Below are 144,179 nucleotides of genomic sequence, written 5' to 3'. Positions count from 1 at the left end.
ACACATTTGAATAAAACACACACCAGCTTCCATGGTACAGTGAGAATCCAGGACGTAGTATATGGAAGCATATAACTGGAGAAGATGAACTCATGGTGCTGATATTAAAATAAGACAAAGAGGGTTTTGAAGATTCCAAATCTAGAGGTTATATACCCACTGCTCTTATCCCCTCCCAATTAGGATTGGGATGGACATTGTCCCTGTAGAAAAACCACTATTGCAATTATAAGAACCAAATGACTGAAAACACATTTTAGGACCTCTCTGTTTGGAACTCTGTAGTTTTAGCATTTAAAACACCATTGAATGAACATACAGTGTTTCTTGGTGTTTGCACTAAACTCTATAAACTACTACAGCCTGTGGGCCAAATCTAGCCTGCCACCTGCTTTTGAACAGATGGAAAGCTAAGAATAGTTATTTTTAAAAAATAAACTTTTTGAAATAACTGTATTTTCACATGCAGTTGTAGGAAGTAATACAGATAGATCCTGTATACCCTTTACCTAGTCCCCCCCATGTTAACTTCTTCAAACCTATAGTACAGTATCTTAGTATGATCAGCACATTGACATTGATGCAGCCAAGATACAGAACAGATCGTCACAGGGACTTCTCAGCTTCCCTTTTTATAGCCACATCCCCTGCCCTCATGCTCCCACTCGCTCTGTAGCCCCTGGTAACCACTAATCTGGTCTCTATTTCCATAATTTGTCATTTCAAGAATGTCATATAAATGGTAGAGTACAGAATGGAACCTTCTGAGATTGACCTCTTTTTGCTCAGCATAATGCTCTGCAGAGTCCTCCAGGTTTTGCATGAAGCAATCAGTTTTTGTTTTTTCTATTGCTGAGTAGTATTCCATGGTATGGAGGTACCACTTTTTTTTTTAACCATTCACCTGTTGAAGGATATCTATGCTATTTCTAGTTCTAGTTTTTGGCTATTATGAATAAAGCTGCTCTGAGCATTCACATATAGGTTTTTTGGTGAACATAAGTATTTACTTCTCTGGGATAAATTTTGAAGAGTTCATATGCTGGGTTGTATGGTAGTTGCATGAAACTGCCCAACTATTTTCCAGAGGAGTGGCACCACTGTGCATTCCACCAGCAATGTGATCAGTTTCTCTGTGTTCTTGCCAGTATTTAGGGTTGTCACTATTTTTTATTTTTAGCTACTCTGATAAGTGTGTAGTGATAACTTACTGTGGCTTAATTTGCATTTCCCTAATGGCTAATACTGTTGAACACCTTTTCATGAGCTTACTGGCCACGTATCTATTCTCTTCAGTGCAATGCATCTCACATCTTTTCTCCATATTCTAATTGGATCCTTCAGTATTTTTTCTGTTCAGTTTTGAGAGATCTTTATACATTCTAGATGTTAGTCCCCTGTCAGATATGTGGTTCGCAAGTAATTTCTCCCAGTAGCTTTTCTTTTCACCCTCTTAACAGACTTTTTTTTTAAGCTACCTAGTTCAATTTATTTGTGGCTCCACTAGCAAAAGTATTTTTTTTTTATTATACTTTAAATCCTAGGGTACATGTGCACAATGTGCAGGTTTGATACATAGGTATGCATGTGCTATGTTGTTTTGCTGCACCCATCAACTCATCATTTACAGTGGGTTATTTCTCCTAATGCTATCCCTCCCCCAGCTCCCCACCCCACGACATGCCCCAGTGTGTGATGTTCCCCATTCTGTGTCCAAGTGATCTCATTGTTCATTTCCCACCTATGAGTGAGAACATGCAGTGTTTGGTTTTCTGTCCTTGTGGTAGTTTGCTGAGAATGATGGTTTTCAGCTTCATCCATGTTCCTGCAAAGGACAGGAACTCATCCTTTTTTGTGGCTGCATAGTATTCCATGGTATATATGTGCCACATTTTCTTTATCCAGTTTATCTTTAATGGACATTTGGGTTGGTTCCAAGTCTTTGCTATTGTGAATAGTGCTGCAATAAACATAGGTGTGCATGTGTCTTTATAGCAGCATGATTTATAATCCTTTGGGTATATACCCGGTAATGGGATGGCTGGGTCAAATGGTATTTCTAGTTCTAGATCCTTGAGGAATCACCACACTGTCTTCCACAATGATTGAACTAATTTACACTCCCAAAAACAGTGTAAAAGCATTCCTATTTCTCCACATCCATGCCAGCATCTGTTGTTTCCTGACTTTTTAATGATTGCCATTCTAACAGGTGTGAGATGGTATCTCATTGTGGTTTTGATTTGCATTTCTCTGATGACCAGTGATGATGAGCATTTTTTCATGTGTCTGTTGGCTGCATAGATATCTTCTTTTGAGAAGTGTCTGTTCATATCCTTTGCCCACTTTTTGATAGGGTTGTTTGTTTTTTTCTTGTACATTTGTGTAGATTCTGGAGGAAATTAGCCTTTTGTCAGATGGGTAGATTGCAAAAATTTTCTCGCATTCTATAGGTTGCCTGTTCACTCTGATGATAGTTTCTTTTGCTGTGCAGAAGCTCTTTAGTTTAATTAGATTCCATTTTTCAATTTTGGCTTTCGATGTCATTGCTTTTGGTGTTTTAGTCATGAAGTCCTTGCCCATGCCTATGTCTTGAATGGTATTGCCTAGGTTTTCTTCTAGGATTTTTATGGTTTTTGGTCTAACATTTAAGTCTTTAATCCATCTTGAATTAATTTTTGTATAAGGTGTAAGGAAGAGATCCAGTTTCAGCTTTCTACATATGGCTAGCCAGTTTTCCCAGCACTATTTATTAAATAGGGAATCCTTTCCCCATTTCTTGTTTTTGTCAGGTTTGTCAAAGATCAGATGGTTGTAGATGTGTGGTGTTACTTCTGAGGGCTCTGTTCTGTTCCATTGGTCTATATATCTGTTTTGTTACCAGTACCATGCTGTTTTGGTTACTGTAGCCTTGTGGTATAGTTTGAAGTCAGGTAGTGTGATGCCTCCAGCTTTGTTCTTTTTGCTTAGGATTGTCTTGGCGATGCGGGCTCTTTTTTGGTTGCATATGAACTTTAAGGTAGTTTTTTTCAATTCTGTGAAGAAAGTAATTGGTAGCTTGATGGGGATGGCATTTAATCTATAGATTACTTTGAGCAGTGTGGCCATTTTCATGATCTTGATTCTTCCTATCCATGAGCATGGAATATTCCTCCGTTTGTTTGTGTCCTCTTTTATTTTGTTGAGCAGTGGTTTGTAGTTCTCCTTGAGGAAATCCTTCACATCCCTTGTAAGTTGAATTCCTAGGTATTTTATTGTCTTTGAAGCAATTGTGAATGGGAGTTCACTCATGATTTAACTCTCTGTTTGTCTGTTATTGGTGTATAGGAATGCTTGTGACTTTTGCACATTGATTTTCTATCCTGAGACTTGCTGAAGTTGTTTATCAGCTGAAGGAGATTTTGGGCTGAGACGATGGGGTTTTCTAAATATACAATCATGTCATCTGCAAACAGGGACAATTTGATTTCCTCATCTCTTAATTGAATACCTTTTATTTCTTTCTCTTGCCTGATTGCCATGGCCAGAACTTCAAACACTATGTTGAATAGGAATGGTGAGAGAGGCCATCCCTGTCTTGTGCCAGTTTTCAAAGGGAATGCTTCCAGTTTTTGCCCATTTAGTATGATATTGGCTGTGGGTTTGTCATAAATAGCTCTAATTATTTTGAAATATGTTCCATCAATACCAAGTTTGTTGAGAGTTTTTAGCATGAAGGGCTGTCGAATTTGTCAAAGGCCTTTTCTGCATCTATTGAGATAATCATGTGTTTTTTGTCTTTGGTTCTGTTTATGTCATGGATTACATTTACTGATTTGTATATGTTGAACCAGCTGTGCATCCCAGGGATGAAGCCGACTTGATCGTGGTGGATAAGCTTTTTGGTGTGCTGCTGGATTCAGTTTGCCAGTATTTTATTGAGGATTTTTGCATCGATGTTCATCAGGGATATTGGTCTAAAATTCTCTTTTTTTGTTGTGTCTCTGCCAGGCTTTGGTGTCAGGATGATGTTGGCCTCATAAAATGAGTTAGGGAGGATTCCCTCTTTTTCTATTGATTGGAATAGTTTCAGAAGGAACGCTACCAACTCTTCTTTGTACCTCTGATAGAATTCGACTGTGAATGTGTCTGATCCTGGACTTTTTTTGGTTGGTAGGCTATTAATTATTGCCTCAATTTCAGAGCCTATTATTGGTCTATTCAGAGCTTCAACTTCTTCCTGGTTTAGTCTTGGGAGGGTGTATGTGGCTAGGAATTTATTTATTTCTTCTAGATTTTCTAGTTTATTTGCATAGAGGTGTTTATAGTATTCTCTGATTGTAGTTTGTATTTCTGTGGGATCGGTGGTGATATCCCCTTTATCATTTTTTATTGCATCTATTTGATTCTTCTCTCTTTTCTTCTTTATTGGTCTTGCTAGTGGTCTTTCAATTTTGTTGATCTTTTCAAAAAACCAGCTCCTGGATTCATTGATTTTTTGAAGGGTTTTTTGTGCCTCTATCTCCTTCAGTTCTGTTCTGATCTTAGTTATTTCTTGCCTTCTGCTAGCTTTTGAATTTGTTTGCTCTTGCTTCTCTAGTTCTTTTAATTGGGTTGTTAGGTTGTCGATTATAGATCTTTCCTGCTTTCTCTTGTGGGCATTTAGTGCTATAAATTTCCCTCTATACACTGCTTTAAATGTGTCCCAGAGATTCTGGTACGTTATGTCTTTGTTCTCATTGGTTTCAAAGAACATCTTTATTTCTCCCTTCATTTCATTTTTTACCCAGTAGTCATTCAGGAGCAAGTTGTTCAGTTTCCATGTAGTTGTGCAGTTTTGAGTGAGTTTCTTAATCCTGAGTTCTAATTTGATTGCACTGTGGTCTGAGAGACAGTTTGTTGTGATTTCTGTTCTTTTACATTTGCTGAGGAGTGCTTTACTTCCAATTATGTGGTCAATTTTAGAATAAGTGTGATGTGGTGCTGAGAAGAATATATATTCTTTTGATTTGGGCTGGAGAGTTCTGTAGATGTCTATTAGGTCTGCTTGTTGCAGAGCTGAATTCAGGTCCTGAATATCCTTGTTAACCTTCTGTCTCGTTGATCTGTCTAATGTTGACAGTGGGGTGTTAAAGTCTCCCATTATTATTGTGTGGGAGTCTAAGTCTCTTTGTAGGTCTCTAAGGGCTTGCTTTATGAATCTGGGTGCTCCTGTATTGGATGCATATATACTTAGGATAGTTAGTTCTTCTTGTTGAATTGATCCCTTTACCATTATCTAATGGCCTTCTTTGTCTCTTTTGATCTTTGTTGGTTTAAAATCTGTTTTATCAGAGACTAGGATTGCAACCCTTGCTTTTTTTCGCTTTCTGTTTGCTTGGTAGATGTTCCTCCATCCCTTTATTTTGAGCCCATGTGTGTCTTTGCATATGAGATGGGTCTCCTGAATACAGTACACTGATGGGTCTTGAATCTTTATCCAATTTGCCAGTCTGTGTCTTTTAATTGGGGCATTTAACCCATTTACGTTTAAGGTTAATATTGTTATGTGTGAATTTGTTCCTGTCATTATGATGTTTGCTGGTTATTCTGCCCATTAATTGATGCAGTTTCTTCACAGCATCAATGGTCTTTACAATTTGGCCTGTTTTTGCAGTGGTTGGTACTGGTTGTTTCTTTCCATGTTTAGTGCTTCCTTCAGGAGCTCTTTTTAGGCAGGCCTGGTGGTGACAAAATCTCTCAGCATTTGCTTGTCTGTAAAGAATTTTATTTCTCCTTCACTTATGAAGCTTAGTTTGGCTGGATATGAAATTCTGGGTTGAAAATCCTTTTCTTTAAGAATGTTGAATATTTGCCCCCACTCTCTTCTGGCTTGTAGAGTTTCTGCTGAGAGATCTGCTGTTAGTCTGATGGGCTTCCCTTTGTGGGTAACCCGACCTTTCTCTCTGGCTGCCCTTAGCATTTTTTCCTTCATTTCAACCTTGGTGAATCTCTCAATTATGTGTCTTGGGGTTGCTCTTCTCGAGGAGTATCTTTGTGGTGTTCTCTTTTTTTCCTGAATTTGAATGTTGGCCTCTCTTGCTAGATTGGGGAAGTTCTCCTAGATCATATCCTGAAGAGTGTTTTCCAACTTGGTTCCATTCTCCCCATCACTTTCAGGTACACCAGTCAAACGTAGATTTGGTCTTTTCACATAGTCCCATATTTATTGGAGGCTTTGTTCATTTCTTTTCACTCTTTTTTTTCCAATCTTGTCTTCTCGCTTTATTCCATTAATTTGATCTTCAGTCATTGATACCCTTTCTTCCGCTTGATCGCATCAGCTATTGAAGCTTGTGCATGCGTCACGAAGTTCTCATGCCATGGTTTTCAGCTCCATCAGGTAATTTAAGGTCTTCTCTACACTGTTTATTCTAGTTAGCTATTCATCCAATCTTTTTTCAAGGTTTTTAGCTTCCTTGCGATGGGTTTGGACATCCTTTTTTAGCTCGGAGAAGTTTGTTATTGCCGACCTTCTGAAGCCTACTTCTGTCAACTCGTTAAAGTCATTCTCCGTCCATCTTCATCCCGTTGCTGACGAGGAGTTGCAATCCTTTGCAGGAGAAGAGGTGCTCTGATTTTTAGAATTTTCAGCTTTTCTGCTCTCATTTCTCCCCATCTTTGTGGTTTTATCTACATTTGGTCTTTGACGTTGGTGACCTACAGATGGGGTTTTGGTGTGGATGACCTTTTTGTTGATGTTGATGCTATTCCTTTCTGTTTGTTAGTTTTCCTTCTAACAGTCAGGTCCCTCAGCTGCAGGTCTGTTGGAGTTTGCTGGAGGTTCGCTCCAGACTCTGTTTGCCTTTGTATCACCAGTGGAGGCTGCAGAACAGCAAGTATTGCAGAACAGCAAAAATTGCTGCCTGATCCTTCATAAAGAAACTTCATCCCAGAGGGGGCAGCCGGCTATATGAGGTGTCTGTCAGTCCCTACTTGGATGCGTCTCCCAGTTAGGCTACATGGGGGTCACGGACCCACTTGAGGAGGCAGTCTGTCCATTCTCAGAGCTCAAAAGCCATGCTCGGAGAACCACTGCTCTCTTCAGAGCTGTCAGACAGGGACATTTAAGTCTGCAGAAGTCATCTGCTGCCTTTTGTTCAGCTATGCCCTGCCCACAGAGGTGGAGTCTAGAGGCAGTAGGCCTTGTTGAGCTTCCGTGAGCTCTGCCCAGTTCGAGCTTTCCAGCCACTTTGTTTACCTCCTCAAGTGTCAGCCATGGTGGACGCCCCTCCCCCAGCCAGGCTGCCATCTTGCAGATCGATCTCAGACTGCTGTGCTAGCAGTGAGCAAGGCTCTGTGGGAGGGGGAGCCGCTGAGTCAGGCACGGGAGAGAATCATCTTGTCTGCCTGTTGCTAAGACCTTGGGAAAAGCACAGCATTTGGGTGGGAGTGTCCCGATTTTCCAGGTAGTCTGTCACAGCTTCCCTTGGCTAGGAAAGGGAAACCCCCCACCCTGCTTCAGCTCACCTTCTGTGGGCTGCACCCACTGTCCAACCAGTCCCAGTGAGATGTACCAGGTACCTCAGTTGTAAATGCAGAAATCACCTGTCTTCTGCATCGATCATGCTGGGAGCTGCAGACTGGAGCTCTTCCTATTCGGCCGTCTTGGAACCCAAAGCCTAGACTTTTTATCAGAGCAAAAGTGTTTGGTTTTTATGACTTTCTTTTTTTTTTTTTTTTTTTTTGAGACGGAGTCTCGCTCTGTTGCCCAGGCTGGAGTGCAGTGGCGCGATCTCGGCTCACTGCAAGCTCCGCCTCCCAGGTTCACGCCATTCTCCTGCCTCAGCCTCTCTGAGTAGCTGGGACTACAGGCGCCCGCCATCACGCCCGGCTAATTTTTTTTTGTATTTTTAGTAGAGATGGGGTTTCACTGTGGTCTCAATCTCCTGACCTCGTGATCCGCCCGCCTCGGCCTCCCAAAGTGCTGGGATTACAAGCGTGAGCCACCGCGCCCGGCCGGTTTTTACGACTTTCAATTTAATTTTTCCATTCATGGATTGTGCTTTTCTGTCACATCTAAGAACTCTTTGCCTAGCTCTAGGTCCCACAGCTTTTATCCTATGTATTCACCCTTAAAGTTTCATAGTTTTACATTTAAGTTCATGATCCATTTTTGTATAATTAATTTTATAATTTATTAATTAAAAATGATAATTTTTATAGAAAGTGTGAGACGTAAGGTTCATATTTTTGCCTTTGGATATCCAATTGCTTCAGCATAGTTTATTGAATACCTATCATTTCTCCATTGAATTCTTCTTGTACATTTGTCAAAAATCAGTTAGGCATACTTGTGTGGGTCCACTTCTGAGTTCTTCATTGATATCACACAGACTTCATTGCTTTCCCTATATATTGTCTCAAATTGAGTAGACTGAATCCTTTATTGTTTTTCAAAATTGTTGTAGATATTCTAGTTTGTTTACTATATAAAATTTAGAATAACCTTTTCTGTGTGTAACAAAAAGTCTTGGCATTTAAGAGGAATTGCATTAAATCTGTTTATCAATTTCTACACCTGTATATTTGAGACCTTTACTATGTCAAGTCTTCTAATTGATGGTACGTCTTTCATTTTAAAAAGTCTTTGATTTCTTTCATCAGGATTTAGCAGTTTTCAGCATACAAATCATGCATGTGTTTTGTTTAGATTTACACCTAGGTATTTAATTTAGTGATTGTAAATGTTATCAGATTTTTAATCTCAACATCCATGTGTTTATTGCTGGTATATATAAATTGATTTTTGTGTGTTTATCTTGTGTCCTGCGAGATTGCTGGGCTCTCTTATCAGTTCTAGAAGTTTTTTGTAGATTCCTTGGGACCTTCTACTAGACGATCATTTTACTAGAAAATAGGGAAAGTTTTATGTCTTCCTTTCTGATTTATGTATCTTTTATTTTTTGTCACTTATCACACTGGCTAGAACTTCCAGCACTATGTTGAATAAGAAGGGTGAGAATGGACATCTTTGCTTTGTTCCTGATCTTTTTTATTTAAGACGGAGTCTCACTCTGTTACCAGGCTGGAGTGCAGTGGTGTGATCTTGGCTCACTGCAACCTCCACCTCCCGGGTTCAAGCGATTCTCCTGCCTCAGCATCCTGAGTAGCTGGGATTACAGGCGCACGCCACCGTGCCCGGCTAATTTTTGTATTTTTAGTAGAGACGAGGTTTCACCAAGTTGGCCAGGATGGTCTTGATCTCTTGACCTCGTGATCCACCCACCTCGGCTTCCCAAAGTGCTGGGATTACAGGCCTTGTTCCTGATCTTAAGGGGAAAACATTCTGCCTTTTACCATTAAGTAAAATGTGATCTATAGGTTTTTGTAAACATTCTTTATCAAGTTCCCTTTTGTTCCTATTTTTCTGAAAATTTTTTTTTAAATCATGAAAGAGTGTTTAATTTTTGTCAAATGCTTTTTCTGCATTAATTCATATGATCATGTGAATTTTTTTCTTTAGTCTTCTCATGTCTTTAGGTGGATTACATTATTTCACTTTTGAACCAGCCTTGCGTCTCTGGAATAAATCTCAATCATGATATATATATATATTTTGTTAAGGATTTTTGCATGTATATTCATAAGAATTTTTTGTTTGTAGTTTGCTATGTCCTTGTCTCATTTTGCTATTATGGGAATATTATTTTCAAATGAATTGGGAAATGTTTTCTTTCCTATTTCCTAGAAGAGATTTGTGAAATTCATTTTGTTGTTTTTTTTTTTTAACTTTTGCTAGAATTTTCTGATGAAATCATTTGGACCTAGAGATTTCTTTTTTGGTAACTTAAAAATTATGAATTCAATTTCCTCAGTAGTTTAGGGCTATTTAAACTTACTAGTTTCCTATTGAGTGAATTGTAATAATTTGTGTTTTTTGAGAACTTGGTCCATTTCAAATAAGTTGTCAAATAAATATTTGTGTTCATAGCAGTTCTGTATCCTTTTGCTTTTTACAAAGTCTGCAGTGAGATCCTCTGTTTCATTCCTGATAATGGTAATCTGTATTTTCTTCCTTTTTTTGTCAGTCTTGCTAGAGATTTGTCGATTTTATTTATTTTTTTCAAAGAGCCAGCTCTTTATTTCATTGATTTTCTCAATTTTTCTGATTTCCATTCTATTGATTTTTGCTCTTTATTATCTCTTCCTTCTGCTTGCTTTGGGTTTATTTTGGTCTTTTTTATCCCCTAGGTTCTTGAGATGGGAACTTACATGATTTGAGACTTTTCTGCTTTTCTAATGTATGCATTTAGTGCTATTGATTTCCCTCTTAGCACTGCTTTAGCTTGGAACCAGAAGGGTCCTTTTTTTTAAGTGATTTAATCATTTTATTTATTTATTTATTTATTTATTTTTTCTTTTTTTTTTTTTAATTATACTTTAGGGTTTTAGGGTACATGTGCACAATGTGCAGGTTTGTTACATATGTATCCATGTGCCATGTTGATTTCCTGCACCCATTAACTCGTCATTTAGCATTAGGTGTATCTCCTAATGCTGTCCCTCCCCCCTCCCCCCACCCCACAACAGTCCCTGGAGTGTGATGTTCCCCTTCCTGTGTCCATGAGTTCTCATTGTTCAATTCCCACCTATGAGTGAGAACATGCGGTGTTTGGTTTTTTGTCCTTGGGATGGTTTACTGAGAATGATGTTTTCCAGTTTCATCCATGTCCCTACAAAGGACACGAACTCATCATTTTTTATGGCTGCATAGTATTCCATGGTGTATATGTGCCATATTTTCTTAATCCAGTCTATCGTTGTTGGACATTTGGGTTGGTTCCAACTCTTTGCTATTGTGAATAGTGCTGCAATAAACATACGTGTGCATGTGTCTTTATAGCAGCATGATTTATAGTCCTTTGGGTATATACCCAGTAATGGGATGGCTGGGTCAAATGGTATCTCTAGTTCGAGATCCCTGAGGAATCGCCACACTGACTTCCACAATGGTTGAACTAGTTTACAGTCCCACCAACAGTGTAAAAGTGTTCCTATTTCTCCACATCCTCTCCAGCACCTGTTGTTTCCTGATTTTTTTAATGATGGCCATTCTAACTGGTGTGAGATGGTATCTCACTGTGGTTTTGATTTGCATTTCTCTGATGGCCAGTGATGATGAGCATTTCTTCATGTGTTTTTTGGCTGCATAAATGTCTTCTTTTGAGAAGTGTCTGTTCATGTCCTTTGCCCACTTTTTGATGGGGTTGTTTGTTTTTTTCTTGTAAATTTGTTTGAGTTCATTGTAGATTCTGGATATTAGCCCTTTGTCAGATGAGTAGGTTGCAAAAATTTTCTCCCATTCTGTAGGTTGCCTGTTCACTCTGATGATAGTTTCTTTTGCTGTGCAGAAGCTCTTTAGTTTAATTAGATCCCATTTGTCAATTTTGGCTTTTGTTGCCATTGCTTTTGGTGTTTTAGACATGAAGTCCTTGCCCACGCCTATGTCCTGAATGGTGTTGCCTAGGTTTTCTTGTAGGATTTTAATGGTTTTAGGTCTAACATTTAAGTCTTTAATCCATCTTGAATTAATTTTTGTATAAGGTGTAAGGAAGAGATCCAGTTGCAGCTTTCTACATATGGCTAGCCAGTTTTCCCAGCACCATTTATTAAATAGGGAATCCTTTCCCCATTTCTTGTTTTTGTCAGGTTTGTCAAAGATCAGATAGTTGTAGCTATGCGGCATCATTTCTGAGGGCTCTGTTCTGTTCCATTGATCTATGTCTCTGTTGTGGTACCAGTACCATGCTGTTTTGGTTACTGTAGCCTTGTAATATAGTTTAAAGTCAGGTAGCGTGATGCCTCCAGCTTTGTTCTTTTGGTTTAGGATTGACTTGGCGATGCGGGCTCTTTTTTGGTTCCATATGAATTTAAAGTAGTTTTTTCCAATTCTGTGAAGAAAGTCATTGGTAGCTTGATGGGGATGGCATTGAATCTATAAATTACCTTGGGCAGTATGGCCATTTTCACGATATTGATTCTTCCAACCCATGAGCATGGAATGTTCTTCCATTTGTTTGTATCCTCTTTGATTTCATTGAGCAGTGGTTTGTAGTTCTCCTTGAAGAGGTCCTTCACATCCCTTGTAAGTTGGATTCCTAGGTATTTTATTCCCTTTGAAGCAATTGTGAATGGGAGTTCACTCATGATTTGGCTCTCTGTTTGTCTGTGATTGGTGTACAAGAATGCTTGTGATTTTTGTACATTAATTTTGTATCCTGAGACTTTGCTGAAGTTGCTAATCAGCTTAAGGAGATTTTGGGCTGAGACAATGGGGTTTTCTAGATATACAATCATGTCATCTGCAAACAGGGACAATTTGACTTCCTCTTTTCCTAATTGAATACCCTTTATTTCTTTCTCTTGCCTGATTGCCCTGGCCAGAACTTCCAACACTATGTTGAATAGGAGTGGTGAGAGAGGGCATCCTTGTCTTGTGGCAGTTTTCAAAGGGAATGCTTCCAGTTTTTGCCCATTCAGTATGATATTGGCTGTGGGTTTGTCATAGATAGCTCTTATTATTTTGAGATACGTCCCATCAATACTTAATTTATTGAGAGTTTTTAGCATGAAGGGTTGTTGAATTTTGTCAAAGGCCTTTTCTGCATCTATTGAGATAATCATGTGGTTTTTGTCTTTGGTTCTGTTTATATGCTGGATTACATTTATTGATTTGCGTATGTTGAACCAGCCTTGCATCCCAGGGATGAAGCCCACTTGATCATGGTGGATAAGCTTTTTGATGTGCTGCTGGATTCGGTTTGCCAGTATTTTATTGAGGATTTTTGCATCAATGTTCATCAAGGATATTGGTCTGAAATTCTCTTTTTTGGTTATGTCTCTGCCAGGTTTTGGTATCAGGACGATGCTGGCTTCATAAAATGTGTTAGGGAGGATTCCCTCTTTTTGTATGGATTGGAATAGTTTCAGAAGGAATGGTACCAGTTCCTCCTTGTACCTCTGGTAGAATTCAGCTGTGAATCCATCAGGTCCTGGACTCTTTTTGGTTGGTAAGCTATTGATTATTGCCACAATTTCAGAACCTGTTATTGGTCTATTCAGAGATTCAACTTCTTCTGGTTTAGTCTTAGGAGGGTGTATTTGTCAAGGAATTTATCCATTTCTTCTAGATTTTCTAGTTTATTTGCATAGAGGTGTTTGTAGTATTCTCTGATGGTAGATTGTATTTCTGTGGGATCGGTGGTGATATCCCCTTTTTCGTTTTTTATTGCATCTATATGATTCTTCTCTCTTTTCTTCTTTATTAGTCTTGCTAGCGGTCCATCAATTTTGTTGATCTTTTCAAAAAACAAGCTCCTGGATTCATTAATTTTTTGAAGGGTTTTTTGTGTCTCTATTTCCTTCAGTTCTGCTCTGATTTTAGTTATTTCTAGCCTTCTGCTAGCTTTTGAATGTGTTTGCTCTTGCTTTTCTAGTTCTTTTAATTGTGATGTTAGGGTGTCAATTTTGGATCTTTCCTGCTTTCTCTTGTGGGCATTTAGTGCTATAAATTTCCCTCTACACACTGCTTTGAATGTGTCCCAGAGATTCTGGTATGTTGTGTCTTTGTTCTCGTTGGTTTCAAAGAACGTCTTTATTTCTGCCTTCATTTCATTATGTACCCAATAGTCATTCAGGAGCAGGTTGTTCAGTTTCCATATAGTTGAGCGGTTTTGAGTGAGTTTCTTAATCCTGAGTTCTAGTTTGATTGCACTGTGGTCTGAGAGACAGTTTGTTATAATTTCTGTTCTTTTACATTTGCTGAGGAGAGCTTTACTTCCAACTATGTGGTCAATTTTGGAATAGGTGTGGTGTGGTGCTGAAAAAAATGTATATTCTATTGACTTGGGGTGGAGAGTTCTGTAGATGTCTATTAGGTCCACTTTATGTAGAGCTGAGTTCAATTCCTGGATATCCTTGTTAACTTTCTGTCTCGTTGATCTGTCTAATGCTGACAGTGGGGTGTTAAAATCTCCCATTATTATTGTGTAGGAGTTTAAGTCCCTTTGTAGGTCACTGAGGACTTGCTTTATGAATCTGGGTGCTCCTGTGTTGGGTGCATATATATTTAGGATAGTTAGCTCTTCTTGTTGAATTGATCCCTTTACCATTATGTAATGGCCTTCTTTGTCTCTTTTGATCTTTGTTGGTTTAAAGTCTATTTTATCAGAGACTGGGATTGCAACCCCTGCCTTTTTTTGTTTTCCATTTGCTTGATAGATCTTCCTCCATCCCTTTATTTTGAGTCTATGTGTGTCTCTGCACGTGAGATGGGTTTCCTGAATACAGCACACTGATGGGTCCTGACTCCTTATCCAGTTTGCCAGTCTGTGTCTTTTGATTGGAGCATTTAGCCCATTTACACTTAATGTTAATATTGTTATGTGTGAATCTGATCCTGTCATTATGATGTTAGTTGGTTATTTTGCTCGTTAGTTGCTATAGTTTCTTCCTAGCCTCGATGGTCTTTACAATTTGGCATGTTTTTGCAGTGGCTGGTACCGGTTGTTCCTTTCCATGTTTAGTGCTTCCTTCAGGAGCTCTTTTAGGGCAGGCCTGGTGGTGACAAAATCACTCAGCGTTTGCTTGTCTGTAAAGTATTTTATTTCTCCTTCACTTCTGAAGCTTAGTTTGGCGGGATAGGAAATTCTGGGTTGAAAATTCTTTTCTTTAAGAATGTTGAATATCGGCCCCCACTCTCTTCTGGCTTGTAGAGTTTCTGCTGAGAGATCAGCTGTTAGTCTGATGGGCTTCCCTTTGTGGGTAACCCGACCTTTCTCTCTGGCTGCCCTTAACATTTTTTCCTTCATTTCAACTTTGGTGAATCTGACAATTATGTGTCTTGGAGTTGCCCTTCTCGAGGAGTATCTTTGTGGCGTTCTCTGTATTTCCTGAATCTGAATGCTGGCCTGCCTTGCTAGATTGGGGAAGTTCTCCTGGATGATATCTTGCAGAGTGTTTTCCAACTTGGTTCCATTCTCCCTATCATTTTCAGGTACACCAATCAGACGTAGGTTTGGTCTTTTCACATAGTCCCAAATTTCTTGGAGGCTTTGTTCATTTCTTTTTATTCTTTTTTCTCTAAACTTCCCTTCTCTCTTCATTTCATTCATTTCATCTTCCATCAGCGATACCCTTTCTTCCAGTTGATCGCATCTGCTACTGAGGCTTCTGCAATCTTCGCGTAGTTCTCGAAACTTGGCTTTCAGCTCCATCAGCTCCTTTAAGCCCTTCTCTCCATTGGTTATTCTAGTTATCCATTCTTCTAATATTTTTTCAAAGTTTTTAACTTCTTTGCTATTGTTTTGAATTTCCTCTCGTAGCTCAGAGTAGTTTGATCGTCTGAAGCCTTCTTCTCTCAACTCATCAAAGTCATCCTCCATCCAGCTTTGTTCCATTGCTGGTGAGGAACTGCATTCCTTTGGAGGAGGAGAGGTGCTCTGTTTTTTAGAGTTTCCAGTTTTTTTGCTCTGTTTTTTCCCCATCTTTGTGGTTTTATCTACTTTTTGTCTTTGATGATGGTGATGCACAGATGGGTTTTTGGTGTGGATGTCCTTTCTGTTTGTTAGTTTTCCTTCTACCAGACAGGACCTTCAGCTGCAGGTCTGTTGGAGTTTACTAGAGGTCCACTCCAGACCCTGTTTGGCTGGGTGTCAGCAGCGGTGGCTGCAGAACAGCGAATTTTCGTGACACCACAAATTCAACTGTCTGATAGTTCCTCTGAAAGTTTTGTCTCAGAGGAGTACCCGGTTGAATGAGGTGTCAGTCTGTCCCTACTGGGGGGGTGCCTCCCAGTTAGGCTGCTCAGGGGTGAGGGACCCACTTTAGGAGGCAGTCTGTCCATTCTCAGATCTCCAGCTGCGTGCTGGGAGAACCACTACTCTCTTCAAAGCTGTCAGTCAGACAGGGACATTTAAGTCTGTGGAGGTTCTTGCTGAGTTTTTGTTTGTCTGTGCCCTGCCCCCAGAGGTGGAGCCTACAGAGGCAGGCAGGCCTCCTTGAGCTGTGGTGGGCTCCACCCAGTTCGAGCTTCCTGGCTGCTTTGTTTACCTAAGCAAGCCTGGGCAATGGCGGGCGCCCCTCCCCCAGCCTCGCTGCCGCCTTGCAGCTTGATCTCAGACTGCTGTGCTAGCAATCAGCGAGACTCCGTGGGCATAGGACCCTCCGAGCCAGGTGCGGGACACAATCTCCTAGTGTGCCGTTTTCCAGGCCCGTTGGAAAAGCGCAGTATTAGGATGGGACTGACCCGATATTCCAGGTGCCATCTGTTTCCCCTTTCTTTGACTAGGAAAGGGAACTCCCTGATCCCTTGTGCTTCCCGAGTGAGGCAATGCCTCGCCCTGCTTCGGCTCACGCACAGTGCGCTTCACCGACTGTCCTGCACCCACTGTTAGGCACTCCCTAGTGAGATGAAACCGGTACCTCAAGCAGAAATGCAGAAATCACCGGTCTGCTGTGTCGCTGGGGCTGGGAGCTGGAGACCGGAGCTGTTCCTATTCGGCCATCTTGGCTCCACCCACCCATTTTATTTATTTTATTGATTCTCTTCAAGGATCTTCATTTCATTTTATTCAATTTTCTGGATTTTGATAATACAATGAGATATAAATTATTGCTCCCCCAAACACAAAAAGATAACAAAAATTCTAATGAGTATTCTACTCCCTTAGTTCTTTTTTTTTTTTTTTAATTCTTTAAGTTCTGGGATACATGTGCAGAATGTGCAGGTTTGTTACATAGGTATACATGTGCTGTGGTGGTTTGCTGCACCTATCAATCCGTCATCTACATTAGGTATTTCTCCTAGTGCTATCCCTCCCCTAGCCCCACCAACCCCCTAACAGGCCCTGGTGTGTGATGTTCGCCTCCCTGTTTCCATGTGTTCTCGTTCAATTCCCACTTATGAGTGAGAACCTGCAGTGTTTGGTTTTCTGTTCCTGTATTAGTTTGCTGAGAATGATGGTTTCCAGCTTCATCCATGTCCCTGCAAACGACATGAACTCATCCTTTTTTATGGCTGCATAGTATTCCATTGTGTATATGTGCCCCATTTTCTTTATCTAGTCTATCATTGATGGACATTTGGGTTGGTTCCAAGTCTTTGATATTGTGAATAGTGCTGCAATAAACATATGTTTGCATGTGTCTTTATAGTAGAATAATTTCTAATCCTTTGGGTTTATGCCCAGTAATGGGATTGCTAAGTCAAATGGTATTTCTAGTTCTAGATCCTTGAGGAATCGCCACACTGTCTTCCACAATGGTTGAACTAATTTACACTCCTACCAATGGGGTAAAAGTGTTCCTGTTTCTCCATATCCTCACCAGCATCTTTTGTTTCCTGACTTTTTAATGATCGCTATTCTAACTGGCATGAGATGGTATCTCATTGTGGTTTTGATTTGCATTTCTCTAATGACCAGTGATGATGAGCTTTTTTTCATATTTACTGGCTGCATAAATGTCTTCTTTTGAGAAGTGTCTGTTCATATCCTTTGCCCACTTTTTGATGGGGTTGTTTGTTTTTTTTCTTGTAAATTTGTTTAAGTTCCTTGTAGATTCTGGATATTAGCCCTTTGTCAGATGGATAGATTGCAAAAATTTTCTCCCATTCTGTAGATTGCCTGTTCACTCTGATGACAGTTTCTTTTGCTGTGCAGAAGCTCTTTAATTAGATCCCATTTGTGAATTTTGGCTTTTGTTGCCATTGCTCTTGGTGTTTCAGTCTTGAAATCTTTGCCCATGCCTATGTCCTGAATGGTATTGCCTAGGTTTTCTTCTAGGGCTTTTATGGTTTTAGGTCTTACATTTAAGTCTTTAATCCATCTTAGGTTAATTTTTGCATAAAGTGTAAGAAAGGGGTCCAGTTTCAGTTTCTGCAGAAGGGTCCTTTTTACCTCTAAGCTCAGGTAAATATCCTGACTCTCCACCAGGCCTCCACTGCCCCACCCTGGGGGTGAGGGGTAGAGTTGCCTGTTCCTGCCTTGTATGAGATACCCACATAATCTGCACTGATGCTGCCGAGGTGTACATTGCATCACCTGCTGGCATGGATGAGAGTTCTTTTGCCCTACTCAGCCCTCTGCGATGCCACTTTGCTATGTATTTGAAGAGAGGGCAGAAGTCTAGGCTCTCCCTCTGCCTTTGCTGGTGTGGGTGTTAGTGTGGCCAACAGCTTTTTTTGGGGTGGTTGGCTGGATTTTAGTGGTTCTTATCTGAAAGTTTTCTGTCTGGCTGTGCTGCCCCTTTCTCGGTCCTTGCCAAGAGAGAGCAGGCTTTTGATGGGGCCTTTTCTGTCTGTGCCTGTTGCCAGCTTGTTCAGCTCTAAGTCTGGGATGTATGAGTGTAGTAGTTTCCTAGGGCAGCTGTAACAAAGTGCTGCACATTGGGTGGTTCAAACAACAGAAATGTATTGCTTTGCAGTTCTGGAGGCTGGAAGTCCAAAGTCAACGTGTCAGTAGATTAGTTCCTCTTGATTGCTGTGAGGGAGAATCTGTTCCAGACCTCTCTCCCAGCTGCTGGTGGTTGGCTGGTGATCTTTGATGCTTCTTGACTTGTGGAAGTATCACCTTGATGTTTACCTTTACATTCACATGGTGTTCTCCCTGGTTGCATCTGTGTCTAAATATCCCCCTCTTATAAGGACACCAGTCAGAATGGACTAAGGGTCCACTCTACTCCAAAATGACCTCATTTTAGTAACTAATACATCTGCAGTGACCCTATTTCCACATAAGGACACATTCTAAGGCACTAGGGGTTAAGACAGAAACATATGAATTTTGGGAGAACACAATTCAAGCCATAATTATGAGGCAAAAAGAAAATCCAGGAAACTCACTAGCTTGTTTTTTTGCTCCTGAGGGTTCTAGCCAGTCTTCCTTCTCTCTCTGTCTTTCAGTCATCTTGTGTTTATTTCATATATAAGTCCAGAGATCTTAGTTGTACTTAGCAGGAAGAATAAGTGTATGTGTGTTGGGGGGTAAATACAACTTGAGAAAATGTGGCCTAAGATGGAATAGAGAAACATGAAAGAAAGGCACTTGTATCATGAGTTCCATGCCACAGTTTTGATTATGTTTGTCCCATAGCCTGTTCATGACTTTATGAAGCCCTGGGACAGATATAATCAAAAGCATTACCTGCTTCCCATCCTTATCCTATCTTCGGGAGCAGGTACACTATTTGCAGGGCCCAGTGCAAAATAAAAATGCAGGGACCTGGCTTTGAAAATTATTAAGTTCAAGATGTCAAGAGCAGAGCACTCAACCAAGCCCTTCTGAGCACAAGGGCCCTTCTGAGCACAATAACCTGTGTCACATGCCTGTGAAGTCAACCCCTCCTATCCCTGATGCTAACTGCTATTGAGCCTCTAAAACTCAGCTAGACATTTCCTTGGGGAGCCTTTTTTAGATAACTCCTATTTTCCACCCTCTCCTAATACACACAGTGCCACCTGCCCCCTCAAGTTGGGTTAGGTATCTTCGTTTGAGCTTCCATAATGCTGTGCCCATGTTTTTAATATTGCATGTTGTTTTTTAATGATCTGTATAGGTGTCTGACACTCATTTGGCAACTTTTTGAGAGCATGAATTGTTTTTTACTCAACTTCATACATCTAAAACCTAGCACAGCCTGGCTTGCAATAGACAGTCAAGAAATGCTTTTTGACTTGACTGCTGAACTGAGTGAAAGAAATGGCAAACTAATGAGGTGAACCTGTTCCAACTTCATCTCCTCCACCTCCATCCAACATGAAAGTGTTGCTACAAACTCTGTAAAGCTGACAACTTAAGACCATCTTTAAAATTATTTAAAACTTATTTGTGAATATCTAAGTAGAAAACAGCTATGTTGACTGGTAAACTAACCAATGAACATAACATTGGAAAACACTATCCATGTTTATTCAGGATTGTGGGCTCTCATCTAGCATCTGGGCCAATGCCTGACCCTTGGTGGGTTCTCAGTGAATTCTGTGGAATGAATGATGAGCCAGGTAGCAAGCACATGAGAACATCCGTTTACTTAGCTTCTTCATCCTTCACTTCTTTTCCAACTCATCTTTTATGGTCCAACTCAAAAGCCAGCTTCTGGGTTAATCTCACTCTCATCTGAGAATTTTTAAATCTTTATATATCTAAAGTTTTATTCTCCCCAAAACATTGGGTGCCTCATACATTTAGCATACTATCTTCAATAAAATAAATGTATTTTCTCCAAAATAAAGCTATTATGTTTGGCCATTAAATCCTATCTATTCTTAAGTACTCATATTTGCAATATTAAAAATAATGACTGACTGATATATGTTTGTTTTCCAAGCTCTGGGACTGTTCTTGATTCATGTTTTATTGATTATTTTCAGGGTTTTGTATATATATATTTATTTATGTATATACGTATATATGCACATAAGTGAATACACACACGCATATGGATATATACTCTCCCCAAATTCTTGGGTGCAACTCTTGTTAATATAAAAACTTTGATTATAAAGTAAACTTTATATATAGCAAACATTTTATCTGAAGCCAAAGAACTGTTTTAGTTTGATTACTCATAATTTTATCTATCAAAATTCCTTGGTAATGATTCATGAAATAATTTATCACAACCAAGGGATATATTTAGGATTAGAAAAGGTTTCAGCTCAATCAGCACTGACTTTTGGAAGATTTTCCTCAAGCTGATGAAAAGGAAGAATTTCCAAACTGCAATGTTGTTTTTATAACCAACAAACCAAACAAAACCAAAGGAAATCATACCAAAATGGGAAGAATGATAGCTCAGTTCTTTTCTATTTTATCAATTTAATGCATACAATTTTGTAATGAAGGGAGATCTGTCGTGCATACCTCAAGTACAAAAAAGCCTGTTGGCATTACGTTACATAATAATTTTTTTAGGCAAGTGCTGTGATGTGTTTGTGTTACCCCAAAATTCATATGTTGAAATGTAATCTCCAGTGCAATATTACTAAGAGATGGTGCCTTTAGGAGGTGACTAGATCATAAGGACCGATTAGTGACCCTATAAAAAGAGGCCTTAAGGAGCTTGTTTGTCCCTTCTGCCGTGAGGACATAGCTAGAAGGTGTCATCTATGAGGAAGGGCCTTTCTTGAGACACCAAATCTGCTGGTGCCTTGATCTTGGACTTCCCAGCCTCTAGAACTGTAAGCAATAATTTTCTGTTTATAAATTACTCACTCTAAGGTATTTTGTTATAGCAGCCTTAACAGACTGAGGCAGCAGGTCACCACACCTGATAAAAGACACATTGACCAGATAAGTGAAAAGCTTAATTCTTCATTTTATTTATTTATTTATTTATTTATTTAGAGACGAAGTCTTGCTGTGTCACCAGGCTGGAGTGCAGTGGCATGATCTCAGCTCACTGCAACCTCTGCCTCCCAGGTTCAAGCAATTCTCCTGCCTCAGCCTCCCGGGTAGCTGGGACTATAGGCGTGCACCACCATGCCCAGCTAATGTTTGTATTTTTAATACAGACGGGGCTTCACCCTGTTGGCCACTTGACCTAGTGATCCACCTACCTTGGCGTTCCCAAGTGCTAGGATTACAGGCATGAGCTACTGCACCCAGCCTAATTTTTCATTTTATGTGAAACCCACAGAGCCAGTAAGTTTGATCTTGGATGGGTTCCTCCTGTTGGGGGAGCAGCCGTTTCATTTCTGTGTGAGTAAACAACATTTGGGAAGTCAACGCATCTGAGCTCCTCTTATTTAGCAGAGGTCTTGGTCACTGGTTGTCAGCAGTAAATATCAAAACAAGTGTGGTTCATTGCAAACCACACCTTGGTCCTTTGGCATTTTGTTTTTCCTTTCTTTGGCAGGCAAGGGAGAAAATCGTGTCCATCTGAATTAAGTACAGCCCTTATCATTGGGGGCTTTCCCAGGAGGCTGGGGCTCCTAAGGCAGCAATTCTCAAGGGGGCTTTCAAGTGAGGAGAACTCTGGTCTTTGGGCAGAAGCAGGCTTGGGTTTTGTTAGCTTCCCTGTTGCCAGCATTTGGAACTCCCAGGAGGCACAAGTCATTGAGGAAAAAAAAAAAACTTGAACTAGGACACCCACAAAAGAAGTTGTTTTTGGTGGCAGCCTTGGTGGTGCAGGGAGGAGTCACCTTTTCCTTCAAGAAGCCCTATGTCTGCTGGAGGCAGTGTGGCCTAGTGGAAGCAGCACAGATGTTAGCACTCCACAGACTGGCCATTTTCCAGATACTTGATCTTGGAATACTATCACTCAGTCTTTTAAGTCTCAAAATAAAATAAGCCTAATTCTTACTTTCAAGGTTATTATAAAGGTTAAATCAAGTTTAAAAGACACAGATCACCAAAATGGACCCAAGAAGAAATAGAAAATCTGAACAGAGCTATAACAAGGAAAGATATTAAGTAATAATTAAAATTTTCCCACTAAGAAAAGCCCGGACCAGATAGCTTCACTAGTGAATTTCATTGTCATTTAAATAAATAATACAAACTCTTCTAGAAAACAGAGGAGTAGGGAAAACTTCCCTATTCACTCTATGAGGCAAAAATTACCCAGATACCGAAGCCAGACAAAGATATGACAAGAAAACTAGAGACCAATATCCCTCATGTATATAGACACAATTCTCAACAAAATATAAGCAGACCAAATCCAGCAACATATGAAAAGAATTAAACATCATGATCAAGTAGGATTTATCCCAAAAATATAAGATTGGTTTATCCCTTTTAAAAGTTAATATAGTATACTATATTAATAAACAACAAAAACCCCATGATCATCTCAGTAGACCCAGAAAAAGCATTTAACAAAATCTAATGGCCAATCATAAAAACTCTCAATAAACTAGGACTATATGAGAACTTCCACAACTTGATAAAAAGCATCTACAAAAAACCTATAGCTAACATCATAATTAATGATGAAAGACTAAAAGCTTTCTCTTAAGATCAAGAACAAGGCAAACATGTCTGCTCTCGCCACTTCTATTTAACATTGTACTGGAGTTTCTAGCTAGTGCAGTCAGGTAAGGAAAAGAAAGAAAACGCGCCCAGAATGGAAAGGAAGAAGTAAAAAAGCTGTCTTTATGTAAAGACAACATGACCCTGTATGCAGAAAATTCCTAGGAGCGTGCACGCGCGCGCACACACACACACACGTACACACACACACACCCCCCTACTAGAATAAATGAGCTCAGCTGGGTCACAGGATACACAACTAGTATACAAAAATCTATTGTATTTCTATATACTAACCATGAACAATCCAATAATGAAATTAAGAAAACAATTCATTTGTAACAGCATCAAATCAAATAAAATATTTAGGAAGAAATTTAACAAAAGAAGCATAATATTGTACATTGAAAGCCAAAACATTTCTAAGAGAAATTAAAGAAGAACTAAATAATGGAAAAAATGTGAAATTTCATGTTTACAGATTGGAAGACTCAATATCAGTAAGATGGCAATACTGCCCAAACTGAGATTCAATATAGGTCATTTTGGAGAGGTTTGCCATCTTAATCTCCATAGAAATCTCAGCAGGCTTACTATTATTATTATTACTTTTTTTTTTTTTTACAAAAGTTGACAAGCTGACAAGCTGATCAAACTACCCAAAATAGCCAAAATCATTTTGAAAGTTGGAGGACTTACACTTCCCAATATTAAAACTTCTGGCAAAGCTACAATAAGTACGATTGTGTGGTACTCGCATAAGGAATAACATATAGGTCAATGGAAGAGAATTAAGAGTCCAGAAATAAACCCTTATGTTTATATCCAACTGATTTTTCAACAAAGGTGCCAAGACAATTTAAAGGGGAAAAAGAATGTTTTTTTTAAATGTATGGTGCTGGGACAATTAGATATCCACATGTAAAAAGATGAATCTAGACCCTATCACCATACAAAAATGTTAACTCAAAATGGACTCTAGATCTAATGTAAAACTTAAAACTATAACAATTTTAGAAGAAAATATAAAGGATAACTTTGTGACTTGGATTGGGCAAATATTTCTTAGATATGATGCTAAAAGCATAATTCATAAAACAAAAAAACCAATGAAGTGTACTTTATCAAAATTTAAAACTTATTTGCTTCAAAAGACACCATTAAGAAAATGACAAGTCACAGACTGGGAGAAAATATATGCAAATCTTATATCTGATAAAGGATTAATATCTAATATATAAAGAATTTTTATAACTCAACAAGAGAAATAAAATTATACAATTGGCAAAAGATTTAAATAGACATATCACTGAAGAATAGATGTGGATGGTCAGTAAGCACACATAATGATGCTCAACATCATTAGCCATTAGAGAAATGAAAATTAAAACCAGAATGAAATATTCTTTTATACACACTAAAAATTTCTTTTCAAAGTTAAACATAAATATACCATGTAACTCAGAAATTCTACTCCTAGGAAATGATTCAATAGATATGAAAACATATGTCCCCATGGAGACTTGTGTATTCATAACAGCTTTATTCATAATAGCCCTAAACTGGAAGCAATTCAAATGTCCATCAACTGGTGAAATAGATAAATGAAACATGGTTTATTCATACAACAGAATACTGCTGAGCAATAAAAAAAGAACAAGATACTGATATACACTACAATACAAATCTTGAGAACATTATGCTAAGATTAAAAAAAACCCCATATGAATTCATTTATGTAAAATGTCCAGGTAAATCTGTAGAGACAGAAAGTAGTTTAGTAGCTGGCTGGGGTTGGGCATAGGAACAGGGAGTGACTAAAAACAGGCATTAGGGATCTTTTTGGAGTGAAGGTAATGTTCTAAAATTGAGTTGTGGCAATGGCTACACAACTCTATAAACTTAGTAAAAATCATTGAAATACACCTTTTAAATGGGTGAGTTTTATGGTGTGTAATTATTTTTAAGAAAACTGTTAATGACTGAGTTTAACTTATGTATGGTGGCTGTCACATGGTCCTCAAAAAATGATAGTATTGTTCCTCGAGGATGTGCTTTGTCTTTGGAGTTCAGAACTAATGCCTCAGAGGGCAAGGATGGCAAATGCTAACAGCTAGCATGTACTGAGTACTGACTGTGCCAAGCTCCGTGCTAACCACATTATGTACATTACATCCTCTAATCCTCACAACAATCCTCCGAGGTAGGTAGTATTATTATGCCTGTTCTATAGATAAGGAAATGGAAGCTTTGTTAAGGTCACTGTGCCAAGGCACGGAGAACCTTGTCTCCAACAGGTCTAACTTGTCCTATTGTATGGAGCACCTTTAAGACCTAAACATTTCTAGTCTGGTCCTGGGGTCAGCGAGGTAGCTCTGAGGATCCCCTTAGTTCTTTGCTTGGCCCTGCTGAAGCCTTCCCTGTTTGAAACTCTGCTTTTGGTGTGGAGGTTATAACCAGTATCCATGAAACAGTTTCTGCAGGAAAATGTATTCTGTACTAAGGTAATAACCAAGCAAATCTGCCTCTCCTTCAGGCCCCCTCCACAACATCTAGGGAAGCTACTCCATGGCCATGCCTTTGGCCTATGGTGAGCAGAAGGGGAAGAGAGAGGAATAGAGATGGGGATTAGAGAGGGCAGGTTGGCCTCACTACCTCCTTTCAACATTCAACAAGGACTCCTTGCCTTTTATCTTGATTACAGTATATCAATGTTGGACTTCAGTATATGATTCCTTTTGAACACTGAATCCTGTTCTTAAGCAAAACATATCGAAAACCACAATTTTAAGAAAGTTAGTCTCAAGTGGAATGCTGAAATAGTAATTTAAAAGAAGTCTGTATATGGACTTAAGTATTAATAGTCCATAGGGGCAAATTTACCTTTAGTTCTGGACATAGTCCAAACTCATGCTGTCTTGACTCTGCTAAGTTCTGAGACTATTGTAGCCTAGATCTTTATTTCAACAAACAATTTTCAATTGTATCTTTACCCTGAAGAGAATGAAATGTCATTCTGACTTAGGGGATTATCAAGATATATATATTTAAACTTTTTCATTGTTTGTATTAGGGATATTAAGGTTTCCAAATTTGTTTATGGAATGCCTTTTTCTTAAACATACTTCTTCCTATTTTCTAAAGATAACGCTGAAAAATATTTTACTCATGTCTAGGCTAGCAATTACTAAATAATTTGAAGGTATCATAGTTTTATTATTTTTCCACATGGAGATTTTGTGAGTACACTAATGGCTTTGGACCTTCTGATGTTTTGTCATCAAACCTGGCTTCTGTGGATGCAGCTTTGTTCGCCATCTGCTTGTTTACAAGAAGTGATACTGGGAAGTAATAAGGGCTAGAGCCAGGAATCAGAAGACCAGGGGTTTCCCTTCTGACTCTCCCGTTTACCATGATTCTGAGTAAGTTTCTTAACAGCTCTGATTCCCAGGGACAAGGATATCAGGCTTGCTGACCTCACAGGCTCATTTTGAGTTTAAATGAATAATCCTATGGGAAGGTGTTGTGGACAGAATGTGTGTGCCCACCCAAAATTTATAGAGTCATGCACTGCATAATAATATTTCAATGGACCTAATATATGATGGTATTCCCATAATATTATAATTCCATATTTTACTCTACCTTTTCTATATTTAGATACACAAATACTTACCATTGTGTTACAATTACCTACAGCATTCAGTATAGTAACACGCTGTACAGGTTTGTAGCCTAGGAGCAATAGGCTATGCCATATAGCCTAGGTGTGCAGTAGTTGTGCCATCTAGGTTTGTATAAGTGCACTCTATGATGTTTGCACAATGTAATTGCCTAACAAAACATTTCTCAGAATATATCCCTGTCATTAAGTGATACATGACTGTATTGAAATCTTAACCTTCAATGTGATGGTATTAGGAAATTGGGCCTTTAGGAGGTAATTACATCATGAGGGTAGAACCTTCATGAATGGGATTACAGCCTTATAAGGAAGAAACGAGAAGTTGCTTCCAAGATGGCCTAATAGGAACAGCTCTGGTCTGCAGCACCCAGCGAGATCAATGAAGAAGACTGGTGATTTCTGCATTTACAACTGAGGTACCTAGTTCATCGCACTGAGACTGGTTGGACAGTAGGTGCGGCCCACGGAGGGCGAGCTGAAGCAGGGCAGGGTGTCGCCTCACCCAGGAAGCGCCAGGGGTTGGGGGATTTCCCTTTCCTAACCAAGGGAAGCTGTGAGTGACTGTACCTGGAAGAACAGTAAACTCCTGCCCAAATACCGCACTTTCCCACAGTCTTCACAACCGGCAGACCAAGAAATTCCCTCCCCTGCCTGGCTTGGCAGCTCCCACGCCCACAGAACATTGCTCACTGCTAGCGCAGCAGTCTGAGATAGACCTGCCGTGCTGCAGCTTGGTGGGGGGAGGGGCGTCCACCATTGATGAGGCTTGAGTAGGTGGTTTTATGCTCACAGTGTAAACAGAGAGGCTGGGAAGCCTGAACTGGGCAGAGCCCACCACAGCTCAGCAAGGCCTACTGCCTCTCTAGATTCCACCTCTATGGGCAGGGCATATCAGAACAAAAGGCAGCCAACAGCCTCGGCTGACCTAAACGTCCCTGTCTGACAGCTCTGAAGAGAGCAGTGGTTCTCTCAGTATGGCGTTCGATCTCTGAGAACAGACAGACTGCCTCCTCAAGTGGGTCCCTGAACCCCATGTAGCCTGACTGGGAGACACCTCCCAGTTGGGGCCAACAGACACCTCATACAGGCAGGTGCCCCTCTGGGATGAAGCTTCTAGAAGAAGGATCAGGCAGCAATATTTGCTGTTCTGCACCCTCCACTGGTGATACCCAGGCAAACAGGGTCTGGAGTGGACCTCCAGCAAAATCCAACAGACCTGCAGCTGAGGGGCCCAACTATTAGAAGGAAAACTAACAAACAGAAAGGAATAGCATCAGCATCAACAAAAAGCACATCCACACCAAAACCCCATCTGTAGGTCACCAACATCAAGGACCAAAGGTAGATAAAAACACGAAGATGGGGAGAAATCAGAGCAGAAAAGCTGAAAATTCCAAAAACTGGAGCACCTCTTTTCCTCCAAAGGAGTGCAGCTCCTCGCCAGCAAAGGAACAAAACTGGACGGAGAATGAGTTTGACAAGCTGACAGACGTAGGCTTCAGAAGGTCAGTAATAACAAACTTCTACGAGCTAAAGGAGCATGTTCTAACCCATGCAAGGAAGTTAAAAACCTTGAGAAAAGGTTAGACGAATGGCTAACTAGAATAAACAGTGTAGAGAAGACCTTAAATGACCTGATGGAGCTGAAAACCACAGCATGAGAACTTCGTGATGCATTCACAAGCTTCAATAGCCGATTCGATCAAGTGGAAGAAAGGATATCAGTGATCGAAGGTCAAATTAATGAAATAAAGCGAGAAGACAAGATTAGAGAAAAAAGAGTGAAAAGAAATGAACAAAGCCTCCACGAAATATGGGACTATGTGAAAAGACCAAATCTACATTTGATTGGTGTTCCTGAAAGTGACAGGGAGAATGGATCCAAGTTAGAAAACACTCTTCAGGATATTATCCAGGAGAACTTCCCAAATCTAGCAAGGCAGGCCAACATTCAAATTCAGGAAATACAGAGAACACCACAAAGATGCTCCTCAAGAAGAGCAACCCCAGGACACATAATTGTCAGATTCACCAAGGTTGAAATGAAGGAAAAAATGCTAAGGGCAGCCAGAGAGAAAGGTCGGGTTACCCACAAAGGGAAGCCCATAAGACTAACAGCGGATCTCTCAGCAGAAACCCTGCAAGCCAGAAGAAAGTGGGGGCCAATATTCAACATTCTTATAGAAAAGACTTTTCAACCCAAAATTTCATATCCAGCCAAACTAAGCTTCATAAGTGAAAGCGAAATAAAATCCTTTACAGACAAGCAAATGCTGAGAGATTTTGTCACCACCAGGCTTGCCTTATAAGAGCTCCTGAAGGAAGCACTAAACATGGAAAGGAACAACAGGTACCAGCCACTGCAAAAACATGCCAAATTGTAAAGACCATTGACACTATGAAGAAACTGCATCAATTAATGGGAAGAATAACCAGCAAACATCATAATGACAGGATCAAATTCACACATAACAATATTAATCTTAAATGTAAATGGGCTAAATGCCCCAATTAAAAGACACATACTGGCAAATTGGATAAAGAGTCAAGACTCATTGGTGTGCAGTATTCAGGAGACTCATCTCACATGCAAAGACACACATAGGCTCAAAATAAAGGGATGGAGGAAGATCTACCAAGCAAATGGAAAGCAAAAAAAAAGCAGGGGTTGCAATCCTAGCCTCTGATAAAACATACTTTAAACCAACAAAGATCAAAAGAGACAAAGAAGGCCATTACATATTGGTAAAGAGATCAATTCAACAAGAAGAACTAACCATCCTAAATATATATGCACCCAATACAGGAGCACCCAGATTCATAAAGCAAGTCCTTAGAGACCTACAAAGAGACTCAGACTCCCACACAATAATAATGGGAGACCTTAACACCCCATTGTCAATATTAGACAGATCAATGAGACAGAAAATTAACAAGGATATCCAGGACTTGAACTCAGCTCTGGACCAAGTGGACCTAATACACATCTATAGAACTCTCCACCCCAAATCAACAGAATATACATTCTTCTCAGCACCACATCACACTTATTCTAAAATTGACCACATAATTGGAAGTAAAATACTCCTCAGCAAATGCAAAAGAACAGATATCACAACAAACTGTCTTTCAGACCACAGTGCAATCAAATTAGAACTCAGGATTAAGAAACTCACTCAAAACCGCACAACTACATGGAAACTGAACAACCTGCTCCTGAATGACTACTGGGTAAAAAACGAAATGAAGGCAGAAATAAAGATGTTCTTTGAAACCAATGAGAACAAAGACACAATGTACCAGAATCTCTGGAACACATTTAAAGCATTGTGTAGAGGGAAATTTATAGCACTAAATGCCCACAAGGGAAAGCAGGAAAGATCTAACATCAACACCCTAACATCACAATTAAAAGAACTAGAGAAGCAAGAGCAAACAAATTCGAAAGCTAGCAGAAGGCAAGAAATAACTAAATCAGAGCAGAACTGAAGGAGACAGAGACACAAAAAACTCTTCAAAAAAATCAATGAATCCAGGGGCTGGTTTTTTGGAAGAAATCAACAAAATAGAGCACTAGCAAAACTAATAAAGAAGAAAAAAGAGAAGAATCAAATAGATGCAATAAAAAATGATAAAGGGGATATCACCAATAAAAAATGATAAAGGGGATATCACCACCGATTCCACAGAAATACAAACTACCATCAGAGAATACTATAAACACCTTTACACAAATAAACTAGAAATTCTAGAAGAAATGGATAAATTCCTGGACACATACACCCTCCCAAGACTAAACCAGGAAGAAGTTGAATCTCTGAATAGACCAATAACAGGTTCTGAAATTGAGGAAATAATTAATAGCCTACCAACCAAAAAAAGTCCAGGACCAGATGGATTCACAGCTGAATTCTACCAGAGGTATAAGGAGGAGCTGGTACCATTCCTTCTGAAACTATTCCAATCAATAGAAAAAGAGGGAATTCTCCCTAACTCATTTTATGAGGCCAGCATTATCCTGATACTACAGCCTGGCAGAGACACAACAAAAAAAGAAAATTTTAGGCCAATATCCCTGATGAACATCGACGTGAAAATCCTCAATAAAATACTGGCAAACCAAATCGAGCAGTACATCAAAAAGCTTATCCACCACGATCAAGGGATGCAAAGCTGGTTCAACATATGCCAATCAATAAACGTAATCTATCACATAAACAGAACCAACGACAAAAACCACATGATTATCTCAATAGATGCAGAAAAGGTCTTTGACAATATTCAACAGAGCTTTGATGCTAAGAACTCTCAATAAACTTGGTATTGATGGAACATATCTCAAAATAATAAGAGCTATTAATGACAAACCCGTAGCCAATATCATACTGAATGGGCAAAAACTGGAAGCATTCCCTTTGAAAACTGCCACAAGACAAGGATGCCCTCTCTCACCACTCCTATTCAACATAGTGTTGGAAGTTCTGGCCAGGGCAATCAGGCAAGAGAAAGAAATAAAGGGTATTCAATTAGGAAAAGAGGAAGTCAAATTGTCCCTGTTTGCAGATGACATGATTTATATTTAGGAAACCCCATCATCTCAGCCTAAAATCTCCTAAAGCTGATGAGCAACTTCAGCAAATTTCAGGATACAAAATCAATGTGCAAAAATCACAAGCATTCTTATACACCAATAACAGACAAACAGAGAGCCAAATCATGAGTGAACTCCCATTCCCAATTACTACAAAGAGAATAAAATACCTAGGAATCCAACTTACAAGGGATGTGAAGGACCTCTTCAAGGAGAACTACAAACCACTGCTCAATGAAATAAAAGAGGATACAAACAAATGGAAGAACATTCCATGCTCATGGGTTGGAAGAATCAATATCGTGAAAATGGCCATACTGCCCAAGGTAATTTATAGATTCAATGCCATCCCCATCAAGCTACCAATGACTTTCTTCCAGAATTGGAAAAAACTACTTTAAAGTTCAAATGGAACCCAAAAAGAGCCTGCATAGCCAAGATAATCCTAAGCAAAAAGAACAAAGCTGGAGGCATCACGCTACCTGACTTCAAACTATACTGCAAGGCTACAGTAACCAAAACAGCATGGTACTGGTAACAAAACAGATATACAGACCAATGGAACAGAACAGAGGCCTCAGAAATAACACCACACATCTACAACCATCTGATCTTTGACAAACCTGACAAAAACAAGCAATGGGGAAAGGATTCCCTATTTAATAAATGGTGCTGGGAAAACTGGCTAGCCATATGTACAAAACTAAAAGTGGATCCCTTCCTTACACCTTATATAAAAATTAACTCAAGGTAGATTAAAGACTTAAATGTTAGACCTAAAACCATAAAAACCCTAGAAGAAAACCTAGGCAATACCATTCAGGACATAGGCATGGGCAAAGACACCAAAAGCAATGGCAACAAAAGCCAAAATAGAGAAATGGGATCTAATTAAACTAAAGAGCTTCTGCACAGCAAAAGAAACTGTTGTCAGAGTGAACAGGCAACCTACAGAATGGGAGAAAATTTTTGCAATGTACCCATCTGACAAAGGGCTAATATCCAGAATCTACAAAGAACTTAAACAAATTTACAAGAAAAGAACAAACAACCCCATCAGAAAGTGGGCAAAGGATATGAAGAGACACTTCTCAAAAGAAGGTATTTATGCAGCCAACAGACATATGAAAAAATGCTCATCATCACTGATCATCAGAGAAATGCAAATCAAAACCATAGTGAGATACCATCTCAGGCCAGTTAGAATGGCGATCATTAAACAGTCAGGAAAACAGATGCTGGAGAGGATACGGAGAAATAGGAATGCTTTTACATTGTTGGTGGGAGTGTAAATTAGTTCCACCATTGTGGATGACAGTGTGGCGATTCCTCAAGAATCTAGAGCTAGAAATACCATTTGACCCAGTGATCCCATTACTGGGTGTATACCCAAAGGGTTACAAATCATGCTACTATAAAGACACATGCACACGTATGTTTATTGCGGCACTACTCACAATAGCAAAGACTTGGAACCAATTGAAATGTTCATCAGTGATAGATTGGATAAACAAAATGTGGCACATATACACCATGGAGCCTTAAAAGATGAGTTCATGTCCTTTGCATGGATGTGGATGAAGCTGGAAACTCATTCTCAGCAAACTATCACAAGGACAGAAAACCAAACACTGCATGTTTTCACTCATAAGTGGGAGTTGAAAAATAAGAACACATGGACACAGGGCAGGGAACATCAGATACCAGGGCCTGTCGAGGGATGGGGTCTGGGGGAGGGATAACATTAGGGAGAAATACGTAATGTAAATGACGAGTTGATGGGTGCAGCAAAACAACATGGCACATGTAAGGTAACAAACCTGCACGTTGTGCACATGTACCCTAGAACTTAAAGTATAATAATAATAAAAAAAAAAGAAACTGAGAGAGATACTTCCTCTCTGCTATGTGAAGATACATCAAGAAGGTAGCTGTCAACAAGCCTGGAAGTGGGCCCTCGCCAGACACCAAATTAGCTGGCACCTTGATCTTAGACTTTCCAGCCTTCTGAACTGTGAGAGATAAATGTTTGTTGTTTAAGTCACCCAGTCTATGGTATTTTTGTTATAGCAGGCTGAACTAAGACAAACATCAAGAGCTATACATCTTTTCTTTTCTTCAAACGTACAGAGCTATACAAATACATGTGGTCATGTCATCTGAAGTCTACAATGCTCTGTATTTTTCACATGAAAATGGCACTTGGTATCTAATGGCATTTTGGTTTATCTTTCAGTATGTTGAGATTGTTTCTTTAAAGGGAAATAGAAAACTGTAAAAGCTGCAGTAGGACTTACGTTTTTTCATAATCTCTCTTCATATATACATATATATATAGAGAGAGAGACATATATATACACACACACATATATGAAACTCTTAAAGTATATTGTATTATTGCTGTGTATTTGTAACTTCTGTTTTATTGTTCACAGCCATGCTATTACTGTTCTATACAGATTTAGCATTTATGCTTCAAGTCCATTGAATTTTACATTCCTTTATTGTATTAAAAACAGAGGTGATTACAAAGGAAAATGTAGCAACAGTAATGCTTTATATTTCCTTTATCTTGTTCGTGTCCATGAAGTAATTAGTACTAACAAAAAATTAATTTTTGGCACATATATTTTAGGTTTGTAAATTGCACATTCCATGTACCTTCATTGTGTTGAAACAGACAGACATTATAAAGGTGAATGTAAAAACAATAAAGCTATAGCTTTTAAAAAAAAATTATAGAATTTTAGAGTGTTTACATAACTGGAAATACTTAAATATTTTTATTTATAAAATCCTTGAGTTTTCAAAACCAGTACAACTGAGCTGCCTTTCAGTCATTTGTATCTGGAATATAGCACTTCCCTTTCTCTTATTTTGTGTAGTTGCCGAGGAAATGGGTTTTCAGTATACATGATTCAAGTGGGGAAAAAAACTGCATATTTAATTCCAAAATATTCCTTAGACTGGAAAAAAATCTATTTTGGAATAGTCATGTTTATTTTATAGTAACTCTACAGCAGGACAATTTAGCATGTTAATGCAGAAATGCAAACAGCTTTATCAAACAAAATACTTACTATTTTCTAGCTGCCTTACAGAAATTATTTACTCAAGGAAACAGAACAGAATTTCTTGGTTTCATTAATCAGCTTTGTAAATATTTTGCCAGAGCTTTTTTTCTTGGAGGAGGGGGAAGCAAATAAAAAAGTTTAAAAGCTCATATGTGTCTATTTTGTTTTAGCTTGGAGTAGTTATTAAGAGTAAATTCTGTGTGTCTTTGCAGTTCATCAATATGTGTATTTAGAAGTTTTTCAAGTTCTTTTGCTCGTTTCTCTTCTTCCAGAAGGAAATGCTGTGCAGCCAAAGATGCTGGGAAGGACATATCTGGGGGAGACTAAAGAGAGAAAGAAAGAAAAGTGAATGAGGAATACAGAGCTTTTAAAAATCTTCACATTTCCAGGCATGCTTCATCCCTGACATACTGTCAAACACTGCAGCTCTTAATGAAAGAATACATCTTGGGCTGAATTCCCACTACTAGTGTAATTCAGTTACCACTAATGAAATCCTCAAGGAACTAAGTAAGATATCACAGCACCATTACATTAAAAAGCTCTAGAAATGAGTGTTATATTGTCCAACCACAAATGCAGGGACAATGCACTCACCATGGAACCTGCCTAAAACATGCTGCAATCATTTGCAAAGCCAATGATTTTCATCTGAAAATAGGCAACTCCTAAAAGCTAAAGTAAAGATTATAGTGGAATTGCACTAGCAGGTTTATATAGAAGAAAATAAGGATTGGCTTTGACAGGGAGAATCAATGCTTGGAGTTAGCCAGGTGAGAGGGCTGGCTGCATGATGTGTCTTGGGGTGGGGGTGGCTCCCTAGTAGGGAGGGCTGTGATGCTGGCATGTATCTTGTTTGTCTTATCACAGAGAAGAAAGTATCAGGGACGTGTGCCCCAATTCCACCCTTCATGGTGACATGAAAATGCTATTTAACTCTTGGTGACCTGTTTAGTGCTTATTTACCAAAAATAAAAATAAAAATCTGTGGCTAAAGAATAAACGACAACATCAGATAATTTTATAATTCTTCATTTTAAAAAGCCACATACAAAAATTAAGTAATTTTTTTTAGTTGGGGAAATTTGTACTTTAATTTCGAGTTCTGTGGTTACTATATTCTTCTTTGATTTTCATTTTGGTAGGAAGAATGGGACTTTATGTAGTGTTTGGGGAGTCGACAATCTGTATACATGTGAACCTTGTTATAGGTGGATTTTGCTCACCAATGTGGCCCCTGCCAAAACTAGGGATCATGCAAATGATGGAGTACTGCACACTTTTCCAACTAGTAGCCCCAACTATAGCTGCTGTGTCAGGGATAATATCTCTACTAGAGAAGACTGTCACAGCCTGGGGTAGATAGTATGCTACTATTGATCTGGCAAATGCATTCTTTTTAATATTGGCAAATGCATTCTTTTTAATATTGGCAAATGCATAATTTTTAATATCTAATAAAAAGGGGGATAGGAAGAAGTTAAGCATTCACATGGGGTGGCCAACAGTATATATCCATGGTTTTGCCCCAATGTTATGTTAATGAAGCTGTCACAATAAATTCTGAAGGGGCCTAGCCCATCTGGACATTCCAAAGACTATCACATGGAACATCATATATTAACACTAACATCATGTTTATGAGACTTGATGAGCAAGAAGTAGCAAGTATGTTAAAGGGATGGAAAGATGCATGTACTCCAGAGGGTGAAAGATAAACCCCATAAAAAATTGGGGTTTGACACATTGTTTTCAGGTGTCTACTGCTATGTGGCACGTCAGAACATCCTAGGTAGAGCAAAAATTAATGCACCTTGAAAATGTTCCACCTTTGGATCAAATAATTGAATAATCTGATTCATTTACTGGGCGACACAGATTTTTTTTTTTTGAGATGGTGTCTCACTCTGTCGCCCAGGCTGGAGTGCAGTGGCGCGATCTCGGCTCACTGCAAGCTCTGCCTCCCGGGTTCATGCCATTCTCCTGCCTCAGCCTCCCGAGTAGCTGGGACTACAGGCGCCCACCACCACACCCAGCTAATTTTTTGTATTTTTAGTAGAGACGGGGTCTCACCGTGTTAGCCAGGATGGTCTCGATCTCCTGACCTCATGATCCGCCTGCCTCGGCCTCCCAAAGTGCTGGGATTACAGGCGTGAGCCACCATACCTTGCGAAAAAATTTTTTTTGAGAAAGCCCAGAACTCTGGAAAGAAAGAGCTGTGTAGTAGGTTCAGGATAGGGTACAAGCAGTCCTGCTACTTTGGTCAAATGACTTGGTAGATCCCATACTAGAAGAATCTCTGGTAGAGAAAAATGCCTTGTGGAGCCTCTGGCAAGTTTCATTGGGAAGGCTGTGTTGCAGACCCTTAAGATTCTGGAACAAGGCTATGCCGTCTGTAGCAGAAATCTATATACTATTTGCAAGACAATTCTTGTCATGCTGTTGAGTCCTGGCTGAGACAGAGCATCCAGCAAGTGGACAGGATGATTTGATCCAGCCTCTGTCTTTGGCTACCTCAGTGGGAATTATGCATCATCCCAATACCATGATTTCCCCTTTCACCAAGGTTAATCCAGCTACTATTGCTGTTGAATGTCTGACCTGCTTGCAACAGAAACCAAAGCTGAGCTCTTGATATGGCATCATCCCTCAAGGAGACCAACCAGCCTCTTGGTGGCAACTTGACTGCATTAGGTCGTTAGTACCTTGGAAAGCACAATGCTGTATGCTCATCAGAATGGATATGAATTCTGCGTGTTTGCCTTTCCTGGCTGTACCACTATCTTAGGGCTCACAGAATCACTTATCTGCAGACATGAGAGAGACCCTGCTTAATAGTAAAGGTACCTACTTTATAGCAAAAGAGTATGGCAGTGGGGGCACAACCATGGTATCCACTGGTCCTAACCACACACAGCACTATCCAGAGGATGCTAACATGATAGAGCTTTGGGATGGCCTCTTGAGGACAAAGCTGAGGCACCAGCTTGGAGATTATATCCTGTGAGGTTGGGGTGCCATTCTTCAGGATGTGGTATAGACTTTAAACCAATGGCTGTTTTATGGTTCTGTGTTTCCAGTGGGTAGAATACACGAATCTGGGAACAAAAGAGAGGAAGTAGGAATGGCTTCACTATCACTTCTGTTAACCCACTTGGAGAATCTGTGCTTTCTGTCTATGTATCTCTAGGCTCTGTTGTTCTGTAGGTCCTGGCTCTTAGAGGTGGAATGCTTCTACCAAAAGACCTGTAAGAGTCCCACCAAACTTAGAGCTTTAGCTCCCATGTGGTCACTTTGGGCTCCTCATGCCAACAGATCAGACACACAGAGTGGAGTTCCTATACTGGCAGAGGTAGCTGACCCTAAGTCATCCTGAAGAGGTAAGATTGCTACTGCATAACACAGGCAGTGAGGAATGTGTTTGGTACTCTGATGATCCTCTGAGGCATCTTTTGGTACTCTCATGCCCAGTTTTAATTTTAATTGGCAAATACAGAAACCATATCCTAATAAGGGCATGGACATTAGGGGCTCATCCCAAAAGGAAAGCCACCTGGATCACGGAAGAGTTGGCTGACAGGGAGAGGAATCTAGAATGGGTGAGGCAGTGATAGGTGTCAGCGACCAACTGCAGCATGAGGGGCTGTGGCTTATCTTACTAACTTTCCTCTCAACAGTTTTTCCAGAAATTATGACCAGCAAGAATCATGAAGAAGCTATGCCTGAATGGAAGCTACGGAAGAAGGTGGTTCTGAGTGGTGCAAGAGGTGGACCATGGTGGTTGGTCCCCTACCTGGATCCCCTTCCCCAGGCTGATGCATCTCTCCTCCAGCTGGGTGGGTGTTGGCCACTAACAGCTCACAGCTGGCTCCTTTGGGAACTGCCCTCCACTGAACTGGAGGCTCCTGCCTCACCTGGGAAGCTGCAGTCCCTCCTCTGCCCATTTGCTATCCTCTCTGAGGCAATGACTGATTGATGGACACAGGGGCATAAAATACCAGACTTCTTGTTTGGTGAGAACCAATGCTGTGGTGCAATTCATGTGCTAAGCTTCCTGAGACACCAGGCTGTACTAGTTATAGCTGAGACCACATCTTTGCTTAATTTTCCTCCCCTCTCCTAGCCTGCCTCTTTCACTCTCCTCCGAAAATACTAAAATACTCCCTTGGTAAATCGCTTTCACAAGAATCTCGTCTCAGATTCCAGGAAACCTGATCTCAGACAGATGACTTCCTAGATTCTGGCATGAGTGATTAGTGACACTCATGCCATTTACTGAGAAAGAGAAAAAGGTAAAAGAAGCCATTAAGAGTAAGATCTTCTTTCTTTCTTTTTATTTATTGATTGATTGATTTAGAGACAGTGTTTTGCTCTATTGCCCAGGCTGGAGCACAGTGGTACAACCACAGCTAACTCTAACTTCCAACTCCTGGGCTCAAGTGATCCTCCCACTTCAGCCTCCCGAGTAGGTGAGACTATAGGCACACAAAACCACACCCAGCTCTTTTTTAAAACAGTTTTTGTAGAAATAGAGCCTCATTATGTTGCCCAGACTGGTCTTGAACTCTTGGGCTCAAGCAATCCCTCTTGCCTTGGCCTGAGATTATAGGTGTGAGCCACAGCTCCTGGCCTCTTATTTATTTCTGATTCATCAGGTTCTAGCACAGATTCTGGGCTAGTGTGTTTTCAATAAAATTTTTTAGTTAGTTTATGAACGAAGAAAATGGATTCAATTTTGAATAATAATGAGTTTGAGGTGACTTGAGACTTAAACAAACTCAAGTAAACAGTGAGATATGTCAATCTAGGACTCAGAATATAGGTCTGAATCAGAGAGACAGACTTGGAAGTTATAGATGACCAGGCCATGAGACTGACTGAAATTATCCAAGATAGGCAAGTAAAAGGAAAAAAAGAAGTTAAAAAAGATGGAGCCCTGGGGAATCCTTCATGTCAGGCATCCACCTACATAGCATGTCCTTGACACTATCATCAATGAGAACTGCATTATTTACTAATTGAGATTTAAAGCAACCTATCCATCATCCTTCCAGCATGCTTAATCTAGTACTCCCACACCAGCAGTTCTCTGACCTCATTTAGACTCTTTCATTTTCACTATCCATCATCTTCCTCATACTCTCTCTTCCCTTCTAACTCTGCTTATTTCCATCCATCTCATAACCATTCAGCACTTGTCCCTCCCTGTATCTTGTCTCTATCCTCATTACCTGGTAAACCCCTGTATCTTGTCTCTGTCCTAATAACCTGGTAAAACCCACCCCTAATTAAGCTGACCCATCTGCCCAGGTCTTGCCTACACATGAGCAGCTGAATGCCAGGGCCAACAGGTTGGGGGTAAATTACTGCATGGATTAGTTTCACTTTAAATTCATGACCATAAATATCATGTGGTCAGTGAACACTGCAAGGCGATTCTATTGCACTTCCCTAGTATGTTCACTTTCTTACTCATTACGTTGTGGCCTGGCCTCCTCCTAGGAGTCAGAGGGGAGCTTCCTCATTATTTCACATCCATTTGTATCTGTAGCTGAATTTTAGGCTATCCTCCTGTTTCAGAAACTCATCCTTCCTCCTCTACTGTGGATCCTATTTCTTCTTACGTCTCAGTGACTTTGTTTCTGCAAATGAAAGAGGACCCTCCTTGAGCCCCATCCTCTTCATTATCAAACTTTCCTCCTTTCCTTCGGGATTCCCATTAGGTCACTCAATATTATGACCCAAGGCTTTGTATTGGGATGATTTCTTTTTTATACCTAAGTATTTTCATCCAGTTGTATAGACTTAAATGCCAACCATATGCTGATTATTCCCATATTTACATTTCCAGCTTTGATCTCTCCCTTGAATATCAGATTCACATATCCTATTGACTATTTAATGTCTATGTTTGGGTGTCTAGTAAACATTTTAAGCTTATATGTCCAACCTAGAAATCACGATTTCTCCTCTAACCCTATTTCTTCCCATCTTCCCATATCAGAAAGTGGTATTAGCATCTACTCAATGCTCAGGTTGAAATCCTAGGAGTCATCTTTAATCACTCTTTTCTCTTACACTTCCCATATACAATTCATTGTCAAGTCTGGTTTACACACCAGAATATTTCCTGGATCTAATATGTTGCTCTACCTCCACTGTTACCAAGCCAGCATCATCTCTTGCCTAGGCTACTGAAATAGCTTTACAATAGTTGTCTCCTCTTCTACCCTTGCCCCTCTATAATTTATTCTTTATTTAGCCGTAAAAAGGATCTTTTTAAAATTTTAAACACATCTGTTTATTATTAAACAGAGTAAAATAATTTGAAATGGAGTAAACAGACCAGTATTTTCCTAACTGAAACTTTACAATGGCTTCCCATTATTTTAAAATAAAATCCAAACTCCTTCTCATGACCTACTGTCCTCATATACTGGACTTCCCCTGACAACGTATCTGTTCCCTTTTGTTCCAGTCTCCCTCTTCCCTTCTAAGCTCCAGAAGGTCCCCCAACCTTTCTGGTTCTCATACCTGCCAAACTCATTCCTGCCTTATAGTTCCCTTACTTGAAACTCTCTTCTACCAGATCTTTGCAAGGCTGGATTTGTTGTTGTTGGGGTTTCACCTTAAATTTCCCTTTCTCAACGATAATTTTCCTGGCTACTCAACCTAAAATAATCCCCCATAATTTCATCACTCCCTATCACATTACCTGATTTTCTTTTCATCACAGCATTTATTACTGTATGATATTTTCTTTTTTATTTTTTGAGACAGCGTTTCACTCTGTTGCCCAGGCTAGAGTGCAGTGATCCTATCTTGGCTCACTGCAACCTCTGCTTCCCAGGTTCAAGTGATTCTCTTGCCTCAGCTTCTGGAGTAGCTGGGACTACAGGCATGTGCCACCATGCCCAGCTAATTTTTGTATTTTTAGTAGAGATGGGGCTTCACCATGTTGGCCAGCCTGGTCTTGAACTCCTGACCTCAGTGATCTGACCGCCTCGGCTTCCCAAAGTGCTGGGATTATAGGCGTGAGCCACAGTGCCTGGACTTGATATTTTCTTATTTGTTCATTTATTTCCAATCATTAATTTTTCTCCTCTTGTTTGTTTTTGAGATAAAATTCACATAAAATTAACCATTTCAAAATGAGCGGTTCAGTGGCATTTAGTACATTCACAATGTTGTGCAACTACCATCTCTATCTAGTTCCAAAATAGTTTCATTATCCATAACGAAAACTTTGTACTCCTTAAGCCACTGCTCCTTGTTTCTGCCTCCCCACTGCCCCTGGTAACCACCAATCTACATTGTTTCAATGGATTTCATTTACCTATTCTGGCTATTTCATATACATGGAATTATACAATATGGCCTTTTGTGTTTGGCTTCTTTCACTTAACATGTTTTTGAGGCTCATCCACATTGTAGTAATTTTTGGCCTTTTTTGGCATAGCTGCTTTTAATGGCTGAATAATATTCCATTGTATGTATATATCACAATCTGATTATCCATTCATCCACTGATGAAGTTTCCTCTTTTTTTTTCACCATACTACTTATGTATCTATCTTATTCAAAGACATGTTTAGAACAGGAGCTGCCATATAGTTGGTGCTCAATACATGTTTATTTTATTTTATGAATAAATAACACTAATATTTAAGGGACAGAAATAGGAGGGAGAACCCTAGAAACAGGCTGGCAAACAGTAGCCAAGGGTGGCAGGAGAATCAGTGGAGTATAATGTCATAGAAGCCAGAGAACATAAGAGTCTCAAGACAAAAAGATTAAGAAAGACGAATACTTCAGAATGTGCATTTAATTAGCAGCTAGAAGATCGGCAGTAGTCTTGATAGGAATGGTACTGGTGTGGATGTCAAAATGCAGTAGTAGATGGAAACCACTAGACCTGGAACAGTGGTTTCCCGTAGGATTTTTAAGGCCTCCATCACAGATTAAGCTCCCCATGCCCGGTTCCTAGAATAGTTGAGAATTTTCTTTCCTGGTTATTCTGGAGGTTAGGAATTCCTCAAAAGAGTAATGTAGAATATTAGAGATAGAAGGAAGCCCCATGTTATTAAATCAAATCAACAGATACTTCTGCTTGTCTTTTATGTGCCTACTAGTGCCGACCCTATTTTAGGTGTTGGGTTACCACAAAAACAAAAATAGAAAACACCCCCTGCTTTCATGGAGCATACATTCTAAAGGAGGGAGGCCAAACAACAAAATGTCTTATAGTGAAGTGCTATGAAAAAAGGCAAGATGAGGGGCAGGGAGTGAAGAGGGAGGTGCTATTGCAGACTGGTTGCTTAGGCATCTCTGATAAGGTGATATTTCAGCAGACACTAATTGTGATCCTAAAAATCCTAAAATCATCTGATATTAGCACAGTGGAGTATTTAGCAACTTTTCCATTGCTTGACTGAAATATGTGCTTACTTTAAGTCCTTAGTGATCAAAGTTTTATTGATGCAGAATTTGCAAAGTCCCCTTAGAATTTCTCATAACTTAAATGAGGAATTTTGTTTAGTTTACATTGCTGGTATGGATTTTAGTCTGTTCAAATAACGTTGGCATTTTATGTTGAGACAAACACAAAAGAGCATTTCAGGGCTTTAGACATCTCTAATACTTCAAAAGCTAGTGGTTTTAAGCATTCTTCTATCAAAATAGCTTAACTTTTACTTCTAGTCTCTACTATTACAAGGCAAAACCAACACATAAGCAGTAAAGGGCTTATATCAAGAATAGAAAGGATGCCCATAAATCAAAACAATAAAGACAGTTCAACAGAAAATTAAGTGAGGAAATTGAACAGATATTTTATAAAGGATATCAAAATGGCCAATAAACATATGAATGGTGCTCAGTCTCATTATTCACCAGAGAAACATGAATTAAAACCACACAATAGGATCTTACTACACACTGACCATAATAGCTAAATTTAAAAAGGCTTCTATTACCATGTGTTAGACTGTAGGGCAAGGACAACTCTTATACACTACTTGAGGTATTCATTGCCTCCTACAGGAAAAGAGTTTGGTGGTACCTACTAAAGCTGACCGTATTCACATCCTATGACCTCGGTATTCCATTTTAGGTATATATACCCAGTGGAAATGTATATACACATGCACCAAAAGACTCATAAAAGAATGCGCGGTGGCTCACGCTTGTAATCCCAGCACTTTGGGAGGCCGAGGCGGGCGGATCACGAGGTCAGGAGATCGAGACCACGGTGAAACCCCGTCTCTACTAAAAAATACAAAAAATTAGCCAGGCGTGGTGGCGGGCGCTTGTAGTCCCAGCTACTCGGAGAGGCTGAGGCAGGAGAATGGCGTGAACCCGGGAGGCGGAGCTTGCAGTGAGCCGAGATCGCGCCACCGCACTCCAGCCTGGGTGGCGGAGCGAGACTCCGTCTCAAAAAAAAAAAAAAGAATTTTTTGGCAGCAGTATTTGTAATAGCCCCAAATTGGAAATGACTCAAATGTCCATCCGTAGTAGAATGAATAAATGAATTTTATTGTCATTGAATGTGGTATTTATATCCCATAGATTACTATAGAGAAACAAAAATAAACTACAGCTGTATAAAACAATATGGGTGATGATGAATCTAAAAAACAAAGTTGAGAAAAAGAAGCCAGAAACAAAATAATATATATCATATGATATCATTTATATAAAATTTACAAGTTGGCAAAACAAATCGATAATGCTAAAAGTCAGGATAGTGGTTATGTTGGGAGCAAGCAGAAGTAGAGACTGGCAGGGAACATGAGTGGGGCTTCTGGAGTGCTGGGGATGTTCTGCTCATTACTTGGGTGGTAGTTACATTCCCTTTGTGATAACTCATCAAGCTGTCCATTTATGATTTGTACATGTGTCTGCACGTATGGCAGAGTCAATAGAAAAGATGTTTTAAACCAGTCCAAAAGATCACTGTAGCTCTTTAAAATATATAGATCCTTGAGGACTCATGGAATATTGAAGGGTGAGTCCCAAGCACTTGCATTTTTAAAAAAAAAAAAACGGTCTCCAGTAATTCTGGCCTGCATTAGAGGTCGATAATCATTGACTGACACACTTTATGAAATATTATGGATATCTTTTCCTTCTATAGATAGGTATGGCCAAATGACTCGCAGACCTATCTTGGAGTCCTATTCAAGGAGTGAGATTAAAAACAAACAAACTACTGTGTACATCAGTTTATTGACATCAGTGTAAGAGTAAAGCAATAATCCATTAAAGAAAAAAAAAGCCCACAACCAGCAACTCACCAGTGGGAATACTTCATCATCACTAACCAAAGGACTTGTCATTTCTCTGGCTTGAAATGTCAAAGGTGGCAAGGGAGGCGTTGTACTTCTATTTGGCTCACAATCATGACTAAGTCTAAAAGAGAAGAAATGATTGTTGTTGTTGCTATCAAGGACACGTTTATTTATGTAGCTAAGGATTTTAATCTCTCAGATGTCTAAGTAGGGGGAAAGCACAACAAAATGTTTGGGCTTGTTACCTGGGCGTTTCTTTGAATATGACTTTCCTGATGAATAATTTCTATTTCATTTAAAGGACTTAGAATGATTAAAAATCAGCAGAAAACTTGATAATTGTTAAAAATATTTTGCGATCCTTATTGCCTATATTGCTTCCCTTTCTGTGTTATACTTTTGTATGTCTTTGTCATTTATTTTAATAACGTAAAGCAGTTTGAGAAAAGTCTCCAAACAGCTAATTACACTGTTGCCCTTGCCAGTTCTAAATAGATACTCTTTTTCTATTCCCTTTTACACTTAACCTCACTGGCTTTCTTAACAGAATTTTACGATTTTTTATGCTAAACAAGTCTTTTATTTTATTTATTTATTTATTTATTTATTTTGAGACAGAGTCTTGCTCTGTCGCCCAGGCTGCAGTGCAGTGGCGTGATCTTAGCTCACTGCAACCTCTGCCTCCCAGGTTCAAGAGACTCTCCTGTCTCCCGAGTAGCTGGGACTACAGGCACCCGCCACCACGCCAGGCTAATTTTCTTTACTTTTAGTAGAGACAGGGCTTCACTGTGTTAGCCAGGATGGTCTCGATCTCCTGACCTTGTGATTCGCCTGCGTTGGCCTCCCAAAGTGCTTGGATTACAGGCATGAGTCACTGTGCCCAGCCAACAAGTCTTTGAATAACTCTAATTTCTATAGATTTTGATAATTTAAAACATGCTTACAATTTACACCATCTCCTAAGCTCCTCCAGTTACTAGTTGTGTGATCTTGAGCAGGTAACTTTATCCCTCTGTGATTTTAATTTTCTCACTTATAAAAGGGTTGTTATGAGAGCTGAATGATTAATATATGTAAAACACTTAGAAAACAATGCCTGGCACATAGTAAATGTTTAGTAAAGATTAGGTATTATTATTATTAAACTAATCTGATCTTCAAAATAACCCTAATACGCTGGATACTATCCACAGATGAGGAGACTAAGATTTAAAAGTTCAATTATTCGTCTAATTATTTACTTTTTAAATCAGAATAAATTGCTAGAAAGTGATGTCTTTAGATTTTGGACTCAAATCCAGATTTTCTTGACTTAAAAAACCCCACTATTTCAATGAAAGTCATATAGCATGGCATTTGTTTGTGCTAAAACATAGGTTAGAAAATGAGACTGAAAACAATAACATTGAGATTTTGAATTTTGGTTTGTTGACTAAGCAGATGAATAATAAAACATATAACAAACCAATTTATCCTAAAGTTTTGCAAAAAGGGACCTAAAGGTATGGGCTGTTTGGGATTAAATAAATATCTTTCATGAAACTGGGTTTAGATGTAATAAAATCATCAAAGAGGCTGGGCGCAGTGGCTCACGCCTGTAATCCCAGCACTTTGAGAGGCTGAGGCGGGCGGATCACAAGGTCAGGAGATCGAGACCATCTCGGCTAACATGGTGAAACTCCGTCGCTACTAAAAATACAAAAAAATTAGCCTGGCCTGATGGCAGGCGCCTGTAGTCCCAGCTACTCAGGAGGCTGAGGCAGGAGAATGGCATGAACCCAGGAGGCGGAGCTTGCAGTGAGCCAAGATCGCGCTACTGCACTCCAGCCTGGGCGACAGAGAGAGACTCCGTCTCAAAATAAATAAATAAATAAATAAATAAATAAATAAATAAATAAATAAATCATCAAAGACCATCAAAACGAAAATCCCTTCAATTTGAAATTATTTATTTTTACTAATGGTTCAATTCTCCACAGGTGTTGATTAGCCCTTTTCAAAGCCTTCATAGTTTAATTTAACAGAGTTAAAAAAAATTTCACATTATTTTTCTCTGATCTTATCCAAAGACTATCTAATTTACAGACTTGTTTCTTATTATACAAACATTTTCAAAGCTATGCATACAAATAGCAATAAAAGTTAAGTGAGGCATCTGTAAATGAGTACACAAAAACAAATACAACATGTTTTCCACTTTTGCTTATCTTGAGAAATATCTTTTTTTTTTACTCATTCTCGCAAACTATAATTACCATGGAAACAGAACAGCAAATTAAACTGAAATAACATGGTTTATGATGTGCACAATAAGATGAAACATCTCACAATTCAAGTAGAATTATAACATTTGCATAGTACATCTGCATATAATCTTTAGCTGAACCTTTTGAGTGAGGTTATTATCTATACTTCAAAGCAAGGTGAAAAAAAATTAGTAGCGATTCAAGAAGTATATATCTCTCTGTTATCTCACAGAGATTTTAGGCAAAGTATTATTTGTGCTAAATTATCTAAATAATTATCTTAGTTATCCATTTTGCTTTGGATGTACAGATACAGTTTTATGGTGTTAATTACTAACATTTATATAGGGACATTCTTTTTAGTGTAAGATCAATAAAATGTAGAGACGACATTATGAAGTAAAGTACTTTTGTTTTAAATCATCTTTATATCTGACAAGTTCTTCAAGAATACAGCTATTCAAATACTTCATAAAACCACCTTGCATAAAGTGCTATGCATATCAATTTAAAAGCTACTTTAAAAATGACTTCGGAAGGCTTTTAATATCCTCTCACAAGCCGATCTGTTCAATGATCTTTTCCACAGGCCTATTCCAAGGCTGCTGCGTGGTTTCACCAGGATAGCAGGCCCCAGTTGCTTTGCTGCAGAGCAGAACTCTGTCCACTTGAGACTTGAGTCAACGCTTCACAATTTTCAGCTTTGTCGGACATGTACATCCAGTCCTGTCCCTCCATTAATATTCCCCTTGGCCATAGGATAATGTCCTTAGCATGGAGCAAGATTCCTTCTTTACCTTTTTCCAGCCTCATCTTCCAACACTCCACTAAACTCCCTATTCCATGAACTGCTCATTGTTTCCTGTACTAGAACTGTCAACCTATGTTTTGCTCCTTATTGAGGAAAACCACAGTACAAACATTCTCAGACTTAGGCTTCTAGATGTCTATTCATTCCTTGACAAGAGATCTTGTGAGTGGTTATTACAAACCTACTGACTGTGGTTTTTTAGTATTAGAAACTCTTAATTTATTAGCTAAATTCGAAGCCATTTTAATGATTAATGTTTGACTGCTAAAATCTGTCTAGTACATGATACAACTTTTAAAACCATAAATTCATTTTTAAGTATGTGTCTTATATAGAGATAAAACTCCATTTATTACAAAATTGATTTGTCATTAAAATTAGTTACATATTAATAGCTCTAGATACCACTACTCCAAATTAGCTTGTAAATTATCCTGAAACTTCAAAACTCTAACTTTTAAAAACAATATTTAAAACATCCACACCAAATTCAATCACCTCTCACTCATATTTTTTAAGAAAGTGCTAAGTAGCTGTCTTATTGGAAAGCAAATGCTTTTGAATATCCTAAAATTCTTCACATTTTAAGTGAATGAGCATTAAAAATGTATCACTTTGAACAGGAGTGAAAAACCACAAAACCGAGTTGCTTCAGAGTGAATAAAAGGTTAAGAATGTATTATACAAATCTTCCTCAGTTAAAAGTAAGAATTGCCTTAAAATTAGACTATGGATCTTAACATTTTGTGGAACATTTTCTTCATATACTTTTATCTAAAAGCTTTTTCCTTCCTCAAACACTTTAACAAGACTTTACTGCATTAGCCATTGATATGTAAAGATACTTTGTATGTTTTTGATTAATTTATGCCTAACAAATACACATATATAGTTTTTTACTATTTCACTTCACTGAGCTGTGTTGTGAGGGAAAAAAAGATGATTTCATTTTTCAGTTGCTAACATTAACAGAGAGATATCTGCTTTGCAGCTCTTCACTGGTGAGTTCACAGTGTCCTTGCATCTCAACAACTCTTCCCCATAGTAGGTTTTACATGGTAATAATTTATTCAGAACATTTGAAATACTGTTTCTTTTAAAAAACAGGTCACTGGAGAACACTGAAATCAGACAAGGCATTAAAACAAATTTAATGAAACTTTCAACAAATCAAACTGGCAGGACACAAGGCTTTGCAGCAGGAATAGCAGCCTAAACTGCTTATTAAGATAATCTCCTGCTGAGCATTTTACCTCTTATGTTGCTTTTTGTGTCCCCTACTGTCTTGTTTTTGTTAGATACTTTTAACACATTCTGTACTGGCTGACAAAGAGAAAAAAGGGGGCAACCCAAACAATAAAAATACTTTCTAAAAATAATAAAAGGCAGAATAACTGTCTTTTTGTTTAAATAACAACACCTGGTATCTCCATCTAAAGCTTTCAAAGTTATTCCCAACTAGCACGAATAGGAAATAGTGTTCTGTACCCAATGGGTGCTCAATACAGATCAGTGACTAACATACGCAGATGACCCTTTATAGTGTCTTCACGGGCTTGCTTTTCTCTCGCAATGAGGCAACTATATACAGTACATGGGAGTCGTAATTTGACCAATGGAGAATGAATCCATAAGTACTCTGTAAAGCTTATTTATTCCATATTAGAACATATATTCTTACACCAAAATCAAGATTACACTCCTTTGGACAGATCTTCACATGGACACATTCACCAGAGAACTGGTCCATGGCCGTGCCCAGTGACCTCTTTCATCCTTCCTACACTGCTTTTATCCTGCTGCTGCTGCCACTACCAACACCCCACCACAGCACCCCACCATGATGCTTTTTAGGGGTGGCAGTCAGTCCTCCTTCATTTGCTTCTTTACCTGAAAAGAGGTTATTAATTTGGTACTTTTGAATGGTTACTGTTTCCTGCATGGGGCTACAATATATCCTTCTAATATACACATAGCTGAGGTGCTGAAAGTAGGAGGGGGCTGTACTATACCCATAAGAATGTTGAACATCTGTTTTATGTTGAACATTTTTTTTAATATATCCCATGGACTTATGGATTTATCTACCTGTAGAGCTGAGTATGCTTACTTAAAAAGATGAGTCTGGCACCACCTCTCCCCCACAGAACTATCTTTGAGGCTATGTCAGATTCAGCCATCTGTCTATTTGCCCAAATATACTTTTTATGTACTGTAAGTTGTGGGAGAAATATTAATATTATTATAAATACTAACAATTTTGTTAGTAATAATTGTTAACATTTATGGAAGTATAAGTTGTATACGGTTTTTCTCCTATAATCCTCATGAAAATCTTACAATTATTAACCTTGTTTGTCAGATAGAAAATCGAGGGTGACAAAGGTTAAGAAAATTTTCCAGGGCTGTAAATATTAATTCTGTTATATAACAACAAAATATACGGTTTTTCATGCTAACTATTATGAGCTTATGAGCAAATGTTGCAATGAAGTTGGGTCTGGACCTACTAATCCACCATTTCTTGGCACTATGAAATGAAATAATAAATTGATATCGAATATGTCTGGGGAGTGCTGCATACCATATCCCTTGTTGGACACTCACAGTGTAAGTTAACATATTAATGGCTCTGAGAAATATTGTATAAAAGAAACTTGTTTATTTTGTTCAGCATTTTCCAAGTTTGGGAAAACAGTAAAAGGCTTTCAGAGACTGTTATGACTCCATAAATCTTGTATTAAAATTGAATAAATTAGCCTATTTTTATGCTTGATAGATTTTAATTTTGAATAAGACGTTTTACAGAGTATGGGAATAATGTGGACAGCAGATAATGATTTTCCATACACTTCTCTTCATTTGGAGAAAACCTCTTATACATCCATAGATTCCTTCTCTACAAAATGACCAATAATTTGTTGCCACTGCTAGAATGTCAATAGAAAGTGTATCTATTGACTGGGTGCGGTGGCTCACGCCTGTAATCCCAGCACTTTGGGAGGCTGAGGTGGGTGGATCACTTGTGGTCAGGAGTTCGAGACCAGCCTGGCCAACATAGTGAAACATTGTCTCTACTAAAAATACGAAAATTATCCGGGTGTAGTGGTGGGGGCCTGTAGTCCCAGTTACTTGGGAGGCTGAGGCATGAGAATCACTTGAACCTGGGAGGCAGAGGTTGGAGTGAGCCGAGATCACACCACTGCACTCCAGCCTGGGCGACAGAGCGAGACTCCATCTCAAAACAAACAAACAAACCCCAAAAAACAAAACAACAAAAAAAGAAAGTGTATCTATTATTGAAGGTAGGTGAGAAGTGACATGTTCCTATATTTTCTATTTTGTTTGAACAATATACTTATTAAAATCTAGTTTTCTCTGTTCCCATGACATCAAAAGTAAAATTACTTATCTGTATGTTTTGTATACCACCTCAGTTTCCAAAAAGATCTGAGATGACTAACAAACTAAAATTCACTGTAACACTCCACGCATTTCAAATCGACACAATTTCTTATAAAGCAATGTATCTAGCCTACTGCATTATCATTATAAAATAAATTTTAAACCACAGAAGGGAAAGTGTATAAAGTTATAATTTGAATTCTTTAAAAATAAATTTTAATTACATGTTTTTAAACTTATGCCCTTATATAATGGAGCCAGCATACCTCTCTTCATTTTTTTCCACTTTTATTTGGCTTTGATAGGCATATCTTCCTGTTTCTTCATAGGTGTTTTGATTAGTCCGGGTTGATTTTCCATTGACATGAAGTTTTGCAAGATCATTTCGGAGCCTTTCATTCTCATATTGCAGTTTATTAATAGATGTATGCCTTGAATGTTCCCTGTTAGTGAAGTCCATACTCTAGAGAATAAAATAAACTATCATTGAATAAACTGCCCCTTATAAGTAATGCATATTTTCTGTGTGTTTGGAGACGTGTGCTGGAAAGGCCCTTTCCTTTGACTGAGTGATGTGGCTGTACTCTTGCTCACTTTCTAAAAGCTCCTTTCCACCCCCTCACCTCCTCACAACAAGCAGATACCCAGGGGTAGCTGTTGCGGAACACATTTGCAATGATGTATGTATTGTATCATCCCCACTGTTGGATGGTGCAATACATACAATATTGCTCATGCTCCAAAACAGAAAAGGTTTACTCTATGCATTATTGTTCTCTGTATCTATTTAGGTTGCTGCAAAAGTAATTGCGGTTTTTGCCCTTACTTTCAATGGCGAAACTGCAATTACTTTTGCACCAACCTAACAGAACAAATTAGCCAGATTTCAAGTTTTTTTGTGTTCATAGTATATACCTTCTAGTGTTGATTAATAATGGAACTAGAAATAACGTGCATTTAAATTTTAAAAGAATTTTTTTCTGATTAAAATAAGATGGGCATGTATTAATATATGGGCACATAAAATCATATATATGTCATTATAGAAAATATAAGGTATTAAGAACAAAATAAATATTGCATACTACCAACACTCAGTGATAACTGCTATTAACATTTATATCTTTCTAGTCTTTTTCCTACCAATAGAAAATACAATATCAACATAAAATATCAATATAATTATAATGTATGGCTACTTAGAAAATTATAATTAATATACAATCGTGTTGTTTAATTATGGGGATACATTCTGACAAATGTGACATCAGCTGATTTCATCATGTGATCATACAGTGTGCCTACACAAACCTAGATGGTATAGCCTACTACACACCTAGGCTGTAAGGTAAAGCCTATTGTTTCTAGGCTACAAACCTGTGTAAGTATTTGTGTATCTGAACATACCTAAACATAGAAATATTATAATCTTTTGGGACCACTGTCCTAATATGCAGTCCATTGTTGACTAAAACATTGCTATGCAGCACAAGACTGTATAAATATCAATAGGAAATATAGTCAGTATAAAATATAACATATGCAGACTTACAACATTGTAACTATAGTTACAAAACTGTAATGTATAAAATGCAGTGAAGTTTTGGAAACTATTTTCCCTTTAACATTGTATATTCGTAAAAAATAAGATTTTTAATGACTGCATCGGTAGAGGTACAAATAAATTTATTTAGCCATTCTTCTATTGTTGAATTTAGTTTTGTTTTTTTTTTTCAAAATAATTAACACTGTGTTGATTTCCTTATATACAAATCTTGGTCTATATTTCTTTAGCTAGAGTCCAAGGAGTGGGACCACTGGGTTAAATTGTGTGAATGTTGTTGAAGACCTTGATTAAAAAATGTCCAGCCCCCTCCCCTATAAATCTTATAAATTTCAATCTCATAAATTCCCACCACTAATGTATTAAGGAGTCTGTCTTACTACACTCGCAACCATTCAATATTACCATTTCGTTAAATGTGCCAACTTCATAGATAAAAATAGTAACTTTTATTTAGCTATTAGTGAAGTAGAATATATATGTTTCCTGGCAAATTTTACTCTATCTTTTGTCAATTGTCTGTTTGTGTCCTTAGCTTATTTTTTCATTAGGGTGTCTGTGCTATTTGTGTCCTTAGCTTATTTTCTCATTAGGATGTCTGTGTTTTTCTGACTAATTTGAAGGAACCTTTTTTACATTAGGTGTACTAATCCTAAGTTACTGTTTCTTAAGTTAGTTGAAAATATGTTTGCCATGTGATTTTAAGTTTTAATTTTAGTGTGTGATATATTTTATACAGAAAGCTTTTAAAAATTTTTATTTAATGAAATCTGTCAGTCTTTTTCCCCTGTGACTTCTTCTTTGCTTTTATATTTTTTCTTTTCATCCTAAAAGCTAATAAATATTCACTTATATTTTCTATTTGTTTTATAATTTCATTATTTTATATTTAATTATTTAGTTATTTGGTATTAATTTTGTACAAAATGAGAAAAGACTTAAAATTAATAATTACTGTAATTGTTCTAGTCACATATTGATGAAAACATCTATTCTCCACTGTTGGATGATTCAGCAAATTATATACTAAATTAATATAGACTGCGGTCTGATTCCAGATCATTCCATCTTACTGATCTTACAGTTGAGATTGTGCCAGTTCTACATAATTCTGAGTAATGTATCTTCCTTATGAATTTTCACTACCTGGTAGGAGACACTCAATTTTAGTGTGTCCTCAGAATAGAATATGAAGCATGTCTAAATTACAGAATGAGAGGTTTAGAGTAAGAATAAAGATTGCTGAGGTCATTTCAATTAAACATAAGTTTCCTAGGGAGTATCTAAACTTGTCACAAAATTTTAAAAAATAGGATATATTCTCACAATAAAAACTCATGAAAAATGCTCTAAATGATTTTACACAGTTCTTTCTACTCCTCAGATTCGAATATGCATGAGTTGTGTAGCTGCTGTTTAAACAATAGTTCTATGTTTTCAAAAGGGTAATATTTTAGCATACAAAAATAACCTGAGTAAAACATCTTTTTCGAAGCTCCAAATATCTATGGTTCAAAGTCTATAAAACAATAAATCATTACAGCTTAGAATTAAGTTCCTAAGCTTAAAGCTTTGAGTGCCTTTCATAAAGCATCCCATAAAATCATCCTAAGTTTTGTAAAATTTTTAACTACTTGCACATTGAAAATTATTTACATACTATCATATTAGTATCAACAGTAATAAATAAGTGCAGAAATACATACATATTAGGTATTAAAATGTTTACATATTTCATTTTTTGCTTCAAAGGCCAAATCTGCTTACTACATTTTCTGCTTACTACCTATTATGGAGGTTTAGTAAATATGTAGCAAAGTCTCATTTTTGAATGGAAGAAAATGCTTCAGGAGGGCAAACTTTTCCACAAATCAATACAGGGAAGCTTATATGCTTCTAAAGCTACTGACCAAGGTGCTCTTTGAAAAAGGAAGGCCATTGAAGGTGTTTCTCTGCTTATTAAGCTCTGCCTTTAGGATTTCTCAACATTTATTCTTTTTGAGAGGCATAAATGCAGATAAAAGAGCAATCTGTAGTCTCTTGTTTAGAAGAGGAAGGAGTGCTTATTCTAAAATTAGAGTAGATTTATGATAAAAATAAAGGAGGCAGGGCCTTATAAATTTTTTCCCTCCATAAGGAAAAATAATCATACGGGCAGACCTGGTTGTAAAGGGATGAGAATAAGACTCAAAATTTGACTCTTAATAAGATATCTACCAGTCAAAGTATAGAATTCTTGATGGTTGGCTGCTCAGTTAAAATTTTGTTTAAGCTTTTCCTATAAAATTAGATTTAATCTGTGATTATTTTTGATCCAATGTTGGTTTAAAGTAATTAAGAATGATAATAATGACTTTTAAAACCCTGCAATTTCCTAAATGTACCATAATTAAATAAGTGTTGTGAGCATGAACTAAAAGAATTACACAGGTAATGTATTTGCATGTTTTACATTTAAGAGTGCATTTTCCTTTACAAAACCCTTTTCTGGGACCCTCCCATTTAATGTTCTTCTTAAATGCATTTCTAATGATTTCAGGAATATATCCACCCCCACCTCTTGTGTTTCTGATGGATTCTTTTTACGCATTTACTCAACTTTTGTTTCTTTCAAAATTTTAGAGTTTGATAGTTTTAATCCATTTCTTTATTCTTGAAATGGCAAAACCTCCTGGTGCTCATTTACTTCAACAGATTAGGATGAGGCTGGCTTAATTACTGAAGTGTCTAAATAATATTTTGCATGTATGGTTTTTCTTTTTACTTATGTATATTTAACAGTAACAATTAGGCTAAAAAAGCATTTTGACAGAAAGACTGGCTTTAATGATGTTTTGTAGTTGGTATGTTAATTTTCAGTACGTAAATGGATGTTTTAATCATTGTAAGGGTGCTAATTTTTTATGTTACTATTTTATTTAGAAAACTTTACAGATAGTGAAAAGCAAATTAGTCCTCTTAAAAATTACCACAGATTCTGAGTTCTAATTAAATCTGACTTTATTACAACTTTCTTAAATAAAAGAATTAATAATACAATTGTAGGACTAAGTAAATATGGCATTAAAAAACCTACGATGATAAGCTTGATTATTTGTTAGCTGCCCAAGAGCAGAATAAGAGAAAACCCTTCACTTTTCTCCACTATTCTACGTTCCTCACTGAGACCCAGGAAACCTTAGATACCAGGTAGTTAGTCCCATCAGTACATTCCCCAAATGGGAGCTGCATAACCCCATGCATTCCTAGAAATGGGTGGCTGCCTGTGGCAAACTTTCATTCTCTAAGTGGAAATGAGCAGGGAGCTTCATAGGTAGTCAAGCAGAAAGATCCTCAAAGCTATAATTGGTTAGAAATAACCAACCTGAAGATCAGTAATTTCCTTGTAGAAAGGAAAAAGTTATTATTTTAATATTTTCCAAATAGCACATATTTTAGAAGACAAAAATAATGATGTAAATATCTTGTTTCTGTTGCCTGACATAAAATTTCAGCACCAATTATTTAATTTTATATTTATGCATTCCAATTATTTCAGAAAGAATTAACTAATTATGGATTTTTTCCTAATTATGAAATTTTAATATATAATAGATATAAGTTTTCTTCAAGAAATTTTCTTCATTAAGAAAGGATAACCAAATAAAACAGCAGAAAGAGAAAATTAACTGATGAAACTAAAAATAATAAAACTAAGAAAAATGTATGAAAAGAATAATAAATCCAAATATTTTTAAATACTAATAAAATAAATCACTTGTGAGTCAGAGTTAAAACAAAAAATAGAGAGCATGCTAAACTACACAAGCTTAGGAATAAGAAAGGAATTATAAACAGAATATAGAAGAGATAAAAAGAACTGTAGGACATTACTACCTTTGGTAATAATAAAACAAGTTGAAATTGATTTCCTAGAAAAATACAAATTACCAAAATAGCCTACGAAGTACTACTAAGAAGTAGTAGTGAAACTTGGATATACCAAGTACTCTAAAAGAGAGTGGAAAAATCATTGAAGATTTACCAGGTCCAGTTTCACAGCTAAATTCTTTCTAACCTTTAAAGAACTGATACTTCCAATATTACTTAAACTATTCTAAAGAATTCATAAAGTTCTCAATTTATATTATAAATACGGTATAACCTTAAAACAAGTAGAAAAAGAACCATATACAAATCTCATATATACACACAGATTTTAAATTCTTCTTTTATTGATCCACAATAGATGTATTTTCAGAGTACATAGGATAAATTAGCACATTTAAATAATTTGTAGAGATCAAATCAGTATACTTGAGATATCATCACCTTAAATATTTGTCTTTTCTTTATGCTAGAAACAAAATTATTCTCTTTTGGCTATTTTGAAATGTATAATAGATCATACATATATCTACACATATATATTACCTAGCGTTGAACAATAGGTAATATTTCCAAACAGTATACTTGTACCTGTTAACCAACTTCTCTTCATTCTCCCTTCCTCCCTATCCTTCTTAGCCTCTGGTAACCACCAATTTACTTTCTATCTTCATGAGATCCACGTTTTCAGCTCCCACATAGGAGTGAGAACATGCAATATTTGTCTTTCTGTGCTTTGCTTATTTCACTTAACATAATGACCTCTAGCAGTTTCATCCATTTGCTACAAATGACAGGATTTTATTTATTTTTTCTGGCTGAATAATATTCCATTGTGTATGTATACCACATTTCTTTATCCATTCATCCACTGATAAGCACTTAGGCTGATTCTACATTTTGACTATTGAAAATAATGCTGCAATAAACACAGGAGTGCAAGTATCTCTTTGATATATTGATTCCTTTCTTTTGAATATATACCCAATAGTGGAATTGCCGGACTATATCATAGTTTTAGTTTTAGTTTTTTGAGGAAACTTTATACTGTTCTCCATAGGTGCTATACTAATTTACATTCCCACCAACAGTGTATGAGGGTTCCCCTTCGTCGAAATCCTTGCCAGCATCCATTATTACCTGTCTTTTTAAATAAAAGTCATTTTAACTGGAATGTGATGATGTCTGATTGTGGTTTTGATTTGTGTTTCTCTGATGATTAGTGATGCTGAATTTTTTTTTCATATACCTGTTGGCCATTTGTATGTCTTCTTTTGAGAAATGTCTATTCAGATCTTTTGGCCATTATTCAATCAAATTATTTGTTTTATTACTATTGAGTTTTTTTGAGCTCTTTATATATTTTGGCTATTAATTCCTTGTCATATGGATAGTTTGCAAATATTTTCTTGCATTCTGTGGGTCATCTTTTCACTTTGTTGATTCTTTTCTTTGCTGTGCAGAAGCTTTTCAGCTTGATATTATCCCACTTACCTATTTTTCCTTTGATTGCCTGTATTTTTGAGATCTTACACAAACAAATCTTTGCTCATACTAAAGTCATGGAGTATTTCCCTAATGTTTTCTTTTAGTAGTTTCATAGTTTCATGTCTTAGATTTAAGTCTTTAATCAATTTTTATTTGATTTTTGTTTGGTGAGAGATAGGAGTCTAGTTTTATTCTTCTGCATGTAATCACCAGTTTTCCCAGCACCATTTACTGAAGAGGCTGTCCTTTCCCTATTGTATATTCTTGAAAATACATTATTGTCAATATATCTAATTTTAGTCATTCTAGTGGGTGTGAAGTGGTATCTCATTGTGGTTATTGAAGATTAATTGGCTCTAAATGCATTGGTTTATATCTGTGTTCTCTATTCTGTTCTATTGTTCTATGTGTCTGTTTTTATGCCAGTACCATGTTGATTTGGTTACTATAGCTTTGTAGTATATTTTGAAGTCAGGTAGTATACTGTCTCCATCTTTGTTCTTTCTACTTAGGATTGCTTTGGCTATTCAGGGTCTTTTGTGTTTGCATATAAATTTTAGAATAGTTTTTTTTCTATTTCTTTGAAGAATGTCATTGGCATCTTGATAGGGATCACACTGAATCTGTAAATTGCCGTGAGTAGTATTGTCATTTTAATAATATTAACTCTTCCAATACATGAGAATGCAATATCTTTCCATTTTTTTATCCTCTTCAATTTCTTTCATCAGAGATATATAGTTTTCCTTGTATATATCTTTCACTTCTTTGGTTAAATTGATTCTTAGGTATTTCATATTCTCTGTAGTTATTGTAAATGAGATTGCTTTCTTGATTTCTTTTTCAGATTATTCACTATTGACATATAAAAATGCTACTTGTTTTGGTATGTTTTTATATTCTGAAACTTTACTGAATTTGTTTATCAGTTCTAACAGTTTTTTGATGGAGTCTTTAGGGTTTTCTAAGCATAAGATCATATCGTCTGTGAACAGGGCTCATTTGACTTCTTCCTTTCCAATCTGGATGCCCTTTTTTGTCTTTCTCTTGCCTAATTGCTCTGGCCAGGACTTCGAGTATTATGTTGAATAAAAGTGGTGAAAGTGGACATCCTTATTTTGTTCCAGATATTGGAGGAAAGGCTTTCAATTCTTCCCCATTTAGTATGATGTTAGCTGTAAGTTTGTCATATATGGCCTTTATTTGCATATTTGTTTTTGGTATTCTGTGGGGGGAATGAAGCCAGCTTGCTTTTATGCCACCATTTTGAAACTGGAAGTCTGCACATCTTCATTTCTAAATAAAATATTACCACACAGAATCTGAGAGTATGTAAAAATTCCTAAAATATAGCTATTATAAGTTTAGTTGTGCCACTCCCAAAAAGATATGTTGAAATCCTAACTCTCAGTACCTCAGAATGTGACCTTATTTGAAAATAGGGTCTTTATAGCGTAAAAATGAGGTCACTAGGGTGGGCCCCAATCCAATAGGACTAACATCCTATAAAATGGAAAAATTTGGGCACAGAAACAGACACACAAGGAGAGATGATTATGGGAAGAAGCACAGGAAGAAGATGCCCGTGTGAAGACAGAGGTACAAGGAGAAATCCATACGAAGACAGAGGATTGGGCTGATGTATCTACAAGTCAAGGAATGCCAACGATTGTTGGCAAACCACCAGAATTCAGGAAGAGGCAATGAAACATTCTCTTCTACAGGTTTCAGAGGGAGCATAGCCCTGCTGACACCTTGAATTTGGACTTCAAGCCTCTAGAACTGTAAGACAATACATTTCTGTTGTTTCAAGCCAGCCAGCTCTTGGTACTTTGTTACAGCAGCCCTATCAAACTAAGACAATGACTAGAAAGGTTTATTCCAAAAACTCCAAGGTGGATCAATATTGGGGAATCTGTTAACCATAGTCTATTACACATCAATAAATTAAAAAACAAAACCCACATAATGTCATATTTCCTAAAAAGGCATTTGATAAAACCAGCAGCAATTCTTAATAACAACTCTAAGTAAAATAGAAAAAGATATAACTAAGACCATAAATTAAGAACAAATATACGAAACAGGAAAACTCTAAAAACACATCACTTAAAATAAAAAACTAGAAAACTTTCCATCAAGCACTATAATTATTTAACATTTTCTTGGAGTTTTTAGCAAATAGTATATGATCAAAAAGAAAAAAACCTACTATGAGCAGTGGAAAAGAGATAAGACTATCTATTTTTGTTGATATGATTTTGTATCTCAGAAAAGTCTAAGAAACCTCTAGTAAAAAGCCTACTTAAATTAATAAGATAATTTGTATTTTTTCTATATTAAAAATAAGTTCCAAGATATTGAAAAAGGAAAATATTTTATTTGTAACAGTACTAAAAATTGCAAAACACTTGGGAATAAATTTTGTTATTTATTTTATTTTTTATTTTTTTATTTTAACAGCAAACTCATCCTTAAAAAACACCTAGGAATACCTTTTAAAAGAAAAGGACATAACCTATACAAAGAAAATGGTAAGATCTTTTTGAAAAACATAAAATACGAAGAAATGGAAAGCCATTCTTGGATGGAAAAATTTACTGTAATGAAAATGCCAAATCAAAGTTAATCTATAAACTTACTTCAATTCCAAATACAATCCAACAGGAAATTACCAGGAGAAACTAAATAAATTGAGCTTAATGTTTACATAAAAATTTAAATTTGGTTTCCATTTTATATCCTATGCAAATAAATGGATTAAAGACTTGGATGAAAGACAAAATAATCTTTGAAAAAAAACTGAAGCTATATATATTTAGAAGGCAGAACCCTGTTAGTCAAGGAAGGAAACTCAGAAGCTATAAACGAAGAGATTAAGTAGAAGTTTAAAGCATTTTGCATGGCCAAAAAAAGTCATAAACAAAGTTACAGACAACAGAGTTGGAAAAGCATTGTTAAAAATTGACATGAGGGTGGACGCAGTGGCTCACACCTGTAATCCCAGCACTTTGGGAGGCCAAGGCTGGCGGATCACTTGAGGTCAGGAGTTCAAGACCAACCTGGCCAACATGGCTAAACCCCATCTCTACTAAAAATATATAAAAATTAGCTGGATATGGTGGCATGTGCCTGTAATCCCAGCTACTTGGGAGGCTGAGGCAGGAGAATTGCTTGAACCCAGGAGGCGGAGGCTGCAGTGAGCCAAGATCACGCTACTGCACTCCAGCCTGGGTGACAGAGTGAGACTCCATCTCAAAAAAAAAATTGACATGAAAAAGACAAATAAGCCAAAAGAAAAATGGGCAAAGGACATATCTAATTCACATTGGTACACATTGTCAATAAATATACAAAAATATGTCCACCTGGTAGTCAGGGAAATGCAAATTAAAGAGCTATTGAGAAATTATAACCATCAGAATGACAAAAATTAAAAAGACCAATAACACCTATTGCCTATAAGAATGAAATTTTAAAAGGTACTCATACAAAGATAGTAGACATATGTTTTAACAATAGCTATTAAAATTAAAACACACATATCCTTTGAATTAGCAATTTTACTGCTAGGAAGCTATTCCAAGGTGTAAGTATAAGGATTTTTCTTACAGCATTGTTCATTCAGGCAAAACTCTGGAAACAGAGTTGAATAAATTATCCCTGAAATAACTATAAAAATAGTTTAATAAATTTTGATACACACCATGGAATATTATCAAGCTATTATAAAAATAAAATAGGCTTAAATTAGTTACCTTGGAAAGATTCCAAGGGATACTGTTGAGTGAACAAAAACAAGACACAGAGAAGTATGTGTTATGATTCAACTTTAAAAAGATGATAAAATCCCCAAATAGGTACTATATGACTATATGTATATATATCTGAAAAAGTTTAAAATAATACATACCAAGTAGTTAACATATATCATCTAGAGGAGGGGGTATAATGCAGGTAGATGAGGGGAAGAAAGAGGGAGGAGTAAAGCAAGCAGCAACAACAAAATAACGCACTAAAATTGCCCTTATGTAAGTTATGATTAAATTTATAAAAAATTATGTATATCTTATATGAACATATATTTTTTCTAAGAAATTAGGGAAAATAAAAGGATGTTCATCTACTGATTTGTAGAGATGTTCATGGACTGTCAAAAGGCAGTTTTGGAATAATGTATATATTATACATTTATTTCTGTAGAAGAACATTCAACCCATCTCCTCCTTATGTGTGCATATGCAAGGAAAAAGTTACAGAATGCTACAACAAACACTAATTCGTTAGCACTGGATAGCTTTGGATTGGGATAGGGTTGTGGATCATTAGCTTCTTTATACATCTCTGTGTCTGCTATTTCTTAAAAACACAAAAAGGTGAACAAAATCAAACACCTAAAGGAGCCAGAATTAGGCAGGCTCAGTGGGGGCTGTGATGACCCAGAATATACACTTAAAAACGTTCAGATTGAAATGTAAAAAAAATACAAATACCATTTTGTGAGTGAAAAAAAGCACTCATGGAGGCAGGATCTGATTTAACTTTTTGCGTGTTCAGCATTTAGAAATAAAAATGTCATAGATGACACACAGTTTTTTTAATGTAACAAATAGGAAAATCACTTATGCCTTACTTTTTATCTATCTGTACTCCAATCACAGGATCCATTAACCATGCCCAAAGAAGAAGACAGAATGCTTCCAGAATGTTTCTACTCTTTTGATGCTAGAATATGGACCATTATGAGAACAAGTATATAATATCACAGAAATATAGTATCATAGCTTAAGGAGGGCCAATGGAGAATGTCTAATTCAACTCCCTCATTTTATAGCTAAGGAAACTGAGGCCTGATTAAGTAATTACCATATTCATTTCTTATCCTTTCCATTCCTCATATGGTAGAAAATTATTTTAGAATTTTCTCAGAGCAAATAAATGATAAACAAGTTAACAATGATATTTCATTCATTCCGTAAATAAAAATTCTCATATAAAGATCAATTTTCTATTGTTACATTAAACAATTGAAAGGAGATGCACAGAGCCTGTTTAAGTTCCTTTGTATAAACCTATAGAGCCATTGGTTAAAACCAGTAGTCCTTATCCTCAATAATTCATTTATTTCTCCCTCTTTTAAATCAACCAACACTCACTGAACACTTACTTTATGCCTGAAGATGTGAGGTACTGGTGAAACAAACACCAATAAGACATGGTTCTCTGCTTGCCATCCACTGGGAATGTGACAAGCAACAAAACAAGTCAGAACAAAATACGAACTAAATGTGGCATTCATTCTGACTGGGGGGGTGGTTCAGGGGTGGCTTCATTGAGGGGAAGATTGGCACTTGAATCAGGCCATGGAGGATGTAGGATTTCAAAGGCAACAGCAAGAACAAAAGCAAGGAAATAGCATGCTTGGCATATTTGAGGGAAATCATCAGAACTGAGCCCAATCCAACCAAAGAACAAGGGAGAAAACCAGACATTCCAATGTTCTAGCTTGAGGATAAAAGTAACCTCAACTGAAGCGCAACATAATTTACCACCCTACTCCTTCATGTCTAACACACAGCAAGTGCTCAATAAATGATGTCTGGGTTAATCGTGACCAATTCAGTAATCTCTTTGTTCAATTTATTGAATGATGTCAGCATATTACCATGTATTGTCCGGGGTCTAAATCTCCCATCATTCCTTTTAGATGTGTGTTTTCAGTTCTGACAACTTTATATTTCATATCTGAGACCTGAAATTAGCAGATAAAAGGCAAATGTAAAATTCATAATAAAAACTCATAATTCTATTAAAATTTTGTTTTGTGAATATAAATATTTTCTAAGTGTAATGAAGGGAAACACTTCTTCGGTATGATCAGTAACATTCAGGTATTCTTATTTAGTTCTCCTATCTTTGGCAGGCACCACTTTACGTCTTTTTCTGATCAATGCTAAACTACAAACATATACTTTCAATAATGATTCATTTACTTTTGTCCTCCAATCCCAAAATTCCATTTCTGGTTTCTATTTTCTATTGTATGCAAATTGTCACCAGAAAAAGCACATGTTAAAAACATGTTTGAGTAACTGTCCATTAAATTTATTCAACACCTGATTAATTTTTACAATAGGCAATACATAACTTTCATGTTTAATTTTGTTCTGATATTTCTGCCAAAATTCCATCTTTTTTAGTGACTACTTAATTTTGTCTCTCAATTTATTTTATCTTTCCCTGATTTATTCTACTTGACAGGACTTGGATATGGTATCTGTCCTTTTATTTCTCTAGGACTCATTTTTGTATAAAACACCTGCCTTAAAAAGATTTAATTTTGTAAATTACTAATTGTATGCTCATTGACAAAACCTAGAAAATGTACAAAAATATAAAGGTGAAAATAAAAATTATTCATAATCCAACTACCCAGATCACTGTTAACACCTGTAAAATATCCCTCCCTATACAGGTACAACCAAAGTGATTATCCCATCTGTGCTGTTTTCCTGTGTACTGCAACAATAAATCACGAGTTAAGGCTTACAACTGGGCAAAGGCTAAATCTTTTCTGTTTTCATAATTCACATGATTTTAGTCATGTTATTTGTGAAGTGACTCTCATATGCCTAGAAAATTATTAAATGATGCTCTCAAAACCTTTAGATTTGGGGTAAAAAAGCAGATAAACCCTGTGCTCTCAATAGTAGGCCATCCATTTGATCATGAGTAAGGGATGGTGGGAATTTAAAAAATAAATAGACAGGCAGGAAGGAAAGGAAGGATGTAGAAGTTACTTGCAGTATTTTAACAGAAAAATGTTACAATTGCTGTTTTTCCCCACGCACCATGCTGTGCATTGACTGCATATTCAGTAAATATGAACTAATTTTCATGTTTCAACATACATTTGTAAAAAGCCTGAAAGAAATACATGAAATGTGGGGGAGGGGTATGAAGTGTTGAAGAAGAGCTGGAATAGAGACTTTTTTTAAAAAGATAAAAATGTTAATAGAAGAGAAATACAGAAAAAAAACTCAGAAAGATTTGATTAGCGTGTACTGTGGGAGGTTATCAGAATATAGGTTACAAGAAAATGGAAAGATGAGATTTAATGAAATTGTCTTGCACTGTCATTTCCCTAGTCCTTTTTGTTGGTGACACTTTGTGTTATCTCTGAAAGGTTTTATGTAACACCACAAAGCATTTCTGTGAAGCTAGTCTCAGAAATAATACCAAGAAATGTAATGTTTTCATTAGTCAATAATGAAGGCTACTATTGGCACTGAGCAAGAATGTGCCCTAGACAAGTGCTATTCTGCCTACTTGCATACCTTTTGTTTTGCTAACATTTTTTCTTTTATTTCTAATTCCATTTTTAACTGTTTTTCCAGAAGGGCAGCTTTCTTCGTGACAGTTGCTATAGTGATCTCCTTCTGATGAAGCTCTTCTGTTAGGTCAGAGATTTCATTCCTCATTCTTTCCTGCTCAGAGTTATGGTACTCTTCCTCCTGTTGGAGCTGGCTTCTTATCTGCAGCAGATAGAGAATGGAAATATTATTGAATCCTTTTATGTATAGAATAGCTTAAAATTTTACTGGCCATGTTCAGTCCTCCTATTCTGAAACTTTGTCAGGGCCCACTTCACCCTCCTTTTCTGATCAATGCTAAATTAAAAACAGATACATATAATAATGACTCATTACCTTTTTTCCTTCCAATTCCAACATTTCATTTCTCACTTCTATTTTCTGTTGTATGCAAAGCATCACCTATGACTGATACTACTTTGATAACCACTTTGAGAGGAAGGTGAAGAAAGTATTAACAAGCATTTTCATGCAGAAAAAAATTGGCTTTAAAATGGTTACGTGATTTGCTCAAAGTCATAAAGCTAATAATCTGCAAAGCTAGGACTGGAATCTAGGACTCTTGGCTTTAAATTCAGTGCTTTTTTAAAACTAAAATAGGCTGTACTGTTTGTAACTAAACATTTGTTTCTCAGAATCACATTACAGTAAACTTCAAACAATGTCTTCATGAAAACTCATCACTTCCCTTAATTAAGCCTTCTATTTTCTGAATCTTGGCTAAGCTTCCATGTTAGAAACCTCTGGATTGTCTCTGACTCCTCTCCACCCTTGTCCTCCCAAACCTGGTCAGGCAATGAATTCTGTCCATTCTATTTCAACCTCTTTTAAGTCTTGCCTCTGTCTCCACTCCTACAACTACTTTCTTGGTCCAGCCTCTTAGCATCTTTCTAGAAACCACTTACTGTTTCTAATTCTTGAGACTTAAAGTACATAATCATCCATCTAAAAAAAATCATAGTCCATTGGGGAAACAGAAAAATAGACAATTACAACACAGTGTAGCAATTAGTGTCAGCAGTATGTAGTGGCAGTATGTTTAACCCAGCCTAGGGATGTCAGGATAGGATTCCCAGAGGAAGGGTCATCAGACCCAAAACTGAAGGATGAATGAATGCCAATTAGAAGATAGAGATGCTCTAGCCGGGCGTGGTGGCGTGTATAGGAAGCTGAGGTGGGAAGGATGCCCAGAACCTGGGATGCAGAGGTTGCAGTACAGTGGACTGAGATCACGCCACTGCACTCCAGCCTGGGCGACAGAGCAAGACCCTGTCTCAAAACCCTGTCTCAAAAATAAATAAATAAATAAATAAATAAATAAATAAAAAGGCATAGAAAAAAATAGAACATAGAGATGCTCTACAAAAAGTAAAAACATTAGCCGGATGTGGTGACATGTGCATTCAGTCTCAGTTACTCAGGTGGAAGGGGCACTGGGGTGGGAGGATCCCTTAAGCCTAGGAGGTCTAGGCTGCAGTAGGCCCTGATTGCGCCACTGTATTCCAGCCTGAATGACACAGCAGGATCCTGTCTCAAAAAAAAAAAAAAAGAAGAAGAAGGAGGAGGAGAAGAAGAAGGAGGAGGAGGAGGAGAAGGAGAAAGAAATAGAAGGAGGAGGAGGGCTCGGAGGAGGAGGAAGAGGAGGGAGGAGAAGGAGGAGGGCTCCCGGGCAAAGAGCTCAGTGAGTGAAAGCATGGCACACTCAGTGAACTAAAAGGAGTTTGGGGTAGCTAGGAGTTAGCTGCTCTGAGAAATGAGGCTGGAGAGTTAAGTAGAGGCTAGCCACAAAAGAAACATACGAATTTTCTCCAGGGCACTTTTTTAAAATGGATTTTTTTTTCATCTCACCTTTAAACATTTCAGTATATATCTTTAAAAGAACAAGGCTCTCTCTCTCTTTTTTTTAAATGTAGCCAGAATGTTATTACAATGTCTGTAAAAATTAAGAATTCCTTAATATCATCAAGTATCTAGGCAGTATTCAAATTCAAGCTTGTCTCAGAAATATAATAAATGTTAAGTTTAATTGAATTAGGATCTAAATATGATCCACTCATTGTGACTGGCTCATATATCTTTTTAAAGCCTCTCTTTTTGTGTTCTAAGTAGTTTACATGCATCATCTCATTTAATCCCCACAATGTCTCTCTATTTTGCAGACTACTCTATTTAAGAGATTAAAAAATTAAGGTGCATAACTTTTCACATCACATTTCTTGTGAAAGGTAGTCTAATTCCAGGACCTGTGAACTACTGTGCTCTGCAACCTCTGAGGCAAGGGTCCTGGAAGGTGTGGAAGGTGGTTCACATTTGGAAAAACCTGAGTTTTAGGGGTTGACACCTACAGACAGATTGGAAAAATCTGGGTTTTAGAGGATGACACCTAGAGTGAGATTAGAAAAAGCTGTGTTTTAGGGGATGACGCTTAAGAGTGGGGTGACCTAACATGGAAAGTACACGTCCAGAGGCAAATGTGATCCACCATCAGGCTTTATGCCACCAACCCTTCCCTCATCTGATTCTATTCGTATTACCAACATATGTAGAGTTTCAGAGTTGGATATGACCTTAGAAATCACATGATTGAACCTCATCATTTAACAGATTTTTTTAAAAAAGACTCACAGGAACGAGAACGAGGCGGAGACTAAGAGACACGAGCACAAGTATCCTAACCCGGAGGACAATATTACAAGTCTCCTTTAATCTCTTCTGTCTCCAAGTTTTTACCTTCCAATTTATTTGATGAAATAACATGGTCAGTCTATAGTTTGTCCCAGCATGGATTTTGCTGATCGCATCCCTTTGGCATAGTTTAACATGTTCCACTTAAAATGGAACTTTTTTTTTTTTTTTTGAGATGGAATTTTGTTTTGTCGCCCAGGCTGGAGTGCAGTGGCACAATCTGGGTTCACTGCAACCTCCGCCTCCCGGGTTCAAGTGATTCTCCTGCCTCAGCCTCTCGAGTAGCTGGGACTACAGGTGAGCGTCACCATGCCTGGCTAATTTTTGTATTTTTAGTAGAGACGGGGTTTCACCATATTGGCCAAGATGGTCTCGAACTCCTGACCTCATGATCCGCCCACCTTGGCCTCCCAAAGTGCTGGGATTACAGGCATGAGCCACCGCACCTGGCCAAAATGGAACTTTTAAAATGTAAAAAAATGAATATACTACTGTGAAAAAGGAGTAAACGATTTTTATTATTTTCACAATATTTAGATGTTAACATACTATACTGCAAAGCTTCTTTCTTAATGAAAGAAGAAACTAATTTACCTCAACTCCAAATGACTTTTGGTTTATTGAAAATGTGAATGTTATCACAAAATAAACGGCTAAAACATTTCTAGACTGTAAAAAAGGAAAAGAAATAAAATACTTGCAAGATTCATAATATATATCCCTTGTTAGTTTTATTACAAGAGAATGAAAATGCTCTCCAGAAACACTTGGAAGTTTTTTTTTTTTTTCTGGCTCTGTTGCCCAGGCTGGAATGCCATGGTGCAATCTCAGCTCACTGCAACCTCTGCCTCCCAAGTTCAAGCAATTCTCCTGCCTCAGCCTCCTGAGTAGCTGGGATTACAGGCGCCCGCCACCACGCCCACCTAATTTTTGTATTTTTAGTAGAGACGGGGTTTCACCATGTTGGTCAGGCTGGTCTCAAACTCCTGACCTGGTGATCTGCCCGCCTCAGCCTCCCAAAGTGCTGGGATTACAGGCGTGAGCCACCATGCCCGGCCAGTTGGAAGCTATTTATATAAAATTCATTTGTTACCTTTTTTTTGCACAGCATTCTGGTATTTAGTGGCCTCCAAGAGCTTATGAGGAATTTTGTGCCTCATACTCTCTCCCACCTTGTCAAAACTGTGCAAAATCGGTAGATTCTTTATATTATTCAGTTTTATTGCTTTATCTAAATCTATGAGGTTAAGAATCATGTAACTACACTTTAGGTGGCTTTAACCAATCTTTTATCATTCACTGGGGACACCAGTAAAAAAGAGTTTTTTAAAGTTATATTTTTAAGTCAGCAAAATAAAATTTGTGAGATTATATGGCATTAAAGTGTTCAAAATATATGAAAAATGATCATTGATTCATAACACCTTTTCTCTACTTAACCTCTGTTAGTTCTCTGACAGTCAACTCTTTGGCAGACAGTACCTGTCTTTCATATTATTGTATTTCCTATAGAAATTAGCAGAATAGCTATAGTTCTCCTAGATACTCAATAAATGTTTGTTAAATTTGTACAAACCACTGAATTTATAACCCTATATATTTATGTGAAAATTTAGCCTTAATATTAACTAACTCATTCTCTAAGTATTTATTTTAATTTACTGTGTGTCAAGCACTATGCAGTGCACTAATTGATAATTCAAAGCCACACCCAAGTTTATTTAACTTTTAATTGTTTAGATTTTATAGCATTAAATATTCTGCCTGATCCTCAAACCTAAAGACCAGAGAGGTGGAGAGTAGCTATGATAAATTCACAGAAAGAAGGCCATTACTGGATTGTACTAGAGGGAGGAGAAAATCATACTCTTTGTAGGACAGTAAAGAACCACAAGCTCTTTAAGGACAGTGCCCAGGACTTACTCATCCTTGTATTTCTAGCTCCAGCAGAGTTCCTGGCACATGTTAGGTGCTCAGTGAAAAAATGTGGGTGCAATAAATAACTATTGAACCAATATTTACTAGATACTTCCTCTGAGCTAGATCCTATTTTAAGCACTTTAAGTGCATTATCTCATAGATTTTAACTTAGGGTAACAGTATGGATACTGGAGCCAGATTGCCTAGATTCAAATATGGCCTCTGCCACTTAATAGCCCTGTAATGTTGAAGGAAGTTACTTTTTCTTGGTGCCTTAGTTTCCTCAAATGTAAAAAGAGGGTAGTATTAGGACCTACTTCATTAGATGGTTGTGAGGAATAAATGAAGTAGGATTTCTTAAGTCCCTAGAACAGTTCCTGGCACATGTTAACTGCTATTTAAGTAGCAGCTATTATTAACTCATTTAATCCTCATCACAAACTTATGAGGTAGGTACCAATTATTTCCACCTTAGAAATGAGGCTCCTCAGTATCTTGCACGGGAAACTTCTCCAAGCTTACGTGTGTGGTTGAGCACCAGAGTCTGTGCTCTCAACTTTCTTGCTATAAGCCACCTATCATGGAGCCTCCGGCCCTCCACCCTCTACGTTTCGTGGGCAGTCTCCCAGTAGCAGAGTGATAACTTAAGGTTTGTGTTTTTTGTAGTCTCACACAGAAAAATGTCAGAATTAGCAGCTTGGCAGATTATCACCTTACAAAAAAATACAGAAGGAAAACAAAGGGAGTGAGAAGAAAGATTTTTTTTAACTCCCTTTGTATGTAAAGAGTTCACATCTACCTGGAAGAATGGAACTCATTATTTTTCATACCTTATTCAATTCTTTTTCATGATTTGGTTGATCTTGCGTTACTGAAAACGGCTCTTTTATTTTCCTTTCTGGTTCTTTAATAGAAGGCAAATAAGATGATTCAAGTCTACAAATTAAACAAAATAATGATTAAAATTAAGCTTAACTTGATAAATTGTTATGATTATACCGTTAATTTAGACCATTACAGGCTGCAGAGATAGATAGATCATTACTTTGTTGGAAACATTTTTAGTTACAGAAATTGCAAGTTCTAATACATTCAGATCCCATAAGTATTTACATCTTTAAGTGCAAATGGTTTTAATGGAAGAAAGGAAGCAATTAATAAGGAATTTCAATTATACATTAAAAATTGGCAGAATACTGGGATTGCACATGTAGATAAGATTTTGGGATAAAAAGAAAAGACTGTTTCCTATAGTAAAATAGCTTGGTAACACATTTAAGAAAAGGAAACACACCCAACTTGCTAATGTATTGTGGAAAGGAACTATGTCATAAGTCTAAGGGGAGCAACTGTTCTATAAAAGAGATAAAATATCATTAACTCTGACAGTCTAACCAGAGAGTACTCCAAATACATCTATTCTTTGGCTGCTTAATTTATAAAGTGGAATTGCAACCACATATTAATATTAGAGGAGAAAAGCAGAAACTAGTATAAAGAGTATCATACCCATAGGAGGTTTGAAGATGTCTAAGCAGATAATGTTCACTTTCATATGAGACAAACCAGTGAAATAAAAATCACAAAAACACAAAAATAAACATAACCAGGTAGGGGAAGCAGCATGCTTTCTACTGGAAGTCAGGCTTGACTATTCTGGAGCAGTCTCTTGTTTTGAGGAACATATCCACTTGTGAGTACAATTTTAGGTTTCCAGATAACTTTTGAGAAGATTCCACACCTTCAGAAACTTCAACCACACAAATAAAAAACCCAAATCTGAGTAATGATATAGAAATTACTAATTTAAAGATTGAAAATAGAGGATCTATTATAAAAGGTGTAAGTTGGTAGTGATATCCCTGAGCTACATGTATCTAGACTAGATTGCTTTTTTGTGATTATCAAATATATATCTTAACTGTGGATAACAAAGTATATCAGAGCATAATATACTGCTGTAATGTTAACACTCAGGAAAAACCATCATTAGCATTTTTATGTGCGGTAAATATATTTTTCCCTATGCATATATATGTGTAAAGAAATATATACTTCCCATACAATTGGAATATACTATACACATTATTTTTCAGTGTCCCTTTGTTTCCCACTTAGTAATATATTGTGAGCATTTTCCATTTTATCAAATATTCTCCTAAAATATTATTTCAGGATCAGTCTTAAGTTTTCATTATTTCCTATAATTTGAAATGAGTGAAAAAATTTCGTATTTTTCAATTCTTCCTAAGCAATTTCAGGAAGTAGAATGCTGAATTGAATGCTAAAATCCTCATGGTGATCTTGCAAAATTCTGTGAGTGAATGACACAAATGTCAAACTCCAATGTGGACAAGTGCATAGAAGAAAACCGTAATCATGATAATATAAAATGCTAATGTACATGTATAAGGGAACTATTATTTGTCATGTAGAACAACAGTATGAAATCAGTTTAATAACTCTCAGAACATATCAACCCAGGGTGCTTCTACAACTAAAAAAAAGATAGAAAAAGCTAACAAAAGCTTAGCATTATTGAGAAAGTTTCTGAAAATGAGTAAGAACATTACCATGCTACTTTTATAAAACTACTATGCATCTATTATCAGTAGTCTGGGGTACTTCACTTTGATACAACTACAAAGAAGCAACAGTCTAAATAAAATAAACCAAAACAATAAAGCTGATAGAACAGAATTCATATGAGAACAAACTAAAAAAATTAGACTCTTTTAGTGGAAAAGATGAAGGCTGAAAATTCTAAAATACAATGGAAGTTTGTGAAAAGTTAAACTTATACCTTTTCATCAAATCTCAGAATTCTAGAACTGAATTCTAGAATAAGAAAGATGTAGTTTGGAGACCAAAATAAATGCCAAGTTAAATACAGGATGGTAAACAGGCAGAACAAAAAAGTTTTTACTGGCCAAATATATAAATAAGTGCAAGATTTTAGATTAAATAGTGTATTGAAGGGCTGTTGGCACTGTTTGGAATTCAGCATGGGTCTTAAGAGCACCATAAAAAGTACCTACAATGCTCTTCACAAAGCCAGAGCTAGACATGGGTTGACTGGTGTGCTCTTCTGTGAAATGTCTTATGTTTTTAGGAATATATTTTCTTCATGTGAAGACATTACTCACCATACTGGAACAGTACTACATGTAATAAATATCAGATTGATGATAATATACATCTTGTATACAGAGCACTTGATAATGCAGATTAGCTAATAGGCATTCTGTCACCATCCTTGGTGAGACACACAAATAGGTCATTTTAGGGATCTTAACTTGCCATTTGTTATTAAGCATAGACCTCAAAGAAATGCTAGCAGGTCTTGCAACTTTGAAGGTCTCACAACTTTGAAGAAATAATTATTGCCTTTAAAACAATATAACAATCTTTCAATAAAGCATCCCTCACTGTTTGGCTATTCAATTTTTAAAATCCTATCATTGATCTGGCATTAGCTTTCTGATTTTGAGAAAGATTCAAGTTCTATGAGAATAAGAGCATCAATGAACTATTAAAGCAGTCAAACTGTCTATTCACAAGCATAAACATTTAACAATCCTCAGCAGTCCCATTTCTTTTGTGTTTATGGAATATACAATATCTGTCTGATTTCCTTTATGTTTATGGAACATACAATATCTGTCTGATTTTAAAAGAGAAAAAAAATCTGTTTTAAGAAGAATCCTCAATGGAACTGACAAGATGGCGAGTGTGGTGGCCAAAATAAATACAATATGTACAAGTGAAAAAGTTGACATCAAGTATAGGCAGTCAAAACGAAGGCATTTAAAAATATAGAATAAATCTTATTTCTCTGAGGATACATAATTGAATACTAGTTGTATACTATTTTTGTATAATATCTTTTTTTTTTTTTGAGACAGGATCTCACTCTGTTGCCCAGGCTGGAGTACAGTGGCATGATCACAGCTCACTGCAACCTTGACCTCCCAGGCTCAAGTGACCCTCCCAGCTCAGCCTCCCAAGTAGACGGGACTACAGGTGTGCGCCCCCATGCCCAGGTAATAAAAAATTTTTTTGAAGAGTCAGGGTCTCACTATGTTGCCTAAGGTTTGTCTTGAAATCCTGGGCTCAAGTGGTCCTCCCACCTCGGCCTTCCAAAGTGCTGGGAGCCACCAGGTCTGACTCAGTGTGACAGAAATATCCGTAAATCAGGACATGTTATAATTTTCTAGGTAAGTGAAGATGTTAATTTTGAAGATAAAATAACCATAAATTTTATTTTTAATATTTAATATTACCCACTAATTAACATGTTAATACAAAATAGACTTTTTATTCTCATTTCAAATATAAAACTCTTAAAAACATTCAAACATCATGTTTTGAACAGTTCTCTCAGATTGTCAAATATAAAGATTATACCTTGTTTTATTTCCTTGAGCATTTTGGCACTCTCCTATTTTTAATAATTCTCTGTGTAATTGCAATCGTTCCATTTCTATAATTCTCAAGAGATCATCACGTGACTGTAACTCACTTTTTACCTCTGAGAGACCTGCTTCCATGGCCTGAATAAAAACATCAAAAAATTTCATGCTCATTTTTGGTTATCATAATGTACAATGCATTTAAAAATATTTAACATCTATAAACCAGCCTAATTTTAAACAAACTGATATTTAGTCATTTGCTTGTTCTGTCTCATAGAATTCCATTCCTTCATTCATGTTTTCTTTTCTATTTGAGATGGAGTCTCACTCTGTTGCCCAGGCTGGAGTGCAGTGGCGCAATCTTGGCTCACTGCAACTGCCTCCCGGTTCAACCAATTCTCCTGCCTTAACCTCCTGAGTAGCTGGGATTAAAGGCTCGTGCCACCATGCCTGGCTAATTTTTGTATTTTCAGTAGAGATGGGGTTTCACCATGTTGGTCAGGCTGGTCTCGAACTCCTAACCTTGTGATTCGCCCGCCTTGGCGTCCCAAAGTGCTGGGATTACAGGCGTGAGCCACTGCGCCTGGCCTCCTTCATTCATTTTTTCTAACAAATATTTACTGAGTTTTTATTATGTGCTCTGGGGATACAGACACAGAACCTGTTCTCAGTGAGCTTACAATCAAGTGGCAAAGACAAAGAATAATCAAATCATCACACAAATATCACACTGAGTGTGAATATGAAAGAATGAAACATAAAAGTATGAATAAACAATGCATACAATTTTAATTAATGCAAATGCTTTCAAATTATAAAAAGATAATAATCAAGAATAACCTAATGGCAAAGCTGGCCAACAAAATGAATTATAAACTGTGATTCAACCCTTGCCCAATGGCAGCTATTCTTTAGTCAGTAACTAGAAATACCAGCAATCCTCTGGGTTCAATATTTTATTTTGTTAGTAAGAGAAGCTTGAACTAGGTTAGCAGTTGTTGGCAAGGACCCATTGGAAGAGAGTACAGGTAAAAGGAGTTGTGTCAGGTTCCTAAGAAGGTGGATAGAATGACCCTCAAAGCACAGTGGGAGAATTGCCTAATGCAAAAAGTAAGGCCCTCCTCTCTGTAACAGGAAGGAAGGAAGATGGAATGCAGACAAGTTTATGCATTTAGCTAAGGGGATATTAAGAGACTGGCTATCTCTTGGCTTCTATTTTCTCTGTGAAGTAAAAAGTAACATCATGTTCTAACAGTAGAAGGAGAAGTGTGCAGGGTATAGGAATGGTTTTTGAGAGTGGTGAAGAGTTTAAATGGCTTACAGTGGGAATGAAAGAATTAGCTACTTGGAGAAAAAAAGCTGGATAGCTGGGCAGTGTTGAGTGCCCATTTGAGGTTGGGGACCATGGCCTGTTGGGTGATTTTCTGCAGCAGTACTTGGCTATTCTCTAGGAGAGAGGAATGGAAGAGTCTTTTAATATCATCAGGTCCCTTCCACACAATTATACAAGGAAATTAATGTCTTTAAAAAATGCCTGACTTATGTCATCAAATCCATTGCCATTTTTACAGATGAGGAAATTGAACGCCAGACTCGATCCAAAGTTATACAACTCATAACTACCAGATTTTGGAAGAGGGAAATCCAGATCTTTTGACTCCTAGTCCAGTTAGAACATTCAGGATGAAAAAATTCCTTCCACTCAAAATAAGTTAAATAAACCTCTAGTGTATTGGTAAAGACAGGATGGGAGGTTCTACGGGCAAGGGTCTTCTCTGCTAGTAAAGGCTATAGGAAACACTATATTTTTAAAAATCATTTGTTCAATAATTCTTAATATATAGATATACTTAATATTCATTGAAATATAATCAATATTATTGAATTATTAATAATATTCATTGAAATATAATCCACATACCATAAATTCGCCCATTTAAAGTGTACAATCCAGCAGTTTTTAATTTAGTCACGAAGTTGAACATCACCAGTACTTTATTCCAGAGCATTTTCATGATCCCCAAAGGAAACCTCATACTCATCAACAGTCACTCCCCATTTTCCCCTTCCTCCAGCTCCTGGCAACCACTAATCTATGTTCTATCTCTATGCAATTGTCTATTCTAGATGTTTCATACAAATGGTATCGGCCTTTTGTGACTGGCTTCTTTAATGTAGCATAATGCTTTCAAGGTTCATCCATGTTGTAGCATGTATCAGTGGTTGATTCCTGTTTATGGCTGAATAATGTTCCACTATGTGGATATACCACATTTTGTTTATCTATTCATCAGTTGATGGACATTTGGATTGTTTCTACTTTTCAACTATTATGAATAATGCTGTTATGAAAATTAATGTATAAGCTCTTATGTGGACGTATGCTTTCTTATTTGTTAATTCTTATACAGAAGTTCACAAAGCCTAGAAGAATAATCAAATAGAAGATATAGGATATAATGAGTTCCCAGATAATTTATTTTTACCAAACCTTAAATATATGCTGTTTTCCAGGAGGCCTGTGTTCAGTGAGGGGCATAGTAGCATTACTTTAGCCCCAGAACTTCCCGGCCACCTTGGAAATAAATATAAAAAGATTCAAACTGGTGACTTAATAGACTTGTTTGGATGAAGACTTGTTTGGATAAAGCCTGTTTTGAACAGTGGAGATTTTTCAGGCAAGACTAAACACTTCAATAATAAAAGAAATGCAAAACAATAGATTACCAATCAGAGATACAAAGTGACTTAATATGAATATCGCCCATAACTTTGCCCAGTTGAAGAAGGCACTACGTGGGCTCCCTGGTTTGCAAATTTGCCACTAGGGAGCAATCAAATATGAAGTTGCATGTAGAAAAGTGCATCTGCTTTCACTTGGGGAAGGGGAGTCCACAAATGCTCTAACCTTAGGCCTATAAAATATAGTGTTGCCACAGGCTAGGGTTAGCTGAAACTCTGTAAAATATGGTAATAATACAATATATTTGTTTACTGTTATTAGAAAATAATATCTGTAAGAGTGAAATTTGGAGACATCATTGAGAGGAAAAAAGCTTATTCATGACCTAACTACACAGGTACAAGCATATATGTTAAAATTCAAACTTTTCATAATACAAATGAGTAATAGTGATTTGACATGTGAATAAATATGCAAAGTATTTTACTTATAAATGACAGCATGTAAATTGGCTGCAAAAGTACAAGAAAAATTTGAGGGCTTTCTTGATATTGATAAATCTAAGATTGTTTTTTGACATTGAATTCAAGATTAATACTAAATTAACATAAGAATTAGTGAATTGATTTAACTGAGATGTAGTTTTAAAATTAGTATGCTTCTGCATGAAAGTCAAATCAATTATTTGTGAATGTGGGTGCAAATATTGAGGAAAATGATTCTTTGGTACTTGACTCAGTTACTGGAACATTTTCAAGTTTGTTTGGAACAACTTAAGTATGTAAATCAACTTTTTTAACTGTAAAATTATATGGGATCTAAACACAGATCAGGTACTTCAGATGAATACTTAGCATGTAATATGAGATATGTTGGAAGCATGAAATACACACCAGATTTTGAAGACTTAGTATGAAAAAAAGTAAAAATCTCAATAACTTTTTATATGTTGATTACATTTTAGAATGATAATATTTTGGATATATAGTGGATTGAACAAAATATATTGTTATGATATGTTAGTTTCACTCATTTTTCTTGACTTCTTTTAATTCGGCTAGTAGGAAAATTTAAATTATATTTGTGACTTACATTATATTACTACTGGACAATGTTGCTCTAGCACCTTAATGACACATTAACAAGCAAACAAAAAAAGGTTAACTTTTCTGTCATAGATACTAGAAAAATGCAGAGCAATCTATTTTTGTCATTAACTTCCCATGAAAAAATTGCACATTTAAAAAACATGTAGAGTGTAGCATAATGAATAAATATATGCAATGAAATTAATAAGCATACTGACACATTTCAAGGTTGTCGAAAGACAAACGAGATGTGATTCATGTGAAAACCGAGATGCATCTGGCATTAAAGTGTGCCATAAACAAAGAGAATTTTACATACAAGAAATGACAGTAATTCAGATGTAAATGGTTGTCTTTTTGCATTTATGTGTATGATGTGGAACACTGTCGTGACAGTTTTGTGAAAAGGGAAGAGAAACTTCTTTCCAAATACATATATTGGTTATAGTATCAGTTACCTCTAATTATTCCCATTTGGTAAAATATAAATTTTGTAAAACATGTTTAAAGCCCATCTGTTTAGTTAGAGGTTTGCCTAATGGTTTGAGAAGAGCAGTGATTCTAAACCTTCAAATCAACTATCAAATATAAATAATTGATATATTTTCATTTAGATTTATCCTAAAGAAAAGAATGAAACGTGAGTAAAATTTGGAAATGAAACAGAAGAAAAGCTAAATTAATGCAATATATTCAGGATTTTTTCCTAAATAGATGAAAAATACTTAGTGTTTTCCTGAGAGTAGAAATCTTTTAGACATCTTAAAGTTTTTGAACCAAATTATTTTTCAAAATCTTTTCATTAGTTCTACAGCAGATTTTGTTTTTCATAAAACATGGTCCAGAATAATTTGGTTTGATTTTTAATACATGTGATTCTTTTGTAAAATATAAAATGCAGATTCTTAGTTCAAATTTAATAATGGTCCTAGCTAGATCCAAGGATAACTAATTTTTTTTAAATGAACAAATATTTGTAAAAAAATAATAGTGGTAAACTTCCTCATAGAAATCAGTATAAATATCAGTCACATTAATAGTTGTTATTAGCTGACCGGGTGCAGTGGCTCACGCCTGTAATCCCAGCACTTTGGGAGGCCAAGGCGGGCGGATCACAAGTTCAGGAGATCGAGATCATCCTGGCTAACATGGTGAAACCCCATCTCTACTAAAAATACAAAAAAAAAAAAAAATAGCCGGGAGTGGTGGCAGGTGCCTGTAGTCCCAGCTACTAGGCAGTCTGAGGCAGGAGAATGGGGTGAACCTGGGAGGCTGAGCTTGCAGTGAGTCGAGATTGCACCACTGCACTCCAGCCTGGGCGACAGAGCCAGACTCCGTCTCAAAAACAAAACAAAACAAAACAAAACAAAAAACCCAAAAAAACAGAGCAGGATGAAATTTCTCAATCAAGTGCTATCCACTAAAAATATAATGTGAGTCAGAAATGCAAGCCACACAGGTAGTTGTTATTAGCTACAGAAGACATCACAAAATGAAGTTAGAGAATTACTAGTGAAGAATATGAGAAAAATGACTTCCTTCAAAATTTAAAAAAGGGTTGATCAATTTTAGCACTATTGACATTTGGGACTGGGCAATTCTCTGTTGTAGGGTTGTCTTGTGCACTGTAGGGTGTTTAACAGCATCTCTGGCCTCTACCCACTAGATGCTGGTCACACTCCTTTCCTTGTTGTGGTAACCAAAAATGTATCCAGGCATTGCCAAATATCACGTGGGAGGAAAAATCACCCCAGTATAGAGCCACTAATTTAAATGAAAGTCATAAAAATTAGGCAATGAGTACTGCTGTTTTACAACCTTTAGTATAAGTAAAAAGACTTCACAATTATATTGATTTCTATGTGTAGCTGGATTTTAATTTTGTTAGTTATAGTCAGAAACATTAATAAATTATTAAGTACATTAATATATAAATACCATAAGAAAAAATCAAAATAGGTAACGTGGACTTTCCTTAGCCCAGGCAACCCACAGAGCCTTCCCAGGTGTGCATGTAAGCCCCTAGAAGTTTGTAGAAATCTTTGAGGAGTAGGGAAGAAGTGTGGTAAGTTACATCCTGTTGAACTTGGGTCAGAAGAGTAAGTTAATTAAATGATATCAGTAAATGATAGGGCAACCTTGGCCAGCAGCTGGTTTGATTCTTCTTACTTCCTGCTACACATCTGACTCCCAAGTTGCATGCACTCTCCCTCTCCTTGCCACCAGGAGTGTGTCATTTTGATAACTGTGAGAAGCATAGGCTTATGGCATTTATTTGGAGGGAGAGTAGAGATGGTGATCCTAGCTAGGAATGTTATAATAATGTTCCTCAATGTACACTCTTTCCCTGTTTGCAGCATTTTTTTCTTTTAACAAGATTCTTCATTCTACTTCCTGGAAAAATATAAACAATAAAGTTCTGAGGAGGAGAAAGGTGGAGTTCATCAAGGAAAGCCTTATAGAGACAGTCAGTCATACTGCCAAGAAAGAGGTACAGAGGATCTTTTTTTCCCCAAAGAATACAGGTGTAAAAGTAGCCACTTCTATCCCACAAGTGAGCCAAAAACAAAAGTTGACTCTCAGCCTGAAAAAGAGGATGCTCTCGGATCCTGTAAATAGGCCCAAATAGAATTATTTTGGGGGATATTAAAAGGAACTGATGTTAGTGAAGAAGGTGAACCTCACTGAAGGGTAGAACCAGACTTGATAACTGGGGCTACTAGTGAAATATGTTTCAGGCAAACTAAATAGAACAGAGCAAAATAAGCCTGAGCAGAACATTGATTTGTATGGATCAAATCCAAAAAGACTTAAAGAAGAGACAAAGCAGGGAAAAATGGCAGATGGGAGGCAGGACTAACTTGCAGCTCCCACTTGGACAGACATAGCAGTGTCTGGAGAGACACATCATGAACTTTTGCTCCAAGAACTACTGTAGGAACATACCAGGAGGGCCAAGAGAATCCATCCCTAGGGAAAGTGGGAGAGCACCAAAACAAGGGAGCACCCCATGGGACAAAAGAGTCTGAACAACAGCGCTTGAGCCCCAGATCTTCCATCTGACATAGTCTACCCAAATGAGAAGGAACCAGAAAAACAATTCTGGTACTATGACAAAACAAGGTTCTTCAACAACCCCGAAAGATCACACTAGCTCACCAGCAATGGATCCAAAACAAGAAGAAATCTCTGAACTGCCAGAAAAAGAATTCAGAAGGTCAATTATTAACCTATTAAAGGAGGCACCAGAGAAAGGTGAATATCAACTTTAAGAAATCAAAAAAGAGAAATAGATAGCATAAATAAAAAAAAAATCACAACTTCTGGAAATGAAGGACACACTTAGAGAAATTCAGAAATACACTGGAAAGTCTCAGTAATAGAATTGGACAAGCAGAAGAAAGAACTTCAGAGCTTGAAAACAAGGCTTTCAAATTAACCCAATCTAACAAAGACAAAAAAGAATTTAAAAAAATGAACAAAGCCTCCAAGAAGTTTGGAATTATGTTAAGCAACCAAACCTAAGAATAATTAGTGTTCCTGAGGAAGAAGAGAAATCTAATTGTTTGGAAAACATATTTGAGGGAATAATTGAGGAAAACTTCCCTGGCCTTGCTAGAGATCCAGACATCCAAATACAAGAAGCTCAAAGAACGCCTGGGAAGTTCATCACAAAAAGATCATTGCCTACACACATAGTCATCAGGTGATCTAAAGTCAAGATAAAGGAAAGAATCTTAAGAGCTGTGAGGCAAAAGCATCAGGTAATCTATTAAAAAAAAACCTATCAGATTAACAGCAGATTTCTCAGCAGAAATCCTACAAGCTAAAAGGGATTGGGATCCTATCTTTAGCCTCCTTAAATGAAACAATTATCAGCTAAGAATTTTGTATCCAGTGAAACTAAGCTTCATAAATGAAGGAAAGATACAGTCTTTTTCAGACAAGCAAATGCTGAGAGAATTCACCACTACCAAGCCAACATTAAAAGGAGCTCTAAATCTTGAAAGAAATCCTCAAAATACACCAATATAGAACCTCCTTGAAGCATACATCGCACAGGAACTATAAAACCATAATAAAATGAAAAAAATAAGTATTCAGGCAACAACTAGCATGATGAATACAATAGTACTTCACTTCCAAATACTAACGTTGAATGTAAATGGCCTAAATGCTCCACTTAAAAGATACAGAATGGCAGAATGGATAAGAATTCACCAACCAAGTACCTGCTGTCTTCAAGAGACTCACCTGACACATAAGGACTCACATAAACTTAAGGTGAAGGGGCAGACAAAGATATTCCATGCAAATGGACGCCAAAAGCAAGCAGGAGCAGCTATTCTTACATCAGATAAAACAGACTTTAAAGCAACAACAGTTAAAAAAGGCAAAGAGGGACATTATATAATGATAAAAGGACTAGTCCAACAGGAAAATATCACAATCCTAAACATATATGCACCTAACACTGGAGCTCCCAAATTTATAAAACAATTACCACTAGACCTAAGAAATGAGATAGACAGCAACACAGTAATAGTGGGGGACTTGAATACTCCACTGACAGCACTAGACAGGTCATCAAGACAGAAAGTCAACCAAGAAACAATGGACTTAAATGATACCCTAGAACAAATGGAGCTAACAGATATTTACAGTCTATGCAACAACTGCAAACATATATTCTATTCATCAGCACATGGAACATTCTACAAGAAAGAACATATGATAGGCTACAAAACAAGTCTCAACATATTTAAGAAAATTGAAATTATAGCAAGTGGTCTCTCAGACCACAGTGGGATAAAATTGGAAATTAACTCCAAAAGGAACTCTCAAAACCATGCAAATACATGGAAATTAAATAACCTGCTCCCGAATGATCATTGGGTCAATAATGAAATCAAGATGGAAATTAAAAAATTCTTTGAACTGAATGATAATAGTGACACAACCTATCAAAACCTCTGGGATACAGCAAAAGCAGTACTAAGAGGAAAGTTCATAGCATTGAATGTCTACATCAAAAAATCTGAAAGAACTCAAATAGCCAACCTAAGATCACACTTCAAGACACCAGAGAAACAAGAACAAACAAAATTCAAACCCAATAAAAGAAAAGAAATAACAAAGATCAGAGCAGAACTAAATGAAATTGAAACAAAAAAAAAATTCAACAGATAATGAAACAAAAAAGATGGTTCTTTGAAAAGGTGAATGAAATCAATAGACCATTAGCAAGATTAACCAAGAAAAGAAGAGAGAAGATCCAAATAAGCTCAATTAGAAATGAAACAGGAGATATTCAAACCGATACTACTGAAATACAAAAGATCATTCAAGGCTACTATGAACGCCTTTACATGCACGAAGTAGAAAACCTAGAAAAGATGGATAAATTCCTGGAAATATACAACCCTCCTAGAGTAAGCCCTCCTAGATTAAACCCTCCTAGATTAAACTCCTAGAAGAAACAGAAACTCTGAAAAGAACGAGAGCAAGCAGGGAGATTGAAATAGTAATATAGGCCGGGTGTGGTGGCTCATGCCTGTAATGACAGTGCTTTGGCAGGCCAAGGTGGGCATTTGAGCTCAGGAGTTCGAGACCAGCCTGGCCAACACTAAAAAATACAAAAATTACCTGGGTGTGGTGGCAGGCACCTGTAATCCCAGCTCTCAGGAGGCTGAGGTAGAATTGCTTGAACCTGGGAGGCAGAGGTTGCAGTGAGTCGAAACTGCGCCACTGCACTCCAACCTGGGGAGCACAGCAAGACACTGTTTAAAAACAAAAAAAACAAAAAAAAAACAGTAATATGAAAATTACCAACAAAAAAGTCCAGGACCAGACAGATTCACAGCTAAATTCTATCAAACATTCAAAGAAGAATTGGTACCAATTTTACTGACACTATTCTAAAAGATAGAGAAAGAGGGAATCCTCCCTTCAATCATTCTATGAAGCCAGTATCACCCTAATAGCAAAACCAGGAAAGGATATAAGAGAAAAAGAAAACTACAGACCAATATCCCTGATGAACATAGATGCAAAAACCCTGAACAAAATACTAGCTAACTGAATCCGACAGCATATCACAAAGATAATCCACCATGATCAAGTGGGTTTCATATGAGGGATGCAGGGATGATTTAACATATGCAAGTCAATAAATGCAATACACCTCATAAACAGAATTAAAAACAAAAATCACACAATCATCTCAATAGACACGGAAAAATAATTTGACAAAATCCAGCATCCCTTTATGATTAAAACCCTCAGCAAAATTGGCATGGAAAGGACATACCTTAAGGTAATAAAAGCCATCTATGACAAACCCACAGCCAACATTATATTGAATGGGGAAAAGTTGAAAGCATTCTCCCTGAGAACTGGAAGAAGACAAGGATGCCCACTCTCAGCACTTCTATTCAACATAGTACTGAAAGTCCTAGCCAAAGCAATCAGACAAGAGAAAGAAATAAAGGGCATCCAAATCAGTAAAAAAGAAGTCAAACTATCTCTGTTGACTGATGACATGATCATATACCTAGAAAACTCTAAAGATTCATCCAAAAAGCTCCTAGAACTGATAAATGAATTCAGTAAAGTTTCAGGATACAAAATCAATGTACACAAATCAGTAGCACTGCTACACACCAACAGTGACCAAGCTGAAAATCAAATAAAGACTCAACCTCTTTTACAATAGCGCAAAAAAAAAAAAAAAGAAAAAGAAATACTTAGGAATATATCTACCCAAGGAGGTGAAAGACCTCTACAAGGAAAACTACAAAACGCAGCTGAAAAAAATCACAGATGACACAAACAAATGGAAACACATCCCATGCTCATGGATGGGTAGAATCAATATTGTGAAAATGACCATACTCCCAAAATCAATCTTCAAATTCAATAAAATTCCCATCAAAATACCACCATAATTCTTCACTGAATTAGAAAAAAAATCTTAGAATTCATATGGAACCAAAAAAAAAGAGCCTGCATAGCTAAAGCAAAACTAAGCAAAAAGAACGAATCTGGAGGCATCAAATTACCAAATACCCTATATTATAATGCCATAGTCACCAAAACAGCATGGTACGGGTATAAAAATAGGCACAGAAACCAATGGAACACAATAGAGAATCCAGAAAATAAACCCAAATACTTACAGCCAACTGATCTTTGACAAAGCAAACAAAAACATAAAGTCTGGAAAGAACACCCTGTTTAACAAATGGTGCTGGAATAATTGGCAAGCCACATGGAGAAGAATGAAGCTGGATCCTTATCTCTCACCTTATACAAAAATCAACTCAAGATGGATCAAAGACTTAAATCTAAGACCTAAACCATAAAGATTCTAGAAGATAACATTGGAAAAACCCTTCTAGACACTGGCATAGGCAAAGACTTCATGACCAAGAACCCAAAAGCAAATGCAACAAAAACAAAGATATATAGATGGGACCTAATTAAACGAAAGAGCTTCTACACAGCAAAATAAATAATCAGTAAACACATAACCCACAGAGTGGGAGAAAATCTTCACAAACTATGCATCTGACAAAGGACTAATATCCAGGATTGATAAGGAACTCAAACAAATCAAGAAGAAAAAAAAATCCCATCAAAAAGTGGGCTAAGGATATGAGTGACAATTCTCAAAAGAAGATATACAAATGGCCAACAGACATATGAAAAAATGCTCAACGTCACTAATGATCAGGGAAATGCAAATCAAAACTATAATGCAATACCACCTTACTCCTGCAAGAATGGCCATAATCAAAAAAATAATAGATGTTGGTATGGTTGTGGTGAAAAAGTAACACTTTTACCCTGCTGGTGGGAATGTAAACTAGTATAACCACTATGGAAAACAATGTGGAGATTCCTTAAAGAACTCAAAGTAGATCTACCATTTGATCCAGCAATCTAACTACTAGGTATTTACCCAGAGGAAAAGAAGTCATTATATGAAAAAGATACTTGCACACGCATGTTTACAGCAGCACAATTTGCAATTGCAAAAATATGGAACCAGCCCAAATGCCTGTCAACCAATGAGTGGATAAAGAAAATGTGGCGCATATATATATATATATATATATATATATATATAGGAATATTACACAGCCATAGAAAGAAACAAAATAATGGCATTCGCGGCAACCTGGATGGAATTAAAGACCATTATTCTAAGTGCAGTAACTCAGGAATGGAAAATGAAACATCATTTGGTTATTGCTCCTACTTATTTTCTCATTCATAAGTAGGAGCTAAGCTATTAGGCTTCAAAGGCATAAGAATGATGTTGGGGGACTCAGGGGAAAGGGGGGGGTGAGGGATAAAATATCACAAATTGGGTACAGTGTACACTGTTCAGGTGATGGGTGCATCAAAATCTCAGAAATCACCAGTAAAGAACTTATTCATGTAACCAACCACCACCACCTGTTCCCCTGCCAAAAGAAGAAGGGACAAAGCAGAGAATGCTTTGGTTGGCACTGGATGACCCAAAGCCTAGAGGAGAATACTTGGGAAGTACCAAGAACAACAATTTTCTTATTTACTGAATGTGATTCTGATACAGATTCCAGCAGTACAAAGACAGCTGCATAATGTAAATTTAGGTTGCCTTTAAATAGAAAGCATGACCAGTTGTCATATACTTAGGGAAGCAAAAGGCAGCAGCCTCTGAGAAGGAAAGACTCCAACACTGCATGACCCACAGTCATGCAAACACAGCTCAGACAGTCAGAGGTGGGCTGATGCTAAGCACTTAGAAGCCCCTAGGCACCCTCTAGAGCAGATGAATGAGTGAACCTCATTTATATTAGAATGAAGCCAGAGAACACCATGAATACCTTTGCTATTTCCAGACAATTTCTGGCTTCCTCTGCATTTAGTGTTTGTAGTTTAGCTTTCTTTATTGGTTTACATCTGTATTCTAACTTGTATTAGAATAAGACCTCCCTCCTTAAAGCTGGAGTTTGAGGTGGGGAATATGTATGTCTTAGAATTTCCTCTGAATGGGAGAGACTGGGAGCCTTCTATTCTGTCCCTTACCAAACATGGGGAAAGAGGAACATAGAATAGTAGATGCTGGCAGACAAAGAAGTTAAAGGACTAACTCCCTATATAATCCCAAATATAATGTGGCAGGGTGGGGGAATGAGGAGTTGGCCCAGGACTAAGAAATGACCCTGGGAGTTTAAGTGGCAAAAGATCTTGGGGTGGTATATCTCAAGGAAATGAAATGGAAGTTCTCAGGCAGTGACCTTACCTCAATCATGTATGCTAGGTAGAGGAGGGAATAGAGTGGGGAAAAGATAAGGGCCAACTGTCATGGAGGAAGTGATAGAAAGAGGCTGAATATTTGGAGGTGGGAGAAAAAACCTAAAATGGGATATAAAAGAATGTCTCAAGTACTAATGAATAAGAAATACATATTTCGTAAAGAAATTGGTAATGACCAATTTTGATGAATGCTGTATAACCTTCCTAAAGATTGCAAGAAATAGACAAAAAAGAAAAAAACATTATTGAGTTAAGAAAAAAATTAATGCTTGTTAAACCATCAATCATATTTGTCAATGTGAAAGTTACCTAAAAATAAATTCTAGGTTACTGTTTGATAAATGATTATGATAAGATTACCAGTGATAAATCACTGGAGTCACCTCCATAGCTCTCACTGAGGTTACTAAACTGTTGAACCCTTCATGATTTCCTGTATCTTTAACCCAGGATTCTTCTGAATCAGAGAGACACGGGGTAAGAGAAAATAGTGGGGGAAGAGGGTAGTACATGGCTAAAGGCATAGAGGTCCTTAAGTGACCACTGTTATATTGCACAGGTAATACATTATTATTATTATGCCACTGCAGAACCAAAGTTCACTCTAAGTGTGGTAACATACTTATGGGATTATTGAATCTACGCATCAAATGCGAATTACTAAGAGGAAATATGAATGGAATCTTCACATATATTAATAATAGAAAACTACCATTCTAATCCCTATATCTGTTGAGTTACCATTTATACAAGTCATGGACAATATTAGTTGAAAAACAAAAAATTAATCTTCACCTGGCACTGTCTTTGGTACATTTTCAGCTCTTGCAAGAGCTTCTGATTTTCATCTTGTAATTTATTCCTGCTTAGTGCTATCTCACTTACAGCTGATTTCAGTTTTTCAATAATGAACTCATCTCTTTCATTGATTTCACAACTGGAATCTGGGTCACATATCAAACGAGGAATTTCAGAGCTGCTGTCTTCTAAGCACTGTTTTTTACCATTTAGTTGAGTTTGGTAACTTTGTGCCTGTTTCTGAAAAATATAAAACTGTGTAACTCAAATGAAGAATGTCATATTTAAGCTTACATTAAGTTCAAGAATGATAGAAAAGAATTAGTAGGAATATCTTTAAATATGTTACTACATAATGAAAGTTGGGTCTTTGTAATTCAGTCTTGTATTTGTTTTAAAATTTCAATTTCAGATGGCATAAAGAGAAAATATATTTGTATAACCTCAGAGCAAAGATGTAGAGAAGGAGGTAAGTGGTAGTAAAGCCACATTAAGCAAGAAAAAAATCTAGAAGGTGTAAAAAGAAAATTATGTATTCAATTATACAACGGTTGAAAAAAGTCTATAACCAAAATAAATAAAAACAAACAATTTGATTGTAGGGGAAAAGTTGTCAGTGCATGTAACAGAGTTAATAATTCCTAGTGTACAAACACTTCTACACCTCAATAAGAAAAGGGCAAACAATGCAAAAGAAAAATGGGCAAAGTTTATGAATAGGCAATTCACAGAAAGACCTGAGAAAGGCTAAAAAGTATATGAGGAGATGCTCCGTCTTACAAGTAGCCAGGGAAATACAAAGTAAAGCAAGCAATCTTAAACTCTCTGAGTGCCTTGCCTGTAGGCATACAAAAGCATGTGCTATTTAATGACACAATAACAATGGAATTTTAAATAGCTCCATCCTTTGAGACATGTAGACTAAATTCACCATTAACAGATAGTCTATGCACTTGTGACTGTACCCACCTTTGGACCTACTCTGGTTATTTTTTCTAAGTTGGCATGTCTGTTTGTAAATAGATTACATGCTGAATGGTAAAGATACCAATATCTAACTTCTGCTTTTGATTTAGAGAATAATATTAGATAACTTACCTGAAACTGATTACACTTCTCAGATAATAATTTTTGTTGAGCACCTAAAGAAATCAGATGAGTCTGATATAATATCTCTTGCTTGTCCCATTCTCTTGACTTTGCTCTAAATTCCTTTTAAAAAGTGGGGAGACAAACATATTGAAAAATATTATTCATTTTAAAGTACAACGAATAAGACTTCTTTCATTTGTATATCTTCATTCTGAGAAAAAAAAAGTAGATCTATTCTTTACCTATTAGGGAATACAAACAAAAGAAAAGGTGTCAAATCATTCATTTTGAATTTTTTACCATCTCTAATTTTTGCTAGGAAAATACAGAATTTGTCACTTATTGTTAAAAATGTAAAAAGACTCTCTTATAACAAATACTTATTACTAATGAGGGAATTTCAAACAACTTTTTTTTTTTTGCATTAGCCACTACTTTCTTTCTATTTCTTGACATGAAATATTTTTTCCTTCATTCGCTTAGTTGCCAAATTTGTTTTTTTTTTTTAGAGGGTGGGGCTTGGACTTATTTAGTGACTATTAAGGATTGAATGTTTGTGTCTCCCACAACAAATGCATATGTCAAGCCTAAACCCCAATGTGACAGCATTATGAAATGGGGCCTTTGGGAGGTAATTAAGTCATGAGAGTGAAGCTCTCATGAACGGAATGAGTGCCCTTATAAGAAGAGCTATGAGAGATTTTTTTTCCTCTTTCTTTCTTTCTCCCTGCCATCTGAGGATACAAAGAGCAGACAGCTGTCTGTGAACCAGGAGAAGGGCCCTCACCAGAATCTGACTATACTGGGCGATATGGTTTGGCTCTGTGTCCCCATCCAAATCTCACATTGAATTGTGATCCCGAGTGTGTGTGTGTGTGTTGGGGGGTGCCTGGAGGGCATGGGGGTGGTTTCTTTTTTTTCTTTTTTTTGAGATGGAGTCTCGCTCTGTTGTTCAGGCTGGAGTGCAGTGGCACGATCTTGGCTCACTGCAAACTCCACCTCCCAGGTTCAAGCGATTCTCCTGTTTCAGCCTCCTGAGTAGCTGGGATTACAGTCACGCGCCACCACACCCGGATAATTTTTTGTATTTTTAGTAGAGACAGCATTTCACCATGTTGGTCAGGCTGGTCTCAAACTCCTGACCTCATGATCCGCCTGCCTCAGTCTCCCAAAGTGCTGGGATTACAGGTGTGAGCCACTGCGCCCGTCCTGGTGGTTTCTAGTAGTTTAGCACCATCTCCCTAGTGCTGTCTCTTGATAGAGTTCTCATGAGATCTGGTTGTTTGAAAGTGTGTAGCATTTCCCCCTTTTCTCTCTCTCTCTCTTTCTCTCCTGTTGGCCACGTGATGACATCCCTTGCTTCCCCTTTGCCTTCTGCCATGATTGTAAGTTTTCCAAGGCCTCCCCAACCATGCCTCCTGTACAACCTGTGGAACTGTGAGTCAATTAAACCGCTTTTCTTCATAAATTACCCAGTCTCAGGTAGTTCATTATAGCAGTGTGAGAATGGATTAATACACAGGCACTCTGATTTTGGACAATCAGCCTCCAGAACTGTGAAAAGTAAATGTCTGTTGTTTAAGCCACCCAGTCTATGGTATTTAGTTATAGCAGCCTGAACTAACTAAGACAGTGACTTTACCCCTTGTGGCCATGGCCAGGCCTCATTTAGGCAGTACCAATTGGTATACCTGGGAAAGAAATGGCAGAAGTAGGTTGATAAAGCAGGATCAGTTCTTCAAGTTTTTGCTCAAGTAGTGCAGTTATACAGCATGATTATCTGTTCACATCTTAATAACATGAGCAAAGGATATAGCTCTGGGGATGCCAAAGAAGACATCGCTGCTTCTCCATTTAACCTAGGGCTGACCATTTATATCCTATCTTTCTGTCCAGGCTTTAAACAACTTGAGGGTAAGGGCTCTTTATTACTTTTGTACCATTCACAGTGCCTGACAAAGTGCCAGGTGCCACTTATATTACATGAATGTACAAACAAAAACGTGGTACAGTATTAGCATTTCCTAGAATTTAAACATTCTCAAAAAATTTTGTAAAGAAAACAACATGGTTGGAAACAAACTCTATAGCTACTAAGTCCATGGCTATATATTATTGCATATAGAAACATGGCATGAATGTAGTGATGTTTTCAACCCTTAATTCAGTAATATTTATTGAGCAGTTAATGTCCACCAGGTTCTGTGGAAAGAAGAAAATCTGGAACTATTTCATAATTAAAAAAAAAATTTTGAAAGAAAAAATCAAGGAATATACAATAAAGTAGGGAAATGTATACACAAACAAGTAATTTTACAATGTGTCAGTATGTTAAGTACAGTAATGCTGGCACATAAAAGCCATGCAGAGGATATTATGATTATCTTCACTATTTCCCATAATATATCAAATTGGAACAGTTCATTATAGTCAGAGTGGTTACTATTGTTTTGAAGATGGCTGAAATGACTGGATTGGCAATGCTGGAAAACAAATGCTAATTTAGAGAATGAAAACTTTATTTTGTTAAAATGAGAAGAACATGGCATTTCATATTTTCTATACAGAAATAATTTTAAAGAACATTTAAGGAAATTTCAGTTTTTAAAATCCATAAGTGCCTAAACAATCAGTGAAGGAAGGCTATAAATTAGGAAGTTTTTACAGTAATGAAAGGTGGGTGACCTGATATTAAGTGATGATGTTAAGGTCGAAGAAGAAATATGGAAAGACCTTCCATATATAACAGTAGCTCATGATAAACAGACTATATTTACTATGATAAATGGAGCTAATACATTTAAAGTTATTAACTTCTATTCTGACATTCAACATACAAAAATTAGGTACCTAAAAACAGGATCTTTAGCAATAACAGCAAATTTATAAAACTAGGTTCTAGTAGAAAATAGCTAACATTTCAAATTAATGCAATCTAGATTTTAAAAATTTCTGTTTATTTTTAATTTAAAAAGGAATCTTTGGAGTTAGAAGTCAAATTTTGGGCAAGGTTGACTTAAGCTGTTTGTATGTTTTAGATAATACAAATATTTAGCATTTCTTACCCATTAACCTCAAATAATCTTGAAAATAAATATTCCCCAGGATGTTTTGGAGGCAGAAGCATTAACCTCAACTTCTTACAAATACTACAACAGGTAGATGCACGGCCAAGAATAGCTAGAAATGTGTGTCACAAACATATCAGCAGGTGCTTATGACAATCCTGGCTTCCTTATTCTTGTCAGATGTACTGGTTTCACAACTAGTGAGTCAGCGCAATATATGCAATAGTATGGAACCGTGCAGGGACCTAGAGAGCTTCATAAGGGTTTTTATAGAGACTGGAGTTGTCACGGTAGGCTTCAGAGGGTCTGTAGACTTGCCTGGACCTCCAACAGTAAGTTCTTCATGGCTGGAAAAGTTTTTCTGGATCTTTAACGTTCAGAGTGGATCAGGGTCATTAAAATTAGTTTCTCTTGATAGCTGTATTATTAGATGTTTTAAAAAGCCCTCTAATAAATATTGGAGATGGTCTTTAGTGATTACTATATGTTGGAGACCTTCACCTGTAAAACGGTTTTAACTTTTTATTATGAAGATTTTCATACATAGAGAGTAAAACCTTCATGTACCCTTCACCCAGTTTAACTACTATCAACTTAGTCCGTCTTTACTTCTCCTATCTCTCCACCCTTTTTTCGTTGGTTTATTTTAAGGCGACTTCTAGACCTCCTGTGTTTTCATCCCTGAACGCTTCAGTGTGCATCTAAATTTTTTTCACCATAACAACAATGTTACATATAAGGTATTTTAAACCCCATTTACTGATGACAACATGGAATCTTGGTAAGGCAAACAACTTGCCTAAACGTCACAGGGCAAACACATGAGTCAGGCAAGACCCGTTTTCAGTTATCAGTGATCATGTTCTTTGACTACCACATGTGGTACACTGCTACTACTATACTTCTATTAAACGCCTCAAAGATAAAACAGGTTTACCTGCAGACTAAAACTGGAAGAGGCAATCTCTTACACATTAATTTATCAGATGGCTATAAGTAAAAATAGGTACATGAAGTGTTTTTATAATTATTTCAAGTTAAACTGTATATCTGCATAGAGTCTTTAAAAACTTTTGTGTAAGTACAAACATATCAAAACATTTTGCTACTAATTTCCACTATAATTTCATTACATATATATAATGTAAGTATTTAGTTTCCTAAATGTAAAATGTGCATACACAAAGTACTTGATACTAACTTAAGGCTTTTTTTGGTCTGAAAAATTTTTATTAATGTAGTTCTCCCACAAAAGCCCATGAAAAGTCAGACGAATGGAAAAATTAGTGACTCAATCTCTTCATTTTCAGTGAAAGCACATGTATATTACAGTGCACATCTATCGGCATCTTCCATGAGATCAGGATATTTCTGAAGCCCGTCTGGTTATACCACTGCAAGAGCCTGGGAGTACAACATAGTGCATTTTCCTAGAGGGCCAACTTACTTAGTGATGGTAAGTTTGTTTTTTTAAAAAACTATGTATTATTCAGAAGCATGTAAAATGTGCTGGACTTTTAAAGATTACAATTTAGGACTTCCTGCAAAGTTCTTATAATAAGCCGATTTTAGGGCTGTGATCCCGGATTTAATTTTTTTCTGCTCTTTAAGATATTTTAAAGTAGAAGGACTTTTTAATTAAAGAATAAGATGAAAAAGTGCTGGCGAGGGGAGGGATGCTTGGGTTTAGGGCTTGAGAAAAATGAAAGAAATTAAGTGGGATAACATAAGGGTCAACTTGAAGTCAATTAAAAAATAATAATTGGGCAGTACTGAGAATCCAGGTAAAAGCAGATGATAGGAATTTATAGTGTAATCTTTCTGCTGTTCCATGACTTGTAGGAGGAATGCTCAAGAACACAGGGAAGAAAAATAGCTGGTTTGTTTTTTCCAAGGTTGGAAAACAAAGAAGATAAGAATAAGTGCATCAACGACACAGTGAATTTTTAAAGTTTTTTGTTTTTAATTTTTGTGGGTACATAGTAGATATATATAGTTATGAGGACATAGTGAATTTTTTTTAGAGACCAAAATTTTAGAAATTCTGAGTGCTATGGGGCAATTGAATTGGAGTGACACTATGCCTTTAAAGAAAAAAAAAACATGAAACTTCAAGCCCTGTTTTAAAAACTGTGATGAGGCTTCATTGGGATTTAAGTACCTAATAGCTAAATGGCCATTAAAAGATTTATTAGATATTCACTTTAACTGACCCCAGGGGTGTCCTTCAATTTTACTCAACAGCTGCAGTTTCTTTTGACTTTTTTGGCTCTTTTTTTTTTTCTCTCCCAAAATGCTGATATGTAGAAAAGATGTATACATCAAAGTGATGTTTTAATTCACTAAGTGCCTGAAGGGAAGGTGCACTAAGAAAATATATTCAGTGAGAAGTTAGTTTGTAATAGTGTTTATTACCACAACTGAAGACACCATTGTGGACACTAGAGACAAATAGCCCACAACAATAGGAATCAATCTTTAATACACATGAAGAAACTAAGATAATATATCTCACCTCTAATTTCTGGTTCAAATTGCTCAGTTCAAAGGGTATTTCTTCTTTAAGGTGTGGTAATTCTTCTCGTGGAACTTTGTTTTGTTTCATCTGATGTAATCTCAGTTTTTCAAAGTTATTTGTTAGTTTGGAAAACTGTAAATCACAGAAAATGTTAACATTTTACTATTACCAATTATTTCTAACCTGATTTCACTATATCTCTTTTCCTGTGTACCTCTTTGAAAATTTAAGTCATGATTAGAAAGTGCAGTAAAGCTTAAATGTTTCAATTAGTGAAGACAGAACCGGTTATTAAAACTAAAACTTTGACTATGATGTGTCTTAACATGGCTGTCTTTTGATTTATCGTGTTTGAAGTTCACTCAGCTTTTCAATCTGTAGGTTTACTTTTTTTTTTTTTTGCTAAGTTTTGTAACTTTTCAGCCATTATTTCTTTGAATGCTTTTTCACCCTCCCCGTCTTTCTCCTCTCCTTCTGGGTTCTCTGATGATATAAATTTTAAATTGCTTGTTATCATACTACATGTTCCCAAGGTTCATTTTCTTTTACTCTTTCTCTCTGTTGTTCAGATTGGATAATTTCTATTGTATTATATTCGAGCTGATTCTTTTCCCTCTGTCCTCCTCATTCTGCTCTTAAGTCCATCCATTGAGTTTTTAAATTTGGTTATTATACTTTTCAGTTATAAAATTTCTAATTGGTTCTTTATATTATTTATTTACTAAAGCTTTATAATTTTTCATTTATTTCAAGCCATATTTGTAATAGTTCATGGAAGTATTTTTATAACAGCTGCTTTAAAATCAGATAATTCTAACGTGTGTCATCTTGGCCTCGGCATCTGTTGAGTGTCTTTTCTTATTCAAGTTGAGATCTTCTTGGTTCTTTCTATAATGAATGATTTTTATTGATACCTGGACATTTTTGTGTATTGCATTTTGAGACTCTGGATTTTATTCAAATATCGTGTTTTAGCAGTCCTCCTCTGAAAATTTCTAGAAGGGAAAATGGAGTGCCACTTTATTACTGCCAGGGGATAGTGGATGTCCAGGTCTTCACTTGGCTTCAGTTGGTATCCAATGGGAGGTGCTCCTTATTATTGCTGATTGGAAGTGGGAGTTCAGGCTCCCCACTAGTCTTTCACTAATACAGAGTGCCTTGTAACTCTTCTCACACGGCCTTTAGTGATACTATAGTGGGGGTGGGTGAACTTGTCACCACTAAGCAGTGGTGACTCCTCAACAGCCTTCCTATGATACCACCCAAGAGTAGACAGGGAGAGGTGCCTCCTTACCACCAGGTAGGTGTAGAAGTCCAAGCTCTCCACTGTCACAATGGGTTGATGAGGGCCTTGTTAATGTCTAGTGAGGATGAAAGTCTTGGCTCTCCAGTCTTCTCAGACATTACCCAGGAAAGAGGGCCAGGGTTACCTTGTTACAGCTTAGTGAAGGCAGAAATCTAGGTTTTTCTACTAAGCCTTTGTAGGTGGCAGTGGGGCTGTAGTGTTTTTTTTTTTTTTTTTTTTTTTTTTTGTCTTTTTTTCTGTTTTATTAGGCTAGAGTAGAGAGGTTGTTATCTAAAAGTGTATTATCTTGCTAGGCTGTCTCTCTTCTGGTCTTTTGGCTGGAGAGAGCAGACTTTCCCTGGGGCACTTTTTGTTTGTTTGCACCCATTGGCATAACTGGTTTGCCAGCTTCTGTTACTCAGTCTGAGATATATGAGGCAAAAACAAATCCTAGGGAACTCACTATTGTGACATTCTTGAGTCCCAAGTTCCTTAGCCAATCTGTCTCTTCTCTCCACTTCTCAGAGTCTTATGTTGTATTATAAATGATGTCCAATTTAGTGGGAGGATAGGGAAGAGTATATCTATTCCAGAAGCAAAAGCCTCAAATGTATGTACTTAAAATTATAGTTTTATAATGGTTAGAAGGAAAAAAATAACTCCTTTTTAAAAGGAAAGCAATTTCTAAAAGGAAGCTTTGACAGAGTTGAGTTATTCAAGGCAGAGTGTGGTAAAGTGTATCCTTAAGATGTTTCAGGAAAATGAAATTGTAAATAAACCAGAAATTTCAAAAGAGGAAGCTGTAGAGTGAGCTGGCAGCAACAAAAGTGTGTTAGCCACAAGATACCATTTTCTGCTTAGAAAAACAGCATATTACTAGCTTTATGCAAACCAAATCAAGTACATAGTACTTTTCTTTTTCTCTCTTTTCCCCTACTTTCCTCCTTCCTTCTCTTTTGCTCTCCTTTCCTTTCTTCCTCTTTTTCTTTTAACTAGAGAAAAAGAGAAGCAGAAAACTGCAGCGAAAATAGGTGGCTCTCAATAATAATGTAGCACTCCCAGTGTATTCCATGAAACCCCTGTTTACAGTGGTATTAGAAGGTTTTAGCTTAAAAAAAGAGAAGAGGCGGGGCACGGTGGCTCACGCCTGTAATCCCAGCACTTTGGGAGGCTGAGGCGGACACATCATCTGAGGTCAGGAGTTCAAGACCAGACAGGCCAACAAGGCGAAACACCATCTCTATTAAAAATACAAAAATTAGCTGGGTGTGGCGGTGCACACCTGTAATCCCAGCTACTTGGAGGCTGAGGCACGAGAATCACTTGAACCAGGGTGGCAGAGTTTGCAGTGAGCCAAGATCATGCCACTGCACTCCAGCCTGGGCGACAGAGCAAGACTCTGTCTCAATTAAATAAATAAATAAACAAACAAAAAGAAGAGCTCCATTGTCCAATATCTTTGGAACATGATGGATTGGAAAGGCTAAATCAATTTGTTTAAGGCAGGACTTCTTACGGCCTGTAATATGCTAATGTGTACCCTTAATCTCCAGGAGGGGAGGAGTCTTAACTTGGCCAGCATTAGCTTAAACAGCATTTCCTAAACTCACAGTGTTTTCCACAGAACAAATTTTTATGAAGTTACCATAAAGATATTTTTTGGTTAGCACTGAAAACCAGCCATCAGCCAAATAATAAAATAGAACTGCAAAGCATCAAATGGCAAGGATTTATATATTAAATGACTGCTTGGTGCCTGTAAACAAAGCCAAGAACTTTTTACCAAGAGGAAAATGTACCCAAACAGAAATGAAAGATTTGGAAAGCAGTGACTGAACTGGTTAAATACAACTTAGAGATAGCACCTAACTTTCTAGATTTCTGAATTGTTTTCAAACCTACTACAGATTGTGATCTCTTTATTTATATTGACCAATATGTAATGATTTAATGTTTATGTTGTTGTTTTAGAGCCTTATCTTCACAGAAAAATAAAGGTTGAGTTGACTTACATGCTAAATGCTCAGAGTCTACACTAGTAAAAACCATATATAATTTCATAACTCAAGCTACCATATAGTGGCAGTTACTTGAACTATAGGCAAAATGTCTAGGTAGACTAAGAACTAGTCTTGTAAAATCATCTGTTAAGTGGCATCAAATGTTTCCTATTTCAATCTTAATGGCTTAATTACCTCCCTAAAAGGTATTTAAAAAGGTTCAGTAACTACTTTAGGCTCCTTTAACTAAATTATCATATGTGAAATATTTGTACTCCAAAAAAAGTTGGTTGTTAAGAAAAATTTCATAATCAAACCATACTTCCCATTGATTCATTCACTAAGTTAAGCAAAGATATAGCATTTACTACATTTGACATACTCAAATGATTATTACCCTATGTGCTATCTGTGGTAAAGAAGGCATTTTTCTTGCCTTCTTTGTGTGAAGATACAGGGATAAGTGAAAAAGAAATCTGTATCCTTCTCAATACGTATGCAGAAGCACTATCATGTAAGAAACAGTCCTACCAGTAACAAGGTAATAAAGACCAGTTTTATTATTTCAATTATCTATTTCATAATAGCAAACTTCCATATTTTAAATTATCACAGAATGGAGAACATCTTTATTAGATAGTAATAACCACAAAAAATAATTTTTTTGTTGTTGCTCACAAAATTATGTTGTGTTAGCTAATTATCATTTAATTCATCAACAAGTCTCTTGAGAAATAGAAAGCCATTTGTCTAGTACTGTGCTAACAGAGGTACAGAAAACATAGCAAGCCAACAATCTAGTAAGAGACAGAATCAATGCATATAAAACAGGGAAAGACATGACCAAGCTTATAATTAAAATACAATACATTTGTTTATACTAAAAACAATTAGTTTAAAATTAACACGACTCTATAGGTCAAAAATACATCAAAATGTGTGATATTAAATTATAATAAGTTTTCTTACTTGAGCCTTTAGGCTTTGTAGTTGTCCTTCATAATTCTGAGTCATTGCTAAATTACATTTTTCCAGACTGTCCAATTTCTGTCGAAGTAACCCTACCTGCATGAAGAATAAAATTTAATTTTGCTTTTTCTAAATTTTGCCTGACAAAATCAGAAAATGTGCAAAAGAGAAGAACAATTCAAATAAAATGGCTGTACCAAACCAAGAGTAAATATTTGTACTGCACTTCTTAAAATAGCTATCAATAATTAAATTCACAAAAACCAAACATTGCTAGCACTATTCCACAAGGTACACATTAGGACAGTACGGATGTTTAACAAAAGATCCTTATCATCATCACATTTAAAATTCAGGGTTAGAATTTACTTTGCATTATCCTTTTGGGAGGCTAAGTCATCATTACTCAGGCAAAACCTCTACCAATATAATTCAGCTTTTTTTTTCTCCATTACCTTCAAGAGGATCTCTGTTTTAGTGGTATTATGAAATAATTGTTACATTTTTATAACAACTAATACATTAAAAAGAAAAAGAAAATTGTCTAAGAGCAGTTCCTAAGGATTTGGCTTATATAATTTGTCTGTTTAAAAGGCAGATGAGACACTTGTTTACATATCTGTGTCGATATACATATAAGAGCTAGAAGAAGAAGAATGCATATGCCATGTCTGATGACCTACCTCTACTGTGAAGGAAAACTAGATGCCAATAACTAAGTTACCTATGCCAAACAATAATATAGTTAACTATGCTAAAAAACTAAGTTCCACTGAGAAGTCAATAAAGGTAGAAAAATGGCTGATGAACAAGTTAACTAATGATGTTTTGTTACAGTATATAACTAGCAAACATTTCTCTTAAACATTTCTTTTTCCAAAAGAAAAATTCACAGACACAAAGTCCACATCAAATGAAGCATATGGTTTTCCTGAACTCCTTCGCAGGCCAGAGAGCACTCATATATTCTCCTATGACCACCAGCTTGGCAGTGAGCAGCCTAGAGGGACTAAGGGAACTCCTCTTAAGTGGGTGTCCCAGGTATATACACACCCCTTTACCAAACACTTTTCTCCTTTGTCCTATTATCAATTCTTGACATTTTACTTCTATTTTTTCCAGCATATTCAAAGAAGCAAATGTTACTGAACTCTGCCTTGTCCACAATTTTGATGACTACTTCTTTGTTTCTACAGCAGCAAAAGTACTTACATCTTTACTTGCAAACAATGTTTTACATATATATTAAATATTTGCTTACTTTTACAGATGGCATTGACACTATATATCTGTCTCTACCAGCAAACATCTATGGATTTAGGTTCTGATTGTCACTCATTTGATATAATACATTTAGCCTATAATTTGCTGACAGAATTTCAAGCAATAAATGCTGTTGCTGATGCCTGATAAAAAGTATGTACAATAAAAACATATTCTGATAGAATACTATATATAACAGTCTGATGAATTAGCAATTTGTTAACATATATATTAAGTTACCTCTTGACCTTTCTGATCCAAACAAGTTTGTGCATTTGCCAATTCTTGATCCCGAAGATCTAATCGTGTCTCCAAAGCCCACACCTTTCTTTCCCAATCCATTTCTTTGTTGCTTACCATGATGGCAATTTGTTCCATTAATTCCTGAAGCTCAGCCTCACAAGGAGAAGTTCTGGCAATTGTAGGAAAGTAAAATACATTTTAAAGTAGTGAAATGTGAGGGCAAAAAAAATTATTACATTGCTCTGCATAGCTTGAACATTATTTCCTGAAATTGTTCAATTATTTAAATGGGAATAAGTTCAAAAGCTGAAGGTTAATTCTTAAAATCAATAAAGCCAATTTCAGAGTTAACAGTGTATATATACTTAATTTTTTAAAATAACATTTTTTAGAGTAGGCTAATTCTAAGGAATATGCTAATTAGGAAAAATTATAAGACTTAGCTTCAGGATCAATGCTCTTCCATATAGGCATACATATACCTATGTCTATCATAACTTCAGAAGATTTGACAGAAGCAAACTGGGATATCATTCGTGTCTGTTAAGGACAGAAGAGCAAGCCTGGGCTAGGTAGGACCAGATTCAAGGGTACCAACTGGGCTATAGTACGGCTCCTCAAGGAGACGAATTTGGCATGATATGGCTGGTGTCTGTTTCTAAGGAATTTGATCAGGCAGTGATATGGTTTGGCTGTGTCCCCACCAAAATCTCAACTTGAGTTGTATCTCCCAGAATTCCCACGTGTTACGGGAGGAAACTAGGGGGAGGTAACTGGATCATGGGGGCCAGTCTTTACTGTGCTATTCTCATGATAGTGACTAAGTCTCACGAGATCTGATGAGTTTATCAGGGGTTTCTGCTTTTGCTTCTTCCTCATTTTCTCTTGCCTCTATCATGTAAAAGTGCTTTTTGGCTCCCCCCATGATTCTGAGGCCTTCCCAGCCATGTGGAACTGTAAGTCCAATTAAACCTCTTTTTCCTCCCAATCTCAGGTGTGTCTTTGTTAGCAGTGTGAAAACAGACTAATACACTAAATTGGTACCAGTAGAGTGGGGCGTTGCTGAAAAGATAACCGAAAATGTGGAAGCAACTTCAGAACTGGGTAACAGGCAGAGGTTGGAACAGTTTAGAGGGCTCAGAAGAAGACAGAAAAATGTGGGAAATTTTGGAACCTCCTAGAGACTTGTGAATGGCTTTGACAAAAATGCTGATAGTGATATGAACAATAAGGTCCAGGCTGAGGTGGTCCCAGATGGAGATGAGGAACTTGTTGGGAACTGGAGTAAAGGTGACTCTTGTTATGTTTTATCAAAGAGACTGGAGGCATTTTGCCTCTGACCTAGAGATTTGTGGAACTTTGAACTTGAGAGAGATGATTTAGGGTATCTGGCAGAAGAAATTTCTAAGCAGCAAAGCATTCAAGAGGTGACTTGGGTGCTGTTAAAGGCATTCAGTTTTAAAAGTGAAACAGAGCATAAAAGTTCAGAAAATTTGCTGCCTGATGATGAAGTAGAAAAGAAAAACCCATTTTTTTGAGGGGAAATTCAAACCAGCTGCAGAAATTTGCATAAGTAGCAAGGAGCCTAATGTTAATCCCCAAGACCATGGGGAAAATGTCCTCAGGACTTGTCAGAGACCTTCACAGCAGCCCCTCCCATCACAGGCCCAGAGGCCCAGGAGGAAAAAGTGGTTTCCTGGGCCTGGGCCAGGGCCAGGGTCCCTGTGCTGTGTGCAGCCTAGGGACTTGGTGCCCTGTGTTCCAACTGCTCCAGCCATGGCTGAAAGGGGCCAATGTAGAGGTTGGGCTGTGGCTTCAGAGGGTAGAAGCCCCAAGTATTGGCAGCTTTCACATGGTGTTGAACCTCCAGGTGCACAGAAGTCAAGAATTGAGGTTTGGGAACCTCTGCCTAGATTTCAGAAGATATATGGAAATACCTGGATGCCCAGGCAGAAGTTTGCTTCAGGGTGGGGCCCTCATGGAGAACCTCTGCTAGGGCAGGGCAGAAGGAAAATGTGGGGTGGGAGCACCCACACAGAGTCCCTACTGGGGCACTGCCTACTGGGGCTGTGAGAAGAGGCCACTGTCCTCCAGACCCCAGAATGGTAGATCCAATGACAACTTGCACTGTGCACCTGGAAAAGCCACAGACACTCAATGCCAGCCTATTAAAGCAGCCTGGAGGGAGGCTGTGCCCTGCAAAGCCACAGGGGCAGAGCTCCCCAAGACCATGGGAACCCGCCTTTTGCATCAGCATGACCTGGATGTGAGACCTGAAGTCAAAGGAGATCATTTTGGAGCTTTAAGATTTGACCGCCTTGCTGGATTTCAAACATGCATGGGGCCTGTAACCCCTCTGTTTTGGCCAATTTCTCCCATTTTGAGTGGCTGCATTTACCCAATACCTGTACCCCCATTATATCTAGGAAGTAGCTAGCTTGATTTTGATCTTACAGGCTCATAGGTAGAAGGGACTTGCCTTGTCTCAGATGAGACTTGGGACTGTGGATTTTTGGGTTAATGCTGAAATGAGTTAAAACTTTGGGAGATTGTTGGGAAGGCATGATTGATTTTGAAATGTGAGGATATGAGATTTGGAGGGGCCAGGGTTGGAATGATATGGTTTGGCTGTGTCCCCACCAAAATCTCAACTTGAATTGTACCTCCCAGAATTCCCACGTGTTGTGGAAGAGACCCAGGGGGAGGTAATTGAATCATGGGGGCTGGTCTTTCCCATGCTATTCTCATGATAGTGAATAAGTCTCACGAGATCTGATGGGTTTATCAGGGGTTTCCGCTTTTGCTTCTTCCTCATTTTCTCTTGCCTCCACCATGTAAGAAGTGCCTTTCACCTCCTGCCATGAATCTGAGGCCTTCCCAGCTATGTAGAACTGTAAGTTCAATTAAATCTCTTTTTCTGACCAGTCTCAGATACATCTTTATCAGCAGCATGAAAACAAACTAAGGCAGGCAGCTATGGGGAGATACTGTAAGTCTTTAGACAGTGAGGTTACTATTAGTCATATACATAGTAATATCTTGGGTCTAGGAGGGTTTATTGAGTTTCAAACAAAATGCTTATATAACAGCTAGGATTACAGCAACTGTTGTTAAGAAGACAGATTGGTAAGTGCTCTCACTACAGAGTTCTTTTTCAAAGAAGCCGAAGCATTCTCCAGGGAGCTGGTATAAGTCCAGTCACTCAGACCGGATAAGTAGGTAGTTATTGAGGCCTTACACTTCAGCCTAAGGAACATACAAATGTCCAGATTAGAAAAGCAAGTTATTTCAGCATCCATTTCAATGATGGTAGTGAGGCTTCTGATGTATTTGTGTAGCTGGGAGGAGGACAAGAGGGAGAGGCAGGTGCCACATGACAGCATTTCCTCCATTTAGTTTCACCAAATCAGAATTTTAGAGCTAATTAAGGAGCATTTAGCATTTTGATAGAACTCAGGCTCAGAGAGGACCAAGATCACACAGCTAATTAATGGAAGGGCCAGAACTAGATCCTAGGCAGCTGCTTCCCATTTAATGTGTCTTCCTGTATACCACACAGCAAAAGACACAGTGTTTTGAATAAGAACATGCTTGAAAAATACAGTACAAATTCGCTCCATTGCAATAAGGTTAGAAACAGGTATTAAAATCCAAAGAATTTAGAATTTCCAGAATCATTTTCTAAGATATCCAGAGTCAACCCAAAAAGATGATGTTCCTTTGGTTTATTCAATATGATATTCACCAGTTTTGACATCAGAGAGGTTTTAAGTACAAAGTGCCATTCTGAAGTCTTCTCCTAGCATTCCTGGAGGAATGTTAGACCCAGAGGCTTTCAATTTTTACTTAAAACCTAAAATAAATCTGACAAAAGGATGTATACTAATTCCTCTATAAATAACTTGATTGAATTTTAAGATTGAATTTTAATTGGAATTATAATGTAGGTGGAAAGAATAGAACTATGGCCTGGTGTTTCCACAGCATTTTTCTTTTTCATGACAACATGTATCATCCTGTACTGTAAATAGATTTTGTCTATTTTTTCCGCTCTGAAGAAAAAGGACTATGTCAATGTAAGCTCTAGCAAAAAAGAACTATATCAGTCTGGTTCATCACCATCTCACCAAAGCCTAGTATAGTACCGCAGCACATAGTAGATGCTCAATAAATTTCTGAAGAATGAATGAGTTCCTTTAATTGCTAACTTTTGGCATGTAACAATGTACCATGCTAAGAAAGTTAAAATAAGGCCTACAGTATAGTCTGGACCTAATGTAATCTACTCAATCAATATTGTTCAGTGAATGAATGGTTTATTTCTTGGTTATGGTTATGCTATGCAAAAGTTAGAATGTTAGACTCTCAGGATGGAAGAACTCTTACAAGTCAACTAGTCCAACTACCCCAACTACCCATCCAGTGTTTGCATTCCCTCTATGAATACATATATATTATATATATACACATATATATAATATATCTAAAATGTATATATTATGTGAAAATATATGTATTTTAATTAAAATATATTTTTATATAAAAATTTATTTTCATATAAAATATATTTTTATATAAAAATTTATTTTCATATAAAATATATAAATATATAATTATATATATAATTTTTTTTGAGATGGAGTCTCGCTCTGTTGCCCAGGCTCCAGTGCAGTGGCACAATCTTGGCTCACTACCACCTCCACCTCCTGGGTTCAAACAATACTCCGGCCTCAGCCTCCTGAGTAGCTGGGACTACAGGCATGTGCCACCACATCTGGCTAATTTTTTGTTTGTATTTTTAGTAGAGACGAGGTTTCATCATGTTGGCCGGGCTAGTCTCAAACTTCTGACCTCAGGTGATCTGCCCGCTTCGGCCTCCCAAAGTGCTGGGGTTACAGGTGTGAGCCACCACACCTGGCCCCTCTACAAATATTTCTTAAGAGAATCATCTATCATACACTACTGATCAGATTCAGCAGGTCTAGGACAGACCCTAAGATGCTGCATCAGTAACAAAATTATCAAGTGATTCTGATGCATGCCAAAGTTTGTGACCTGTTTTTCAATATCACTGCAAAGAAGTTATCCATCCTAGGTCTGAATTCTTCCCTTAACAGGTAACCACGGTCTGAGATTGTAGCTAGACAGTAATGTGTTTTAGACAGATCTTTTTTATATTGAAGAACTTTTCCATCCATTGGTCCTAATTTGATCTCAATGATTCCACTGAGACCATTCAGGACAAATGCCTTTTCAACACAGTAGACTTTAAAGTACTTGAATACAGTCATCAGTGTGTCAAATACAGTTCTGAGTGTACTTCCAGTCTTCTTTTGTCAGTGTTCAATATTAGAGACTGAATATATGAATGGACAATAATCAGATCATATGACAGTAGACTCTGACCCATAATTTCTGCAACAACATAACCAGTCCAGAAAGCCAAGCCACAAAATCTGCAGCAATTGTCCCATAATGGTCAGGGCTTGATCACTGACTGCCATCTTCCCTAATTTCTGTCCCCACTTCCAACTCAGGACAAACTAGAGAAAGCCAAATCTACTCCTCAAAACAATCCCCTAGGGTGCCCCACTTTTAGTTATTTTGTCTCCAGCCTCTACATGCCAACAGCCTCCAGTGAGGGCACACCTGAACCCTTCTCCCTTTTTTTACCTTAAAGTTTTCCCACTCCTCTGCCTCCCTTTGAGTCCCTACCAAATGCAAGTGATAGTGGGTGACTCCCTTGGTATAGCAAGCTCTGAATAAATAAATACCTTCAGTTGTTTTCATTTGGGTGGTCCTTATTTATTTCCACAAATATTTTTACTTCTTTCTATTGCTCCTAGAGATTTTTTCTTCACCACTCTATACTCAGTATCCAGTATACTGCCTGAAAAATACTAGATGCTTAATACACATTTGCTGAATGAAAAAAAAGAATGACTATGGTAAGATTTTCAGACCCTTCAAATTCTAGCTCTTCTTTGATTTTTTGGTTTTTTTTGGTCAATTTTATCCTTGAAACGTACCATTTGGAACTTTAAGATAATACCACAGGTATGGTCTAATCAGCTCAGAGGGGGTCTCACAGATCATTTGGTTTAGGTGCCATATACTTTTATCTAACCAGATGGAGATCACATTATGGATTTAGGAAAGGAAAGGGTAAAGCAGTGATATCACATTGTTTCAAGGTGGGTTTATTCTTATCTAAAAATCTTATTTCTTTTTTATGCATGCTATGAGTAAGCCACCTATTCACTATCTTGTGCTTGTTTAGTTTTCTGAGAGGAGGGGTCCAATGGTAGGGCTGTATATTTATCCTTATTAAGTTTCAGCTTGATAGTTTCAGTCTTTCATTGTGGGTCGTCATCACTAGTTATTTCAGCAAGCATTCATTAAGCACTGTGTAAGGTACAGGGAAAACAGAGACACAAGAGCAATTGCCTGTGAATAGAGAGACTTGCAAGGCAGGCAGGCAGAATAAAAGACCGATGAAGGCAGGCAGGCAGAATAAAAGACCGATGAATATATGCGGGCTTTCAAAAAGGAGGCGTAGTGAATACAGACTTGCAGAGGGTAGGCTATCACAGAGGTCTTCCTAAATGAGGTAACATCTGAGCTTATATTTGGGATCCTGTTTCTATCAGAGAATATATTATCTATATCTCCTAGCTTTGTGTGAGCTGCAGACTTGATAAGTATTACCTGCCATGTGTATACACACACACACACACACACACACACACATAGTATGTATGTATTTAGTATACAAATGAAACAGGTACATATAAAATGTGTATTATACATATATAATATACAGAATATATAAAATATATACATACATATTTTATAGATATACACACATTTTTTATATATATACAAGTCATTGTATAAAATGCCATAAAGGACAAAGTGGAAGACAGACCCTTATAGCACTCCCTACCAAGCTCTTCAGGGTGACAGTGATCTGTGGATTATTTTTTAAAATTATGATCAGACAGTAATCCATTTAATTAACCTTGCAATTTTTTCTTTCTTTCCCACAAAAATATCATGACAAAGCCCGAATACAAGTCTATGCTGTTTCTCTGCTGCACCAGCATGCTAACCATGTGAGGTGAGGCTGGTCTAGTGAGCAAGGAGTCAGGCATTCCTGGTGAGTCCTGGTGGCCATTACTTCCTCTTCTGAGGCCTGCAAACCAATGCTAATCTCTCTTCCAGAGTCTTACCTAAGATTTAGTCAAACTCAATTTTACATCAAACTCAGCTTTTTATCAAACTTAATATTCCCTTTTGAAATTCAACTGTTCAATCTTCTAGTATATCTTCTGTTCTTCAGCTTTTCAGATAATTACTCGTAAATCTAGTGAACTTTAAAATAAGATTTTTAAAAAGGTTCAATTTAGCCTCCTTCACATAGCTGGGCACTGGCATTCTTTACTTATATTTCCATTACTTCCTTTAGTCAAATGCTAACTAACACTATGCTAAGTATCTTCTTGAACCCCTTTTCATGGATCCTCACAATATCCCCATAACATAGGTATTATTATCCAATTTTAGAAAAGTTGATTGGTTAAAAAAGAAAAAAAAAAGTCCTCTAAGTCTTCCAGCTTTGGAAACTAGGTGGATTGTGTCTAATACACTACTTAAGACATGCAAAAGTCTATTCCTTACTTTAAGGTGTATCTTGGGAGCAATTCACAAAGGAAGGTCCTGCCGTTAGGCCAGATCTTTCTGCATTAATCCTTCAATTCATTAAGCCATAAGAGAGAGGGCACACAGACTTTCAGGGTGACATACCCATCAGAACCTATAATCAAAGTATCAGGATATCAAGTTTGGAGGTGAAGACGGGGCAAAATAGAAAACTAAATAGTGGCAAGTATACTAAAGAGGGCAGGGGAATGGAAAAGAGAGTCACATTCAGAGTAAAAAGAGCCAGGGTAAGATATATGGACATATATGAAGGTGGCCCAGAGCAATTTTGTGGCTGGTGGGCTCATACCCCAAAGCCCTTTAACATAGGGCTTATGTGCTAGTTCTTCCCCCCAACATTTTTTCTTTTTCTTTTTTTTTTCTTTTTTTGATACAGGGTCTCACTCTGTCACCCAGGCTGGAGAGCAGTTGGCAAGATCATAGCTCACTCCTCTGGGTTCAAGTGATCCTCCTGCCTCAGTCTCCTGAGTCACTAGGACCACAGGTGTACACCACCATGCTGAGCTAATATTTTAAATTTTTTCTAGAGACAGGGTCTTGCTATGTTGTCCAGGCTAGTCTTGAATTCCTGGCCTCAAATGATCCTTCCACCTCAGCCTCCCAAATTATTGGGATTATAGGTATGAGCCACCATGCCCAGCCTTATGTGCTAGCTCTTAAAAGGGCAGACATGAACCTAAAATAAAAATTGGATAAAAATACTTGAATATTAACTAATAAAAGTTTTTTAAAAAGAAAAAAAGGACCAACCTTCATCAGATACATTGCTATAATGATCATATGACTTGTTAGCCAAACCAGGACAATTTTGAAAGTGAAAGGAGCACTAATAATAATTATGCCAGCACACTAGGTATAAACAGTTACTGTTTTGGACAAACTGGGATTCAGGATTAGCCTACCCATTACCAATGGGAAAACAGAGGTGCAGAGACAAGTTTGTGGGGGAAAAAGTCAAATTAGAAATCATGACTAAGAAATTTGCTCAAAACTGTACAATTACATAGAAACTGAATAACCTGCTTCTGAATAACTTTTTGGAAAATAATGAAATTAAGGCAGAAGTCAAGAAGTTCTTTGAAACTAATGAGAACAAAGACACAACATGCCATATTCTCTGGGATACAGCTAAGGCAGTGTTAAGAGGAAAATTTTACAGCACTAAATGCCCACATCAAAAAGTTAGATCTCAATTTAACAACTTAACATCACAACTAAAATAACTAGAGAATCAAGAGAAAACCAACCCCAAAGCTAGCAGAAGACAAGAAATAAACAAAATCAGAGCTGAATTGAAGAAGACAGAGACATAAAAAACAATTCAAAAGATCAATGAATCCAGGAGTTGGTTTTTTAAAAAAATGAATAAAATAGACAGCTAGCTAGACCAATAAAGAAGAAAAGAGAGAAGATCCAAATAAACACAATTAGAAATGACAAAGGGGAAATTACCACTGACTCCACAGAAATACAAATAACCATCAGAGAATATTATACTTACCTCTATGCACATAAACTAGAAAATCTAGGAGAAAAGGATAAATTTCTGGACACATACACCCTCCCAAAACTGAGCCAGGAAAAAACTGAATCTCTGGGCCGGGCGCTGTGGCTCATGCCTGTAATCCCAGCACTTTGGGAGGCTGAGGCGGGTAGATCACGAGGTCAGGAGATGGAGACCATCCTGGCTAACACGGTGAAACCCTGTCTCTACTAAAAATACAAAAAAATTAGCTGGGCGTAGTGGCACACGCCTGTAGTCCCAGCTACTCGGGAGGCTGAGGCAGGAGAATGGCGTGAACCTGGGAGGCCTCGAGCTTGCAGTGAGCCGAGATCACGCCACTTCACTCCAGACTGGGCATCAAAGCAAGACTGCATCTAAAAAAAACAAAACAAAACAAAACAAAACAAAACAAAACAAAAAAACTGAATCTCTGAACAGACCAACAATGGGCTCTGAAATTGAATCAGTAATAAATAGCCTAACAACCAAAAACAGCCCAGGACCAGAAAGATTCACAGTTGAATTCTACCAGACATACAAAGAAGAGCTGGTACCATTCCTACTGAAACTATTCCAAAAAATTGAGGAGGACAGACTCCTCCCAAACTCATTCTATGAGGCCAGCATCATCCTGACCAAAACCTGGCAGAGATACAACAAAAAAAGAAAACCTCAGGCTAATATCCTGGATGAATATGGATGCAAAAATCCTCAACAAAATACTGGCAAACAGAATCCAGCAGCTCATCAAAAAGCTTATCCACCATGCTCAAGTAGGCTTTGTCCCTGGGATACAAGGGTGATTCAACATATGCAAGTCAATAAATGTGATTCATCACATAAACAGAACTAAAGACAAAAACCACATGATTATCTCAGCAGATGCAGAAAAGACTTTCAATAAAATTCTGCATCATGTTAAAACTCTCAATAAACTAGGTTCCAAGGAAACATACATCAAAATAATAAGAGCCATCTATGACAAACCCACAGCCAACATCACACTGAATGGGCAAAAGCTGGAAGCATTCCCCTTGAAAACAGACACAAGACAAGGATGCCCTCTCCCACCACTCCTATTCAACATAGTATTGGAAGTCCTGGCCAGGGCAAGCAGGCAAGGGAAAGAAATAAAGCGCATCCAAATAGGAAGAGAGGAAGTCAAACTATCCTTGCTTGCAGATGACATGATCCTATTATCTAGAAACCCCATAGTCTTGGCCCAAAAACTCCTTAAGCTGGTAAACAACTTCAGCAAAGTCTGAGGATACAAAATCAATGTGCAAAAATCACTAGCATTCTATACACCAACAACAGTTAAGCTGAGAGCCAAATCAGGAACGCAATCCCTTTCACAACTGCCACAAAAAGAATAAAGTACTTAGGAATACAGCTCATGAGGGAACTGGAAGATCTCTACAATGAGAATCACAAAACACTGCTCAAAGAAACCAGAGATGACACAAACAAATGGAAAAACATTCCATGCTCATGGATAGGAAGAAACAGTATCACTAAAATGGCCATACTGCCTGCCCACAACAATTTATAGATTCAATGTTATTCCTGTTAAGCTACCTATGACATTCCTCACAGAACTAGAAAAAAAAAAAAAAAAACAGAAAAAACTACTTTAAAAATTCCTATGAAAGTCTAGGTGCAGTGGCTCACACCTTTAATCCCAATACTTTGAGAGGCCAAGGTGGGCAGATCACTTGAGTTCAGGAGTTCGAAACCAGCCTGGGCAACATGGTGAAACTCTGTCTTTACCAAAAAAATACAAAAAAATTAGCTGGGCACGGTGATGTGCATCTGTAGTCCCAGCTACTGGGGAGGCTGAGGTGGGAGGATCACTTGAGCCCGGGAGGTGGAGGTTGCAGTGAGCCAAGATTGTGCCCTGAATTCAAACTATACTACAGGGCTGCAAGAATTAAAACAGCATGGTATGGGTACAAGAACAGACACATAGACCAATGGAACACAACAGAGAATCCAGAAATAAGGCCACACATCTACAACCATCGGATCTTCAACAAACCTGACAAAAACAAGCAATGGGGAAAAACTCGTTATTCAATATATGGTCCTGGGAGAACTGGCTAGCCATATGTAGAAAATTGAAACTGGATCCCTTCCTTACACCATATACAAAAATTAACACAAGCTGGATTAAAGACTTAAATGTAAAACCCCAAATTGTAAAAACCCTGGAAGACAACCTAGGCAACACTATTCTAGACATAGGAATAGGCAAAAATTTCATAACAAAGACACCAAAAGCAATAGCAACAAAAGCAAAAATTAACAAATGGGATCTATTAATTGAAAAAATTCTTCACAGCAAAAGAAGCTATCAACAGAGGTAAACAGACAACCTACAGAAGGGGAGAAAATATTTGCAAACCATGCATCTGACAAAGGTCTAATATATCCAGCATCTATAAGGAACTTAAATTTACAAGAAAAAAAAGCAAACAATCCCATTTAAAAAATGATCAAAGAACAGACACATCTCAAAAGAAGACATACATGCAGCTAACAAATATATGAAAAAAGGCTCAACGTTACTGATTGTTAGAGAAATGTAAATTAACACCATAATGAGATGCCATCTCACATCAGTCAGAATGGGTATTATTAAAAAGTCAAAAAATAACAGAAGCTGGCCAGGTTGTGGAGAAAAAGAAACATTTTATACACTGTTTGTGGGAGTGGAAATTAGTTTGACCATTGTGCAAGACAGTGTGGTCATTCCTCAAAGACCTAAAAACAGAAATACCATTCAACTCAGTAATCCCATTGCTGGGTATATACCAAAGGAATACAAACTATTCTATCATAAAGACACATGCACATGTTATGTTCACTGCAAGCACTATTCACAATAGCAAAGACAAGGAATCAACCTAATTGCCCATGAATAGTAGATGGAGTAAAGAAAATGTGGTTCATATATACCATGAAATACTATGCAGCCATAAAAAGAACAAGATCATGTCCTTTGCAGCAACATGGATGGAGCTGGAGGCCATTATCCTTAGTAGACCAGCAAAGGAACGGAAAACTAAATGTCACATGTTCTCACTTATAAATGGGAGCTGAATGATGAGAACACATGGATACATAGAGGGGAACAACAGACACTCGGGCCTATCAGAAGATGGAGGATGGGAGGAGGGAAACCATCAGGAAAAGTAACTAACGGGTCCCAGGCTTAGTATGTGGATGATGAAATAATCTGTAAAACAAACCCCCATGACACAAGTTTACCTGGATAACAAACCTCAACATGCACCTTTGAACTTAAAAAATAAAGTTAAAGAAAAAAAACTATAGCCTTTGGGGATAATTTTATTACTTCCATTTTCATATTGGCAAGACATGCCATTATGACTTTCAAAAGTGTTTTATCAGCTCCCAAATCAATGGGCACATTTTCTAAAATATTTAAGCCATAAAAATATTTGGACAATTTGAAAAATAAACACAGCATGAGAAAAATTCTACTAAGAAAAATAAGTAATTAAATGCTACATTTTTAAAAAAAGGAGTGAATTCAGTTTGGAATACATGAGATATCTAAAATAGAAATGGGTCTGGAGCGTGGGAGAGGGGTTTAAAAGACAAATATGGAAGTCATCATGGAGAAAAAGAAGGTAAGGAGGGAGGAATTAGGAAGAAAGAGAAGCATAGAGAGGAGAGACAAGAGACTATGTCATGAAACACAGAATAGTCTAAGAAAATGAGTTTTCAAAGGCTGATGAGCAATTAAGTTAGGTCTTAACTTTTTCAAAATCTTTTACTGAAACTTACTCAAAAATATATTACATACCTATTTGCCTTCGTTAATAGGCTATACTAATATAATTTAACTTTTCTTGGTGGCTCACAGACTCTATTCTGCACACCAAATACTGTATCAGACCCGAGACATACACAAGGTCAAATGGGGAGAGCCCCCAGCAGAAGTCCTAGAGCCCACTTTCATAGACACATCTGTGATGTCAGTCTGCTCTTTAGTCAACTGTCTGTTCTAAAACACTAAAGTGAAAGATTTATTATTTTATGGTTTTTAGGTCATAGTTTCATAAAACTCTTGTTCAAAATTAATTATTGAGTCATAGACAAAAATAGCTTTTCCTCAAGCACTTTTTTGTCATCCAAAAAATGTTACTGTCATCATTAGTGTTTGCTAACTTAGCCGCATTAAAATGCCTATTTTTATTACATAATTGAGATGGTGGCTCACATTCAATCCATTCATTTCCTTCATTTGCAATAAGCTTAATGTCGGGACATGGATAAGGTATAAACCTCATTATTCTAAAAAAAAGTGCTTAAATGTACTTATAAAGGCCTTGTTCTAAAGGCTTCATCATAATAACAAGGAGACATTTATGGAAATAAAGTACAACGCTATAGCCTCCAAGTCCCTACCAATTGTTTTATCAGAATTATAGGCTCATACAAATTTAAAGCCGCATTTTTTTATGTTCTAAAAAGAGCAGAAGATCTGTTAAAATATTTCTATTACAGATAAACTTGTTCTGTCATAACTCCTCACATTCTAAGTAACCCCTCGGTCCACAAATTAGAGGAGAGAAGACAACAGTGAAATATTAGCAGGCACTAATCTCTTCAGGGCGATCTTTACATTTATCTAAAAATACAAATAGCTTCACTCTCCTCATAAACTTGTGTATCTTAATTCTTAATGCATATTGACATACATAAATGTATGATGCAATTAATAATAAACAAATGTTCATCTACACATGTATTACTGGGTTCTGTAAGCCAGTCTCTAGGACAATTAAATTATTTCTTGCTAGAAGATCTATTTGATGAGTGACTGCAGTGTTAGTGTGTTTGATGATAGTTATTTTACCCTTTTTCTATTAAACCTGGAGCTGGCTGTTTCATTGGATCCCACAGGGAAGAATTAGGCACACATTGATAAAATCTGTTTCCTAATCTAGACAACGTTTTAATTAATATAGTGCTTCTGGAATGTCAGAAATTTCAATGAACCTCATTCTTATGCCAGCTGGCTCTGATAACTTCTAATTGTGTATCTGCAGCTTAAGCATCTGAGTTGAAGACTTCTATGTCCAACCATCTATTCAACACTGACACGTCCAGAGGATGGCCAGAGGCATCTCAAACTTCACATGTTCAAAACAGAGCACTAGACTCCCTGCACCACAAACCTGCCCCCACTCCAGTCCGTTCCATCTCTTTAACTGCTGCCACTGCTACCAGTTGCTCGAGATAAAAATCCTTCATGATCCTAGATTTGTGTTTCCCTCAAATCCCACAACAACAGTAAGTCCTACTGGCACTACCTCCAATATATATCCTAAATTCTGACTGCTTCTCACTATAAACAGTGATAAACCTTGGTCCGAGTCATCCTTATTGATTCTTTCCTAGTTTCCTACCCAATATCTATCCTTCCTTTGTTCCATACTAACAGAACTTTGATATTATTCAGAGGAAATGCAACCAGCTAAAGAAACAGCCACATTTCCCAGTCTGCCTTGAAACTAGGCATGGACGTGTAACAAAATCTGTCCTATGAAATATAAGTGGAAGGTGCCAAAAGGCTATTTAAAAGAGGACTGCAGCAGATACTGTGGGTACTCTACACATCCCTAATGGTAACCACTTAAGGACACATGCCTGGTTTCCTGTGGACAAAACTTGCATTCCTTTGCCTCAGTGCCTTCTCTTGCAGCTAGAGTCCTCTTTGCTGCCTCTGTGACAAGTCAGAAGTGACAGAGAATTAATGCTCCCAGGAGCAACTTTGACCAATGACTGTCCGCTATTGGTGTGTAAATACTCACTTTTTCCTTGGCTGGGAGAACTCTTGTGGGGTGTGATTTGTGCTGGGTTCCAGAGCTTCCTCATCAGGATTTGACTCAGTCACCCACAGTGGTAGCTGGTAACCTGCCTTTCCTGTTTCATTTCCTATTCCCGTATGAAGTAGGCTGAAAAATTGTCCCCAAAGATAATCAGGTCCTAACCCTGTAAACTGTAAATGTTACTTAATTTGGAAAAAAGATCTTCACATAAGTTAAGAATCTTGAGATGGAGAGGTTCACATAAGTTAAGAATCTTGAGATGGCAGTGGGAGATTTGACACACAGAGAAAAAGAGGAGATGAGGATGAAGCAGAGAAAAATCCGAAGATGCTGGCCTTTAAGATTGGAGTCCACAAGTCAAGGAATGCAGTCACCAGAAGCTTGGAGAGACAAGGAAAAGATTCTCCCCTAGAGCCTCTAGAGGGGGGCAATCCTGCCAACACTTTGACTTTGGCCCATTGATACTGATTTTGGGCTTCTGGCCTCTAGAACTGTGAGTGAATAAATTTTGGTTGTTTTAAGCCACCAAATTTGTGGCAATTTATTATAATAACCATAGGAAACTAACATACCGCATCTTTAAGAGACAGGGTCTTACTCTGTCACGTAGGCTGGTGTGCAGTAGAGCAGTCATAGGCAACTGCAGCCTAGAACTCCTGGGCTCTTAACAGTTGCTATAATCCTAGCTGTTAAACTAAGCATTTTGTTTGAAACTCAATAGACCCTCCTAGATCCAAGATATTACTATGTATATGACTAATAGTAACCTCACTGTCTAAAGACTTACAGTATCTCCCCATACCTGCCTGCATTAGTTTTTTTTCATGCTGCTTTCCCTGGGACTGGGAAGAAAAAGAAGTTTAATTGAACTTAAGGTTCCACATGGCTAGGGAGGCCTCAGAATCATGGCAAGAGATGAAAGGCACTTCTTACATGACGGAGGCAAGAGAAAACGAGGAAGAAGCTCAAGTGATCCTTCTGCCTCAGCCTCCTGAGTAGCTGGGACTACAGGTGTGTGCCACCACACCCAGCTATTTTTTTTTCTTTTTTTTTTTTTTTTTTTGTAGAGATAGGGTCTTGTTATGATGCTGAGGCTGGTCTCAAACTCCTGGTGCCAAGCGATCCTCCTGCCTTGGCCTTTCAAAGCACTGGGATTACAGGCATGAGCCACCACGCCCAGCCTACACCATATCTTCATATCCCAAATAAACAATGCATATCCAAATTCTTATCTCAGAGCTGGCTTCTCTAGGAACCCAAAATAAGAATGCTGCATACACCCTTTTGTTTTTACCCACTGCCTTTTCTCTACTTCCTTCTTGGAAGGCAGATATGATGTTGTAGATGGTTCAGCTATCTTGAAATGATAAGGTGACCACAAACAGCTATATACAGCTGTACATACAGGCAGCTTCACTTGGACATACAACAAACGTCTTCACTTGGATATATAACAGGCATCTCAAACCAAGCTTGCATTTTCTCCAGTCTTCCTTTTTTAATAAATGACAATTCTGTCCCTTCCAGCTGTTAGGCCAAAAGTCTTTGGACCATCCTTTGTTCATCATCTTCTCACACACTCCATATCCAATCTAGGATCTATAACATTGTCAGCTATTTCATGAAAACAAACCCATTTGTCACTATGTCTACATCTATCAATCTGATCTACTGTCATCTCCCACAGCTTAGCTTGTCTGCCTTTTCCACCTTTACCCTCCTATAGTCTATTCTTCCCATAGCAACTAGAGCAAGCCTTTTAAAATATTAAGTCAGAAAATGTCACTCCTTTGCTCAGAGTCCTCCAGTGACTTCCCATTTTACACAGTGAAATCTGAAGCCTTGACTAAGGTCTGCGAGGCCCTTCAGGACTTGGCCCTATTTGCCTTTCTGAGGTCATCTCCTACCACTTTCCCCCTTGCTTCCTCCTCTCTAACTGGCCTCTTTTCTGTTCCTTGAAAACGTTAATCATGTTCCTGTCACAGAAGCTTTGCTTTTGCTGATTCCTCTGCCTGGAATGCCATTCCTCCAGATATCCAGATGTCTACATCTCTCACTTTTTTTAGGTCTTTCTTCAAATGTCACCTAACTAGATTTACTCTGTAACTCTCTATTCTCATAATCTGCTTACTCTTTCTACACAGTGATTATTACCACCCCCCAACTTAATGTAGATTTATTTATTTGCTATAATCTGTTTCCCTCCACTAGATTGTAAGCTCCAATGAGGTCTCTGATACCATCGCAGAACCATAGTATCAGCTCTAAATTTCCCATCTCCAGAAAAATAGGAACCCTAATTTGCTTGGGTATTATATTACGAGCTTCTGGTTTTTATTTAAATTTTGTGTTTTAGCAGACCTCTTCTGACAATACTCCAGCAGGGGAATAGAATGCCACCTCATTACTGCCAGACAGTGGTGGAAGTTCAGGTTCTTGAGTCAGCCTCTGCTGCCACTTGGAGGGAGGAATTCCTCATTACTGCTGGGTGGGGGTGACAGTTGAGGCCCCTAGTAGCTCTGCGCTGATACCACCTTGGCTGGGATGGGTAGGGATGCCTCATTACTCTTTCCTACATGGCCTCCTCCGACACTGTGTGAGGTGGGTTCTCTAGTTATCATTACCACTCAAAGTGTCTTGCTTTCCTTTGCTATGGTAAGTCTCCCTTGGGGTTGTTGGTGATTTGAGGCAAGATTTGGATATTCCTGAGTCCCTGGGCCATTGCACCAATTATGCCTCGTATGCCACCTGTTTCTAATACAAATGGACAGCCTCTATGGGTAATTTGACTAGCCATCCTTTATGAGCCAGCTGTTTTGTTGATTCGTCTTTTTTTTTCCTATTCTTGAGCCACTTTAAGTAGTACATAACTTGAAGATTTATAAGATTAGCATAAAGTATTTGCATTTTCCCCTTTCTCCTTTTTAGAGAAAATTTGGAAAACATTTCATTGCATGGATTCTTTAGTGCACCTAGCTCTGTGCTGCTCATCTTGTACTCTAGCATTTGTACAGATTATAGGTATAGTTACTCCACGGCACTATGGGTTGGCCAGTGGATTTCCCCATAAATGGCTATGCCATATATGTTTGTGCTTTAATATGGCAACATGTGAAACATTTCTGTCATTCTATAACACTTTCTATTATAAGAAGCAACAATAACTTAATAATTGCTTTTAGAGGAAAAAGGGAATAATAGCCAAATGTATCTTCTGATTTCAAGACACAACCTAACTTAAATAACATTTAAGGGTGAAAACTGTGAGTCTTAGTATGTTACCCTCATAGAGTCCATGAAAGCACATGGGTATGTTTTGTCCCTGGCTGAAGCCATTCCTACGCAACCATTACCCAAACATCCTCCAATTAAAAAGGCAAGTCCTCAACACCTGAAGTGTATCTATGAAAATAGTCCTGGATTCTCTTCATTTTTTCACACCCTGCTTTTATACAACCTCATTTCTACCTAATTCTGAACTCTTGATTCAACTCTTCTCTACTCTTTTGAAATTGGTATTTATATTTTATTTCCCTGTTGTTTGACAGTTTATTGCCTTTAATAGGCTGTCATTCTTTCGGTTCACTCATTCATTCAACAAATGTTGACTGAGCTGGGAGCAGTGGTTCATGCCTGAAATTCTAGCACTTTGGGAGGCCAAAGTGGGAGAATTGCTTGAGTCCAGGAGTTCGAAACCAGCATAGGCAACATAGTGAGACCCTACCACTACAAAAAACAAAACAAAAAAATTGCATCTTGGTGGTGTGTACCTCCCAGCTACTCTGGAGGCTGAGGTGGAGGATTGCTTGAGCCCAGGAGGCTGACATTGCAGGGAGCCAAGATCACACCACTGTACTCCAGCCTGGGTGACGGAGCAAGACCCTGCCTCAAAAAAAAAAAAAATTGACTGCATAATTACCCTATGTCAGGCACTGTGCTTGTCCCTGTGGTGAGACAGAAGAGAAGACAAAACGTTGCTGAACAGAGCTGGGGCCCCTGGAATACGCAGGCCTACAGTGTTATAGGACTAACTTCTTAATGTTCTTATTACCACTGATACTTGTGTTGCTACTTCTCTTGCCAGCTTTTCTATTTTTGCCTCTATTTCTCCTTTTCCTTCTGCTTCTTGAGTTCAAGGAGGGTACAGCTTTTATATTAACTGCTGTCCAATGAGACTGCGTCTTTCTTTTGGGGAGAGAACAAACGCACTCATCACATATCTGTAATATTCATGTTTTTAGCACTTCTGTGTTTCACCAGTGCTCTGATTGGAGACTCACAAAGTTCCAGGTGGTTCCAAGGTGCCATACAACTAAGCACCACAGACAACCAGGTCAGGTTAGGTGGGTATGCACCTGATGTACATATCTACATTCACACATATCAGATTTTTAAGAAAATGTATTTTGTAACTAATCTTTTGTAAAGATTTTCCTGTAAAAAGTATGTGCAAATTTATCCTACACAGTGGCACTTTTTCATCTTTCCTTAAACTTACTAGCAGCTTGATTAGGTCTCTTGTAGAAATCTTCCCTTTCTTTCCTTATTTCCTTCCTCCCTCTCTCTCCTTCCTAATAACTTTCCTTCCTTTCAAAATCATGCATTTAATTCCTACAGTCACTCAGCACTGCTAACATTTCAGAGTCTACCATCAAGTTTGACATATCAGGGTTTTAACCCAGATGTGCTTTATTTTGTTTCTTCTTCAGAGATACAAGAAACTGGAAGAACTTGTCCAGTTTGATTACTCTGGGGAGGAATATACGTGTATATGGGGAGAGGTGAATAAAGTATGAAGAGAGGGAGAGTAAGGGGGTATAGTCTGGGCTAACCAGAAAGCAAAGGAATTAACCAAATTTAAAAAGAATTTTCAATGTGCAAAAATAATATATTACTATAATTTATTCAGGTACCAATATGTTGACTTACATCAGAAAAATTAGATTTTATTTTACAAACTGTAATTAAAACTGTGCTTAACTCATCAAGAACCTGGTAAGTAAAGTTATGATTCATAAAGTCAAGAACCTGGTAAGTAAAGTAAAGATGATTAATATATCTCAGAGGGAAAGAACACTTTAAGGGTTAGGAAAGATGCACACATAGAAGAGTATAGTTTTAAAGGACCTTTTGAATCAGACGCAAGAAGTTATGATTTAATATTCATCTACCTTGGTTCTTTGAAAATAATGACTTTCATAGCAGATGAGAAGAATCTGGTGGATCACGTAGCAGTACCTAGATGTTTAGGAAGCATCTGACAAGATTCTATGAATGAGATCAATGGCTAAGATAAAAGTCACAGAATAAAAGGTACAGTAAAAGATTCAGTAGAGAAAAATGAGAATTTGGTTGAAGATGTATGCACACACGTTTTGTTCCCTCCCGAAATCCTACTAACACAAAGTAAAGGGATATTTTTAACCTAGAAGGTCAAACCTACAAGGATAAAAATAACAGGAACTAGCAGTGGACAAAGCCAAGTAGCAAACCAACTAGATACATCTGGAAGTAGCAAGTGAGTGTCAGCCTGAAAACAGGAGGAATGGCTAAGAAGGGGTTGACTCCTAGATCTCCTCACTGGCATTCGAATCCAGGCACATTCTCTGGAGAAGCTAAAACAGAAAGGCTCTGGACTGGGGTTGGGGAACACCAGGTACAGTAGATGGCAGGACCACCGTACTGGAAACTGGGGGGTTAAGGTCAACAATATAAGTCTGAATTCAGCCCCCTCCTCCTTTTGAGCTCCCAGAATGCTGGTATACTCTCCAGGTAGGAAATTAGAATTCTCTGGAATCTGATTAGCCTGAGACAAAAGACTGAAAGAGAGTGACCTGGGGTCCTGCAAGGAAACTGCCTAGCCTGATGACTATGGAGTAAAGACCACTGTCAATAAGCCCACTGATATGGTTTGGCTCTGTGTCCCTAACCAAATCTCATGTCGAATTGTAATTCCCAGTGTTGGAGGAGGGGCCTGGTGAGAGGTGACTGAATCATGAGGGCGAACTTCCCCCTTGTTGTTCTTGTGATAGTGAGTTCTCAGGAGATGCAACTCCCCCACTTCTGTCTCTCTCCCTCCTGCTCTGGCCACATAAAATGTGCCTCCTTCCTCTTCGCCTTCTGCCATTGTAAGTTTCCTGAGGTCTCCCCAGCTATGCTTCCTATTTGTTTTTTGGGTTTTGTTTTTGTTTTTGTTTTGAGATGGAGTTTTGTTCTTGTTGCCCAGGCTGGAGTGGAATGGCATAATCTTGGCTCACTGCAACTTCCGCCTCCCGGGTTCAAATGATTCTCCTGCCTCAGCCTCCTGAGTAGCTGGTATTACAGGCATGCACCACCACACCAGGCTAATTTCGTATTTTTAGTAGAGACGGGGTTTCTCCATGTTCGTCAGGCTGGTCTTGAACTCCCAACCTCAGGTGATCCACCTGCCTTGGCTTCCCAAAGTGCTGAGATTACAGGCATGAGCCACTGCGCCTGGCCTCTATTTGTTAATCTAACCATATGCTATTTATATGTGGAGACAAACTTGATATGACATAAAAAAGGTTGAAAACAAGGTGATGAACAAAGATATTATTGATTAAAGTAAATTAAAAAGAAAGCAGGGATGGTAATATCAGGCAAAGTAGAATTAAAACAGAAAACATTAGTTTATACTTGTGCTATATTTTATCATGTTAATCATATATTATGCTGAGAAGATATACCCATAAACCTTAACACATCAAGCAACAGAACACTGAAATATGTAAACCAAAAATTGTTAGTAATACAAGAAGGACCAGACAAACCACAATTGTAGTGAAGATCTTCCTTAGAATTTGACAGATCAAATAAACAAAAATTAATGTAACTGTACTTGAAAAACACAAGTTAAACATAATAACAACAATTAAAATGTTTGATTATATAACTTTTTTAGCCTTTTTACTCAACCAAAAGAGAACATACATGTGTTTTTAAATACCCAAAGGACATTAATAAAAGTTGATCCTGCAATAGACTACAAGAATAATCTTAGTGAAATTGACAGAGTCAAAATCATATAGTCCATATCCTATGACTATGATAGTAGAAAGATTAAAAAGTAATAATAAAAAGATAACTAAATGCCCCTTGAAATTACATTTTCTAAATATCAGTCAAAGAAGATATCAAATTTGAAATGACAGATTGTTTAGAAAATGATGGTGAGAACACTAACCCTATGGCAGGCAGCAAAGCTGTGCTCAGGAGGAAACTTACATGCTTTTATTATTTAAAGAAATCATGAAATCCAGAAATCACGAAAATAACTGAAGCACATTTTTCAACCCATGGGAACAAGATAAACCATAAAAGGGCAAACTAGTAAGTAGAAATTCATGAATAAGAAAACAAAAACAAAGCAAAATCTAGAGAAGGTTTTCTTAAAAAGGCCAATAAAAGGGATCACTTACTCATTCTATAATTGTGCTCTGGAAACACACTTTAAAAACAAAAAGAACAAACATAAAATTGAGTTTCAATTACAGGAGTTTAGATTATTATGGCACAAATACAAACACCTGTAATTGGAAGAAATCATTGATAAATTAACATCAAACCTGGTTATAACCATGATATCAGAGAATATTGATTCACTCACACTGAAAATGTTCTGTGGGAAAGCTCCCACCGTAGGCCTTGGCACTTTCTGCTCCTGCTCTGTGTAATCTTTTCCCCCAGATATAATCTGCTCAAATGCTGCCTTACCAAAGCATCTTTGTTTGACCATTCCATTCACACTCTCTATTTCTCCCACCCTTAGCCTGCTTTATTTTTCTTCATATCACCATATGATACAAATTTATATGTTTATTATCTGTCTCTTCCACTATGGTATAAGCCCCTTGAGAAACAGTTGTCTATTTTGTTCACTGCTACCTTCCTGGTGCCTAGACCAGTAAGTAGCTCACAGTAGACTCTAAATAGGTATCTGTTAAATGTAGGCTGCTCCACAAAACATTACTGTATATGTAGGTGACATGGTTTAATAAGCCACATAACAAGTCCCTGATGATGAAGTTTTATTGTATTCATGATCTAGATTTATACATAATTCTCAATAGCATGTGGGACTCAGGCAATGCCAACCTGGGGTCTCCATGCTTTGGAGACCATGGTAGGCAGGTGTCTGGCCCCATGTCTACTGTGATGAGTGGAACAGTACCTCAGGAAAACCTCTAATAACTCTCATTAACTTGGGGGGTTGTAATTACACCATACCCAAACAAGTTCTACTGTTCCTTACTAAATTCTAAGTTCTTTAAGGACAAGGTCTGTTTCTTAAATGACTCCATGGCCTTGGATTTGTAGGAGTGAAGTGATATCTGGGACCCAACCTTAGGTTCAACATCTTCAATCTGCATCTTAGCTCTTAGTGCTATCATCACACCAGGGACCCAACACATACTTAACCCAGAATCCTAACCTGGCTCTGCTATGGATACCAGGCAGGCTGCTCCCTGCATCTCATTGCCATCCATTTCCAGTGTAGGAAGGAACACAGGGATTGGAGCCAGGCATACCTGAATTCAAATCCTACTTTCTCTACTAACCTGGTGTATATTCTAGGATGAACTCCTGCTTTTTTTGTCTTTCTACCTTTCTGAGCCTCAATGTGGCAGAGGATGCTAGTTTTTACCAATATCCATTCTTCCTCCTTTGTTCTAGAACTTCTAAGCTTCATCTGGTCATATGGCTACCTAGTTACAGACCATACTTCCCAGCCTTTCTTGCTGCTAGTTTTAACTCTGGGATTAAGTTCTGGCCAATGGAAAGTGAACAGAAGTGAGACCTGCCATTTCCATGTTATACTCCTAAAAGAAAAGGTCTTACTCTCTCCTCTTGGCCTTCTCCTTCCCTATGGAAGGAGCACAGTCATGATGGCAGAGCACACTTATGATGGTGGGAGCTGAAACAACCACTTTGGTCCTAGAGATAGAAATCATTAATGAAGATGGCAGAGTTGCCAAACCAATCCTGGTCTGCGTATCTTGGGCGAGCGCAGCACCTGTGACAACTATATGAAACAGAAATAATCTTCAATCTTATTTAAGCTGCTGTTTTTGGAGTCTCTTTGTTATAAGAGCTTAGACTGTACTCTAATATATTTACTTTTCTTAGCTGTAAAATGAGAATAATACCTAGCAGGGCTGTTGTAAGAAGGAGTATGCAGTAGGAGCTAAAGAGTGATAGCTATGATTATTATCCAAACTTGTGCAGCTTTCTTTCAGCCTGACATCAAAGTTATGGTCTGGGCAGAATTTCTGAAAGTGAGACACCTGAAGTGGTGTGACTAGTGCTAAAGTCAGTTGCAATCAAGATTAGGCACTATACAACCACCCCTTCACCCCTTCATTCCCCAAACTCTGTGTTTAGCCAGTGGTCAGTTGGCTAGTGAAACAATAGGAAGAGAAAACTCTGCGATGCTGGTAACAGGTAAAGAGTTAGGACAGATATCTGTAAACAGGAATTTGATATTCTACAATGACAAATGCTATACAAATTTTATTCTTATCTCTTCGTGAACTTTTGGTAAGATATCTAGTTCTTGATGATGTTTTTACGGAGTTAGATCTATTCTCAGGCTATGTTTAAGTGATGAGTTCAGCCTTAAGGGGCAAAAGTAGAGGGTAACTTGAGATTCTCAGTGCAGCAAAAAAGGAGCAAGCTGGCGAAGAGAGGTTGCATTGTGGTAACAGAAGAGCACATGAGGCCTGCCTCGGCATCCATCACCCTTAGATATTGGACAGTCACTAAGAGTTGGAAAACAGTGATTTTTGAGTGCAGATCTGTAGTGTCAAAATCAGAAAGTCTTGCATTATAATACTTAATTACAATCACTTGATATTTCCTCTCATCTGCCTCACCAAAAATAATTGGCATATCCTTCTATTAATAGTAAATTTCAAAATTCATGTGTTCTCAGGAAGTTTTTGGCATAGTTAAGCACATATTTATTAAACAGAAATTTCTCAGCACTTACCCCATCGTATTATGGGCTTGGTTCTCCATGTCAAGAAACTGCTACATCTGGTTTATATTTCTTGATTTTTAATCTGTTAGGAGGAAAATGATCCAAGTTCCTAAAATGTTTACATTCTTTAACCTATAAAACATGAAAATTTCGCTACTGGCAAAAACCATTTAGTATGAGTTTTTCTGTGTAGTAGCTCTTGATGCTACAAAATATAGAAATCTGAGTTTTCTGTTTTGGTTTTTTGTTTTTTGAGACGGAGTCTTGCTCTGTCGCCCAGGCTAGAGGGCAGTGGCACGATCTCAGCTCACTGCAACCTGTGCCTCCCGGGTTCTAGCGATTCTCCCACCTCAGCCTCTTGAGTAGCTGGGACAGGCAATCGCCACCACGCCCGGCTAATTTTTGTATTTTTAGTAGGGACGGGGTTTCAGCATGTTGATCAGGCTGGTCTCGAACTCCTGACCTCGTGATCCAGCCACCTCGGCATCCCAAACTTGAGTTTTTTGTTTAGCGACCCCTATGCATTTATGATATTGACTTAGTGATGAATCGAAATATGTGGTAAGGACTAAAATGAGCATCCATTTACTACTTATTGAATAATAGCTTGGTACCACGTTGTTTGCAAAGGGCTCAGTACATGAGAATGAGTAAAACAGAATTCCCATTAAAAGAGAAATTCTAGCCAGATGTTCTCAAACTTTCTATTCTTGTGGTTCCCCTAAAGGTGTGCCTTTATTTGAGTACATTCTTTCTTTGGCCCTCTCTGGGTTTTGTTAAGATGAATATAACTATGAGATTTAGGACAAAAAGGCTAAGAATGCCTTTAAAAAGAAATCTTGAAATTCTTCAATGGCTTTATGGGCACTGGCTCACCTCTTGACAAAATAGGGATGTTAGTATTTGCCTACAGTAAAAAAAAAAAAGTTTTTCTCAGTAACAGAATTTTAGTTAAAAAATAATCTATGACAATAACTGGAGAAAGTATTGAAAAGGACTTCAACTCCTCCGAATCACTGAATAAAAGTCAATTAAAGAGCATTCAAGGAGGTAGAAAGAGGAGGAAGATTCGAGCTCACATCACTTCCAAATCGAAGAGTTTAAGAGACCCTGGAATTGTGTGTGGGACAGAGCGGCGAGCAGCAGGGATGGTGAAGGAAAACTTGACCAGAACGAGCAGACCAATAAATGGCTTTGTAGATTCTCAAATCTCTCACTTAAACGTCAGGGAAACTGCGGCACAGACAAGTTAAGTGGCTTGCCCAAGGCCACACGACTAAAGCCCAGTCCTTCTAACTTAGGGCGCGCAGCTCTGCTCTGGATTTGCAAGCGCGGGCCTCCCCTCCCAGCCTCTGTCCCCGCGCCACGCGCCCCTCCAGGACCCGCGATCGGTTCAAGCCCAGCCTCCCGCAGAGCGGCCGCCCTTTTGGGGTCCCCTTGTCCCGCTCGAGGACCCGCGCCAGCCTGGAGGCCAGCCTGGCCTTTGGGTGAGGGTCAGGGGAGAGGCGGGGCCGGGAAGGCCAGGAGCCATTACCTGCGCTGCGCCGCGCTCGCCCGAGAGGTCTGAGGCTGGGGGAGCAGGACCGCGTAGGTCACCTCCCGCCCGGCCAGGCCCGCCCCAAGGGGCCCCGCCACCCGCCACCCGCCACCACGCTCCCGCCGCCTGGGCCCTCCCGCCGCGCGACCAACGAGGCAGTTGGGCCTCTCCCTCCCCGCGCGCAGCGCCGCCGCGTGTTGCCATGGGGACGTCTCGGCCCGAACTCGTGGCCGTCGGAGTGGGGGATGGGCGCGGCGGGCGCTGCCCTCTGGGGGCTCCCTGGCTGCCTCCAACCTCACCCTGCGCGAGCGCGACCTCGTTGTCCCGCAGTTATGCGTCCAGTGTCCCCTCTAATCTGGGTCCTTTCCTCTTTGTAGTCCCACTGCCTACCCCAGGGCCCGGCACCCAAGCTGCAGCCCGGAAATACTTGTTGAATGAATGAACCAAATAGATCACGAAGGAACTGTAAACCGCTGGGTAGTTCATCATCCAGGTTCCTTAAATCCCCTTGGCCCTCTTTCCTCTTACCCAAATTTGAAGTGGTATGAAAAAGAAAGAAACTTGGGTTAAAGAGAACTGCTTTTATCTCCGTTCACCCTAGTGCCTTCCAGCTGGGAGGAGCTGGATTTCACCGCTCAGCCCCTGGTTCCCGTGGTGATAACAGCATCAGCTTGTACCTGACTTTCCCGTCAAGCGCGATGGGTCCTTAAAACACTGCCAGTCAGGCGATCGGACAGTGTTGCCTCCCTTCAGGGAGAAAAGAATAGCTTCTAAGAGGAGAAGCTGGAACGAAACTCAACGGGACTGATTCCAGATTCTTTCCTTTTTCCACCAAATTCCAAGAGTCATTGATGACAGAATTTCTGTCTCTCTTCATTTCATAGAGGAAATAATAGGAAAGAATATATGTTTTTCAACTGACATCTTGAGGGATTTGTTTTAAGCACTTGAATTTTGTGTTTGATTTATTTTAACCAAAGAATTCCTTCCTAATACATGGAGTCGACTACTTAATTCTTAAAGTCTTATTTGCACTTTACTTTCATCACTTTAACGCTAATTTGCTACTTTAATATTCTGTGAATTTAATGCGCACCCACATCCCTCCGTCCAGGTTCCATCTGAATTTTATAAAACCATTATGCTGCTTCTTGACAAATTGAGCTTCATAGATGAATTATATACAGTCACCTGGGATATTAGTTCTAGTAAGTGTTTCATAGCTCTCATGTTTGCATGAAGAGAGTGACTGTGTTATCTTAACTTGAAACTTTTCATTATTCTGAAAACTCTTAGTTCTATTCTTTATTCTTGTCTGAATTGAATGGGTCAATGTATTTTTTCTAACCCAAGGAAGGGAAAATGGAAATAGGAACGAAATTTAATGAAATCTCAGGATGCCCAAGATCACTAAGGCTATGTAACATTGCTAAGTACTTCCATGTTCATTATTTCTTTAGAGGCTCAGAAATACACTCAGCAAGTGTATCAGGTGTTATTAATAGCTCCTTTCAGAAGATTAGGAAACCTAGTTTTAGAGAGAATGAAGGATATGTCCATGGATTTGTCCATCTATTTGCACTTGAAATGGATGATACATCAAGATATAAACCTAGGTCATCTTACTCCAAATCCAGTGTTCTCCAGGCATTAAGGTTGAGTCGGTTTCTTTAGCAGTCAGGATCTTCCTTAGCAAACTGTAGGTTTCATGTTTTCACACAGAAGAATAGGTGCAGGGGAATGCTTGCAAAAACAGGTGAGAAGACACATACTATAATGGATTTTAGGAAAATTTAAATATAGAATAGGAACATCCCATTCAATTTAATACCAATAAAGGTTTTCATTTCCGAATGAGAGTTAAGATTTAAAATGCAAATACCTGTCCCCTACCTCGCTAGTAAGAAGTAACTGTAAAGATTTGAATTCACCTTGAAATGTCTTTATTATTAGATATTTTCAGGTAAGTTTGTTTTGAAAGGGATGAGACCAGGAAGGCCCCAGTCTAAAGGATAGGAAGAGTGTGGCCAGGGTGGAAATCTTCCTAAACAGGGTTAGTGAGAGGTAACAAGAGAGCTTAGTCATGAAAGAAAATTGGAGGACATGGCGAAGTGAGGATAAGATAAAATGTAACCAAAAATGGTCAAAGAAGAATACAGGGGCATAAATGGATGAAGAATAAGGATGACCTATGGAAGAAAAGCGAAGGGACCAATTATAGGGAATAAATAATAATCAAAGCAATAGGCTAAACCTTTAAAATTTAAAAAACTTCATAACAAAATCGTTTCATGGGAAAATTTATAATAGCAATATAGTAAATGAATGTGCAACTTTAACATATGCATGGCCATATAAAATAACTTCATGCCTGTCTTTGTATCAGCAAGGAAATATTTATTTTTATATTTTTTAAAAAGCAAGTTTAGGCTGGGTGTGGTGGCTCATGCCTGTAATCCCAGCACTTTGGGAGGCCGAGACAGGCAGATCACGAGGTCAGGAGATCGAGACAATCCTGGCTAACACGGTAAAACCCCGTCTCTACTAAAAATACAAAAAATTAGCCCGGCGTGGTGGCGGGCACTTGTAATCCCAGCTACTCGGGACGCTGAGGCAGGAGAATGGCATGAACTGGGGAGGTGGAGCTTGCAGTGAGCCGAGATTGCGCCACTTCACTCCAGCCTGGATGACAAAGCGAGACTCCGTCTCCAAAAAAAAAAAAAAAAAAAGAGCAAGTTAAAAAATTATATATATATATACATTATAATTTTAAAAACTATATCCTTATGCATAGAACATACTTTAAAAATTTTTTAAAAAACAATTATAATGAAATAATCATAGAATTGTAAGAAACTGTGGAGGAGATACAGTCTAACTCAGGGGTCCCCAACCCATAGGCTGCCTGTTAGGAACCTGGCCACACAGCAGGAGGTGAGCAGCGGGCAAGCATTATGGCCTGAGCTTCGCCTCCTGTCAGATCAGTGGTGACATTAGATTCTCATAGAAGCGCGAATCCTACTGTGAACTGCACGTGCCAGGGATCTAGGTTGTGCACTCCTTATGAGAATCTAATGCCTGATGATCTGACATGGAACAGTTTCATCCTGAAACCATACCCCCTGGTGCCAAAAATGTTGGGGACTGCTGGTCTAACCTATTCATTTTGGATTTGAAGAAACTCATATCCAAAGAGTTATAATTATTTGATTAGTTTCATTGTTAGTTAATGGCAAACATTTTCAAAGGAATTTTCTGGAGATGCTTAACACACATTCTAGTTGAGAAAATAACCATTCAGCAGGAAGAGATTCAGTATTTAGAACTAAGATCACCTAGAGCAGCACTGTCCAATGGAAATATAATGCAAGCCACTTGTATAATTTTAAATATTCTACTAGTCAAATTTTAAAAAGTAAAAAACAGATGCAGTTTATCTTAATAATATATTTATTTCGTCTAATACATCTAAAATATCATTTTAACACCTAGTCAATATAAAAATTATTGAGATATTTTATATATTTTTTGCATAGTTTTTACTTAAAGCTCAATCAGTTCATTCTGGCCACATGTAGGTGCTTCATAGTCGTCACACATGACTGGTGGCTATCATATTGGACAGGGAAGCTGGAGAATAGGGGTGCCTGGTCAATGTCCTAAAGCTCTTCATTAAAGTGTGAAGGGCAATGCAAAGAGAGAGATTCTTAATTATTTGGGTGTGATTTGAGAGAGATTTTGAAAGTATCCTGCCTCAGCATCCCTACCAACCTGCTCTGGGCTGGGATAGGCATTAGACATCTGAAGAGAAATGCATAAATTTGAGCCCTTAACCAGGCAGCATGAGGCCTTTCGCTGTGTCATGCCTGCTAGGCCTGTCAATCATCACTATCAGGGCCGCTTCTCCTCCTGATGGGAATTTAGAAGCACCAGGTTTCACCTGAGGATCAGAAAACAAAGCCGAATTCTTTGAAAAATAGCTATTATGATTTTTTAAATTCTCCACTTTTACTTTTTATGGACTTTTAGAATTTCGACACTGTGGTTTTGAAAATGTCATCCTCTTTCAGATATTAAGGGGAGCTAAAGGAGAAAGATTTTTATATAGTCGTGAGCTAAAGTTTTAAAGATGTGATACTTATTTCCTGGAGCCATTCATGACTAGGACAATGTTGAAGTGAAAGGGCCCTGATGGGAAAAACAAATTTGTAACCAGAGAGGAAAGTTGGGCCTGCCTGCTTAATGGCCTCTTTTCACTTGGGTCAACTTCTTCTCTGAGCCGGACTCTGCAGAAACCTTTCAGGTCACTAGCTAATATGATAGTGAGAAATTACTGGGTCAAAATCTAGGAAAAGACATGAACCTGGAGAAGTGAGCCCAGTACTTAAGGCTGCTTTCAAAGGCATTTGATGCTCTGGAAGAAACAGCTGCAAAACTGAGCAGCCGTTCGATAGCCTTGTGAAAAAAAGGGGCAGAAGACAAAGCCTGGGCTCAATAAATAAATAAACACCCCCTATCTTTAAGCTAGGGCTCCAAAGGACTTTGCCCTCAGGAAAATGGTGAGGTGGAAATAAATCAGTACTCCTACTGACTCGCAGCCAGCTTGGAATCATCTGTAATTTGGGACAACCTCCATCTTTGAACTCAGAATAGGGTCATACTGGACTAGTAGATTAAGATACCTGGAAGAAGCAAGCATAAATTTTCCTAGAAATAACTTCTCAAATACAAAGGCCAGAACAAAAATGAAAATAGAAATTCTAAAACTAGAAAAAAATTACTAATAACCAAAAATAAGAACACAACAGATATGAATAATGATAGATTTGGTACAGGTGAAGGGATAACTTGTGAATTGGAAAACAGAACAGAAGAAAGTATCCAGATTGTAGAGAAAATAAAAATAATAAAATATTTTAGTATGAAGGTTTTTATAACTTTGGTACTTATTAATAGAATTATTTGTTGTTATGAAAGTAAAAATAGATAATATATGTGCAAGTATTTAATACAAGCCCTAGCACATAGGAAGAACTCAAAAAGTATTTGTTGAATTTGAAATTTAAAAAAATTAATTTGTTGATTTTGCAGGTAATCTCTGTCATCTTATATAATTTCCATTTCTTTGCCAAAATGTTCAAGCTTCTCTTTTATTTTTCTATTTCAACTTCTAAAGCATATTAATAATAATTTTCTATTTTATTTTGCATGTTATGATTCCAGTCTCTAAAATATTTTGGATCTGTTACTGCTAGCTCTTACTTATCTTGTCTTGTTTTCTTGTGTGGGTTTATAATTTTTGACTATGAGATACTTTTAAGGGGGAGCTTTATTTCTGGGACATCTTTGAGGCCAGGATGGCGGCTGAATCTTTTGATTTTGCATTTTCTTTTGAGAATTGTCTGGGGGTATGACCAACTCTAAACTACTTTACATTAATTTTTTTACAGGAGGTTTTCCAGGCAACACAGGTAATATGATGAATGAAAAATAAGTGTTAGAGTCAGCTTGTGATACAAATTTCCAAAATTTTTTTTCCTTTTCTTAGTTTTTCTTCACCCAGTGCCAAAGTCAAAATAGGCATGTTTTCTACTGTTTAATTTTTCTACCTTTTTAAAAAAAATCAGCTTTTTATTTTAGAACAGTTTTAGATCTACATAAAATTATTAGCATAGTACAGAGGGCTCCCATCTACCCCACGTCCAGTAGCCTCTGTTATTAACATCTTACCTTAGTCTGGTCTATTTGTTACAATTAATAAACTGATACTGATAATATTAACCAAAATTCATACTTTATTCAGATTTTCTTGGTTTTTACCTAATGTCCTTTCAGTTGCAGGACACCACACTAAATAGTGGTCATGTCTTCTTAGGCACCTTTTGGCTGTGAGAGTTTCCAAGAGTTTTAAAATGATCTTGGCAGTTTTGAAGAGTGCTGGTTAGGTATTTTATGGAATGTCCCTTAATTGAAATTTGTCTGCAGTTTTTCTCATGATTAGATTGGAAGGAAACTCAGAAATCAACTGCCATTTTCATCACATTGTATCAAGGGTACATACTATCAACTTGATTTATGACTGTTGATGATGATCTGGATCATCAGGTTGAGATGGTGGTTGTCAGCTCTCTCCACTGTAAAGTTACTCTTTCCCCCACTTCCATACTGTACTTTTTGAATGGAAGTCATTGTGTGCAGCACATGCTTCAGGAGTAGGGAGCTATGCTCCGCCTTCCAAAGGGTAAAGTGTATATATCAATTATTTGGAATTCTGCATGGAAGATTTGTCTCATCTCCCCCATTTATTTATATCAGTATGGACACATGGATATTTATTGTATACTTTGAATTATAATCCAAGGCTACTTTGTTTGAGAAAATAAAAAAATTTAGTTTCTCATATTATTCCAGCTGTGGTCATTGGGAGCTCTTCCAGTTGGCTCCTATGTTCCATTGACATACCTCATCATTGTGGGATTTTTGGTTTTGAGAACTTCATTACTTTCTATCATTATAAGATGTCCCAGTGTCGTCTTGTATATGTATATCTCCTGCTCCTGCAATCAGCTCTTTCTTCAGGGAGCACTTACTAACAATGAATTAGAAACCAGTATCTGGGCACTAGGAATGCTCCTTGCTACTTGATTGTTCTTGTTCCTAAACCCTCTCAGCTGACAGAACAAGGAAATATATTTGTGTAATACTGACCTTTGTATATACAAATAACTGTAAGTATTTCTATATGTAACCATTTCTATCTAAACAAACATGAGTTTATCTAAGCTAAAAGGACATGAGTTCACACTGTTATCTCCAACTCTGTTACACAGATCGTTCTAGCTTCTTTCCCTTACTTATCTGTAAATTCCTACTCCAATGGTAAAAAAAAGTGGCTTTTCATCATCCGCCATCCATTTACTTAACTGCACAACTGTGATACTGTATAACAGTATCAGAATTGTTAACCTGTACCATATGGAAGAGGACATTATCAATTAGAGTACAGTGCATATATACAGTAAATTTTGCCTTTAGCCTCACTAGATTTCACTCATTTCCAAAGTTACTTAAATCAGTACCTTTTCCATCTTCCTCTTTTAGTGAGGTTGTTTTACAAATCTGTAATACAGTTAGGATGTTTTGTCACATTCTCCATTCTCTTTTGGGATCTTCTGGCCTCCTAAATATTTTTTAAAATTTGCATACACTAAGGTTCACGATTTGTGCCTCATCTACTTTTTTTTTTGAGACAGGGTCTTGGTCTATTGCCCAGGCTGGAGTACAGTGGCATGATCTCAGCTCACTGCAGTCTTGACCTCCTGGGCTGAAGCAATCCTCCCACCTCAGCCTCCTGAGTAACTGAGACCACAGGCATATGCCACCACGCTCAGCTGATTTTGTTTATTTTCTGTTGAGACAGGTCTCTCTGTGAGGACCAGGCTGGTCTTGAACTCCTGAGTTCAAGTGAATCTCCTGCCTCAGCCTCCCAGAGTTTTGGGATTATAGATGTGAGCCACTGTGCCTGACCTTATTTACTTTTATAGTGAAGGTAGCCTTTTGGAATCCCACTTTTATGCAGAAGTCTGTTGGAATCTTCACCTGGGCTGGTCTTGGGCCCTATGTCCTATTATCCTTCTGCATGTAGCCACCACAGTGTAAGCAGAAACACTCAGAACAAAAGTTTCTTTTAGCATTCACTCCCTTGTTGGGGTTCCTCTTCTCACTTCTCACATAACTTAGGTTATGAAATCTATTGATTCTATTATTTCATTCAAACTCAGTAAGATATTTACATTTTTATAATGTCTTACTTGTTTCAATTAGATTGTTCAGCGTGTCTAATCAAACATGCTACCAGAAATGGAAGTCCTTTTTACATTATTTAATTTTTTAAAAATATTTCATTATCTATAAACATCTTTTAAGTGTCCTCAGCTCTTTATTTTTGGAAACAAAAAGGGGAAATTATGAATGAGTTAAATAAATAATGATTCAAGATCAGATTCCATCTGTTATAAATAGTGATGTTAGAGAAAAATTAAAGAATACAATATAGCTACTTATAAAATAAGAGAACATGTCTTTAAAATACCTTTAGAACAAGAATTTTGTATTAGGAAATTCAACTGTTATTTTTGTTGTTATTATTTAATTTTACTGAAATGACTTCCATGAATTGAGAATTACTTTCTGTATATCTCTGAGTGTCATGTTTTCTGGTTACCCTATAAACAATGTTAATATGCAGTTGGCTGAATAAAACTGAGCTAGGAATATATGAGCAAATACTTCAAACAAATATTAATAAATAAACATTCTGTCATTACCTTGAGACTGCGGCACCTGTTTTAGAGAGATACCAATGTTTTATCCATTTTAGTGTCAGCCTTCAATGATCAGGTGGAACAACATGCAGGTTGAAGAAAAATGACTCTCAGTACCCTCATCACTTAGGTTTGCGCTGTAAGACCACTCATCATGTTACCACCATTATGCCTTTTTTTTTGTTTTTGGTATAAAGCATGTTAGCATTGTTGCTGCTGGTGTTGAATATATGTGGTAATACCTGTTAAAACATTATTTTAGGACACATCTGAGGAACATGAGCTTGCCACATACAGTAGAAAATAGCGACAACAATTTTCTCTTTCCTTTTCCCACACTAAGATTATAAAACTCTTAGACATGTCTGTTGGTTACACATGAAACCTAGTTCATAATGTCCTCTCATACAGTACCATTTATTCCCCATATGGTTGTACTTCAAAATGCAATGATTTTGTGTAAGCCTTGTTAGAAGACAACTTTTGATAATTTAGGGGAGTTATCTTCTCTAAAGAGTAAATTTACATCATTCTGTTGGAACATTTCAGAATGTCACCTGAAAAATATACCTATCTTCAGTCTGAGGTGACCTCAACACCCAGAAACCCAGATTATCTCTGAAAGTGTGTAAATTGCTTTGTAAAGAAGCCATCAGTCTCATTATCACAGTGTTGTGTTAAAATCCACCATGTAGTCCTATTTCTGAACTGACTGGGAGAAATTCCTCAGCTTGACGTAAATCCTCAGATGATAGAGACCAATCATTGTGAGAAGAAACCACATTTCCTTTTCTTTATCTTTTCATGATTAAATGTTTCAATTGCATTTTCTTATTTTAACTGGGTATCAGTCACTTGCCCGTTGATAGCTGAATTAAGTTTGTAAGCCATGAAGGAAAGGAATATATTTTTTCATCTTACTTAATCTTCTTTTTCATTCCAGTACTGATTGAAAAAAGAATCAATAGCAGTAAGCCCTCCCAGGCAGGAAAAAATATTTAATTTCATTTTACATATTTTAAAATTGTGAATTTTTTTCTTTTCTTGAATCTTCCTCTTTTTTTTGAACATACAATATGAGAAAACAACTTTACAAATGATTTATTTCTAAGAAAGCCAGCTGCGCATTGTAGAAAGAATATGGACTTTGCATTCAGACAACAAGAATTTGAATCCCAAATCTGCCTTTTAATAGCTAAATGAGTATGGCTAATTTATTTGCCCTCATCAAAAATTCGTTCCCTCATTTCTATAGTGGGGAATAGCAATACTCACAGGACTGTAGTAAAGATTAAATTAGGTCAGTTATGTATATAACACACCGATCATGTAGCATCATTATTGTTATTGCTATTATTACTATTATTTATTATATAACTATTCTGTTGTTTTAAAAAATATTCAGAGAGAAAAAGTATATGGCTGCTTTTAGAAACAAATTAGCCAGAACAAGTTGTAATTATAAAGAGCTTACCCAGAAGACACTTGAATGGTTTATACTGAATAGTGATAAAGGGGAAGTGAAAAGATAATTAAATTAATTGGTTACTAAAGTATTTTTGCCCAATTAAAAGTCAAAACTAGAGGGTTAAGTGAAGACTTTCTGCATGTCTGAATTTTATATATTCACTCATTCATTTATTCAAAACTGCGTATTTATGTAACATTAACTATATGCTGGGCATTGTGGAAGAAGAAAGATCAAGGGTTAGGAGCATGCAAAGAGAATTCCATCTAAATAATTATAGTACTTTTTTCAAACCACAAACATACAAAAAGATGTTCACTGTCACCAATAGTTAAATAATATAAATTAATAAAATTATAAGATACTTTTTCTTATAGGATTGCAAAAAATTAGAAAGACTAGTAACATTTAAAATTGGCAAAGATATAGGCGTACTCTCATCCACTGTTTGGAGGTGTGTAAATTATTACAATTATTTTTGGCAATATTTGAGTAATTTGAAAATATTTATCTAAATTTAAAATGTGCATAGCCAGCAATTCTAAGAATTTATCTTACAGAAATATTATCATGGGAACGTAAAGATATCTTTAGATCTAAAGATATCTTTAGAACATAATGATACGTTTTCTCTTCAGGGAGAGGGAGACAGAGAGGTTTGCTGCAGTGTTGTTTATAATCACATAAAAGGGAAGGAGGAGTGCAACAGAATAGTATATTCTTTATTTACACTCACATGTCTGTTGGCAGAGGACCTTAGTCACTTACAACATGGACTATAGGGCTAATTGAGCATCCTTATGCCATGGCAACTGACTTCTTGCAGAGAAAGTCATGTAAAAGAGAGAAAGATATATGCTGCCACTACAAAAAAATAATAAGTAAGTGAGGTAATGCATATATTAATTAGCTTAATTTAGCCATTCTACAATATATACATATTTAAAAACATGTTGTACAAGGTAAAAATATGCAATTTTTATTTGTAGTTTAAAAACTAATTTAAAAAAGAAAGTTGCAATACCTTTTATGATCTAGTCTCAGAAGTCACATAATATCATTTCTACAATATTCTGTTAATTAGCACTGAATCCCCAAATCCAGTCTAAGCTCAAGAGGTGGCAAATTAGGCTTCAGTTTTTGGAGGGAGAAGTGTTGAATAATCTGTGGACATATTTTAAAACTATTACTCTTTTTCCTCTGGCTACAAATTATTTACATTCTTCATCCATGGAAAATATATTCACCCTCTTCCATACCAACTCCCAGTGCCAGGTCTTAATCTTTTACAACATCAGCTAAAATTCTAGAAATTTGCCATCTTAATCAGACCTAAATGTGAATGTGGCTTCTCTAGTGTTGTTTTTTAAGTGCAGCTCCTTGAGTACAGTGCCTTTTAACTCAAGCCCTGTGGGTTTAAGAGACAAGTTACCCACATACTCATCCAACATGCGTAAGATAACTGTAGACAATCCTGTTCAAATAGTGGAAAAATGGGAAGCCTAAAGCAATCACTGGTCCATAGCAATTCTGAAATCCACCCAGGCACATGTTCAATGTTTCTTGATTCTAACTCTAGGAACTTCCTAGGAATGGTTCTCCATGGCTCTTGGCTGTACCCTTTGGTTTATTGGTTCTCTCCTCTGATTAATCTTTCCTTCCCTTGAAAGGTAGACTGTTTTGGAGCTGTGCAGTTTTCTCAGGAAAACTTTGGAATTTCAAATACCTCTTTTCATTGTGTACTATCTCTGTTCCCTTCATTAAAGCTGGTGGTATTTCTGTCAATATCATTATTTTTAGAAACTTTCCGAATCCGCTATGAACCTTATTCAAGCTACTTCATTAGACAAAGTCATACCCCAAAATATTTTCAAGGAAAGTTATTCTCTACTTTGGGCTTCTGCTGAACTGTGGAAGGACAATACCCTTAAGCTTGTTCAAAGCCCTGTTGTTTCACTGAGTGGTTCTCAGAGGCACCATCTTACATCTTTCTGAGGTTGTTAACAAAGTATTTTGCAGCCACACTCTCATCTTCATCTCTGGAACATATCTTTCCATCAGTGCCCTGAATTTGATTTTTCCTGGGAAGCCATGACTTTATTTTAGGTTTGTTTGCCATCTAGAGATGGTGGAGATTTTCAAAACCATCAAGTAATGGCTTCTCACATTTAGCAATTCTTCTTTTAGTTTATCTCCTTCCTCTCACATTCAGTATCAAGAAGAAACCAGGTGAAATATTCAGCATTTTGCCCGGCTATCTCCTTGGGAAGATCACTCAGTTCATTAGGTACATTTTCTACTTTCCACATTACCACAAGTGATAGTATTGCAAAATTTGTGCCACTATATCCTAAGGATCCCTTTTCTTCAGGTTCCAATAAGCCTTTTCTTACTTTTCTTTTAGCTTTTACCCTTAGCCTTCCTATAGCCATCAGGCTTCTATTAACAGTTTCATTAGGCTTTTTCTAATACTATCCCTTAAAGCCTTTACAGCTTTTGCCTACATCCAGTTCCAAAGCCACGTCCACAGTTTTGTGTATTTATTATGACAGCACCTATTTTGGGGTATCAAATCTGTATCAGTTATTTTCTGCTGTGTAACAAATTACTCCAAAACACAGTAGCTTGTAACACCTTTTATTATGTCACAGTTTCTGTGGGTTAGGTGTCAGGGAGCAGCTTATGTGGGTGGTTATGGCTCAGGGTCTCTCATGAGATTACAGTCAACATGTCAGTAAGGGCTACAGTCATCTGTAGGCTTGAAGGAGGCCCAAGGACCCACTTCCAAGATGGTTCACTCACATATACATTGGCAAAGGGCCACAGTTCTTCACTGGCTATTAACAGGAAGCCTCCATTCCTTGCTATGTTGGCCTTTCCTTACGGCTGCTTGAATGGTCTCATGACATGGAAGTTGGCTCCCCCAAGAGTGAGTGATCTGGGAGAGAAAGCGAGGATTGAGCCGCAATGTCTTTTATGATCTAGTCTCAGAAGTCACATACTATAACTTCTGCCACATTCTGTCCATTAGAAGTGAGTCACAATGTTCAGCCCACACTCAGAAGACGGGGGTTAGGTTCTACCCTTTCTCCTAGAAAATGTTGATATATTATTATGTAAAAAAAACAAAGCAAGTTTTATATCTATATGTATAACATGATTCTGTTTTGGGAGAAAGCAATCTAACCTTGTATACATGGGTAAAAACATAAAGAGTTCTTGAAACCTACAGATCAAAATGTTGATAGTTCTTACAGAGATATGTTAGGCAGTTGGAATGAGCCTAGTGAGACATAAGAGAAGAAGAAGGAGTTTTAAATATTACTTTTAAAAAGAGGTAGAATTTTTGCATTTTAAACTTTATACTTGTGCTTTTCCATGTTTTAAAAACTTTCTAAAATAAGCATGTGTAGCTTACACAATTAACAATTGTGCTTACCAAGAGGAGAATGTTTACTCAGCTATAAATGTTGAATTGAGATTGGAGGACAATGGACATGAGGGCATGATCCATCAGAAGTCTCAAGATAATAATCCAGTGTCCAAGAGAAAAATAATTTAGTTACTACTGAAGATCTGATTTGTTCAAAGTAGATAAAATCAGCCATGTAAATTATGAAAAACATAACTTCATCTCTATTTGCTTTACTACAGAGTAAATGTTGACAAGATTTTAAAATAGAATAGAAAACAAAGGACTTCTGGTTAAAATGGAAACATAGCAGACTGAAACATACTTTACCTACTCTTCCCTCCTGAAACTCCACTACAGTGTCAGTAAAGGCTGTGTGTACACACACACATTTAAGAGACAGAAAGAGACAGAGAGATAGAGAGAGAGAGAACATCAAAGAGGACAACAACAATATAATTTTGACTGCTGGAAAGCTGATGCATGTTAATTGGCTTTGCAGATCAGAAGAAGCTGAAATAGAAGCCCATGAGGGTGAAAGTCAGGAATTTCCAAAAACAATCTTGGAAGCTGAAAGCACCGGGTACTTCAGAATGTAAGGGACACGAGTAGAGAAGAAAACAAGAGGATTGATTTAAAATCTATTTAGGACATCGTTTATTTCCCAGATCCTTTCTGTAGCACCACCCCCAGTCAGACAACCTTCTATTTCTGACCTTGGCAGAGAATTAGAGGTTTACTCTCTGGAGATGTCAAGTCAGAGAACTCTGGACTTAGGGCATTAGGTAGGGAGGAGAATAAGAATACCATACCAAAAACGGGGAAAGTAGCTGAAAGTCTCTATTCTAAACAATCTCTTCCATGGCTCAGCTTTAGAATTCCGGCAGCCATATTTAAAGGCAGGAGATTGGTGGATTTCTCTAAAAATAAAATGATCAGCCCAAGAGGAAAGCAAAGCAAAACAAAACAAAATAAAACAAAACGTAGACAGATGGGGAGTCCTTCAATGAAAAGGGAGTCAATTATTCTTCAGTGAAGCCCAGTCTTAATAAGCCCTATTCTCTCACACAGACACAACTGTAAGGCTTCTCTCTCCTTATTGTTGTTATTTTTTTAAATTATTATTTCAGAAATGAGGATCTCACTGGTACTATCTCTGTTTCCTTCAGTCTCAAGTGATCCTGGGCTCAAGTGATCCTCCCACCTCAACCAGGCAAGTGGCTAGGATTAAAGGTGCATACCACGGCACCTGGCTTGGCTTCTTTCTTAATATGAGCTAAAATAAGAAGGACAAGAGATTTCGGAAAAGCTTTTAACATCAGAAAGGCCAAAACATAGAAAAAGGTAACACGAACAAAACAAATCACGTAGGAAGTAGAAGAAAAAAAACTAATTATCATTAGGGAAATAAGAAAAGGTGTTACATCCATGACATACACACAAAAAGTTATAAAAAGTCAATATTTGAAAAGCAAAATAAAGGCCTTAGACATTTTAAAATATGATACAAGAAACAAAAATTTAAATGTTCTATAGAAAGGATTAAGAAAATGTCTTAAAAATGTAGACAAGAAACAAAAGAAAAGAAACAAAAATAATAAGAAGAAGATGTAAAATAACAGAGAAAACATAAAGTCTACATGTCTATCATTCAAATAATATCAATACCAGAAAAAGACCAGGGCAAATGGAGGGGGAAATTGTCAAATAAATAATCTAATATTTTTCAGAATGAAAGGACATATTTCCAGACAGAATGAACCCCACCAACTACTCAGCATCCCACATTAAAGTAGACTCATGCAGAAGTATATCATCATGAAATTTCGGAACACTGAGAACATGCAGACCCTAGAAGCATCTTGATTTTTTAAAAAACTCACATACAAAGGATTGAAAATCAGAATATTGTCAGACTTCTTACAGCAAATTAAACTGCAGAACAATGGAGCAATGTCTTCAAAGTTCTCAGAGAAGATTGTTTCCAACCTCTAATCTGTACCCTAACAACTAATAAAGGGTGAAGTTAGAATAAGGACAGTTTCAGGCAAGCAAGATCCCAGCAAATTTACATTCTATGCGTCATTTCTCAGAAAGCTAAAGGAGGATGTGTTCATTAAGTAAAGAGTAAACTAAGAAGGGGCAAGATATGGAATCCAAGGAACAGGGGCCTCACTCAAGAGAGTCAAAGGGAATTCCCTGGATGACAGCAAAAGAAGATTCCCAAGGCAACAGCTGTGTTGCATCCTTGAATGTAACTGGCCCAGATTGAAGAGGAGGACAGAACCTCCAGGAGGAGAGGAGGAAGTAATATGTATAAAATTGACATAATCTTCAATATGTTTGATGTTTTGAGTGGAGATTACAATTCTGTAATAAAATTTAGAATGCATTAATTAAAACTATCAAGTGGGAAAAAATAAGATGATTATTAATTCCAGGGAACATATAACATTATACGAGAAAGGAATATAATTAACAAAGTACTTGGCTCAGATAAATAATTTTTGCATAGACAAAATAATGTAAGCCCCAATACTAATCTATCTGAAAATATGGTGATGTGGTTTGGCTGTGTCCCCACTCAAATCTCATCTTGAATTGTAGCTCCCATAATTCCCATGTGTCATGGGAGGGACCCAGTAGGATGTAATTGAATCATGGGGGCAGGTCTTTCCCATGCTGTTCTTGTGATAGTGAATGTCTCACGAGTTCTGATAGTTTCATAAAGAGGAGTTCCCCTACACAAGCTCTTTGCCTGCTGCCATGTAAGATGTGACTTTGCTCCTCCTTTGCCTTCTTCTATGATTATGAGGCCTCCCCAGCCATGTGGAATTGTGGGTCTATTAAACCTCTTTCCTTTATAAATTACCTAGTGTCAGGTATGTCTTTATTAGCAGCATGATAATGAACTAATACAGTGAATTGGTACTGGGAGTGGGGTGCTGCTGTAAAGATACCCAGAAATGTAGAGGTGACTTTGGAACTGGATAGCAAGCAGAGGTTGGAACAGTTTGGAGGGTGCAGAAGAAGACAGGAAGATGTGGGAAAGTTTGGAACTTCCTAGAGACTTGTTGAATGGCTTTGACCAAAATGCTGATAGTTGTATGGGCAATAAAGTCCAGGCTGAGGTGGTCTCAGATGGAGATGAGGAACTCATTGGAAACTGGAACAAAGGTGACTTTTGCTATGTTTAGCAAAGAGACTGGCAGCATTTTTTCCCTGCCCTAGAGATTTGTGGAACTTATTTTTTTTTTTGAGACTGAGTCTCACTCTGTGCCAGGCAGGAGTGCAGTGCCACGATCTCAGCTCATTGCAACCTCCACCTCCTGGATTCAAGCAATTCTCCTGCCTCAGCCTCCCAAGTAGCTGGGACTACAGGCCTGCACCACCACGCCCAACTAATTTTTGTATTCTTAGTAGAGACGGGGTTTCACCATGTTGGCCAGGATGACCTTGATCTCTTGACCTCATGATCTGCCCATCTCGGCCTCCTAAAGAGCTGGGATTACAGGCATGAGCCAGAGATTTGTGGAACTGTTAACTTGAGAGAGATGATTTAGGGTACCTGGCCAAAGAAATTTCTAAGCAGTGAAGTGTTCAAGAATTGACTTGGGTACTGTTA

The 144,179-nt window shown here is 37.5% G+C and overlaps 1 protein-coding gene across 5 annotated transcripts; it reads right to left on the bottom strand.

Moving 5' to 3' along the window:
- Positions 1-33,754: 33,754 nt before the first annotated feature.
- Positions 33,755-128,048, bottom strand: DEUP1 (deuterosome assembly protein 1). 5 transcript variants are annotated; one of them, XM_032168106.2, is made up of 14 exons: positions 127,348-127,411; positions 125,823-125,895; positions 100,721-100,892; positions 99,218-99,313; positions 94,961-95,095; positions 89,384-89,497; positions 88,283-88,525; positions 74,400-74,545; positions 70,823-70,928; positions 65,352-65,549; positions 63,680-63,766; positions 51,362-51,558; positions 44,640-44,754; positions 33,755-34,667 (listed from the first exon to the last, which is right to left on the bottom strand). In XM_032168106.2, exons 2-14 carry the CDS (start codon positions 125,849-125,851, stop codon positions 34,491-34,493), a joined length of 1,815 nt encoding a protein of 604 aa, XP_032023997.1. In that variant the 5' UTR covers positions 125,852-125,895; positions 127,348-127,411; the 3' UTR covers positions 33,755-34,490. The 5 variants fall into 5 exon arrangements, with proteins under 5 accessions (XP_032023997.1, XP_058302667.1, XP_058302668.1 ...); XM_058446683.1 differs by lacking the exon at positions 127,348-127,411 and adding an exon at positions 123,253-123,281 and having other exon boundaries at positions 33,809-34,667; positions 125,823-125,873; XM_058446682.1 differs by lacking the exon at positions 127,348-127,411 and adding an exon at positions 128,028-128,048 and having other exon boundaries at positions 33,810-34,667.
- Positions 128,049-144,179: the final 16,131 nt, after the last annotated feature.

Source organism: Hylobates moloch, unplaced genomic scaffold, assembly GCF_009828535.3.
Source record: "Hylobates moloch isolate HMO894 unplaced genomic scaffold, HMol_V3 SCAFFOLD_11, whole genome shotgun sequence".
NCBI classification, from domain to species: Eukaryota; Metazoa; Chordata; class Mammalia; order Primates; family Hylobatidae; genus Hylobates; species Hylobates moloch.
The sequence above is the reverse complement of the archived record's forward strand: the minus strand, read 5'-3'. Positions and strand labels throughout refer to the sequence as shown.

Excerpts from the sequence above, each read along its gene's own strand:
- DEUP1 (XM_058446682.1), bottom strand. The coding sequence starts at position 125,851 with ATGGAGAACCAAGCCCATAATACGATGGG. Across the intron at positions 70,929-74,399 it reads GCTCAAGGAAATAAAACAAG|ACTTGAATCATCTTATTTGC; the intron begins GTATAATCTTTA and ends TTTAATTTGTAG. Across the intron at positions 34,668-44,639 it reads ATGATGAAGTATTCCCACTG|TCTCCCCCAGATATGTCCTT; the intron begins GTGAGTTGCTGG and ends TTCTCTCTTTAG.